This window comes from Scyliorhinus canicula, chromosome 1, assembly GCF_902713615.1.
Source record: "Scyliorhinus canicula chromosome 1, sScyCan1.1, whole genome shotgun sequence".
Lineage (NCBI taxonomy): Eukaryota > Metazoa > Chordata > Chondrichthyes > Carcharhiniformes > Scyliorhinidae > Scyliorhinus > Scyliorhinus canicula.
The window spans coordinates 201944710-202066605 of NC_052146.1; the positions used below are offsets into that span (position 1 = coordinate 201944710).

The 121896-nt window shown below is 44.3% G+C and overlaps 2 protein-coding genes across 6 annotated transcripts; both read left to right on the forward strand.

Moving 5' to 3' along the window:
• The first annotated feature begins 32870 nt into the window (after positions 1 to 32870).
• LOC119971011 (GDNF-inducible zinc finger protein 1-like) lies at positions 32871 to 87792 on the forward strand. Of its 3 annotated transcripts, none has more exons than XM_038806130.1 (7): positions 32873 to 33052; positions 50931 to 52277; positions 73534 to 74505; positions 75419 to 75513; positions 77943 to 78110; positions 80804 to 80961; positions 85869 to 87792. In XM_038806130.1, exons 2-7 carry the CDS (start codon positions 50932 to 50934, stop codon positions 85998 to 86000), a joined length of 2871 nt encoding a protein of 956 aa, XP_038662058.1. In that variant the 5' UTR covers positions 32873 to 33052; position 50931; the 3' UTR covers positions 86001 to 87792. The 3 variants fall into 3 exon arrangements, with proteins under 3 accessions (XP_038662065.1, XP_038662058.1, XP_038662063.1); XM_038806135.1 differs by lacking the exon at positions 32873 to 33052 and adding an exon at positions 45966 to 46059; XM_038806137.1 differs by lacking the exon at positions 80804 to 80961 and having other exon boundaries at positions 32871 to 33052; positions 85869 to 86005.
• Positions 87793 to 95263: 7471 nt separating this feature from the next.
• On the forward strand, positions 95264 to 121545 carry gzf1 (GDNF-inducible zinc finger protein 1). Of its 3 annotated transcripts, none has more exons than XM_038806144.1 (7): positions 95264 to 95423; positions 100923 to 101023; positions 102997 to 104426; positions 105755 to 105849; positions 114454 to 114621; positions 116345 to 116502; positions 119683 to 121545. In XM_038806144.1, the coding sequence occupies exons 3-7, from the start codon at positions 103024 to 103026 to the stop codon at positions 120349 to 120351; spliced, it is 2493 nt and encodes an 830-aa protein (XP_038662072.1). In that variant the 5' UTR covers positions 95264 to 95423; positions 100923 to 101023; positions 102997 to 103023; the 3' UTR covers positions 120352 to 121545. The 3 variants fall into 3 exon arrangements, with proteins under 3 accessions (XP_038662072.1, XP_038662086.1, XP_038662077.1); XM_038806158.1 differs by having other exon boundaries at positions 103295 to 104426; XM_038806149.1 differs by lacking the exon at positions 100923 to 101023 and having other exon boundaries at positions 95265 to 95423.
• Positions 121546 to 121896: the final 351 nt, after the last annotated feature.

A 121896-nucleotide genomic window follows, 5' to 3' on the forward strand; every position in this document is an offset into this window, starting at 1 on the left:
GTGATCAGAGTCAGGCTGCCGGTGACAGAAGCCCTCATTCAACAGGACCCCGATGGGTGATATTCGCTGTTTCTTACTATATGTCTTTGTGTAATAGCAAAGGGCCAACTGGGGGAGCTGGTGTCAATGTGAGTTTGTGATTTCAGATCCATTTCTTCTGCACAGACCAACATTGCAGTTTTCAATTAATACAATCCATGTGATTGGACCATCACTCACTGACATACAGAGAGAGAGCAGGAGATCTGGGGCGGGATTCTCCCCTACCCGGCGTGACGGGGGGTCCCGGCGTAGGGGAGTGGCGGTCAGCGCATGCGCCGGCGGTGACGTCAGCGGCCAGCTGCCGCTGACGTCACCACCGGCGCATGCGCGATGTGGGTTTCTCTTCCGCCATGGCGGAGGCCGTGGCAGCCGCGCAAGAGAAAGAGTGCACCCAGGGCACTGGCCCTGAGTCTGAGCGGGGGGCCCCGATCGCGGGCCTGGCCACCGTGGGGGCACCCCCCCGGGATCCGATCGCCCCGCGCCCCCCCCCAGGACCCCGGGGGCCCGCTCGCGCCACCGATCCCGCCGCCACCAAAGGTGGTTCAAACCTCGGCGGCAGGAGAGGCCTCCCAGCGGCGGGACTTCGGCCCATCGCAGGCCGGAGAGTCGCCGCAGGGGCCTCGCCGATCGGAGTGGCGTGATTCCTGCCGCCGCCACTTCCCAGGTGGCGGAGAATCTCTGCCACGACGGGGGCCGGATTTTCGGCGGCCCCAGGCGATTCTCCGACCCTGCTGGAGGTCGGAGAATTTCTCCCCTGATCCCAGCTTTCTACATATTCCTCTGGAACACCCATTCAGAGGTATTGGGAACAGGTTGGCAAGACTCATCTATAATTTCCTCTTCTCTGTACTGCGCTGTAATGTTCTATGTTCTATGGTGGGAGGTGCCGGACCTCTACGTCTCTCAGGGAACTCTACTGCCACCCACAGTGCACCTTAGTATAGGGAACGCTCTCTCCCTTCCATTGTATCACAGAAAGAATTGGAAATGTGTGAAATGGAAATGAGGGCAGGAATTCTCTGGCTGACGGGACTCTCAGTTCCTGCTGGCTGTGTACCACTGCCATGGTTTCCCGGCGGCGTGGGGTGGCTTCAATTGAAATTCCCATTGACAAGCGGCGAGAGTAGAGAATCCCGCTGCCAGCGAATGGCGCACCGCCGGGAAACATGTGGCTGGGGGAGCGGAGAATCCAGCCCCAGATTTATTTCAATATTTCTTGGGATGTGTGTATCACAGCGAATTCCAAACTCCCACCACCCTCTGGGTAAATACCTCCTGACCCTTACATTAAACCTATGCCAACTGGTCATTGATCTCTCCACCAAGGGGAAAAGTTTCTTCCTGTGTACTCTATCTGTGCCCCTCATAATTTTAGACATTTCAATCATGTCCCCGCTCAGTCTCCTCTGCTCCAAGGAAAACAATCCAAGCCTATCCAATCTCTCTTCATATGTTAAACTCTCCAGCCCAGCCAACATTCTAGTAAGTCTCCTCTGCACCCTTTTCAGAGCTATCACATCCCTCCTGTATTGTGGATTCCAGACTGCATACAGTTCTAGCTTAACCGCCCTGCTCTAAACTCTCTGCCTCAATTAATAAAGGCAAGTACTAAAGTAACCACTGTATCCACCTGCACTGCTACCTTAAGGGATAGGTGTATATACACATCAGAATTCCCCTGAAACCCGGTGCGTCCCAGAGTTCTGCTGTTTACCAAGAACTCTCTCTTGTAAGTCCTTCTACATTTATCAAAGTCCTTCTACTTTTTACCTACTTTTAAGCTTGCCAGACCACTCAGAACGTCCTGTCTGTTTATGTTAATCCCTTTAATATGCCCACAAGAATATCCTTCCTCAGATAAGGACACCAAATCTGCACACAATACTCCAGGTATGGCCTCACCAATTCCCTGTACAATTCCAGTAAAACATCTCCAATCCTCTCACTATGACGACCAACCTACCATTTGCCTTCTTTGCTGCCGGCTTTTTTACTTTCAGCAACTGATGCACAAAGAAACCAAGGTCTCGCTGATTATCCACCTCTCTCAATTTACACCCATTCAAATAATAATTGCCTTCCTATTTTTGCTACTGAAGTGGATAACCTTACATTTAGCCATATTATACTGCATCTGCTATGCATGTGCGCACTCACATTGCCTGTCCAAATCACACTGACGCATCTCTGCATCCTCCTCACAGCTCATCCTCCCACCCAACTTTGTATCATCTGCAAATATAGAGGTAATACATTTAGTACAGCAGAAACTGTTTCCAGTCAAACGAACATCAAGAACTAAAGGGCATACAATCACAATAATGAGCAAAAGGAGAAGAAGTAGCCCAGAGGTTGAATGAACTTCCTGTGAGGGTGGTCGAGGGAGGTGAAATCAAGGTGTTCAAAAGGGAATTGGATTGTTATCTGGAAAGTGAGAATATGCAAGGTTCCAGGGATAAGGCAAGGGTGTGGGTCTCAGTCTAATGTTCTTCCAGAAGGCCAGTGCAGACCTGATGGGCCGAAGGGCCTCTTTCTGCACTGGAAAGATTGTGTGAAAGATTCTGAGTGTAATGTACTTTACCTCCTGCTGAATTAAACTGTTTCAGAAATCGTGCAACGTCATAGAAATATAAACCTCTCCAGGCTATAATTCCTGACACTTTATAATCAGGTTTTAGTAAATGCTCATTTTCACAATAGCTACTTAACCCAATCTTCACTGTTTACATTTTGTTACAGAATTTGAAAGATTCTCCAGCAGATTCTGACCCAACGTACATGGTAAATATCTCTCACTACAACAAATTGGGATATGTCTGGTGATCAACATTCACCACATGATCAAAGTTTCCTCTTTCTGGGATCTGATTGTCCCAAGTATTGTATTGACGGTGTTGTGTTCTTTGTATTGTTCTTAAGGATGGTGAGGGTTGTAGTGTTGACAAAGAACCGCAAGCAGTTTTTAACAAACAAAACTAATTTATTACGCTACACATAATTAGGTTCGAACATTTACCAAATAACAATACAGCACAGGAACAGGCCCTTCGGCCCTCCAAGCCTGTGCCTACAAAGGTACTTGCTAAACTAAAATCTTCTGCACTTACGGAGTCCGTATCCTTCTATTCCCGCCCTATTCATATATTTGTCTAGATGCCCCTTAAATGCCCTATCGTACCTGCTCCCACCACCTCCCCAGGCAACGCGTTCCATATATTTACCACCCTCTGTGTAAAACCTGAACAACGCAGTTTAAACCTATGTCCCCTCTTACTTGACTCTCCTACCCTAGGAAAGAGCATCTGGCTATCCACTCTGTCCATGCCACTCATAATCTTGTAGACCTCTATCAGGTCGTCTCTGTCGTTCCAGTGAGAACAGACAGAGTTTACCTAACCTCTCCTCATAGCTAATGCCCTCCATACCAGGCAACATCTTAGTAAACCGCTTCTGCACCCTCTCCAAAGCATCCGCATCCTTCTGGTAGTGTGGCGACCAGAAATGTACACAATATTCCAAATGGGGCCTAACTAAAGTCCTGTACAGCGGCGACATGACATGCCAATTTTTATATTCAATGCCTCGACCGAGGAAGGCCAGTATGCTGTATGCCTTCTTGACCACCTCATGCACATGCATTGCCACTTTCAGTGATTGGTGGACATTGCACCCAGATCTCTCTACCTGTCAGTACTCGCAAGAGTTCTTCCATTTATTGTGTAATTCCAATGGTTTGGACCTTCCAAAGTGCATTACTTCTCACTTGTCCAGAATAAAATCCATCTGCCATTTCACCGCCCAAGTCTCCAACCAGTTTATATCCTGCTGTATTCTCTGACAATCCTCTTGACTATCAGCAACTCCACCAATTTTTGTGTCGTCTACGAATTTACTATTCAGACCAGCTACATTTTCTTCCAAATCATTGACATACACCACGAACGACAAAGGCCCCAGAAATGATCCCTGTGCAACGCCGCTAGTCACAGCCTTGCATTCAGAAAAGCCACCCTTCTACTGTTACACTCTGTCTTAGGTGCCCAAGCCAGTTTTTCAGTCTGGCTCCTTTCCACTCTCTCTCACTCTCTCCTGTCTCTCTCCCAGAAGTAAAGGAGAAATGTGATATTTATATGGTGTTATGGGCCAGGGTTTAGAGAACTCCAATTTATATCATGGAGATCGCCTGACCCACGACTTTTACTAGATTGTGGTATGGGGAGCACATGGCCCACTCTACAGGTGTGGTGCAGCATAAATCTAAAAGTATTTTTTGAAGCAAAGCAATGTTTATTCTATGAATTCTGTTAACCTTTTTAAAAACATACACTGAACATCTTAACAACCCTCAAAGAATACAACAAACTAAGTAATCCTTAAACTTTTAACATCCATAAGACATTTTTTACCCTTTTAAAAGAAGTATATCAGGTTTAAATACTAAACTGAGAGCAGTTATTGCTCTGAATTCACTAAATGATCTAGAGATAGTCTTTAGATTGCACAGAGATCAAAATTACACCTTCTTTGGCTGGCTGCAGCTCCAACACTAAAAAGGAAACCAAAAAACACAGACTCACCCAAGCTTTTCCTCAAAGCGAAACTAAAAAGCAAAGCCAGAGCTCAGCTCCACCCATACTCTGACATCACTGCAGCCACTTGAGCAGACAAACATTTCTTAAAGTGACATTTCCGTGACATCTCCTCCCAAGAAAAAATAAATAAACCATCAACTTCAAGATGGTTTCATTTTTCATCTTTTCACTATCCTTTAAGAAATGCAGACAGTTAATATACTTTTTTGTGTCAAAAGACAACACACGCAAACAGGTATAATAACATAGTCCATTTTAGTTCTTCTTCCTCCACCAAACCGGCTTCTTGTCATCACATTTGAGACAAAGCATCGGCTATCACGTTTTCTCGTCCTGCCACATGTATTATTTTAAAATGAAATGGCTGCAACAATAAACTCTATCGAACAGTCTGGCATTGTTATTCCGGAATTGCTCCAAAAATGTCAATGGATTATGATCAGTGTAGATAATTGTGTCAGACGGATTGCCGGTCACATAAATTTGAAATTGTTGCAAAGCCAGCACCAAGCTCAAAGTCTCCTTCTCAATCGTAGAATACTTCTTCTGGTGAGAATTCAATTTCTTCGAAAAATAACCAATAGGCCGCTCTAGCCCTTTGTCGTCGTCTTGTAGAAGCACCGCAACCACGCCCACATCATGCGCATCAACCGCCACTTTGAATGGTTTTGTGTAATTTGGGATGGCTAACACAAGAGCAGTAGTTAACACAGCCTTCAGGCCGCCAAATGCATGTTGACACACCGCTGTCTACTGGAATTTGTTACGCTTCTTGAGCAAGTCCGTCAGTGGAGTGACCACATTGCTAAAGTTCGGTACAAATTTCCACTAAAATCCACTCATACCAAGAAATCGCATTATTTCCCATCGTGTCGAGGGTATCGGAAACTCCCCAATAAATTTTGTTTTCACATCCATGGGACCATTTGACCCTTTCCAATTGTATGGCCAAGGAAAGTAACTTGGGCCTTTCTAAATTTACTTTTGGCTAGGTTTATCACCAAACCCGCCTCCTGAAGTCGGTCGAATAACTCCATCAGATGCTTCAAATGATCTGTCTATGTCTGGCTAAAAATTACTGGATCGTCGATGTATACGGCACAATTTGGTCATCCTGAAACAACTTTGTTAGTTAACCGTTGAAATGTGGCTGTGGCATTTTTCATGCCAAATGGCACAACTTTGAATTGGTATATACCATCTGGAGTCACAAAAGCTGAAATCTCCTTTGCCTTTTCGGATAAAGGTACCTGCCAGTAACCTTTAAGTAAATCCAGTTTGGAAATAAAAGCAGATTGTCCCACCTTCTCAATGCAATCATCCAAATGTGGGATAGGATAAGAGTCCGTTCTTGTAACTGCATTAACCTTCCGATAGTCCACACACAACCGTTGGATACCGTCGGTTTTGGTGCCATCACTATGGGTGAGTTCCATTGGCTGCAACCCACTTCAATTATGTCATTTTTAAGCATACTCTCAATCTCTTTGTTAACATGTGCCAATTTTAAAGGGTTACGTCTGTATGGATGTTGTTTGAATGGAACAGCATTTCCCACATCTACATCATGCATAGTCATTTTACTGCTTCCCAATTTATCACCACAAACTCACCCACGTGATTTCAATAACTCTTTCAGGTCAGTCCGTGTTTTCCTCTGGACAGTAACTCAACAATTTATTCCAATTTTTAAGAACATCCTCATTTTCCAATTTAATTTGAGGTATGTCAAATTCACAGACATCTCGATTTGGTTCATCACTTTGAGTTAGAATCATTAAAACCTCCTCCCTTTGCTCTCCTTCCCTTTCAAAGTACCTTTTTCACATGACACACGCAGTGAGTTTTCCTTCTATCTGACGTTCTTACCACGTAATTCACCTCACTTAACTTCCTTTCAATCTGATAAGGTCCACAAAACATTGCTTTTAAAGGTTCACCTACCACTGGTAACAATACTAAAACTATCTCCACAGGCAAAACTACGAACTTCGGATTTTGTGTCTGCTACCCGTTTCATCACATTTTGTGCAACTTTTAAATGTTGTCTAGCCAATTCCCCTGCTCTATTTAATCATTCCCTAAAATTTGACACGTAATCCAATAATGTAAGTTCCGACTGCTCACTCACCAATTTTTCCTTAATCAATTTAAGTGGTCCTCTTACCTCATGGCCAAAAATTAGTTCAAAAGGACTGAATTTGATTGACTTATTAGGTGCATCCCTAATTGCAAACAGCACGAATGAAATTCTTTTATCCCAATCCTCTGGATAATCTTGACAATAAGCCCTCAACATTTTCTTTAACGTCTGGCGCCACCTTTCTAACACTCCCTGCCATTCTGGATGGTGTGCAGTTGATTTAAATTGTTTTATTCCTAAGCTATCCATAACTTCTTTGAATAACCTTGAAGTAAAATTCGATCCTTGATCCGATTGTATTTCTGTGGGTAGTCCATATCTCCTAAAGAATTTAAGTAACTCCTCCACAATCTTTTTAGATGTAATATTGTGTACTGGAATGACCTTGGAAACTAGTAGACACATCCATTATAGTCAAAAGATATTGATTCCCACTTTTCGTTTTAGGAAGCGGTCCTACGCAATCAATTAGGACCATTGTACAAGGTTCCTCAAAAGCTGGAATGGGTATTAATGGCACTGGTTTTATCACTGCTTGAGGTTTCCCTATCACTTGACATGTGTGACATGATCGACAAAATTTAACTACATCTTTATGTAGTCCAGGCCAATAAAAATATTTTTGGATTTTAGCTTGAGTTTTCCTTACTCTCAAATGACCTCCCACTGGTACCTCATGTGCTACTCGCAACAACTCCTTTCTATACCCCACTGGCAATACCACTTGATGAACTTCTGCCCACTTTTTATCCGCCTGCATATGTAAAGATCTCCATTTTCTCATCAAGACATAATTTTTATGGTAATAACACTCCGGTATACACTCAGATCCCTCTTCCGTGTCTTCTTTCTGATACATCCATTTTATTTCTATATCTTTCTGTTGTAACTCCGCTAATTTTCCTGAACTAAAAATATCCACCTCATCCTCCACCAGTTCTTGTTCTTTTTCAGCCATCTGATCAAAAATAGTTTCTGATAATTGCACTTCAACGTCATCTTCACTCTTTGATTTCTCCTCTTGTCTTAACCTGTGACTTTGCGCCCTTGTTAGTACACAATCTGGAAAAATCCCAGCATATTCGTCATTCAACACTTCAGTTGTCTGATTTTCAACTGGCTTATCAACCACAGTAGGTATCACTCCCACCTGTAATCCAGCTATATGATTACCCAAGATAAACTGTATTCCTGGACAAGATAGTTTCTCTATTACTCCTACTACCACTTCACCACTGTTTTCTGGACTTTCCAACCTTACCTTACATAATGGAACACTACTCTTCTCACCCTGAATTCCTCATATTACCACCTTTTCTGGCAACATTCTTCCCAAACTATATAATTCCTCATCTCTTACCATCACAGATTGACTAGCTCCCCTATCTCTTAAAATTGTGACTGTTTTACCTGCTTCTCCTGATACACATGAGTAAACTTTACCCACACAAGTAAATTCTTTAAACAGATCTGGCACCTTCTTATCAATCACCTCTTGATCAGGCTGTACAATCTTTTGCACCGCCTTTGCTTCACTTGGGCGTTCCTTTACCACTTTAACAAACCCCAATGTCTTATCCTGTTTTACCATATCAGCCTTCCCAGTGCTTTCCTTCCACCACCAACACTGTGACTTTACATGGCCTAGTTTATTACAGTAAAAACATTTGAAACTTTTCATGTCTCTTCCACCCTCCTGGATTTCCTTTTTAAACTGAGATACACTCTCCTTATTATCTCCCATCAGATCACCTTTACTTTTACCACTTGAGTATTTCTCATGTCCCCAGTTTCCATCCCTCACAGGCTGAAACTGATGTCATAAACAAAACTTTGACTTATGAACGAATTCATAATCATCTGCCATTTCTGCTGCTAATCTCGCAGTTTTTAACCCTCTGCTCTTCCACATGAGTTCTCACTACATCATGAATTGAATTTTTAAACTCCTCCAAAAGTATAATTTCTCGGAGAGCTTCATACATTTGGTCTATTTTCAAAGCCCTTATCCACCTATCAAAATCATTCTGTTTGATCCTTTCAAACTCCATGTATGTTTGACCAGGTTCTTTCCTTAAATTTCCAAACCTTTGTCTGTCGGCTTCAGGCACGAGATCATGTGCACCGAAGATGGATTTTTTCACCTCCTCATACATCCCAGATACCTCCTCTGATAGTGATGCAAACACTTCACTAGCTCTACCTACCAATTTTGTTTGAATCAGTAATACCCACAGGTCCTGTGGCCGTTTCATTTGTTTAGCTACCTTCTCAAATGAAATAACAAAGGCTTCTACCCCTTTCTCGTCAAACCTTGGACATATTTTAATAGTTCCCCACCAAGCCTTCGACTTTGACGCTCTTTCTCACTATCCTCATCACTATCCTCCAACTGTACATTTCCGTTTACGTCTGCCAATTTTAACTGACTGTCATGTTTCATGGCCATTTTCTGAACTTTAAACTCTCTCTTTATCTTTTTCCCTGATCTGTATCTCCCTTTCTCTTTCTTTTTGTTCTGCTAGGGCTATTCTTTCTGTTTTCCTTTCTTCTTTCTCCTCTCTCTTTCTCTTTCTTTTCCCTCTCTCTCTCTTTCGTATTCAAACTTAATTCTTTCTCATGTTCCATTTGTTTAATTTGTAACTGAATTTTTGCCATTTCCAATGAGTCAAGCTGTATCTCAGGCAACTTTAAATGCTTAGCCACCGCCATAATTACCTAATCTTTTCGCACTTTGTCAGGTAATGTTAACTGCAATGTTTTTGCCAAATCTAAGTCTGCTTTTAGTCTCTGTCCGTAAGGTACTGCGTGTGATCATCTCCACCCCCAAAAACTTCAGAGCCTCTGAAAGAGCCATTGTTCACAACACACTCCCTACTTAAACTAAAATACCACACCTGAAAAGCACCCATAATATGCTCACCCCTCACTGTCTTTAAGTTCATTAAGCCAATCCAATAGATAGACTTTTATCCCCCTCGAGACCCCAATTTGTTATGGGCCATTGTTTAGAGAACCTCAAAGTATCATGGAGTTCACCTGACCCACAACTTTTAATAGATTGTGGTATGGGGAGCACACGGCCCACTGAACAGGTGTGGTACAGCAGAAATGGAAAAGTATTTTTTAAAGCAAAACAATGTTTATTCTATGAACTCAAGTTAAAACATACAGTGAACATCTTAGCAACCATTAATTCAAATACAACCCCAAAGAATACAACACTAAGTAATCCTTTAAGCTTTCCTTTTAACATCCATAAGACTTAAAACACCTTTTACAAGGAGCACATTAGGTTTACATTCACTACTGAGAACATTTATAATTCTGAATTCACCAAATGATCAAGAGATAGTATTTTAATGGCGGAGAGATCAACAGTACACCTGCTCTGTCTGGCTTCAGCTCCAACACTGAAAACAAAACTAAAACACACCCTGCAGCAAACAGCCTAAAACAAAAGTAAAAAGCTGACAGACAGCCCAGCTCTACCCACACTCTGACATCACTGCAGTAATAAACACCCATTTCTTAAAGGTTCTCTCACTACAGATACTTATATACATACCCATTTATAAACACCCATTTCTTAAAGGTACTCTCACTTGACACCTTCCAAAATGCATTACCTCACATTTGTCCATCATATATAACCAATCGGTACACACATATTCACAAGTACAAAGATAGACCTAAATGTCTACAGACACACATTCCCAAATGTACATAGACACACAGATGTACACGTGTACACGTTCACATATACTTACATACAGATATTCAATAACAAGTACACCCACATTTCTAGCCATGATTCCCAGTGTGTGGACTGGGAATACTGAACAATTTTCCTTTCATATCCACTTGTCCACTCGATGTTCAGACCCACTGTAGCCCCAACTGTCATTCCATCTGGGATCAACTCACTCAGTGCAGGCTGGAGATCGAGTCTGGGAGTTTCCTGTCATTAAGAACAGACGGCGGGGTTCTGTGAGCCTGAGGCTAAGTGGTGACGCCGTCGGAAATGCCGTTGTGTTTCTCTACGGCGTCAACATGGTCTCAGGATCAGCAATTCTGGCCCCTACAGGTGGCAACGCACACATGCGCAGTGGCGTCCTTCAACGCGCCGGCCCCAACGCAACATGGCGCATGGATACAGGGGCCGGCGTGGAAGGAAGGAAGCCCCCAACCAGAGAGGCCGGCCCGCCGATTGGTGGGCCCCGATCGCAGGCCAGGTCACATTGGAGGGGCCCCCCCCAGGGTCGGACCTCCACAGGCTGCCCCCCCCCCCCCCATTCGCGCCAGTCGTGGGGATTCTCCGGCCCGGCCCTGGGCTGAGAGAATCCCGCCCAGAGTTACAATCTGGACATACTCCTCAGAGGAGCTGAAATTATCCTTTATTCTCACATTGGCTGCAGTATTTGAAACTAGTCTATTTTAAATTTTGTTTGAACAGGCAATAGACAAGCTCCCGACTCCTGTACTACAGAAAATATCCTTCGATATGATACCATTCCGAGACCAGGATCATAAGGACGATTAGGAACATGATCAAAACAATGTCCTTATTTCATAGATCAGCTCCTTATGCTCTCATACTTCACACATCCCCAATTCTACCCACCATCTTTTTCCATTTCCCCAGGCTGAACTGTCAGCTCCTCACTGATCTATCTCACTTTGTCCCCATCCCCATTCTCCATTATTATCTTTCCTGTAATCTCTCCACCTTTTCTTCTAAACACAATCCTAACTCACCACCTTGCAGACAAATCCCCAGCCCAACCCTATTGAGCCACCTCCTCCCCGCACACCCCTAAAACACCCGCCTCCTCATTAAAGTGCTCAATTCCTCGTCTCTCCATAAACGCTCCTCTCTTATCCATTAATTCTGCCTGATTCAATGGCCTCAGATTCATAGAATCGTAGAATAGTGACAGTGTTGGTGCTGAACCTCTGCAGAAGCAATTCACCAAATGTCATTCCCGTGTCTCCTCCCCGCAGCTCTGCACACTTTTCCATTTCAGATAATAATCAAATTCCCTTTTGAAAGCCTCATTCAATCCTTCCTCGACCGCACTCTCACACAGAACATTCCGGATCCTAACCAATCGCTCGGTGAATCTGCCTCTACCACACTCTCAGACAGTATATTCCAGATCCAAACCAATCACTGTGTGAATCTGCCTCCACCACACTCTCAGACAGTGTATTCCAGATCCTAACCAATCACTGTGTGAATCTGTCTCCACCCCATTCCCAGGCAGTGTATTCCAGATCCTAACCAATCACTGTGTGAATCTGCCTCCACCACATTCCCAGACAGTGTATTCCAGATCCTAACCAATCACTGTGTGAATCTGCCTCTACCACACTCTCAGACAGTGTATTCCAGATCCTAACCAATCACTGTGTGAATCTGTCTCCACCCCATTCCCAGACAGTGTATTCCAGATCCTAACCAATCACTGTGTGAATCTGTCTCCAACCGATTCCCAGACAGTGTATTCCATATCCTAACCACTCGCTGTGTGAATCTGTCTCCACCCCATTCACAGACAGAACATTCCAGATCTTAACCACTCGCTGTGTGAATCTGTCTCCACCCCATTCCCAGACAGAACATTCCAGATCCCAACCACTCGCTGTGTGAATCTGTCTCCACCCCATTCCCAGACAGAACATTCCAAATCCTAACCACTCGCTGTGTGAATCTGCCTCCACCACACTCTCAGACAGAACATTCCGGATCCTAACCACTTGCTGTATGAATCGGTCTCCAGATCCTAACCACTCGCTGTGTGAATCTGTCTCCACCCCATTCCCAGACAGAATATTCCAGATCCTAACCAATCGCTCTGTGAATCTGCCTCCAACACACTCTCAGACAGTGTATTCCAGATCCTAACCACTCGCTGTATGAATCTGTCTCCACCCCATTCCCAGACAGAACATTCCAAATCCTAACCACTCGCTGTGTGAATCTGCCTCCACCACACTCTTAGACAGAACATTCCGGATCCTAACCACTTGCTGTATGAATCGGTCTCCAGATGCTAACCACTTGCTTTGTGAATCTGACTCCACCACAAACAGTGCATTCCAGATCCTAACCTCTCGCTGTGTGAATGTGTCCAAACCATACTCTCAACGTCATGGGAGTGTCCCTTTAAGAAAGGTTTTTGTCTTATCACATGGCTTCAGTGATGTCATTTTGTGGGTGGAGCTGAGCTGTAGCTGGGAGGTTTTTCAGTTTCATTTTCAGTTTTGACTGCTGTGGACTCAAAGGGAGAAAGAAGTAATTCTTTCCTGTCTTTCTATGGTTTCATTTTAAAGAGTTGTTCCAGTAGAAAACCCATTGGTTATAGCTACCTGCTTTGGTAACTTAAAAGATTTGGTTTGCTTTCCGGAAGGATTTAAACCTGCTGGTGAGACGGGGTCAGAATCTCAGGGAAAGCCAGTCTTATTCAAGGGCAACTCCCTTGAAAAGGGGTTTTTGGTTTATTGGATTTTGTTTTTGGATTGGAACAGTTAAGGGGGAATTCATTAAGTGCTGTACATAGATTAATGTAGCTGTGTAGTGTCTTTATATTTGTAATTGATAACAATTCTTGCTGTGTTTATATTTATATGTTAACTAAGTTCTTAGAATAAAGCTTGTTTTGATGAAAGTGTCTCAGAAGGCTGAATCACACCTGAAGGGGAGGCTCTTGTGCTTATCCTAGCCAAATTCAACATAAAGGTTGTAGGTCAGGTGGACTTCATAATATGCTTTGGAGTTTCTAAACCCTGGCCCATAACATCAGACAGAACATTCCGGATCCTAACCACTCGTGTGAAAAGGTTTCTCGTATGCTTCTACTGTTTTCTCCACCTGTCCTGCCACTTTCAATGGTTTTTGCACATCAACCCCCAGCTTGTGCCTGCCCCCCACACACTCTACACTTTATTCCACATTCTATTCAGGTTTAGCTTAAAAATAATCTGTTAGACAATCCTTTCTTGCTCCTAATTTTGACTCCTTGAGCACTGCCAGTTGAGGCTCAGAGTAACTGAGTGACCTGGCATGACTACATCCAAATGATTCATTGAGTGGGAAGAGATCAGACATGGAAACGGGCATGACACAGTGGTTAGCACTGCTGCCTATGGCACTGAGGACCCGGGTTCGAAACCCGGATCTGGGTCACTGTCCATGTGGAGTTTGCACATTCTCCTCGTGTCTGCATGGGTTTCATCCCCACAACCCAAAAATATGCTGGTTAGGTGGATTGGCCACGCTAAATTGCCCCTTAATTGGAAAAAAAAATAATTGGATACTGTAAATTTTTTTTTTTTAAATATGTTAACAATTTGGACTTGAACACTGGGTTGGGGAGTGGGGGGGGGGGGGGGGGGGGGGGGGGGGCACGGGTGGGAAATTTGCAGACGACACAAAAATTGTCCATGCAGTGGATAGCGTATTTCATCAGCTCCAATATGATATCGGTGGGTTGATGGAGTTGGCAGAAATCAATACATGTTTCATTCTTTTGTTTAAAGTTCATCGGAAGTCCTATCACTCTGTTCAGTAGCTGCCAATTAAGTATCTAAACAGAAATGGCGGGATTCTCCATCGGCCGACACTGAAATCTGGAAAGGTGATTGGGCGGAGAAACGGATGTGAGGCCAAATGTGTGGCCGGTGCTGGCTGCCCGACAGAATGCCATGCTCTGGCGCCTCAACGGTGGTGTCAATGCGTTCTACTCCACACTTACAGTACACACCATTCACATATCATTAGCGGGCCTGACCCGGTATTCTCCGGGACTTCCACAATGCTCCGCCTCCACCGGGAGGAATTAACGACGGCGTGTTTCATTTGCGGTTTCAACAATTCGGAAACAGGTGCCGTGGCTGCTCAGGGAGAGGGAGGGGATACAAAAAGTGTCCAACACTATAGTGTGCTGGCAGTTGTGCCGCTTGGGGGAGTAGCGGGGGCAGCTAAGAGGTGGGCTGTGGGATCAGCTGAACGGGCATGGAACACCATTGGTGCAGCCCGCAAGACAGCCATGTGGCTGCGCACGCTGCCGACCGCTCACTGTGAACTTAGTGCCACAGGTCATATGGGTGTCTCCCCAGGCCACCCCCCTCCCCCCACCCCCCACCCCCTCCTTCCGCAGGTATCCATAAGACCATAAGACATAGGAGCAGAATTAGGCCATCGGCCCATCGAGTCTGCTCCGCAATTCAATCATGGCTGATATGTTTCTCATCCCCATTCTCCTGCCTTCTTACCATAACCCCTGATCCCCTTATTAATCAAGAACCTATCTATCTCTGTCTTAAAGGCACTCAGTGATTTATGTATCCTCTGGCACCAGCAGACCCATCAGCTCCAGCACAACCGGCGCCATCTTGTTGGCTGGGATGAGTGTGTGTGGGGAGTGGAGTGCTAATATGCAGCTGTAGCTTGTCAGCCTCGCGACTGTGAATCCTGACTCTGGCATATCCAACACCGTTTATCATTGGAACCACTCGTATTCCACATGGTGCCGGTGCAAGCCGGATACGACCACCAATTCACACGAGACAGAGAGTTGAAGTGAACCGTGGCTTTAATCAACTAGAATAGTGCCTGCCTGCGACTGCTCTGCACTGAGAGCCGCCTACAGGGCAGCTGCTTTATATACCTCCCCTCAAGGGGGCGGAACCAGGGGTGGAGCCCACAAGGGCACCAACGTGATACAATCGGTGTAATACCGTACAATGGTCCATAGATGGAGCCCACATGGGCAACAGCATAATACAATGTAGTACAGTGGTGAATGGTTACCATAATACGTTCACCACATTCACCCGCTGTTAAAAATGAAAGTCCGGCGGGGGTGAAGGGCTCACAGGTTGAGTCTGTCCGGCGCCCTGATCGTGCACTGCAATCGCCTGAGCTCTGGTTTCGCAGCGGGCACGGGTGTCGAACTCGTCGTTGCGGGCATGGGTGTTGAACTCGTCGATGCAGGTGCGGGTGGGGACTCCGGGAGCGTGTCTTCTGGAACTTCGTCCCTGTAGGTCAGCGATGGGGGGAGGGGGTATAGGAGGGGGTGTGGAGGCCAAGTAGGGGCAGGGCGCTGTTCGGTGTGGGTTGGGGGGGATAGATGATGGTAGGGGATCCGGTGGGTGCCAGGTCCCGGAGGGAGACCGTATCTTGTCGGCCGTCGGGGTGTGCTACGTATGCATACTGGGGGTTGGCGTGAAGGAGCTGGACCCTCTCGACCAGGGGGTCGGACTTATGGCTCCTCACATATTTCCGGAGTTGTACGGGACCCGGTGTCTTCAGCCAGGACGGAAGCGAGACCCCGGAGGTGGATTTCCTAGGGAAAACAAATAGGCGGTCATGAGGGCTCTCATTCGTGGCTGTGCAAAGAAGTGACCTAATGGAGTGGACCGCCCTGCCAGTGGGAAACTGGGAGATTCCTAGACCGTAGGGCCAGGAAGACGGCCTTCCATACCGTCGTGTTCTCCCTCTCCACGTGCCCGTTTCCCCGGGGAATGTAACTGGTAGTCCTGCTCGAGGCGATGCCCTTACCGAGCAGGTACTGACGCAGTTCGTTGCTCATAAACGAGGAGCCCCGATCACTATGGACGTAAGTCGGAAAACCGAACAAGGTGAAGATACTATGTCGGGCCTTAATGACGATGGCCGCGGTCATGTCGGGGCAAGGGATTGCAAAGGGGAAGCAGGAGAACTCATCAACGACGTTGAGGAAATACATGTTACGGGTGGCAGAGGGGAGGTGCCCTTTGAAGTCGATACTGAGGCGCTCGAAGGGCCAGAATGCCTTCACCAGGTGGGCCTTATCTGGTTGATAGAAGTGCGGCTTACACTCCGTGCAGATTTGGCAGTCCCTGGTCATGGCCCTGATCTCCTCGGTGGAGTAGGGCAGGTTGCGGGCCTTGATGTAGTGGATATGCCACGTGACCCCCGGGTGGCAGACGTCATCGTGGATGGCCCGGAGTCGGTCATCTTGCGCGCTGGCGCATGTGCCGCAGGACAGGGCATCTGGGGGCTCGTTGAGCTTCCCAGGACGGTACACTATATCGTAATTATAGGTGGAGAGTTCGATCCTCCACCTCAAGATTTTATCGTTCTTGATCTTGCCCCGCTGTGTATTGTTGAACATGAAGGCTACCGACCGTTGGTCGGTGATGAGAGTAAACCTCCTACCAGCGAGGTAGTGCCAACAGTGCCGTACAACTTCTGCGATGGCTTGGGCTTCTTTTTCGACTGAGGAGTGTCGAATTTCGGAGGCGTTGAGGGTACGGGAGAAAAATGGTACTGGCCTGCCTGCCTGGTTAAGGGTGGCGGCGAGGGCAACCTCTGACACGTCGCTCTCCACCTGGAAGGGGACGGACCCATCCACCGCGTGCATCGCGGCTTTGGCAATATCTGCCTTGACGCGGCTGAAGGCCAGGCGGGCCTCAGCCGCCAGTGGGAAGATGGTGGCTTTGATCAGTGGGCGGGCTTTGTCCACATAGTTGGGGACCCACTGGGCATAATAGGAAAAGAAGACCTTTTCAGGGCCTTGGGGCAGTGGGGAAGGGGGAGTTGCAGGAGGGGGCGCATGCGGTCGGGCCCTAGAACACCGTTTCCCACGACATAGCCGAGGATGGCTAGTCTGGTTGTGCGGAAAACGCATTTCTCCTTATTATAAAAGCGGGGTTGAGGGCTTGGGTGGTTTGGAGAAACTTCTGGAGGTTGGCGTCATGGTCCTGCTGGTCATGGACGCAGATGGTGACGGAAACAGTGGCTTTTATCAATTAGAACAGTGCCTGCCTGCGACTGCTCTACACTGAGAGCCGACTACAGGGCAGCTGCTCTATATACCTCCCCTCAAGGTGGCAGAGCCAGGGGCGGAGCCCACAAGGGCACCAACATGATACAATCGGTGTAATACCGTACAATGGTCTACAGGTGGAGCCCACATGGGCTACAGCATAATACAATGTACAGTGGTGAATAGTTACCATAATACGTTCACCACAGAGCCCATTAACAGTTGATGAATTGCTCCAGGAGCGGCACCAGTTTTGCCGCCGTAGAAGTCCACCGATTCTGTCCCGTCGTCAGCACTTAGTCTCTGAAACGGAGAACCGCACCCAATATCTCTCAAGCTGGGTTCCACTCTGGGATCTGACTCGATGCAGTAACATCAGCTGAGATTGTAATATTTGAACCACTCTACGTGGGAGTGAGTTCCACATTCTCATCACTCTCTGGGTAAAGACTGTCCTCTGAATTACCCATTGTATTTATTAGTGACCGTCTGATATCGATGGCCTCTATTTTCACTCTTCTCCACAAATGGAGACACTCTCTGTTTACTCGAGCCATCAGGGAAATTATCAGGCCCTGAAGATTTATCTGCCATTAATTTTATTGTTTACACCTGCCATCATTTTAAAGATGTTGATTCGATCACTCATTTGTCTTCTCTTTTGAAGAGAAAAAGGGCCCCAGCCTAATTATCTTTTCCGAATTGGAATAGTTTCCAGTCCTGGTGTGATCCTTGTAAATACGAGCTGTATCTAATTCCTTCTTGAAATTACACAACGTTTTGGCTTCTACTACTTTCTGTGATAGCGAATTCCACAGATTCTCTGGGTGAAGAAATTTCTCCTCACTTCAGTCCTAAAAGGTTTACTCCTTATCCTCAACCCCTAGTTCTGGGCTCCCCCATCATCGGAAACATTCTTTCTGAATCTACCCTGTCTAGTCCTGTTAGAATTTTGTAAGTTTCTATGAGATCCCCTCTCACTCTTCTAAACTCCAACGAATATAATCCTAACCGATGTCGTCTCTCCACATATTACCATCCCGCCTCCCAAGAATCAGCCTGGTAAATCTTTTCCACACTCTCTTCACAGCAAGAATATCCTTCCTCAGATAAGGACACCAAAACTGCACACAATACTCCAGCTGTGGCCTCACCAATGCCCTATACAATTGTAGTAAAACGTCACTCTTTCCGCACGAGGACACTAAGGTTTCACTGAGTATCCACCTCTCTCAATTTACATCCATTTCAAACAATAATCTGCCTTCCTATTTTTGCTACCGAAGTGTATAACCTCACATTACTCCACATTATGCTGCATCTGCCATGCATGTGCCCACTCACTCAGCCTGTCCAAATCCCGCTGACGCACCTCTGCCTCCTACTCACAGCTCACCCTCCCACCCAATTTTGTATCATCTGCAAATTTGGAGATAATACATTTAGTTCCCTTGTCCAAACCATCAATATATAATGTGAACAGTTGGGGCCTGAGCACAGATCCCTGTGGTACCCCACTGGTCACTGCCTGCCAATCAGAAAAAGGCCCATTTATTCCAACGTTTTGCTTCCTGTCTGCTAACCAGTTTTCTATCCATCTCACGCCACTACCCGTAATAATACTAATAATCTTTATGATTGTCACATGTAGGCTTACATTAGTAAGCATCTCTGCCTCCTCTGCAAAAAAGTTACTGTGAGAAGCACCCATGCGCTTTAACTTTACATATTAATCTGCGATGTGAGAACTTGTTGAAAGACTTCTGAAAGTCAAAATAAACCACATCCACCGGTTCTCCCTGGTCAACTCTACTAGTTACATCTTCAAAGAATTTTAGTGGATTTGTCAAGCATGATTGTCCTTTTGTAAATCCATGCTGACTTTGTCTGATTGCAGCCCCACCGTCCAAATGCTGTACTATGAAATCCTTGATAATTGACTCCAGCAACTTCCCTACTGCCAACATTAGGCTCATTGGTCCATAGTTTCCTGTTTTCTATCTACCTCCTTTTTTGAATAGCGGGGTTACATTTGTTACACTCCAATCTGTAGGAAACATTCCAGAGCCCTAAACATTTTGGGAAATGACCACCAATGGATCTACTATATCTAGGGCCACTTCCTGAAGTACTCTGTGGTGAAGATTATCAGGCCCTGAAGATTTATCTGCCTTCAATCTCATTAATTTCCCTGATGCACAATCAATGGACACGAAATGTAGGTGAAGTCCGAAACAAAAGGCTTTAATGAGCAAGAAGTGAGCCCGGCAGCAGACGTACAGGAAATGGCCTGGCTGCAGGGGAACACGGGTTCTTATACCCCGCCTCATAGGTGGAGCTACCTACCTCTTAGCCAATAGGGATAAGAAGCACACGATACTTGGGCCAATGGGCAGCGAGCCCTCTGCACCAATGGCAGCTCACACTCCAGGTACCGTAATACCCCTAGTCATACTACCACATTCACCCCTTGTTGAGAAAGGAACCCGGGGGGGGGGGTGTACGGGAAATGTGGACATGGAGGGGGGGGGGGGTGACCCGTGCAAGCGGGTAAGAGACTGGTAGTATGACTAGTGATGTCAGATCGTACCTCTTCAACGGTGGCTGCCCACTGGCCCGCAACTATTGCTAAAGGCCTGGCGGGCCTCCATCGACAGGGGGAACGTCGCTGATTGGATGAGGGGACGGGCTTTGTTGGCGTAATTCGGGACCCACTGGGCGTAATATGAAAAGAAACCCAGATAGCGCTTGAGGGCTTTGGGGGAGTGGGGGAGGGGGAGCTCCATCAGGGGGCACATGCATTCCGGGTCGGGGCCTTTCACTCCGTTACGCACTACATAGCCGAGGATGGCTAGACGGTCGGTGCTAAACACGCATTTGTCCTTGTTGTAGGTCAGGTTCAGGAGTTTTGCGGTTCGGAAGAATTTGCGCAGGTTGGTGTCGTGGTCCTGCTGATCGTGGCCGCAGATGGTGACATTATCGAGATACGGGAAGGTGGCCCGTAAACCGTATTGGTCGCACATTCAGTCCATCTCCCTTTGGAAGACCGAGACCCCTTTTGTGACACCGAAGGGAACCCTTAAAAAGTGGTAGAGCCGCCCGTCCGTCTCGAACACAGTGTACGTGCGGTCACTGGCGCGGATGGGGAGCTGATGGTAGGCGGACTTGAGGTCCACCGTGGAGAAGACCTTGTACTGCGTGATCCTGTTGACCAGGTCGGATATACGGGGGAGAGGGTACGCGTCCAGCTGCGTAAACCTGTGGATGGTCTGACTGTAGTCTATGACCACCCTATTCTTCTCCCCGGTCTTTACCACCAGCACCTGTGCTCACCAGGGGCTGTTGCTAGCCTCGATGACCCCTTCCTTCAGAAGCCGCTGGACCTTGGACCTGATGAAGGTCCGGTCCTGGGCATTGTACCGTCGACTCCTGGTGGCGACAGGTTTGCAATCCGGGGTGAGGTTTGCAAACAAGGACGGGGGGTCGACTTTGAGGGTTGCGAGGCTGCAGACAGTGAGGGGGGCATAGGGCCGCCGAATTTGAATGTTAGGCTCTGGAGGTTGCACTTGAGGTCTAACCCCAGGAGTGCTGCCACCAGAGGTGAGGGAGGACGAATAGCTTGTAGCTTTTAAACTCCCTACCCTGGACCGTGAGGTCCGCTATGCAGCACCCCGTGATCTGTACTGAGTGAGAGCCGGAGGCCAGGGCGATTTTTTGCTTAACCGGGTAGACAGGGAGAGTGCAGCTTCTTACCGTGGCAGGGTGGACGAAACTCTCTGTGCTCCCAGAGTCCAGCAGGCAGTTCTTCTCGTGGCCGTTGAGCAGAATCTTTGTGGTCACTGTGGAGAGGGTACGAGGCCGAGGCTGGTCCAGCGGTCCACGGGGATCACACGTGGTGTTGGGGGATGGGGCAGCGAGATCCGCGGGCCGCACGGGGCCCCTGAAGAGAGTGAAGGGGGAGTCCCGCGGTCGCTGCCTGGGACCGCAGCGACCGCCTTTGCTTGGCAAATGGCCACAAAGTGGCCCTTCATCCCGCAGCCCTTGTAGGTTGCGGAACAGGCTGGGCAGCGCTGACGGGGGTGCTTCGCCTGGCCGCAGAAATAGCAGCGGAGCCCCGCGGGTTTTTCGGGGCACCCTGCGGCGCAGGCCTGGGGGGGGTCTCAGTCTGTGGGGGAGAGAAAGACCGAGTTCCACGCTGCCCAGGGGGCCGCCGCGCGGTCGGGGGCGTACGAGCGAGCGTTACGGTTCGAGACATCTAGGGAGGAGGCGAGGGCCCATGGAAACCATGGTTTAGCCACAGTTCCTTTTCTACTCTTGCACCAAATAAGAATAAACAACTTTTAGAGTTCACGTATTTATTCCTTGAATGCCTACCATTATCTGCCACTGTCCTCCCTTTCAGTAATGTTTCCCAGGCTTCGAGTGGGTGCATTACTGGAGGCAGCCATCGCCTCTCCACTGAGGCTGCTGCACAAAGCACAACCGTTGGCCTGTGATTCTCCTTGTCTTTTCCCTTCCACAAGCTACAACTCATCAGCCTGGATTTTCTGGTAAGAATAACACTGAATCTATTATTTTGGAGTAAACTGGACAGCAACTGGGCTTGGTGGCACAGTGGTTAGCACTGCTGCCACACAGAGCCACAGTCCCGGGTTCAATTCCGGCCTTGGGTGATGGCCTGTGTTGAGTTTGTACGTTCTTCCCATGTCTGCATGTGTTTTCTCCAGGTGCTCTGGTCTGCTCCCACAGTCCAAATATGTGCATTAGGTGGATTGGCCATATTAAATTGAAATTACCCCTTAGTATTGAAAGATGTGCAGGTTAGGTGGTGTTACATAGAACATAGAACATACAGTGCAGAAGGAGGCCATTCAGCCCATCGAGTCTGCACCGACCCACTTAAGCCCTCACTTCCACCCTATCCCCGTAACCCAATAACCCCTCCTAACCTTTTGGACACTAAGGGCAATTTAGCATGGCCAATCCACCTAACCTGCACGTCTTTGGACTGTGGGAGGAAACCGGAGAACCTGGAGGAAACCCACGCAGACACGGGGTGAAAGTGCAGACTTCGCACAGACAGTGACCCAGCGGGGAATCGAACCTGGGACCCTGGCGCTGTGAACCCACAGTGCTAGTCACTTGTGCTACCGCGCTGCCCAAGGTTACGGGGATAGGGTGAGGGAGTTGGCCCAGGAAGGGTGCTCTTTCGGAGGGTCGGTGCAGAATTGATGGGCCAAATGGCCTCCTTCTGCACTGTAAGGTTTCTATGGATTCTGTGGAACTTCTGGTGTCATCACAAGCACAGTTCAATGTAAAAATCTGGAAGTTGCTGTCCAAATTACACAGCTTCTCTAGAAGCACCACTATATCAGTATTTCACTGTTAGACTTGTCATCAAATTACTTAGTTTATAATGCTACTGTGAAGCATGTTGGCACTGTTATTATAAAGGTACTGTATAAATCTAAGTCATTGTGGTTGAAGGAAGGGCTGGGGGTTCATTCAGGAGGGAGTGATTGAGAGGGAGGAGGGAGGAGGTGGGTCAATTGATGGGGAACATTGCCCATGGTGGGGGTCAATCAGGAGGATGGTTGTGAATCGGGGGGTGGGGGGGGTGAGGAAGAGACAGGAGGGAGTGATTGAGAGGGAGGAGGGAGGAGGTGGGTCAATTGATGGGGAACATTGCCCATGGTGGGGGTCAATCAGGAGGATGGTTGTGAATCGGGGGGTGGGGGGGGGGTGAGGAAGAGACCTGATCAAACATGAGTCAGGGAAACAAAAGCTTTAGTTAGCCAGTAGTGCTTGATGAGACCATCAATTCACATGACACGTGGTTAGAAGTGAACAGTGGTTTTAATCGTCTTACAACAGAGCCTGCCTGTGACAAGATGAACTCCAGATGAACTGGCAGGCAGGCTCTCAGCGTCAACCTTTATACTTCCGGTTAGGGGGAGGAGCCGTGGGTGGAGCCAAGGGTGGAGCCCAGTACAAACTCCCGTACACGCCCAGAGCATCTCCCCCTAGTGGCAGAGCAGCGCAACTGCTCGTGTGCCGAGCTTACAGAGACATAGTACAACATGTGTAATACAGTGTGAATTACGCTACTGTGATTCACCACAGTGCTGTTATCATTGTCCATGTGAAACATAACCCCTCATTTAGAACAATGCTACACCAATATTTTGTATTCATTCAATAGCAACAGTACACCTAGAATGGCAATGTTACTTGCAAATGATCCTCAACAAAATGACAACTAGCACCATTAGTCCTGTCAGCTAAAGACCTCTTCATTCACCTGAGGAAGGAGCAGTGCTCCAAAAGCTAGTGTTTGAAACAAACATGTTGGACTTTAACCTGGTGTTGTAAGACTTCTTACTGTGCTCACCCCAGTCCAACGCCAGCATCTCCACATCGAGGAAATCAGAAGCATAAAGGGACTTAGGAGCCCAGTTCAATATTCTCTTCAGGTTAATGTGCAGGTTCAGTCGGTAGTTAGGAAGGCAAAAGTAATGTTAGCATTCATGTCAAGAGGCCTAGAATACAAGAGCAGGGGTGTACTTCTGAGGCTTTTGGCAGACCCAATTTGAGTATTGTAAACAATTTTTGGCCCTGTATCTAAGGAAGGATGTGCTGGCCTTGGTAAGGGTCCAGAGGTTCACAAGAATGATCCTTGGAATGAAGAGTATGTCATATGAGGAACGGTTGAGGACTCTGGATCTGTACTCATTGGAGTTTAGAAGGATGAGGGGGGATCGTATTGTAACTTACAGGATACTGAGAGGCCTGGATAGTGTGTATGTGGAGTGGATGTTTCCACTAGTAGGAAAAACTTGAACCCAAGGGCACAGCCTCAGATTGAAGGGACGATCCTTTAAAACTGAGATGAGGAGAAACCTAACCAAGGGACACAAGAAGAGTTTCGGGAAAGTTCGTAAGCCGGTGGCAATCGTGTCCTGTCTGGCACAATTGCGAAGCACAGAGGAGGTCGTAAGGACGCTGTAGCAGGCTCACCCTTGCACAAGAGGAGGTCTTATTTACACTACGCAGGCCTCACTCCATGCTCCCCAATTGATCTCACCTCCTGACTCCCCTTCCCATTTCTCCTTGATCTTCACCACCCGTCCGCCTCCCTGCTCCCCCAGCCACTTGTATATATCCCCAATTCCTCCCTCCCCTTCCACAACCGAAAGCAGCAGTTGCTCCAGGAGGTTGCAACTTAGCAAAACCCTTTCAGATCTTTTGTGCAAAGTCTCTAACTTGCAGATACCTGAACTCACTCCCCCTTGGCAGCTCTACCATCTCCGTTGCCAATGGCGCCGAGTAGGTATTCAGGGAGCCCGGTGATGCAATCCACGGTGAAGATTTGGAATCAATTGAGGAGGCATTTTAGGGTGGAGGAGATGTCAGCGTTAGCGCCGCTGAGCGAGAATAATGAGTTTGAGGCGGGCGGGGGGGATGGATAATGTATACAGGAGGTGGAGGGAAGTGGGGTTGGTCAAGGTGAGGGATCTGTATTTGGAGGAAGGGTTCGCAGGTTGGAGGAGTCAAGTACTTTTTACACGCAAAGAGAATTTCTGCCTCTACTACCCTTTCAGGTGGTGAGTTCCAGCCCCACCCACAGGTATCAGATAGGGGGCCTCACGGTAGCATGGTGGTTAGCATCAATGCTTCACAGCTCCAGGGTCCCAGGTTCGATTCCCGGCTGGGTCACCGTCTGTGTGGAGTCTGCACGTCCTCCCCGTGTGTGCGTGGGTTTCCTCCGGGTGCTCCGGTTTCCTCCCACAGTCCAAAGATGTGCGGGTTAGGTGGATTGGCCATGCTAAATTGCCCGTAGTGTAAGGTTAATGGGGGGATTGTTGGGTTACGGGTATATGGGTTTAAGTAGGGTGATCATTGCTCGGCACAACATCGAGGGCCGAAGGGCCTGTTCTGTGCTGTACTGTTCTATTCTATTCGGATACCACCACAAGGTTCAACCGGATATTGATAAAAGACCCAACAACCCGTCAGTTAGTTCAATTTCAATTATAGTTTATTTACACACAAGATTAATTCACACATGCAACATAAAAACACTACAAGCTAAATTATACCTAACACTACAACAACCTGTACTTAAATTCAGGCACCCGGCTTTGGCAGAGGAATCAAGGCGTTTGTTCGGATCTGGAGTGGCTGGGTCTGGAGAAGTAACTTCGGTTCTGCTGGGCTCATCCGTCGGTAGCGATTGTTGATCTTGAATTTGCTTCTGGTTGTGGTGCTGCAGTTGGCTTCAGGTGTAGGCCGGGCCAAAGAGTGCTGGTGTGCCAGGGCCAAAAGAGATCGAACACAAGGCAGTGTCTCTCGTTATCCTTTGGGGTTTCGCGCTCTTTTGGGCTGTCCTTAGCTTTGGACCCAATAATTCTGCAGGCTTCAATTACTGCCTTCGATTTGAGCCAATAAAGGGGCGGGTGCCTTGATGGCTGGGCATGTCCTGAGCGGTCATTGACCTTGGCTGTTTGGGCTTCCTGGGGTGAAGGGAGTTGCGCCGATGTGTCTGGAATTGTATCTGATACCCGAGTACCAGTCCTTCATCCTGGGGAAATGGGCTATTAGAATGCAAATCGGCTAGGGGTTTCGATACTGTCTGGTTCTCTGTTTGCAAATTTACATTTAGGTTCTGAGTTTGCCTGAATCCTGTATTGGCCATATTTCCCTTGAGTCTTTGCAAGTATCCATGTTTCCTTTGAAAGTGACCATTACAGATGGCTACACAGGCAATTCCCACATAGGTTTGCGAAACAAAATTTCCGCAAGGTCCCAACACGCATCTTCAATCATATGTTCGGTCTCTGACAGTGCAAAGATCAGAAGGTTTGGCCAAAAGCTCCTTGGTTCAACCACTTACTCCATCCCTTTTCATGACTTCTGAAGCTTTCCTAATTTATCCTGACTGAGCTTTCAACATGATGTCTTCTCCATCACCAAGGCTGCACTTCCACTTTGTCAAATTGTGCTAAAATTTGTGTACATGAAACTTTGTGCTGGAGTCTCCAGGAGATGGAGATTAATCTCCACAATGCCAGCAGTAAATTAATTTTTGCTTCAATTTCTTGGATCAGTTGAAAAAATATTGGAGATAGGGTTAAAATTGGCTGAGAATCAACAATTTGGGCAATAGATATTTTATGACCTTGGAACGGGAGCCCAGGGACGATGGATGCGTTGGATGATCAATGGTGGGAGATTGTGAGGGGAGAGCATGAGGGGAGGGCAGGTGATAGATGTGTTGGGCAACCAATGGTGGGAGAGTGTGAGAGGAGGAAGAGTAATAGACATTGAATGACCAATGGCGGGAGAAACAAAAACAGAAAAATTCCAGAAAAGCTCAGATCTGGCAGTATCTGTGGAGAGAGAAAATAGAATCAATGTTTTGATGGTGTATGACTTCTTCAGAGGCAGAGAGGGAGAAATGTGATGGATTATATGTTGCATGATAGGGGTGGATCAGATGGAGCAGATTAAAAGGTCAGTGATTGGTCGGAGCTCGGAGAGATTGTAACATTGTATACGTTGCGAGACAGAGGAAACATTAATGGGAGGATAAGGTGCTCGTAGTTGTATCAAAGAACAAAGAAATGTACAGCACAGGAACAGGCCCTTCGGCCCTCCAAGCCTGTGCCAACCATGCTGCCCGTCTAAACTAAAATCTTCGACACTTCCTGGGTCTGTATCACTCTATTCCCATCCTATTCATGTATTTGTCAAGATGCTTCCTAAATTTCACTATCGTCCCTGCGTCCACCACTTCCTCCGGGAGCGAGTTCCAGGCACCTACTACCCTCTGTGTAAAAAACTTGCCTCGTACATCTCCTCTATATCTTGCCCCTCGCATCTTAAACCTATTCCCCCTAGTAATTGACCCCTCTACCCTGGGAATTTGCTTCTGACTATCCACTCTGTCTATGCCCCTCATAATTTTGTAGACCTCTATCAGGTCCCCCCTCAACCTCCGTCGTTCCAGTGAGAACAAACCGAGTTTATTCAACCGCTCCTCATAGTTAATGCCCTACATACCAGGCAACATCCTGGTAAATCTCTTCTGCACCCTCTCTAAAGCCTCCACATCCTTCTGGTAGTGCGGCAACCAGAATTGAACACTATACTCCAAGTGTGGCCTAACTAAGGTTCTATACAGCTGCAACATGACTTGCCAATTCTTATACTCAATGCCCCGGCCAATGAAGGCAAGCATGCCGTATGCCTTCTTGACTACCTTCTCCACCTGTGTTGCCCCTTTCAGTGACCTGTGGACCTGTACACCTAGATCTCTCTGACTGTCAATACTCTTGAGGGTGCTACCATTCACTGTATATTCCCTACCTGCATTAGACCTTCCAAAATGCATTACCTCACATTTGTGATTAAACTTCATCTACCATCTCTCCGCCCAAGTCTCCAAACGATCGGGCAGCACGGTGGCGCAGTGGATAGCACTACTGCCTCACAGCGCCAGGATCCCAGGTTCGGTCCCGGCTCTGGGTCACTGTCCAGTGTGGAGTTTGCACGTTCTCCCTGTGTTTGCGTGGGTTTCGCCCCACAACCTAAAGATGTGCAGGGTAGGTGGATTGGCCACACTAAATTGCCCCTTAACTGGAAAAAATGAATTGGGTACTCTAAATTGATTTTTAAAAAGTAAAAAAAGTCTCCAAACGATCAACATCGTGCTGTATCCTCTGAAAGTCCGCATCGCTATCCTCAATTCCACCAACCTTTGCGTCATTTGCAAACTTACCAATCAGACCAGTTACATTTTCCTCCAAATCATTTATATATACTACGAACAGCAAAGGTCCCAGCACTGATCCCATGCGGAACACCACTAGTCACAGCCCTCCAATCAGAAAAGCACCCTTCCATTGCTACTCTCTGCCTTCTATGACCTAGCCAGTTCTGTATCCATCTTGCCAGCTCACCCCTGATCCCATGTAACTTCATCTTTTGTACCAGTCTGCATGAGGGACCTTGTCAAAGGCCTTACTGAAGTCCATATAGAAAAAATACACTGCCCTACCTGCATCAATCATCTTTGTGACCTCTTCAAAAAACTCTATCAAGTTAGTGAGACACTACCTCCCCTTCACAAAACCAAGCTGCTTCTCGCTAATATGTCCATTTGCTTCTAAATGGGAGTAGATCCTGTCTCGAAGAATTATCTCCAGTAATTTCCCTACCACTGACGTAAGGCTCACCGACCTGTAGTTCCCTGGATTATCCTGGCTACCCTTCCTAAACAAAGGAACAACATTGGCTATTCTCCAGTCCTCCGGGACATCACCTGAAGACAGTGAGGATCCAAAGATTTCTGTCAAGGCCTCAGCAATTTCCTCTCTAGCCTCCTTCAGTATTCTGGGGTAGATCCCACCAGGCCCTGGGGGCTTATCTACCTTAATATTTTTCAAGACGCCCAACACCTCGTCTTTTTGGATCTCAATGTGACCCAGGCTATCTACACACCCTTCTCCAGACTCAACATCTACCAATTCCTTCTCTTTGGTGAATACTGATGCAAAGTATTCAGTTAGTACCTCACCCATTTCCTGTGGCTCCACACATAGATTCCCTTGCTTATCCTTCAGTGGGCCAACCCTTTCCCTGGCTACCCTCTTGCTTTTTATGTACGTGTAAAAAGCCTTGGGATTTTCCTCAACCCTATTTGCCAATGGCTTTTCATGACCCCTTTTAGCCCTCCTGACTCCTTGCTTAAGTTCCTTCCTACTTTCCTTATATTCCACACAGGCTTTGTCTGTTCCCAGCCTTCTAGCCCTGACAAATGTCTCCTTTTTCTTTGGACGAGGCCTACAATATCTCTCGTTATCCAAGCTTCCCGAAATTTGCCGTATTTATCCTTCTTCCGCACAGGAACATGCCGGTCCTGAATTCCTTTCAACTGACATTTGAAAGCCTCCCACATGTCAGATGTTGATTTACCCTCAAACATCCGCCCCCAATCTAGGTTCTTCAGTTCCCGTCTAATATTGTTATAATTAGCCTTCCCCCAATTTAGCATATTCACCTTAGGACCACTCTTATCCTTGTCCACCAGAACTTTACAACTGAATTGTGGTCACTGTTCCTGAAATGCTCCCCTACTGAAACTTCTACCACCTGGTCGGGCTCATTCCACAATACCAGGTCCAGTACAGGCCCTTCCCTAGTTGGACTATCTACCTATTGTTTTAAGAAGCCCTCCTGGATGATCCTTACAAACTCTGCCCCGTCCAAGTCCCCTAGCACTAAGTGAGTCCCAGTCAATATTGGGGAAGTTGAAGTCTCCCATCACAACAACCCTGTTGTTTTTACTCGTTTCCAAAATCTGTCTGCCTATCTGCTCCTCTATCTCCCGCTGGCTGTTGGGAGGTCAGTAGTAAACCCCCAACATTGTGACTGCACCTTTCTTATTCCTGATCTCTACTCATATAGCCTCGCTTCCCTCTGAGGTGTCCTCCCGTAGTACAGCTGTGATATTCTCCTGAACCAGTAGCGCAACTCCGCCACCCCTTTTACCTCCCACTCTATCCCGCCCGAAACATCTAAATCCTGGAACGTTTAGCTGCCAATCCTGTCCTTCCCTCAACCAGGTCTCTGTAATGGCAACAACATCATAGTTCCAAGTACTAATCCAAGCTCTAAGTTCATCTGCCTTACCCGTAATACTTTTTGCATTAAAACATATGCACTTCAGGCCACCAGACCCGCTGTTTTCAGCAACATCTCCCTGTCTGCTCTTCCTCAGAGCCATACTGGCCCTATTCCCTAGTTCTCCATCAATGCTTTCACCTTGTGACCTATTGCTCCGGTACCCACCCCCCCTGCCATGCTAGGTTAAACCCTTCCGTGTGACACTAGCAAACCTCGCAGCCAAGATATTTATGCCTCTCCATCCAGTTTAGAAGCAACCCGTCCTTCTTATACAGGTCACACCTGCCACGGACGAGCTCCCAGTGGTCCAGATAACGGAAACCCTCCCTCCTACATCAGCTGTTTAGCCACGTGTTTAGCTGCTCTATCTTCCTATTTCTAGCCTCACTGCCACGTGGCACAGGGAGTAATCCCGAGATTACAACCCTCGAGGCCCTGTGAGAATGTCATGTGAGAGTACCTTTAAGAAATGGGTGTTTATAAAAGGTGTGTATATAAATATCTGCAGTGAGAGTACCTTTAAGAAATGGGTGTTTATTACTGCAGTGATGTCAGAGAGTGGGTGGTGCTGGGCTATCTGTCAGCTTTTAACTTTCGTTTTTGAGTAGGCTGCAGGGTGTGTTTTAGTTTTGTTTTCAGTGTTGGAGCTGAAGCCAGACCAAGCTGGTTCTGGGGCTACCAGGGGCTGATTTAGCACAGGGTTAAATCGCTGGCTTTGAAAGCAGACCAAGGCAGGCCAGCAGCACGGTTCAATTCCCGTACCAGCCTCCCTGAACAGGCGCCGGAATGTGGCGACTGGGGGCTTTTCATAGGAACTTCATTTGAAGCCTAATTGTGACGCTAAGCGATTTTCATTTTCATTTCATTTCAAGCAGGTGTACTGCTGTTCTCTCTGCCATCAAAAGAATATCTCTTGATCATTTGGTGAATTCAGAATATTGAGATATTCATCTCAATAGTGAATGTGTTCTGGTAAAAGGTGTTTTAAGTCTTATGGATGTTAAAACGAAAGCTTAAAGGATTACTTAGTGTTGTATTCTTTGGGCTGGTATTTGAATTAATGGTTGCTAAAATGTTCACTGTTTATTTTAAAAAGGTTAACTTGAGTTCATAGAATAAACATTGTTTTGTTTTTTTAAACTTTTCCATTTCTGCTGTATCACACCTGTAGAGTGGGTCGTGTGCTCCCCATACCACAATCTATTAAAAGCTTTTTTTTAATAAACAATTTTATTGAGGTCGTTTTTGGCTTTGTAAACAGTTACAGACATCAACAGAAAGAAAGCAAAAAAGGCAAAAATGTGCAAACATCCACGTACATTCAATACTTCAATCGTAACATACTGCACAAGCCCGCTCCTCTCCCACCGGTACCACAATCTATTAAAAGTTGTGGGTCAGGTGAACTCCATGATACACTTTGGGGTTCTCTAAACCCTGGCCCATAAGAGTTGCATAAAGGTAAGATATCAGAATGTATTAATGGGAGAATAAAGGTCAGTGCTCAGTGAAAGGGAAACTTACGAACAAATGACATATAGCCTGCTTTCAAAAGAGAAAATGCTGGAAATTTTCCAGCATTTTCTCTAATGGTTTCAGATTCCAGCATCTGAAGTAATTTGCTTTTGTGATAGCCAGCATTCATGCACTGGGGCAAAAAATTATTTGGTACATAAAAACTTGTCAAGATGGAGTGGAAAGTTCATAATCTAAAGTTCTTGAACTCAATTTGAGTCCAGAAGGCTGTAACGTACCTAATTGGAAGATGAGGCGTTGTTCCTCCGGTTTGTGTTGGACATCGCTGGAGCATTGCAGCACGTCACGGATGGACATGTGGGCATGAGAGTCAGATGCTGAGTTGAAATTGCAAGCAACAGCAAGGTTGGGATCATGTTTGTGGGCTGATCGAAGGTGCTCCTCAAAGCGGTCAACCAGTCTGCGTTTATTTCCCCAATGTACAGGAGACCGCATTGGAATCAGCGAATACAGTGGACCAAATTGGAGGAGGTGCAAGTGAAGCGCTGCTTAATCTGAAAGGACCTGCTGAGTTTTTCTGGCATTTTTCGTTTTTTGTTTCAGATTCCAGCAGCCACAGTATTTTGCTTTTATAAGGGGGGGGGGGGGGGTGAGGGATGGGGGGGGGGGGGGTGAGGGATGGGGGGGGGGTGAGGGATGGGCGGGTAATTGCTTGTTGGGTGACCAATTTCAGGACGTATTTTCTTTCAGAGGGACAGTACAGACTCAATGGGCTCAATGGCCTTCTTCAGCAGTGTAGGGATTCTATTCTATTACATTGGCCAAGCGGTGTCGTGGGAAATTGAAGGGAGGGGGTCTGGGAACGTTGGGCGACCAGTGAGAATGAGGGAGCGGGGCCGGGAATGATGGACGTCTTGGACGACCAATAGTTGGGAGAGCGTGCGAGAGGAGGGCGAAGTGCGGAAATAAACCACGTGACGAATACGCCCCGAAATACGTTCCTGCACGTTGGCGACGTCGGTCCCGCCCATACCGGGGAGGGGGGAGCACGCGCAAAGCCTCCCTCTGGAAAGGCCTACGCCTGCGCCCTTCACCCCAGGCAATAAACCATCACCAGTGGCGCGCGCAGGTGTCGGGAGCGCGAGGCGTGACTGTTTGGTCCGTTTAGTGAGGGCCCCGAGCGCGCATGCGCCGAGTCAGGGCCTCGGAGCCACCCGATGGCGACTTAGAGCCCCCTTTCTCATCACACCAACACCTTCCTTCTATACACCCTGTACAGGCTGAGTCCCGGACAGCAGGTCAGTTGGTGGGGAAGAAAGTCGTTTGTTTTAGAGTGGCGGCCGGGGGAGGGGAACCGCGTTAGAGCCGGAGCTCATCCCCCACTCTCTACCCCACCCCGGATCCGGCTGGGCTGGGGTGAGCAGGGGAGGGGCTGTGCTGAGCTGTTGGCTTATTCTGAGCTGCAGGCCTGGGGGAGGGCCACTGACAGCTGTTGGAGGAGTGGGAGGTGAGAGGAGCCGCTCAGGTCCAGCATTGGACCAGCTTTGAAATGAAAATCGCTTATTGTCACGAGTAGGCTTCAATGAAGTTATTGTGAAATGCCCCTAGTCGCCACATTCCGGCGCCTGTCCGGGGAGGCTGGTACGGGAATCGAACCGTGCTGCTGGCCTGCTTGGTGTGCTTTAAAAGCCAGTGATTTAGCCCAGTGAGCTAAACCTGCCCTTTGGTTTAAGTTGAAAGGCTCCAAGGAGCAGGCACAAATATCAGCAACACCCACAGCAGTGAATTTATATGTTTATATGTCAATCTTCAGCTAGCATTGGTTCAGTAAGGATGCCCCTCGCCCTTCTCATCCCTCCGACATTACTGAACTACACTTGCCACATCTACCTGTTTCATGGTGACCTTACCCGTGCGAATTCAAATAAGGGACACTTCGACCAGGGTGGCTGGTTGGAGAGGTGCTGTTATTGAGAGTGGAGGTTTATGTGAGAATTGGGGGGAGGGGGCTAATGTCTTGGATTTTCTGTGCTTTTCTCCAGGGATTTCTGCTTTACCGTAAACCTCCCTGAATGTACTTTTCTCAGCTCTGTACTTCCTCTTTGTCTGCGTGAGCCTCGGGCCAGGCAAATGGTTCTGATCATTATGTAGACACGCCAGACCTGGCATGCATGCAGTTTGAGTTTGGGACATAGGGTACAACCCCCTTCCACCGTCCCCTCTGACATGGACCGGCCTCCCCCAAACTCTTGCATCTTTGCTGTTCACTCTTACAGGCTCGCTACAGTGTCTAAGTGTCCCTTAAACTTTGTGCTGGGATTTGGTCGCCCTGCTTGAGAACAAAGTCGACTAAAATTTCTAACTTGTTGAGTCATGACATTGTCATCTCTTTGCTCGCCGGGTCACTCGCTTGCAGTTCTGCAATCACTCAAACCTGCACTGGAGACTCCCATTAAGGAGAAAGACATCCCTTAAGGAACATAGGCAAGCAGTCAAAATAAAAGATAATCCCTTAAAATACAGGTCAGTTGGTCACGTTGGACGTCAAGTACAAAAGTAGAACTAAATCAAAACTATTTATTCAACATCATATTCCTATCATACAATAAAGATCAAATATTCAGATGGGGAGCATGATAAAAAATGATATTGGAATATCAGCACCTAGATTGGGAAAGGATGGGTTAGCAATGCCAGGGTGATTATTTTCTATAATAATGCTGTCTAAAGTGATTCTTGATTTTTATAAAGAGTCATTCTTCTGGGTGTTGCTGGTAAGGCTTATACTTACTGTCTATTCCTTGTTCCCTTGCAAATTTTCCCCTTAAAATCCCTGCAGACCTTGCATCACATGTTTTGTAATGGGTTGATAAAGCTGGAGTGGTTAATGCATGACCAGGAAATGCAAAGCCTGGCAATATCTTGTGGAGAGAAAACAGTAGTGTTAACTTTTTGGGCCTGACCTTTTGTTCGGAAAGGACCGAAAATGTTAACTCTGATTCTCCCTACACAGATGCTGCCTGACCTGTGTATTTTCAGCATTTTCGGTTTGTTTTTACTTTTGTAGTTGTAGTTAACAACAATACTGTTAAGCACAACCATGTTTGAGTGGGTTAAATGTAGGCCACATCAAGTAAAGAGGGAAGATTTTCTTTTCTAATGGACATTTCGTGAGCCATCTTTTTATGACAGTCTTTTACTATCTGGCAATCATTTCTTTACTGATACAATCATTTATTTCCAGATTATTTTTGTTAACTGAATTCAAATTCTCAACCTGTCATCATGGGCTTGATGAGGCCTCTTTTATCTGGTTCAATAACAAGTACTGCACTACTTGTCATAGAAGCTGACTGACATACACATCAATTAGGAGCAGTAGTAGGCCATTTGGCTTCTTGAGCCTGTCCCGCTATTCAAGAAGCTCCTTTTCAGAAAGCAAAGTTATTTTAAATGTTGAAGTGTTAGCCCTAAAACCCGAGCCTCATTTTTGCTGTATCACAGTAGCATCTGTGAGTTCAATAAGCAAAAAGATGGATACTGAATCCAAATAACTATGGTATTTAATTTACCTAGAAATCCAAAACTCTTCACTAAAGGATAGTGTAAAATTAACACCATTTTTTCAGCATGAAATGTTATTTAAAGTGCTTAATTCAAATTATTGGATAAATCAGCATTGAGCACAGAAGATTACTGTATCTAAAAAATGTGTTAATTATTTGGACGTTTTTTTTCTACCTGTTAAACCAAATTCCGTCCACAGTACAAGATTAAAAACATATTGTTAATTTTTTTTTTTACTTATTTTAAATCTGATGAATGGGTCAATCAGGTTTTTGTTTTGTCAACATATTCATACTAAAAGGAACTTAGTGCAGAACAGAGTAAAAGAGATGAGATAAATTAGAAATAATATTTAAGTTTTACCAAACACAAATTTTAGAAGTATAAATACAAACTGCAAATCTGAAACTAAATTAAAAATATTGGAGAAACAATTCAGTTGGTGCGTCAAAGAGAAAAGGCAGATAATATGAAGGTGTATATCAGCACCGGCTCGAAACATCTCGACATTTCTCTTTACAGATGCTGATTGACCTTTTACATGCACTTTCTCCATTTTTGAGAGTTCTGCATACCTCTAAATCACAGAAGGAAAGAATGACCAAGGGAGACAGTTTTGAGACTAAGGAATGAATGCATTGCGGTCAAAGAGTGAGATGAGCTTTAGTTTCAACACAGTTGGGAAAGACGAGCATATAGAAAAACACATTTACAACTTAGAAGGAAGCTTCCGAGGAATCAGATCATAGTGGTTTCAATACAATTAAAGTAAAGCTTCTGGAGAGGAAAAAATAGTTGAAAGCTATGGATAAAGAGGGCAGAAGCCTTTTCTCGTATTTGTCTTGTTATGAATGAATGTCGGGTTATGAATTTAGGAATTGTTCAGTCTGAATTAAGTTATTGATGTGAAACCAAGGAAATTTGATTTCCATTTGAAGTCTGAGGCAATGATAAGGGAAGAAAAAGTAAGGTGAAGCTATGAAATGTTCCAGCAATTAGAAGCAACATCCAGTTGAAAAACCTGAAAAGGTACTTTTGTCAAAGGGTGCTGACTAATCTTTGAAGGGTAGAACAAATGAACATTTGAAGTTGATGAAGCCATAGAACAATGGGGAGAAATCAGGAAGTGGGATTAGTTTCGGATTGCTTTAACATAAATAGTTATGAAATATGCAATATCCAGCAGACATCTCACAGTGGTTAGCACTGTGGCTTCACAACCAGGGTTGCAGGTTTGATTCCAGGCTTGGGTCACTGTCTGTGCAGAGTCTGCATGTGTTTCCTCCGGGTGCTCCGGTTTCATCCCGCAAGTCCTGAAAGACGTGCTGTTAGGTCATTTGGACATTCGGAATTCTCGCTCTGTGTACCCGAACAGGCTCCAGAATGTGGCGACTAGGGGATTTTCACAGTAACATCATTGCAGTGTTAATGTAAGCCTACTTGTGACAAAGACATGGTGGGCGAAATAACGACCTCTTCGACTGTAGACCTGTAGTTCTATGTAGTGATTTCGCTCCTACACTGCGAAAGGAGATTAGGTTGTGTGCAGTTAGGACTTTTAATTTGAAGTAAATTGATTATCAGTAAAATAATTTATACAGTCAGATGCTAAATTTAGGAGGTAATTTGTACGGAGAAAGAACAAATGGAAGAGGAGAGAGCTCTGGAAAATTCCTGAGTTCATGGAAAATAGTCTTGGAACATACTACCAATTACAGCACGGATGGAGGGTAGTAATCAGCAAAGTTATGATCATGACACACTGCCAGTTTTTGATACTACAATTTTAAACATTGTAAAAGGCAAAGGCAAATCCCACGGCTGGATCATGCCAACATTTTGAAGCGATAAAAGGCAGTGATTCATCAAAAGTGTTGAACACAATTCTAGGGAAGAAAATAAAAAATCAAGCTGCTTCACTCACTTTTTATTTAACTTCTATATGTTTTCATTGACAGTGATGCTGGGAACTAATGTATTCATGATTTTAGAAATCATTAAAGCGCACAATAGAACTGTTCAGAGATGGTATTGGTGTTCCTGACTGTTTTCATCCTTTGTGGATAGAATTTAGTCCTTATTGGCTTAATCTGTCTCCTTTCACCACATACACATTTCTGTGTTCATGTACCTTTATTTTTTGAGTTTCAGCCTGGAATTTCAGCGAGTCACCACTGGCTCTTTGACTGAGGCAAATTGGTATACTCACTTTGACTAGGTGCCAAAAATGTCAACTTGGCACTGAAAATTGTATGTGTTGGCACCAGATAGTTGGAAGACAATTTTACAAAAAAAAATTAAGGGAAGAAATCTTGGTTCAAATTAGTGATATGTTTTAGAGGTTCCTTTTGTTTTAGTCGGACGTGGTTTAGTCTCTACGTACTAAAAGGGCTTTGTGGGTCTTCACCTGTTGAGACCTATTGCTAAAAATCAAAACTTGGAATTCTTTGCTTTGTGGCTTGTTTTCAGTCATGTTTATGCTTTACTGAAATATGGTGAGTATTGACGAGATAAAGTATGTTTCATCTGGGAGAACCTTTTAGTTTGCTCTCTGATTGCTTCTGATCTAATCTGCTTCTTTGAAAAAAAAATGGGGGGGGGTACGCTTCTTCGAATGGAACTTACCTCCCTTTGGCATCAGCTTGGGACATAGATTGATGTGGTACAACTATAATATTTTCCTTCCATTATAATTTATAGTTGGCAATAATGGTGTATAATTAAATTGTGCTTAATTAGAAAAAAAATCACTTGTTAACACGTTGCTCTAATTTGCATATAAAGTAATCAAAATCATTTGCAAAAAGTTCCTTTTTATAGTAAAATCCTAACTTCTAAAATGAAGATTAAAAGTAGCATATAATATGTTGCGTGGTGCCAGATTTGTACTGGATTGGTGTTCCTATGATCACTAACTACTGATTTCTTATCTCAGCGCTGCTGAAATATGCAATATCCAGCAGACACCACACAGTACTCTCTGTTTTCAGTCTAGATAAGTAACAAAAGCAAACTTCTGAGATTAACTGTTTGCATGAAATGGGATTGGAGGGAAATCTGTTTCCCTACATGGATACATCCACTTGCATAAACCAAGGGAACAAGTTGGTCTTGGATTACGTTCTTCTGTTGCCCCATTTCAAAGAGGATGCTAAAAGATTGTCCAAAACTGCAGTGTTCAACCAAGGCCCATTCTGTCTGCTCGAGTGAATGTATGATTCTGTGGCACTTTTTGAAGAGGAGCGCCCTGAAAGTAGGTCACAGGAGTTGCACAGCTCAGGTGCAATGTTTGTGCTCTCACTGGAGGACAGTGTATTCCCAGTTAAAAAGAAAGAAAAAATAATTTAGTTTCTTGTTACTGCTTGCCCCTTCATGACAAAGCTTCAGCAAAATACACCATTGTTCGCCAAAACATCTGACTTAAAGACAGGAATTTTAAAATAGAATTGTTTAATTTTGTGAATTTTAACCTGTGAAAGGTAGCTGAATCAAAGTAAATTGAAGGTGGCACACAGTGATACAAGACTCCACTGCTATGCCCTTAGGAAAATCTTACCAGCTGCTGTATGGAGGATAATCTTCAGCTTTATTACACAGGAGAAGATTCAAATAACTCATTTATATCTGGTAAGTTGATTTACGTACTTCTATGCTCTATCATTTTGTAGAATATTAATCTGAAGTTTTAATGTTCATTGTCAATTTACCTAAGCAATTTTTTATTCATAGGTTGTTATTCAGATCAGAAAGGTTCAACGATCTTGCGATCAACGTAAATTCAGTATTTCAGCTTTCATATCTTCACAGATTGATTTTGCATTACATCTGATGAGAAAACCTGCCCATGTGAAGAAGAAAAGGGACCAACAGCTAATCTAAAGTGCAGCAAAGCAACATGTTCTGGAGGAATTAACATCCAATACATTGGGAGGAAGACCTCTCCAAGGCAATGATCTCTACACTCAGCTCCAAATGACAATGATGAACTTTCCATAGGGATCAATGTTAAAGCCGATTGAACAATGATGTTCCATAGCCTGACCCTGGAGCACGTTGAGACTTGGGACATTGTAACTTGAGGTAGCATCTTGAATGCTTCTTCATGCAGCTACTAGACTTCAAATTCCAGTGCATCACAAAGGTGATCCAGTACCCAAACCACACAGGGTTTACCTTGCAGTTAGTCTGTTGACTACGCATGTTTATGATCTCCAATTACCTTCAGTGCCATGCAAGGTGATGACCAGACCTGTCAAACAAGTAGCCTAGATATATATCTAGCCTATACCTGATATTTTAGTTTAATTTTAATTGTGATGCAGACCCTGTGGCGATTCGTGCATAGAGAGATAAAATTAAGAATTGTAAAGAGAAAAGTCATACATGATTTACTGTTGTCAACTTGGCTCAGTTGTTAGCAGTCTTGAATCAAAAGGTTGTGGATTGAAACCCAATTACGGACTTGAGCAGGTAATCTAGGCTGACGTTTCAGTGCTCTGCCGACGGAGTACTGCAAACCTAATCTTGTGTGCCTGCTCAACTGTTCCGTAAATGTTCCGTGCCATTTTGCCTTGGCCAACTCTCCTCTTCCTCCCTTGCACCCCCGTAACCAACAGATCAAAAATAGATGCGTTTCATTCATTTACCATCCATAGGGAATCATAGTCATAGAGCCATAGATGTTTACAGCATGGAATCAGGCCCTTTGGCGCAGCTTGTCCGTGCAGCCTAGTTTCTATCACTAAGCTAGTCCCATGCCTGCATTTGGCCCATATCCTTACTTTATACAAATTGGCTGCAGCATTTGCCTCAAAAAAAAGTCAATTGATTAGAAAGCATTTTGGGATGGCCTGAGGACATAAGATACCATATAAATTCAGTTTCCTTCCTCCTTTTAAGTAATCATGTGAGTTATTTTGAATTTAACATTCACTATGTTACAAGTAATTAATTAACTTTTGATGATTTTGCAGAATAAACAACTGAATTTCATTATTCTAATGTTTCTGCAGTTCATTTTCCAAATGATGGTTTATTAAAATGTGTGAGGACAGAGATATATTTAGTTATTTATTTTTTTGTAAATCTTCAATGTATTTGTAATTTTGTTGTATTGTTTTTAAAAATGTAAAATCCTAATAAATATACTTTAAAAAAGAAAGCACACCTACCAACCACCTCGGCACAAAATGTACTGCATCATAGTCTCTTGTCTTCTGGATCCATGTTTTAAACTTCTGGTAACGTAGGTATGAAAATAGAAATATAAAGCAAAATAAATGATTAAATTTATAATCTATGTCAGTAGACAAGAAATACAAAAACATTTATGGTGAATGTTTTATGTTTTTGTCTTGTATTTAAATTGGATTTTGGGAGGGCTGTGTTTGGTGGTTTAAAATTATAGAAATCACAATGCAGAAGGAGGCCATTCGGCCCATCGAGTCTGCGCTGGCCCTTGGAAACAGCACCCCACCCACACCTCCCACTCCATCCCGCAACCAGGTAACCCCACCCAACCTTTTTGGACATGAAGGGCAATTTAGCATGATCAATCTACCTAACCTGCACATCTTTGGTCCTTGGGAGGAAACCCATCCGGATACGGGGAGAAAGTGCAAACTCCACACAGTCACCCGAGGCTGCAATTAAACCCGATCCCTGGAGCTGTAAGGCAGCAGTACTAACCACTGTGCCACCATACCACCCAAAAATGAATGGTGGAGCAGGCTCGAATGGCCTGCATCCTGCTATTTTCTATGTTCCTGTGAACCATCCCACCTACTGGACGGCAAATAAATGAACAAATGGCCAATAGGAGACAACATTAAAAGGCTCATCCGGGATTTGAACCCAGGATCTCCCACTGAAATACCCAAATTGAGAATCATACTCCTAGACCAACTAGCAGGCACCTAAAATATCCCTTACCTCTTATGTGATATGAGTGAAAAGATCTAGAAATACCTGTGCATTTGCAGGTTTTCTAGGAGATCTTTAAGATGGCTCTAATTTTATCTTTCAGGTGTCAGGGAAAGGGTCAGGCTGGAGAATTCAAGTCCTTGTGGAAATGGGATGAGAATATTTAGAGGGAACGCTGTAGGGAGAACCACAGGGAAGATTGCTGAAGTCAGGGAGGGGAACTCAATAATTGCAATATTTATATTCTCTCAACAAACTACTGGTGATAGTTTTGGGGCACTTTTGTGTTCAAAATTCAACTTGTTAAAACTAAAGACCTGGGGCGGGATTCTCTGCCGGCGAGATGCTCCGTTTTGCCGACAGCCCGGGGTTTCTTGATGGCGTGGGGCAGCCCCACAATGGGAAACCCCATTGACCGGCTGGCGTATTGGAGCATCCCACCGGCGGGGTGAGGCCGAAATGTGGCGAGTGGGACAGAGCATCCCTCCCCTACATTCTGACACATTTTGGAAACTAGAATATTTAAATAATTTATCAAAAAACAAAAACTCAGTCAATTTATTTTAACAATCTTAAAGACTGAGGAAGGATACTGTCTTTTTGGCCAAAAATCAACAACATTAAATATTAATTCTGTTTCTCTGCAGATGTTGACAGATAATATAAACAATACAATAACTGACCTTCCCATCCCAACTCTAGTAATCCTTCCCTCAGTTCTCTTCATCCCCTGATCCCCTTCTTGCTTCCAGTGTTCCCTCTGTAACCATTCTCAAGAGATTGAATTCCCCAGCCCCTGAAAAATAAAATTGGAGCCACCTGAAAATTCTAGACGAAACTGTAACCACACTCGTTTTTCTAGATCTTACCCACATCGCCTGATGCTGCCCTCCCACATTCTAACTCATTTGTTTGTTTCCGAAAACATCAGCTAAGTGTTTTCACTATTTCTGTTTTATTAGTGTGTGTCTTGGTTCATGAGCTTTCTGGAATTGATACATCAGCAACTTTAATCAATACAGCTGTCAGTTTTGCTTGCACTCACACACAAACCTATGCACAATATATACAAACACTGGTTTAAAAAAAAGTCTACCTAAATTTTATCTAGAAACAATGCTTTGAAATTTGACTCCAAGCTTTCCTTAAATTAATTATCAGAAATAACCAAATTATTTCTGTTAAAAGCTGCAAAAACATTAAATTACTTACTTGGCTAAATATAATGAGTGCATCTTAGGACATGGTGCACACAATACGTGCTCAGTTTGCACAATCCGCTTTCAGCTGAGGCACTCAAAAATATGAAACCTGAGATTGGCCTTCAATTTCTCGCATTTAATTAGAGTGGACTATTTATCCATAAATACACTAATGGTGAGTTGGCTGTTTTAAAGTCTTTAATGAACATAAATTTACGTGAACAAAATTGTCCTGATAAAACACTAGTTCATAAATTGTAGTTTCTAACTTTCCATATGACGACAAACCTAAACTTCAAATTGTTTTAACTGCATTTCTGCATAAGTAAGTAAGTTACTAAAGATAAACTATATTCTCTCTCCTAATCATGAACAAATAAATCATAATTACAGGCAATGTCTACTTGTGGAATTCATAAGAAAAATATTATTTTTAATAAATAAAATATCTATGTTTATTTGCCTGAAATTGTTTAAGCATTCAACTTGTTTGGAAAGCTTTTGGGAACATTAAGAAACTCAATTCCACACACAAAGGGCATCAGCTTGTGCTGATACATAGATTAAATGCAAAAAAATCCTGCAAACAGCATGTACTCAGCAGGCACAGATGTGTTTGAAATTTTATTCAACTGTCCTGAGCTGAAAAAATACCCAGCGATGCCCAGGTGTTACAAACAGATCTTGAAATAAATGAAGATATTAAAAGGCACATAATTTGTAGGTAAATGTAATCTTGTTATTATGAAATATATTTTTATTTTGTTCAAAGCTTTATTCTGGACATTATACATTTTTGTTACTGAAATAAGATAGTGAATGAATTTGTTTTGAAAAATTTGATTTCTATTGGTTCCTCAAAATATGGCAAAATGTTTATATAGGGGCTGGTTACATATGTCAACCATGGCTCAGTGGGTAGTGCTTTCAGCTCTGAGTCACAAGGTTGTGGTTTCAAGTCTGGCTTCAGAGAGCATCAGCTGATGCTCCAGTGGAGTATTGAGGGCATACTGCACCATCAGAGGTGGATTCTTTTGGATGAGGGATTAAATAGAGGTCCCATCTGTCGCACAGAGATGTAGAAGATCACATGGTCCTTTTTTAAAGAATAGCAGGGATGTTCTTGATGGCCTGGCCAATATTTATCCCTCAAAACAATATCACAAAAATCTTGTCGTCATCATATTTTTGTTGGTTGCAATGCTGCATTTCCTACATTATCACGATGATTACAGTTCTAAAGGACTTCATTGGCTCTAAAGTGCTTTGGGATGTCCAGTGAAATGTGTAATTTAAATGCAGGTCTTTTATGAGTATTTTCCCCATCATGTATGTGTAGGTAACCATTTTCAATATTGAATGTTGCTATAAAATAGGACGTCTCAAAAATATGACCCAAGAATTTGCATTTGTAGAACAGGATTGTGTTTTGAATGCTAGAAAGTACATGAAATATACCAAATATTCAGAAAAGGAAAATTACATAAAGAGACTATATGAAGTGCCATAAAGACAACTTGAGAGGCGTGCTGAAATGAAAAGGGTGTAAAAAGATACCAGTGCATGTCTTTCAACTTATTATGCGCAGAGGTGTAGAAAATATGCCATTTTGAGTCAAACAATTCTTTTGATTTGAAAAGGTTCATGATTGAAATTGTAACACTAGAACAGTTGCACTGTGGTCTTGGTGCCAGAAAAATGTATCTTCATTAGGTCTTTAATCTGCTCAAAATTATTAAGACTTCTGAATTTCATTATTGAAGATCTATTGTAATAATTTGGACGGATCTCTTTGTTAGGAGATATCAAAGTAAATGTTGGTCACGGGTTTTTAACTTAAACATGACATATTTGTGTAATCTTAATGAAAATTATAATGATAGCACATTGCTCTTTTTATGTTCTTTCCGACAATTGGACATTGATTTTTTTGAATGTGAACTTTCTGCTGGTTAAACTGATTTTTAATATTAACGCTCTAGTCTCATATCCTGAACAAAATCATTAGACAGTAAATTCCGTAATCCCTGTGGGACACATTCAATATTGTGCACTCATTTTTGAGCATTAATTTCAACGTTGGGATCACTTTTGGGCATAAACGCCTGTGTTTGGTTGCCCCAGAATGCAGTGACTGTCAAATTAAGTGTGCAGGGTGCCTGCCTAAAACAGCAAATGTACCTTGCAATGTCAATCGAGGCCTTAACACCTTATGTAGGATTCATTTGAATTTGATCAAGTCAGAGAAGCTTCCAGCCAAATGTTTTCATTTAGTAAAAGCAAAATATTGCAGATGCTTCAAATCTGAAATAGTTACCGAAAATTCCAGAAGAACTTAGCAGGATCTGTAAAGAGAGAAAAACAACGGGCGTGATCTACCGGCTGTCGGAATTGGGCGGGATTCCGCCGGTAGATCCCGGGAGTGGCCTCCCCCGGGATTCCTGACGACCCGTTATCGCAAGATCTAACCAGAACCCACTTAGCTGTGCTGACGCTGGATCAATCGACAACCCGGCATCTATCGGACTTGTCGAGGAGACTCCACTGGGCACCTTTCATCATTGGCCCCACAAACTGGGAACCGGGCGGAACTGAACCCGGAGGAGGTCCGCCAGGCGATTGAAAGCTGCCGGGTGGTTGCCTCCGGGCTGTCACCCTGGCACAGCCTTTCATCCTGGCGGTGCCACCTCTGCCAGCCTGGTACTGCCAGACTGCTCCTCAGGTGGCACTGCCAGACTGGCTGGGGCACTGCCTGGGTGCCAGGATAGCAGTACCAAGCTGACATTGCACCGAGATCGAGCCCGGGGGTGCCTTGCCCCTATGAAGGGGGGGGGGGGACACCGAGGATGCCCCAACAGATGAGTTGGGGGAGTCTGGGGGTCGCGTCGGTGGGCCGAGAGAAGGGGGGGGGGCACTTAAAATGGCGTCCCAATCCCTTCCTGCATTGAGATGTTCCATTTGTTGGAGCTCCTCACCAAGAAATTACGCTAAGTGCGGCCTAGACAGGGCGGCATGGTAGCACAGTGGGTAGCATTGTTGCTTCACAGGTCCAAGGTCCCAGGTTCGATTCCCGGCTTGGATCTCTGTCTGTGTGGAGTCTGCACGTTCTCCCCGTGTCTGCGTGAGTTTCCTCCAGGTGCTCTGGTTTCCTCCCACAAGTCCCGAAAGACTTGCTGTTAGGTAATTTGGACATTCTGAATTCTCCCTCTGTGTACCCGAACAAGCGGCGGAATATGGCGACTAGGGGATTTTCACAGTCACCTCATTGCAATGTTAATGTATGCCTACTTGTGACAATAAAGATTATTTTTTTAAAAAAGGACGTTCCCCGGTGTGCATAAAAACAAGAACAGCTCCACTAATTCCGCCCAGAACGGACTGTTTTATTTTGGTTACATCGTGCCCAACGTTTTACATCCGTATGACTTGCGGAAAAGTTATACAGACTCAATGTTAACTCTTTTTATTTTCTCCAGAGATGTTATGCAGCATTTTCTGTTATCATTTCAAATGTTCCACTCAATTGTCTTGGGTCCTAAGCAGCCTACTAAGCAGAAGCCGCCCCTTGTTGCTCCACAATAATACTGCAGACCACAGGTGGTCATTCAAAAGAAGTAAGAAACCTTTTCAAAGTTTCCTTTCTGTGGAGACAGGAAGGGCAAAAATTCCTCTAGCCCTGTGGGTGTGAACATCTATATCTAAGCTTGTATGTGTCTGTTCGTATGTAGGAATCTCCTGTGCTTTTCTCCTTAAAATATGTACAATTTGCTACTTTTTCCTAAAACGTTTTCACCTTGCTATCTCTCAAATGCCTCCAAAAACACATCTCAACAATTGTGTCTCATCTCTGATCCGTGGTGATGCTTGCATCCTCTGAAACAGAAGGCTGAGGGTTCAGGTCGCACCTGAAACTTGAGAACAAATTCTAGGATGATACTTTAGTATCGTACTGAGGAACCCCGCACTGAAATCTAGCATCTTTCAGCCGAGCCCATTTTTCCCCACTCGCATGGACATAAATGATCCATGGCACTATTTTGAGATAGAGCAGGAGAGTTCGCATAATGTTATTAACCTAACCAACATCTCACATTGATGTGGGACCTTATTGTGTGCAAATTAGCTTTTACATTTCCTGCATGTCATTGGCTGTAAAGCACTTGGAATGTCATTGAGTGGTTGATAGATATGCAAATCTTTCTTTAAATTTATCAAAAAAATAAAGTGCCCAATTCTTTCTCAATTAAGGGGCAATTTAGCATGGCCAATCCACCTACCCTGCACATCTTTGGGCTGTGGGGGTGAAAGCCATGCAGACACTGGGAGAATGTGCAAACTCCACATGGACAGTGACCCAGGGCTGGGATTGAACCCGGATCCTCAGAGCAGCAAGGCAGCAGTGCTAACAACCGTGCCGTCTGCAAACCTGTCTTTATGCCTTCAGTTTTTAATCTCAATCTCATTATGCCAAAGTTCCTCCTTTTCAGCAGATCATTGTTAACCTCTCTCCTTGTAAAGCACCCTAAAACTTTCCTTTTCATAGAAATCAGAACCTCCACAGTGCAGAAGGAGACAATTCGGCCCATCAAGTCTGCACTGACCCTTCGAAAGAGCACTTGACCCAGTCCACTGCCCCACCCACCCCATCCCTGTAACCTACATTGCACATCCCTGGACACTAAGGGGAAAACTTAGCATGGTCAATCCACCTAACCAGCACATCTTTTATGTGAAGAATGGCATTTTAATTTGCTGTGTTGGTCTTCCTATATAGAAGAAGTACACACTTATCTGAAGTGCTTGTTGGTAACGATGATCTTGTGCCACTTGTCGAATGCTGCAAGGGTGAGAAAGAAACTTGGCCATTGGATCTTACATCCACCTGGTTCTCACTGTTGTGTACAATAAATCAAATCATTGGGGCATAAGACCATAAGACATAGGAGTGGAAGTAAGGCCATTCGGCCCATCGAGTCCACTCCGCCATTCAATCATGGCTGATGGGCATTTCAACTCCACCTACCAGCATTCTCCCCGTAGCCCTTAATTCCTCGCGACATCAAGAATTTATCTATCTCTGACTTGAAGCCATTTAGCGTCCCGGCCTCCACTGCACTCCACGGCAATGAATTCCACAGGCCCACCACTCTCTGGCTGAAGAAATGTCTCCGCATTTCTGTTCTGAATTTACCTCCTCTAATTCTAAGGCTGTGCCCACGGGTCCTCGTCTCCTCGCCTAACGGAAACAGTTTCTTTGCGTCCACCCTTTCTAAGCCATGTATTATCTTGTAAGTTTCTATTAGATCTCCCCTTAACCTTCTAAACTCCAAAGAATACAATCCCAGGATCCTCAGCCGTTCATCATATGTTAGACCCGCCATTCCAGGGATCATCCGTGTGAATCTCCGCTGGACACGCTCCAGTGCCAGTATGTCCTTCCTGAGATGCGGGGCCCAAAACTGGACACAGTACTCCAAATGGGGCCTAACCAGAGCCTTATAAAGGCTCAGTAGCACATCGCTGCTTTTATATTCCAACCCTCTTGAGATAAATGACAACATTGCATTCGCTTTCTTAATCACAGATTCAACCTGCATGTTTACCTTTAGGGAATCCTCGACTAGCACTCCCAGATCCCTTTGTACTTTGGCTTTATGCAGCGCCGGCCCTTGGGTTGCTGGCGCCCCGGGCAAGCTGAACTTCTGCGCCCTTGGGGGGGTGGGGCCGAGGGGGAGGCGGGGGGGCGGACCCGAGGGTGGGGGGGGGCGGACCCGAGGGGGGGGCGGATCCAGGGGGGACGGATCCGAGGGGGGGGCGGATCCGAGGGGGGGGCGGACCGAGGGCGGGGCGGGGGGGACCGAGGGGGAGCGGACCGAGCGGGGGAGCGGACCGAGCCGGGGGGGGCCGCCCTGGGGGAGGGCGGCCACCGCGCATGCGCTGGTTGGCACCGGCCCAACTGCGCATGCGCGGGACCCGAGTCTCTGGCGCCCCCTACCACATGGCGCCCCCTACCACATGGCGCCCCGGGCGACTGCCCGAGTTGCCGGTGCCTTGAGCCGGCCCTGGCTTTATGAATTTTCTCACCGTTTAGAAAGTAGTCTATGCTTGGATTCTTTTTTCCAAAGTGCAAGACCTCACATTTTCTCACATTGAATTGCATCAGCCATTTCCTGCACCACTCTCCCAAACTGTCTAGATCCTTCTGCAGCCTCCCCACTTCCTCAGCACTACCTGCCTGACCACCTAACTTCGTATCATCGGCAAACTTCGCTAGAATGCCCCCAGTCCCTTCATCCAGATCATTAATATATATGGTGAACAGCTGCGGCCCCAATACTGAACCCTGTGGGACACCGCTGGTCACAGGCTGCCATTCCGAAAAAGAACCTTTTATCCCAACTCTCTGCCTTCTGTCAGACAGCCAATCCTCAACCCATGCCAGTAGCTCACCTTTAACACCATGGGCCCTCACCTTACTCAGCAGCCTCCTGTGTGGCACCTTATCAAAGGCCTTTTGGAAATCCAGATAGACCACATCCACTGGGTTTCCCTGGTCTAACCTACTTGTCACCTCCTCAAAGAATTCTAACAGGTTCGTCAGGCACGTCCTCCCCTTACTAAATCCATGTTGACTTGTTCTAATCCGACCCTGCTCTTCCAAGAATTTAGAAATCTCATCCTTAACGATCGATTCTAGAATTTTACCAACGACCGAGGTTAGGCTAATTGGCCTATAATTTTCCATCTTTTGTCTTGATCCTTTCTTGAACAAGGGGGTTACAACAGCGATCTTCCAATCGTCCGGGACTTTCCCTGACTCCGGTGATTTATGAAAGATCTCAACCGCGCTTCCGCTATTTCTTCAGCCACCTCCCTCAGAACTCTAGGATGTAGCCCATCGGGGCCAGGAGATTTGTCAATTTTAAGACCTTTTAGCTTTTTTAGCACCATCTCTTTTGTAATGGCAACCATACTCAACTCAGCCCCCTGACCCTCTATAATTTTTGGGATATTACTCATGTCTTCCACTGTGAAGACAGACGCAAAGTACTTATTAAGTTCTCCAGCCATTTCCTCATCACCCATCACTAGCCTTCCGGAATCAGTTTGAATTGGCCCAATGTCTACTTTGGCCTGTCGTTTGTTTCTTATGTATTGAAAGAAACTTTTACTATCATTTCTTATATTACTGGCTAGCCTGCCTTCATATTTGATCCTCTCCTTCCTTATTTGTCTCTTTGTTAACCTCTGTTTGTTTTTGTAGCCTTCCCAATCTTCTGATTTCCCAGTGATTTTGGCCACTTTATAGGATCTCTCTTTTTCTTTGATACATTTCCTGACCTCCTTTGTCAGCCATGGCTGTCTAATCCCTCCCCGGATAATCTTTCATGGATCCCCGCATGTATCATGACACAGTGATATGTTTCTGTGCATGTTTTAATCTGATGATTTCATCATTCGAGGGAAGCACGGCTTCTGTGGGGACAAAAATTCTGCAATGCACATCGGTGATTGATATCAGAATTCAACCAGTATTTACATTTCTGAGTTGCAATTGTTCAATTTTATCATTACCCTTATCCTAGTGAGCATTTTAATGCCCCCCAAAATTTTGTCCCTCTTTTTTTTCTGGAATACAACAAATATCGAAAGCTCCTTGTGTATTGACCAAGTGATTGTTCTTCATGGACAGCAAGTACCAGCTCAACCTATTAAGCGTATACACATAGTTTACAATAGCAATGAGTGGATAGTGACTAGGAGCTGGGAAACAAGCTGTTGCAATTTCCTTTTCTGGCATAGAGAAATTTAGGTAATTGAACATGGTAGCCTTGCCTCCCTTGAATGATGAAAATAACACGTTAAAACATGCACACAAATGCAATGATATTTATAATTGTTAATAACTGCCCCATTTGAGATCAACTAATTCAACATGGCCATTTTTAGATTGGGATCTTTAGATGCAAAGGGATTCACAAAAGGATCTTTGGATTCCGAAAAGAATTCTTGATTTGGACCTGTTGCGTTGTATTGTTTTTAAGAAGTTAGTTCAGCGACTTTAAAGTTAGGAAATCTCTGGACTGTAAAAAGTATCTTTTGGTCCCAAAGGGAATAATGATGGGATTATCATAGGGCCTGTCTCACTGAACTCTGTAGTACAGCTCATATTGACTGTTTATAGAACATTATGAATGGAAACTGGGAACAGGTCTCCAGATAGTTCTCGGCTAAGCAATCCATGAAGATGACAGGAGAAAAAAGTGGACAAAACCAGATTTTGTTTCTCTGATCTAAGTTAATTAAGAACACAAAGTTCTGGGTTTGGAAGTGGAAATATTGCCTTGAATAAAGATTTCATTCAGAATTATTGTTAAATACCCCTTTGTTTAACAGTTGAGTAATTGATAGGATGTGAGAATAATATTTTTAATTGTGCTGTGTTTTATTTCAATTTTATATTTTCCTGTTCCTATTCCAAAAGGATGGATCCATACAGAGTTACCATGGAATCAAAGGCTGCTGCTTCAAATCTTCTGAGTGCGCTGCATTCTTTCTATCAGTTTGGCCACCTCTGTGATGTGACGGTCCATACAGAGCACCTTGGGGTTCAAGAAGAATTTGCTGCTCACAGAGCAGTGCTGGCTGCATCTAGCACTTATTTCAGAGAAATTTTCCTTAGGGAGGAGCTGTCTGAGAAAAAGGAAGCTACAGTCACCTTGCAAGATGTTTACACTGAGGATTTTACCTCTTTTTTAGAGTTTGTATACACAGCAAAAATGGAGATTGAACCTCAGAAAGTATATCGAATTCGGGACATTGCTGAAAGATTAGAATGCAAGGATCTTATGGAAGCCTGCGAGCATCTTAAGGTTGAACTATCGAGGCAAAGCTCAGATGTGAAGGGGCAGGTTTGCCAAGAGTACCAGCTTGCTGGTAGATCTGAAAGTGTTTGGAATAAAACTGACTCAGAGCATCTGGATTGCCAGGAGGTGGAGAGTTCATCCAGAATTGTAGCTGCACCAATGAAGAACAGACTTTGGGACAAAGTACCAAAAAATAAATCCTTTGAAACCAGTCTGCCACAGATAGAAATGTGCACACAGCGGGAAAATGTAAAAGAAGTCACTGAGTCAATCACTGTCATTGATCCTAGCACAGGAATGATGAAATTGCCTATCTATACCACAGAAGAGGTAAACAAGGAAGATGCTGATACTGCTGATGATCTTGGTCACAAAAGTGATTGTAAAACCGATCCAATAATCCATGCAGATTCCCCAGAAACACGAATTGTGATAAAGAAATTGCACTGTCTGGAAGATGAGGACGGGATGCATGATGAGCCTGAAAGATCGGAGAGTAATGAGCTGAAAAAAATGACCAGGAGCATGTCAAAGAGAATGCCTCAGAGTTACACATGTGACAAATGTCACCAGATTTTTCAATTCTTGAAACCATATCAAACTCACATGAGTGCTGAGCATGGTATTACCATTGTGGTAAAGTACAGCTGCAGTATGTGTTCTCAGCTTTTTTCCAATCATCAGAACCTAAGACAGCACAGACTGACTGTTCACAACAATGAGCGCCCCTTTGCATGTTCATTGTGCGACAAGCGATTTAAACGCCAAAAGGACATCAATGATCATATTAGGAGAGTGCATGAGAAGAGAAGGACTCCACAGACATGTCCTTATTGTGACAAAATCATTAGTTCAAAATGCGGACTGACAGTTCACATCAGAACACATACAGGGGAAAAGCCATATAAATGCCAATTTTGTCCAGCAAGCTTTGCTCAGAGGTCTGCTTACAACACTCATGTAAGGTATTACCAATTTCTGTATATATTCTTCTTTGACTTTTGAAACTGATTTGTTCATTTATATTATACAAATGAACTCATACTGGAGTTTTTTTAAGGATGTTGAAATCGAGACCAATATTAAATAGTGTTCCTAATAATGCCAGAAAAAACATGCCCTGTATAGCATAAATTAAATAGAAAATGCTAAAAATACTTAGCGGCTCAGGTAGCATCTATGAAGAGAGAAAAAGAGTTTATGTTTCAGGTTGATGACCTTTCATGAAATACCTGATGAGTACTTCCTGAGTTTTCTGTTTTTATTACAGATTTCCAACACCCACTATAGTTTACACTTGTAGAAGCATATAGCAGCTAATAATAAACCAATATCTCTCTGTCCGCAGTTTAAAATTCAAAATTCTTCTGAAATCTGTACAATTGGTGACCTGTGTTAGTGGGATCCATCAGTTAATGTTTGATTGATAGTAGGATTTAAAATAGCACTGATATATAATTTTAAGCCGAGCACACTTGCCAACATATTGTAGATGGTGAGATCATGCTCAGCTCAGAAATGTTCTTTATCCTTAAGGAAATGTAGCCATATGATTCTCTATCTCCGGAAACAAATTATCTAATCATTGTTGAGTCTGCTTTTGCGCACCATTTGTTTATTATGATGGCAGAGAGAAAATCTCATGACAATAATTTATAAGAAAGCAGCTAGAATATCTGTACCGTTGCCAAGAAAATAGCTCTTTAGCGTCAGATATGCTCAGGTTTCAATTGAGTTTCCAGAGTTGTCTGTTAAATCCCCATTCTAGTGCCAATGAACAAAGCAATGTTGTTTGATCCTTTGAACACTGATTGGGGAATAGAAATGAGTACACTGACTAAATACAAAATGCAAAGCATTTCACGTTTTTAGTGTCACAGCACACTTGACCAGATCTTGCTGGAGCGGGGCATCTTGCAACATACAGCATTGGTTAGACTTTCTCCTGCACCCTCCGATTTCAAGGCTTTGCACCATAGCTTGCTAGAAGCACAAGCTGGTCATGGCGCAGGTCATGGTGCAGTGAGGCCAATGGAGCATCTTGGATCTTGATTACATGTGGGACCAGCCGTCTATCTCCTTAACCAAGAGATCTAAGGATTAAGAATGAATCGGGAAAATCAAATCAGGTAGTGAAAATGAAATGAAGGAAAGAAAGATAGTATTCAGCGATGGCTAGAAAAAAGGAACAGAATAGAAAAGTCTGGTTTTTTTTCAAAAACTGACCTTTTCAAAATCTCAAAGTAGTTAACAACATAGAGAAATGAAATTGATCATTTTAAAGTGTTTCTTTCTGGGCCAGAGAGGTTCACCTGATTGGCATTAACAATTGTCAGGCCATTAACGAGAGAGTTCTGTTTTTAATAACGTAATTTAGCTTACTGGGCTGAGTTCAATGGCCAGGTAACATTTAAATCCAGGAAGTTCTTAAAAATAACAGGGAGAGTGAGATGCTATTTGTGCGAGTCAAATGATAGGACAGTGTGCAGCAGAAAGTTCTAGAGAAATGCAACTCAGTGTGTCTCTTAATACCATGGATTTGCTGTCTGATTTGCACATTAATAACACTGGGTCGTTAAAGCTGCATTTTTTAAAAACAACATTCAGTCCATTGTGTGAAGGTGTATTATGCTCACTTTGGGTTTTGGAAGAGCAACACTAACTTCCGCTGTTCAACACTCACCTACATTTGTATACATTATGTGCCTCCACTCTCCTTTCGCATAATTTAGTGTGGACTTCTAAAATAACCTGACAATTCCCTAAATCTGTCCCCTCCAATTGTCCCATGGGAGGGTAGAAGAATATTTTACTTCTACTGTAAACAAAAAACATCAGACTGGAAAGAGGCACTGAGCTACTAAGATAGCTTAGTTGCATAGGTACATAGTTATAGTAATTTTACATAACCTAAGCATGTTTAGAGGTAAAGATGGAGTCTGTAATGGCTAATTCTGGTCCTCCACAGTTTTCAGTCAAATAAGGGGAGGTAGATTTATTTGGGTGGTGTTGTTGACTGCACTGAACCTGTGCTATGAACGGATGGTATTATAAAAGTGTAAAAATAGCATAAAACCTGTCTGTCGGAATTGGAAATGCCCTGCTCTTTGTTTATCAGATCTGATGCTGCCACTTTAGGAATGTTGCCTTACCAATGGCTAATATTATCATATTACTGGTATGGACAGGATGGGACTATGTCCATTTAGTCTATTCTTCTAAATCTGCCATTAGGTTCCATACTGTAATTTTCAAATCAATGACACTAAATTCAGTTAGCTAACAGGAATGCTTAACTATACACTGAAACATTTTATTTGCTTACTTGACTACCTGTGAACATTGTATCAAGTTTTAATAATCATCCATTAAAATTTCCAGCACTCTTTGTTGCTCTGTTACTCAAAATACTTATCCATTCAATACATATTCCCACAAGTTATCCGTTTTACGTAATCATGAGTGCACAATTATCTATCTTGAACTCCATCTGCCATCTCTTTACCTATTGATTGAAACAGTACAAAAACATTTTTAAGTTTTGTCCGTTGATTAGTACCCAACTTGATCTCATCCACAGACAGTCATTTTGGTCTATAATCTGTGCTTGGTACTGTAACAGTATCTGAGAACTTGAGATTTTTTTTGGACTGATAAGTTGCCATCTGATCCAATTAACAAAGTTACTAAGCATAGATTGCTTCATTGATTGCAGAATGCCTTAGACAGAGGTCACACTCAACACACTGGGGGTTGGAAAAACAGTCATTTTTGGTTGTTTCCAAGTTAAGCAATAGGGCTTAATTTAAGTATGCAGAGTAGTATATTATATAGAGTTAAGCCAGATAAATTGCTACTGGAAGAAGCAAACATTTGTGTCTGCCAGTGGTATGTCATAAAAAGGAGGTAACATGTGCAAATCATAATAGGATATTTTGTAATCAACTTGATGAAGGTGTAAATCACAAATGTATTGCATTGTACTTTCGTTCTGGAAAATCTAGCTCACTATCAGTTCTCCAATTGAATTACTTATGATTGATCTGGGATCTGCAGCACAGTTGTACTTCTTATCTGACATAGGAACTGGCTAGCCTGAAGCTACTGATATGCTGATTCCTTTGAAGAAATGGTCAGAAGGGTCCTGAGATCACATACTGTTATTGGAATTTTTATCCATTGATTATTTGATTAAAGCCTTTAATCCGCCTTGCTTTCTGAACATTCGCTTCAGAGTATCTCACGCAGAAAATGATCCGGGAAAAAAAAACAAAAGTCCTGGAAAAACTCTGCAGGCTGCCAGCTACTGTGGAGAAACTAACAGAGTTAACGGCTTCCAGTGGTGGCCATGGAGTGAATGGTTGCACATAGGGTGGCTCCTGCTTGAAGGCTTTGGTTTTGGCCCCTTTTACCTGAACTTTGGGGAATTCCGGTGGAAAGTTTGTGTGGAGAAAGATAAGTTCTCCCCTGATTGAGCATTTCTGGGAGTTACCAAACTCAATGGATGACATTGAGAGCCTGGTTAAAGGGTTGGAGGAGACTCGTAGCGCAGCATCAATTACAAAAACGGCAGAGAGGGAAGGATTGTCATTGACTAGAAAACTGCAAATCGAGCAGTTGATGAGATTGATTAAGGACAAATTTCAGCAGCAACGCAAGGAGATGCAGAACAACTGGTCTAAGGTGATCGAGAGGCAGTGGCACCTCTTTGTGGGACCTTGGAATGGGTGGAGAGAGCCTCGAGGTGCACAGGGTGGGAGAAGGTGGTGTCTAATCAGAGTGATCGAATTGTGTCGTTGGAGGCGGAGATAATAATTATGGGGACATGTGTAAGGTGCTGCGAGCAAAGGTGGAGGAGGACCAGGAAAATAGGTCCAGGTGGCAGAATCTGGGGAGTGGAGGGAACGAGTTCAATAGGCTACGTCACTAGGATGCTGGCCAGTTTGGTGAAAGAGAAGGTGCTGGACAAGGCCAAGGAGGTGGATCGGGCCCTGAGGCAGAAGCCATGAACGGGGGAGCCGCCACCGGTGGTGATTGTGCTGATGCACAAGTTCCAGGACAAAGAAAAAGGAAAAGATTCTGAAATGGGCCCGGACTTGGGAAGGAAACCGAAACCGGATCTATCAGGACATTGGAACGGAGCTGGTCAGGAGATGGGTGGGATTCAACAAGGCCACGGCAGTATTGGCGCCACATTAGGTTTGGGATGCTGTACCCGGCCAGACTTTGGGTAAATTTCGAGAGCCGGGAATATTACTTTGGGACGCCGGAGGAGGCAAATTACTTTATTAAGGAACATAAGCTGGGAGAGGGCTGGGAGGAGAGCTTGAGTAGAAGTGTTATCTCTGTGAAAGTTTGTTATCTGTTTCTGGTTGCTGACTGGGAAAAGTTTATAGCGGGGTGGTTGCTCACTCCCCTTCCCCCGCCGCCCCATTTTTGTGTTTTTTGTATCTTTTGCATTTTTTATGTTGTTGGTACATTTTGTATTTCTTGTACTTTGGTAAGTTTAATTGCTGCTTGTTTTAGAGGAGACCCTTCAGTGTGGCAGATATAGTGTTTAGTTTTAATGCACTCCGTTGGTTATGCTCTGTGCAGGGCATGAGGGGTTGACGTGGGTTGGGGTGGTGTGGCTCGAGAATGCTCTGTACTGGGGCCATTTTGGAATGATGCTTCTCATGGTGGATTGGGTGTGGGGTATGAGGGGAAGGGCCGGGGATGGAGAGAAGAAGTGGGAGGATGCAGATCGTATTGTTGGAGGGTGGTGGACGGTGCATTTTTGGGACGACTTTCGGGTGGGAGGTGCCATTCTAGCAAGGAATGCTAGTGAACGGAAGTGAAGTAGAGGGGGGGGGTCCGGTGATGAGCCAGTGTGAGGGAGGACGGTTTGGAGCGTGGGATGAGGGGGGGGGGGGGGGTGGAGGTGATGTGGCAGTAATGAAGGATGAGTTTGGTCATGGATGGGGCGGAGTGCCATTTTGGATGAGCCCAATTCAGAGTGCGGATGGGGCCTTGTGGAACTGAAGGGTGATGATGACGGACCCTAGAGCGAGGGGAGGCAGAAGCCTCCAGTGAGAATCTTGACATGGAATGTCTGTGGTGTAAATGGGCCGGTTAAACGGTCCGGGTGTTCGCACATTTGAAGAGTTTGAGAGCAGAGATGATTTTCTTGCATGAAACGCATCTCTGGGTGGAAGATCAGTTGAGGGTGAGGAGGAGGGGTGCTGAGGCATCCCTGAGGGATTTGACTCGAAGTCGAGGGGTGTTGGCATATTGTTGAGCAAGGAAACGGGGTTAACGGGGGCTAGGGCAGTGCGGGACCCGGGTAGGAGGTTTTTAATAGTGAGTAGGGTGCTAGTGGAGACTCCTGTGGTGTTGGTGAATGCGTATATGCAAGGGGTTCTGTGGGAAGATGTCAGTGGCGATTAAGAATTATGTTGAGCTCAATCAGAATGGGGAGCTATCGCCAGTCACGTTTTGGAAGGACCTGAAGGCGGTGTTTCGGTGAGAAATTATTTTGTTCAAGGCCCAAAAGGATAAGATGAGGAACGAGGAGCATCGGCAACTGTTGGTTGAGATAGTGGAGTTGTACAGGAGGTGTTCTGTAGTCCCCAGGAAGGAGTTGTTGGAAAGAAGGAAGTTGTCGAGGCAGTTTGACTGGTTGACGACGGATAGCGCAGTGGGTCAGCTACACCGGGCGAGTGGGATGCAGTATGTGTATGGGGAGAAGGAGAGTCATATGCTGGCCCACCAGCCTTGGCAGCAGGCAACGTAGAGGTAAATTCTCCAGGTGAGAGGGGGGCCGGGGGGGGGGGGGGGGGGGGGGGAGAGAATGTGGTGTTGCATCGGGAGAGGATAAATTAGGTGTTTAAGGTCTTTTATGAGGAGCTGTCCAGGGCCGGGCCGGAGGATGAGGAGGCTGAAATGGGTCGGCTTTTGGATGGGCTGGACTACCCAGAGTTGGAGGGGGGGGGGGGGGGGGGGGGAGGAAAGAGGTAGGCACTGGAAAAGCCGTTGGGGCTAAAGGAGGTGATGGAGAGTATTGATATGATGCAGTCGGGGACAGATGTGGACCCTTACCTTTTGGGTATGTTTAGTGAAGTGATGGAAAAGGGGGAGTTGCCGGCTATGTTAGAGCAGGCGTCGATTTTGCTGATCTCGAAAAAGGTGAACGATCCATTGGAGCGCAGGTCCTATGCGTCTATCTCACTGCAAATTATGGACTTGAAAGTCCTGGCCACGGTGTTGGAGAGGTGTGTACCGTGCCGGAGGTGATAGTGTCCATGGACACAGAGAAGACCTTTGATTGGGTATAGTGGAGGTATCTGTTTGAGATTTTGGTGAGGTTTGCGTTTGGCCTGAGGTTTGTGGCGTGGGTCCGGTTGTTGTATGCGCCCCCCCCATGGCAAGTGTTCGAACGAATAAGGTGGATTTGGGGGTATTTTGTGTTGTATAGGGGAACAAAGCAGGGGTGTCTGTTGTTTGCGTTGCGATTGAACTTTGAGCCTCGGTTGAGGAGGGCAGGGAGCACCGGATGTCGTTATACGCAAATTACTTTTTATTGTTTGTGACGGACCGTTGGAAAGTATGTGCAGAATCATGGACTTGCTGGAGAGGACTGGGACCTTTTTGGATTATAAATTGACTGTGGGGGAAAATGAGGTGTTTCCTGTGAATGCTGCGGAGGGCTGAGGGCTCTGCCATTTAAGGTGGTAAGGGAGTGGTTTCGGCACCTGTGGATCCAGGTAATACATGAGTTGCCCACAATGCATATGTGAACCTGAGGAGGTTGGTGGAAGAGATCAAGGGGGACCTTAAAAGGTGGGATATGCTGCACCTTACATTAGCGAGGAGGGTGAAGATAAGGGCACTGACAAGATTTCTGTTTGCGTTTCAGTCCCTCCTGATTTTTCTCCCAAGGCCTTTTGTTGCAGGGTGGATGCGCTAATTTGGAAATTGTATGGGCAGAGAAGGTGCCACGGGTGAAGAGGGCTCTGTTGCAAAGGCAGAGACGGGAACGGGGGCTGGCGCTCCCAAATTTGTTGCATTACTATTGGGCAAAGAATGTGGAGAAGGTGAGACGATGGTGGGATGGAATCATAGGTTCGCGACATTGTGGGGGTCGGGGGGTGGGGGCTGGTAGGGGTAGGAGTGATGGATGGGATGTATAGGCGGTGGAGGGAGGAGGTGTTGGGGCGGGTCAGGGACATGTTTTCGGAGGGGAGGTTTGCTGGGCGAGAGGAGCTGTGGAAAAGGTTTGACTTACCAAGGGGGAGTGAGTTTAGGTATTGGCAGACGCGGCACTTTGCCCACAAGGAGCTGTCTTTGTTCCCTCGGGTACCAGAGTATACGCTTCTTGAGAAAGTGCTGCTCCCGGATGAGGTGGCAGGATGGGGACATATGTATGGGTGGTTGGGAGAGCAGGGCAAGGCAGTAGTGAAAAGGATCAAGCGGAAGTGAGGGGAAGAGTTGGGGAGGGAGATGGGATGGGGACTTTGTGTGAGGTAATACGGTGAGTGAACTCAACCTCCTCCTGCGCAAGAATGAGTTTGATACAATTTAAGGTGGTGCACAGGGTCATGTGACTCGGGCTCGGATGACTGAGTTTTTTCAGAGGTAGCAGACGGATGCGAGAAGTGTGAAAAGGACCGACAAATCATACCCACATGTTCTGTGGGTGTGAAGAGTTGGAGACTTTTGGAAGGTGATGTTCGGGACTCTATCAAGGATTGTAGGGATCGAGGTGAAGTTGGACCCAATGTGGCGACCTTTGGGGTGTCGGAGGTGCCGGAGTGATGTCATGGCCTTCGCCTCTCTGATTGCCCGGCATCGGATACTTCTGAATTTGAGGTCCGCTGCACCACCGGGGTCGCAGCGTGACTGGGGAACTGTACAAATTTCTCAGGTTGGAGAAAAGCAAATTTTCCTTCAGGGGGTCAGAGGAGGGCTTTGAGATACAGTGGAGGCCGTTCATGATGATATTTGAGGAGTTGTTTATCGCGGTTGGAAAGGGGGTATTAAAAGGGAAAAATATACAAACTGAATACTTTGGTTGGATGTTAAGCTTGTGTTATTTTATTGAATGTGTTTGGAAAAAATATATATATTTTTTTTTAATTTTAATTAAAAAAAAAAGTTAACATTTCAAGTCCAATATGACACTTTGGAGAAAAGAAAATAGAATAACTGTTTCTACACAAAACTGTCCTTCACACCTCTTAAGCTTGTATCATGTTGTATACCTGTATCTAGGATACATAACTGCCATCCACCATTTAATGTTAAGCAGTCATATGGATTATGCTGTCAGGTTTCAATATTTGACTTGACATATGCATATTTGTCAGGTTTTATTTATCTAAAAAAATAAAAATTGCGGACTTGTTTCTGAAGTAAAATAATGACAGTCAAGTTTTATATTGCCAGTGATCAGTAAGAATGTTAAATTTTGTCTAACTTTTATAAAATCGAGAAGCTGGCAATATACATAAACAGGTTAGTCACCAGGCATATTATCTTATCAATAGCAGAGTCTGTTTGCAACACTTCACATAAAAGCTGCTAATCATTTTAAAATCCAGAAAAATGTGAGTAAAGGTACATCAACAAATTTGCCAAAATTAAGAATTAAGCTATTAATTGATATTATGCTGACCATATCAGGAAATTGAAGCTTCATTTTTTTTTCTATAAAAAATCTTTGGCTTATTATATAATTGGACTTTGACTGTATTCTTCTGGGACTTTAATATTGGGGCGCAGTGAAAATATACGAGGATGCTGGTCTGTTTGTCAAAGTATATATTCATTATGCTACAAAGAGAAATATGTTTTAATTTGAGATGAATATCATAGTTGCATTGGACACCTAAATCAATGACAATGGATAACAGAAAAGACTGAGTGCTTTTAGAGTGTGCTGCAGAATAGTTGCTGAGGAAGCAGTTTCCAACAGAGTTTACTTCATTAAAACCCCCGTACCATCTGCCTAATCATGAGCCCTTTGAGGCCAAGGCAAAGCAAGGTTACTTGATTTCAAAATCGACATCTCCAAGATTGCAACTTTTTTTTTTCCAGATCTTTCTGTAACAGGTGAGGGGGGTGAGAAAGAGATAAGGAAGAAGTATAGCTTTACATTGGATTAAAGAGGAAAGCCGATTTGGTAAGGATATCACAGCAGGAAAAATTTGAAGGTGTAAATCAATAATGCGACATAATGCTGTGATTAAAAATGAAAAAGTGCTTTCGTAAAATAAGACATTCATAAATCTTTAAAATCTAACAGCTGGCAGAAACAGTGAGCTCTAAAAGCCTTCAGTTATAACATTATTTTTGGAAAGTCTGATAATACAGATGAAAGTAACACTTAATATTGATTAAAATGTTAGATTTATTTAACACGAGTTATTCAGGACATCTAACTTTACACATAAATTACAATATAGTGACTTCATAAACTAATATAGCTAACTAACTTATGCTCCATTTATAGGAACAAGCAAAGATTTGACACCTTAGAAATCTGACCTTCATTTGCCACTTTAACCTAGGTTATGAATTCTAAATCATAAATAGCATAAAATTACTTTTAATTTTTTTCACACTATGGCATTGTTTTCATTGGCCCTACCTTTCAAATAACATGACCTATTCTTTTTCTGGCTGATTTTTTTTTAAAGTATTTTATTTTCCTTATCTATTTTCTTATCCCATAGTTTCCAAATTTCACAACATAGAAATTGCCCATCAAGCCTCATCCACCATTCATTGTGATTATGGCTGATCATCCATCTCAATGCCATACTCCTGCTCTTTTCCAGTACTTCTTGACCACCATTAGTGGCTAGAAATTGAACTATTTCTCTCTGTCTTTTCTTTTATAAGTTTAGAGTACCCAATTCTGGGTACCCAATTCAAGAGTACCCAACTGGGGCTGTTTAGCACAGGGCTAAATCGCTGGCTTTGAAAGCAGGCCAGCAGCACGGTTCGATTCCCGTAACAGCCTCCCCGAACAGGCGCCGGAATGTGGCGACTAGGGGCTTTTCACAGTAACTTCATTTGAAGCCTACTCGTGACAATAAGCGATTTTCATTTCATTCATTCATTCAATTCATTTTTTCCAATTTAGCATGGCCAATCCACCTACCCTGCACATTTTTTTGGTTGTGGGGGCGAAACCCACGCAAACACAGGGAGAACGTGCAAACTCCACACGGACAGTGACCCAGAACTGGGATCGAACCTGGGACCGTGGCATTGTGAGGCAGCAGTGTTGACCACATAAAGCAAGTATGGGATATTCAGCTCAGATGCCTGCAAAAAGTCTAAAGATGTTTGATTTTCATCATTTCAATCCGTTTTCCATTGAAAAGCAGCTGATTGTGCTACCGTGCTGCCCCTCCCCACAATACTAGGAAATGCCTCTGTGAGGATATTGGCCCCGGTCCTGCTTGGGTGCTTGTACTGGTTTTATAATCCTCAGAATCAGTCCCAATGCCTTAGGAATCAAAATTCCTCCTTCCTGCACCATCTCACCAGCTGCAAGTTCATCCAATCTTTTCTCCTATTCCTGATCTTGCTAGCATGTGCCACTGGGAATAATCCTGAAATTACTACCTTGAGGTCCCATTTTAAACATTTATTTCCTAGCTCCATATATTCTACTTGCAGGACCTCATCCTTTTTACCTGTTTTTTAAAAAATACTTTTTATTCAAGTTTTTCAATAACAAATTTGCTCCCCACAATTTAAAACAAACAAGGCGTGTTTCTACACCAACACAAGAAAAGAACTCACCCCCCCAAATAAATAATAACAAAAAACCAACAGCAATACAAGAAAGAAGAAAATAACAACATAGCAAACCCACCGCCGCAAAAACAAACCCCCTAACCATCCCCAAACCCAAGTTGCTGCTGAGACCGACCACTCTCTACCCCTTCGCCAGGAAGTCGAATAAGGGCTGCCACTGCCGAAAGAACCCCTGTACCGACCCCCTCAGGGCAAACTTCATCCTCTCCAACTTGATGAACCCAACCATGTTGTTGATCCAGGCCTCCGAACTCGGGGGCCGCGTATCCCTCCACTGTAACAGAATCCTGCGCCGGGCTACTAGAGATGCAAAGGCCAGAATGCCGGCCTCTCTCGCCTCCTGCACTCGCGGCTCCGAAGCTACCCCAAAGATCGCGAGCCCCCAGCCCGGTTTGACCCTAGATCCGACCACTTCCGACCAAGTCCCCGCCACCCCCTTCCAAAACCTCTCCAAGGCTGGACAAGTCCAGAACATATGGGTGTGGTTCGCTGGGCCTCCCGAACACCTCCCGCACCTGTCTTCCCCTCCGAAGAACCGGCTCATCCTTGCCCCTGTCATGTGCGCCCTATGCAGCACCTTCAGCTGAATTAGACTGAGCCGTCGCAAGAGGAGGAGGAATTCACCCTCTCCAGGGCGTCCGACCACATTTCATCTTCAATCTCTTCCCCTAGCTCTTCCTCCCACTTCGCTTTGAGCTCTTCTACTGAGGCCTCCTCCTCCTCCTGCATCAGCTGGTAAATAGCCGAGATCTTTCCTTCACCGACCCACGTCCCCGAAAGCACCCTATCTTGCACCCCCCTTGGCGGCAGCTGTGGAAACTCCGCCACCTGCCTCTTAACAAATGCCCTGACCTGCATATACCTAAAAGCGTTCCCAGGGGGGAGGTTCCACTTCCCCACCAGCTCCTCCAGAGTTGCGAACTTCCTATTCAGGAAGAGGTCCCCAAACTGTCTGATGCCTGCCCTGTGCCAACTCCCAAATCCTCCACCCGTTCTCCCCGGCGCAAAACGGTGATTGCCCCGTATCGGGGCCCAAACTGAGGCCTTCACTTCCCCCCCCCCTATGCCGCCTCCACTGTCCCCAGATTTTAAGGGACGCAACCACCACCGGACTCGTGGAGTACTTTGCTGGGATAGTGGAAGTGGGGCCGTCACCAAAGCCTCAAGACTCGTACCCGCACAGGACGCCACCTCCAATCTCTTCCATGCGTCACCCTCCCCTTCCGTCACCCACCTGCGAATCATCGCCACGTTCGCCGCCCAATAATATCCACACAGGTTGGGCAGCGCCAGGCCCCCTACCTCCCTTCTTCGCTCCAAAAATACCCTCCTTACTCTCGGGGCCTTCCGCGCCCACACGAACCCCAGAATCGACTTATTCACCCTTCTGAAAAAAGCCTTTGGGATCAATATGGGGAGGCACTGGAATAGAAACAAAAACCTCGGGAGCACCGTCATCTTGATCGACTGGACCCTGCCCGCCAACAAAAGCGGTAGCGCGTCCCACCTCCTAAACTCCTCCTTGTTCTGCCCCACCAGCCTCGAAAAGTTAAGCCTATGCATGGTCCCCCAGGTCCTAGCCACCTGGACCCCAAGATACCTAAAGCTCCTCTCAGCCCTCTTCAACGGGTGTTCACCTATCTCCCTCTCCTGATCCCCCGGGTGCAGGACAAACAGCTCACTTTTCCCCACATTGAGCTTATAGCACGAAAAGGCCCCAAACTCCTCAAGTATCTTCAGCACCTCTGGCATCCCCTCAGCCGGATCCGCGACATACAACAGCAGATCATCAGCGTACAGCGACAACCGGTGCTCCCCCCTCCCCCCCCCATCTGATCCATGAACCCCCTCAGCACCGAGGCCGCTGCCGGCCTCCTGCCCGTCCTAGACTTCGAGCGATCCAGAGCCGGATCCAGCACCGTGTTAAAGTCCCCACCCAAGATCAATCCCCCTGTCTCCAGGTCCGGGATCAGGCCCAGCATTCGCCGCATGAAGCTCCCCCTGAAGTCTCCCACTCACCATCACATATCTACCTGCACTACCCGCCACCACTTTGGACGCAACAAACGACAGGCTCTTACCGACCAAAATTGCCACCCCACGGTTCTTCGCATCAAGCCACGAGTGAAACACCTGTCCCACCCAACTTTTTCTTAGCCTCACCTGATCCGTAACCCTGAGGTGCGTCTCCTGGAGCATAGCCACATCCGCTCCCAACCCCCTCAAGTGAGCCAAGACCCGGGATCGCTTCACCGGACCATTCAGCCCCCTCACGTTACCAGCCGAACCCGGGGGGCCATCCCCATCCCCCTACACCGATCAGCCATAGCTCTTCCTCAACCCGCCACGCGCCCAGGGAACCCCCCAAACCCGCTCCCCACGGTGGCAGACCCCCCATCCCAAACCCCCCCCCCTTCACCATCCATTCCCTCACAGTCCCTGCAGCAACAACCCGGTACCCCCCCCCTTCTTCCTCACGCAGCTCCTGCTGCTCCCGCGCCCACTGCTGCCACGCTGCTGCTGCTTCCCCGCCCGCCGCCATCTTGCTTTTTCTGCCTCTCGCCTTCCTCTGCTGTAAAGCCGACTTTTGGACCGCTTCACTGCGAGTCCAGTTCATCCACCAGCTGCTGGGCACACTGGCAGTGTTTCCCCCGGGGAAAAGTTAAAACAGCGCCGTTGCGGGCTCTTAAAAGAGCCCGAAAGTCCAAAAAAAGCGGGAACTGCCGAACGTGCGGCTTAGCTCCGCGTCGCCGCCACCGGAAGTCCCTTTTTGCCTCTGTTGATGGTACTGTCATGGTCCACGACCTCTGGCTGTTCACCCTCCCCCTTCAGAATGTCATGCAGCCGCTCAGTGACATCCTTGACCAGGGAGGCAACATACCATCTTGATGCAGCTTCAGAAACGTGTCTATATTCCCTTACAACAGAATCCCATATCACCTCTCTTTTTTTTCCCACCCCTGTTCAACTGAGCCGCTCATGGTGCCATAGACTTGGATCACACTGCATTCATTCCTCTGAGAAATATCTCTCCCAGCAGTATCCAAAATGGAAAATCTGTTGAAGAGGGCAATGGACCCAGTGGACTCCTGCACTATCTACCTAGTGCTTTTACTCTGTCTGGCAGTGACCCATTTCCTTTCTACTTGTGCACTCTACTTGCAGTGTGACTGCGTCGCTGTACATGCTATCCACAATAGTCTCAGTCTTGTCGATGATCCACAGTGATTCCAGCCACTGCTCCAGTCCGAAACATGGATTTTGAAACATCCCAGGATTAATTGGACAGTTTAGCAACCAACTTTGAAACCTCATCAATGCAATTCTGTAGCTAGCTTGTTGATAGTATATGAGAATTACAATGGGATGACTAGTTTTCATCATTTCCAACTCCTTTGCAAGCAAGTGTTAGCTTGGCACAGTTGGTAACAATAATGCCCCATGTTAGAATGTTGTGGATTCAGGACTTGAACACAGAACCTAGGCATTAATATGTCAATGCAATAATACTTTGTTGGAGATGACATGTTAAACTGAGCCTCTAGCTGCCTGCTCAAGTGATAACTATACAATCAGAGTACTTGCTGAAAAATAAAAGAAGGAAGGAACAGCATCCTTTGATGAACCTCACAGTAAAGAATCGTTATCTGGTGAAGATAAAAATGTTCTTCAGTTATCCAAGTCAATATTCCCCTCTCAATCAACGCCACCAAGAAACTGTTAGCTGATCATCCATCATTTGCTTTCCGTGGGCAAAATTGTTTGTCGTGTCTCCCACATAACTGCAACATTACTACAAAAGAAGTATATTAGTCTGAAAGCACTTTGGGTAGTCTTGGATGATATGGTAAAGCATTGAACTATCGCAGATTCTTGCTGTTTTCTTCCTACTCTTCGTGAAAATGCTTACCTTCATTTGTGTTTTGAGCTCAAGATGACTGCATGGGGAGCAATTCCACATTCTACCATTCTCTGATGTAGTGGTTTGGAGTGCCAACACATGATTTGTCTTACCTGCTCCCTGTAACACCTAGCAACTGCTTATCAACAGAAACAATTTAATATTTTGTGCCCCGACGAGCATGCACACTTTTTAAAAAATAACCAAGACTTTCCTTTTGCAACCATTTAGGACAATGCACGAGAAATAAAAACAAAAGTTGTTTCCTAAGTAATTCTGATATGCATTCTGCAACATTATTTTTCCAAAATTGTCTCTTTATCCATTTTCCTGATTCACAAAACTCTGCAAAAAGATCAATTATTCTGCCAGAACTCATTTTATCGAATGCTTTGAAACTGAAAACAAACTTTAAAATGCAGTGATTTGAATTTTAGTTACACAGCATATTTATGGTCTTTCAACAAACATGCCTTGTAAAGCGTCACTGCCAAGGAAAGAGTTTCACACTGAACATATTCCTAATATTCCAACTCCGTGCATTATCATCCTTTGAAACAATGGCCTGGAGTTTGCAGTCAGCGGAAAAGGAACAGCGCTTGCTGTTCACTTCATTGATAACTTTCCACAAAGTTTTTGTGGGTTTTACAGTGCAGACATGCCCAGATTTGGCATCTAAGCCATCCTGGCACCCTCTGCAGGGGATCTATGGAGCGTTTGAGCAGAAAAAGACACAAGGTGGCTCTTCAACTAATCAGATTGAAGAATCCTCACTGAGGCGCACAGAGTCAAAATCAAGAAATAAAAAGCAGGAAATATTAATTAGATGTTAATTTTACACAGGAAGAGAAATACAGACGGAATTAAGGGAGACTGATAAAAAGAGAGAGAAATATGTTTCTTTAATTCTAAGTGTTCAACATTGATCATCTTCTGAAGGAAGAAACTCCACGCACATAAAATAAAATTTTCAGGGCAAAAGAGGTTGTTCATAAGTAATCATTACTTAACACACCATTCACATTTTCAGTCACCTTTGTGAGGAACCAGAGGGCAGGTGCCCTAAATTCTCACAGTTGAATTCATTTTAGCGTCAAGTCTCGACTCTTATCAGTTAGGACCCGGTGGAGGAGCAGGGTATCTATGATCCAGATTTGCATATTTAACTGCGCATACATGGACACCAGAATTTACTGTCCATTTTTCCCCATTATAACAGTGAGCATTGTTAACCTCAACATTATTCTTATCATCAAATCTGGCTCATTGAATATAGGAGTTTAAATAATTGAAATAGATTTTGAAAGAAATCACTTGTACAGAAACGTATTGCTTGGTTTTACTGACCTCAGTTTTTCCACAATAGGATTCTGTTTGTTTATTTTATTATTTTTCAGTAAGTGCTGTGCTTGGTTTCAGCACAAAAAGAGCCCATTCAGCCAATCAAATCTGTGCACTGCAAAAACAGTTTAACTCAGGGGTGGGCAAACTACGGCCCACGGGCCGCAAGCGGCCCGCCAAAGGTCTTTATGCGGCCCACCAAGATCAAGTCATTAAAAAAAAAATTTTTTTTAAATGAGGTTAATGGGGGGGGGGGGGGGGGGGGGGCTGTTGGGTTACTGGTATAGGGTGGATACGTTGACTTGAGTAGGGTGATCATTGATCGGCACAACATGTTTTTTATGTGAAGCTTCTACTTTAAAATATTAATAAAAATTAATTGCTTTTTTTTCTTTAAACTGAGTTACTTTGTTTTTCAAATAAATGTGCTTCATGTAAAGTTTCTACTTTAAAATATTAATTAATAAAAATTAATTGTTTTTTTTTCTTTAAAAACCTTTTATTTTGGCTATTTTAAATATTAATTATTTTACTTAATATACTATGTGGCCCTTTAAAATTGTGAATTTCTGAATGTGGCCCTTGCACGGAAAAGTTTGCCCACCCTGGTTTAACTAGTCCCATTCCCTGCTTCCTTTTTCCCTTTCAGGTGCTTATCCAATTCCCTTTTGAAAACCATAATTTAATATGCCTCCACTCTCCTTTGAGACAGTGCGTTCCACATCGTAACCATACTCTGCATAAAATTGCTTTTCCTCATGTCACCTTTGGTTCTTTTGCCAATCACTTTAAATCTCCTTCTTGACTTTTACCTTAATGGGAACAGTTTCCCCTCAATCTAGCCTGACTTGACCTCGCATAATTTTGAACACCTCTCAGACTTCTCTTTGAGGAGAACAACCCCTACTTCCCCAACGTCTGCACCATCTCTGAAGCCTTCACATTGTTTATGTTATTATTTGTCATAATACATAGGGAAATTATAAATTCTTAGTGAACCAAGAACAGTAGTAAGATCAGTACAAATACTAAACATTATCAAATGTTACAGTAAGCTTAAATTATTTAAGTACAGAAAACACCCTACAACTTTAGCAGGCAGTGGAAAATATATCTCTCGTTTCTTGACTCTTTTCCCACTCCTCTGCCACTTTCATCTCTGCCTTGATATTTTCTCCAAACTCATTTAATCCATGACATCCACCTCTTGCTACCTCAATCCTATTCCCGCGAAACTGCTAACCACCCAACTTATTTTCGTGACCTAATAATAATAGTTCCTTTTCATGAAGCCCTTCCAAACCGCTATCAGGAGCCTACATTTCAACCAATCGACTCTTGGGCCTTTTATCCTCCCTAACTGCACTATTCCAATCTCCATTTCCTCACCCAAATATTTGATAATTTCGCCTCCCAGACCTGTGTCCATTTCTCTCTGAATTTTCTATTCACATCTTTACAAACCGGTTTAAACCCCACGCAACACCATGAAGCACCCTAAGCAAAGTTACAATCAACCTTCTCTCTGCATTATCCTTTCTTGAACTGTTCACAATCTTTAATATGGTCACTCATATCATCTGGCACCTTTCCTCTTTAGACCAGTTTGTTTAGACTACCCTCAATTGTTTCCAGTATCTCTTACAAAGATTGAAGACCTCAGGAATTCCTGAGAATCCATCCGTGGTCCTCCTCTTCCACTGCTACACATTATCCTTTGGTGACATCATCCACAGACATGAGATTAATTTCCACATGTATGCCGATGACACTTGGCTCGCTTTCTTCACATAGTCTTTTGAGTCTTTCACTATTTCTACATCCACCACTTATCTGACATTTCGCCCTTAGTCACAGAATTGGTACATGAAGAAGGAGGCTATTAGGCCCATCATGTCTGCACCAGCTCTCTGAATGAGCAACTTACCTAGTTCCATTCTCCTGCCTTCTCCCATAGCCCTGCACATTCTTCCTTTTCAGATAATAGTCAATTGAACCTGCCTCCACCACACACTCGGGCAGAGCATTCCAGAGCCCATCACTCGTTTTGTGAAAAGGTTTTTCCTCATATCACTACTGCTTTACTAATTATCATGATTAATGCAACGCAGGATACTTTATGCTTTATCAATCGTGCTCTCAACCTGTCCTGTCACCTTCAATTATTTATTCACATATACACCTCTGTTCTGTCTGAATCTCCTTTAGAGTTGTACCCCCTTTTTATACCTTCTCCATGTTCTTCCTGCAAAAATAAGTCACTTCACATTTCTCTGCATTAAAATGTATCTGCCACCTGTCAATCCATTCCACCTACTTGCCCAAGTCCTTTGAAGTTCTACATGATTCCCCTCAGTTCACTATGCTTCCAAATTTTGTATCACCCGTAAACTTTGAAATTGGGCCCTGTGCACCAAGTTCTAGGTCATTAATTTATATCGAGAAACATATAGGTCCCAACACTGACCTCTGTGGAACTCCATTACAAACCTTCCTCCAAAGCAAAAAACATCCATTAACTGTTATGTGCCAGGGTTTAAAAACTCCAAAGTATATTATGGAATTCACCTGACCTATAACTTTTTGTTTAATTTGGCTAGGATGAGCACAAGAGCCCTCACTTGAGGTGGGATTCAACAGTCTTCCTCGACACTTTAATCAAAATAAGCTTTATTCCAAGTACTTAGTTAATCTTTATATAAACAAACAGCAAGAATTATTATCAATTACAAACAAAGATACCACACATCTACAGTAATCTATGTATAATACTTAATGAATTCCCCCTTAACTGTTCCAATTCAAAAACAAAATCCCATAAAACAAATTATCTTTTCAAGGGTGTGGCCCAGAATTCTGCATTTTCACTGGAATAAGACTGCATTTCTTGAGATTCTGACCACGTCTCACCAGCAGATTTAAACCCTGCCGGAAAGCAAACTATATCAAAAGTCACCACCAAAGTGATTTTTACTGGAACAGATATTTAAAATGAAAATAGAGAGACAGGAACAAGACACTTCTTTCTCCCTGATTCTACAGCAGTCAAATGTGAAAGCAAAACCAAAAACCGTTCACAGAGCCACAGCCCAGCTCCACCCACACAATGACATCACTGAAGCCATGTGATAAGACAACTTTTCTTAAAGGGACACTCCCATGACATAACAACTACTCTCTCTGTTTCCTGCCACTCAACCGATTCCGTAAACATGCTGTTACTGTCTTTTTTTATTCCATGAGCTGTAACTTTTCTCACATGTTGCGCCACCGTATCAAATGCCTTATGGAAGACTATGTACATCCCATCAACAGCATTACCCTCATCAACTCTGACATAATACCTCTTCAAGGAGTTCTAGCAAGTTAATGAAACATGGGGCAGCACGGTGGCCTAGTGGTTAGCACAACCGCCTCACGGCGCTGAGGTCCCAGGTTCGATCCCGGCTCTGGGTCACTGTCCGTGTGGAGTTTACACATTCTCCCCGTGTCTGCGTGGGTTTCGCCCCCACAACCCAAAAAAAATGTGCAGAGTAGGTGGATTGGCCACGCTAAATTGCCCCTTAATTGGAAAAAATAATTGGGTAATCTAAATTTATAAAAAAAAAAAGTTAATGAAACATGATTTTTCCTTAAGAAATTAGTGCGGGTTTTCCTTAATTAACCTACATTTGTCCATGTGACTATTAACCTTGTCCCAAATTGTTGTTTCAAGAAGTTTCCCCACCATTTAAATTAGACTGGCTGGCCTGTTGATGCTTGGCTTATCCTTGCACCTTTTTCTTTGAACAAGGCTGTAACATTTGCAAATCTCCAGTCCTTTTTGCCCCCCCCCCTCCCCTCCCCCCCCCCCCCCCCCCCCCCCCCCCCCCCCCAATGAGTATAAGGAGGAATGAAAATTTATGGCCAGTGCCTCTACAATTTCCACTTTCCCTTCTCAGGTGCTTTGGGTGTACATCAAGATGGTCCCTGTGCCTTACCAACCTTAAGTACAGAAACCCTATCCAATACCACCTCTTTTTCAATTCTAAACCGTTCAACTGTCTGAATTACATTTTCTATTACCATGGCCTGAGTAACATCTTTCTCCTTGATGAAAGACCATAGCCACCATTTCCGCCAAATAAACACTGATAAAAGCAAACCTGTCATCTTTCACATCTGCCACAAATATGTACCCTTGCCACCAACTTCTTCCTGCCTACTATTTCAGAATAAACAAGACTCTAGGTAACCTGACCCAAGTATTCACACTTAATGAGTATCCAACTTCATATCTTCTACATCACAAAGCACGCCTCTATAATATTTTCTGCCTTTGCCTGTACCAGAGCCTTTTTGCCCATTGGAACACTGATCAATGCCAATGCCAAACCCAACTGTTGCAATACTCCCCTGGCCAGTCTCTGATTATCCACCTTCTATAAGTAGAAGTAAAGTCACCATAGGCCCAGATGACCTTAGGCTGCTTTCCCTTTTGAGGGGGAGAGCTGATTAGTGATGGTTCAACCTGAGGATCACCACACCTCACGCGAGGGGGAAGGTTGTGAAGGTGGGCCCTTCATGAATAACCTCTGCCAGTACAAGAATTGAACCCGCGTTGTTGGCCTTGCTGTGCATCACAAACCAGCTGTCCAGCCACAAAGCTAAACCGGACCACCTTCTATCGACAATTATCAGCATTGGTTCTTGATACCTACATTTATATATTGAATTTAAAATTATACTTAATGTTTAAATCCATGCAACACCTTGTTGCTTCTGAACCCTCCAAACTTCTCCAGTGTGACAACTGCCTTCTCCCCATAACTTTGTCCTGATTGCAGCCTCTTGCACATTTCCCACTTTGCCCAACAATTATTGATTGTCTTCATCTTGGTTTTACTTCATCAATGTCATCAGACATGATTGTTTCCAAAAGTATAATAAATTATGAATTTTAAAGGATGATTTCAATGTTGCTTATCTAAAAGTATCAGTGATGAGAAATCAAATTACCAAATCAATTTCTGATCGTTTGAGTTTCACTTGCGTGTTGTTTGTGTTCCAAGGAATTAGGTTGATATGAACAGGAGAAAATACTCATAAGATAATTCATGTTGTGAAGCCATTGTATTTTTTAAATCTTGAAAACTGCATTTAAAATTAAATTAGGTGTTTTTCTTTTACAGAAAGATACATGAATCTGGTCAAGAGAAGAAACCACCATTTATTTACTGGAAAGTAGTGCCACAAATAGATAAGTCCGATAACACAGCTGGTTATGTCATGGACATCAGAAATAACAGGGACAGATGGAATAGATCAGAAGATAATGACTTGGTCATGGATGTTAATGATAACAAGGAAGCATGTCATGCAAAAGAGCAACCGAGCACATTCGATACAGAAATTGGATGTAATAACGACAATGAAATGGAAGAAGAGAAAGGTGAAGGTACCAGGAATGCACAAAATAGTTCACTAAATCACAAAGAAGCTCATGCTGAGAATGAGGAAGATACTGGAGAGGATGAAACGGAAGACTTGGAAAATTATGATGACGACAATGGTGGTGACACAGAGTGTGAGTTAGATGCTGATGAAGAAAATAGCACAGATGATGAGCATAATAGTAAAGACGAAGACTATCCAGATGAGCATGATCCTGAACCAAACGATTCTGACGAGGACGTTGATGTAAAGAAAGGCAGCAAGAGGGGTAGATCACGAAAATCAAATCACATCATTAAATGTGACAAATGTGATGATGAATTTTATTCCAGAAAAGATTATGTTGTTCACTGCAAAGATGTTCACCAATCGTTACCAGGGAAAGTCTATCACTGTGAGATCTGTGGGAAGGCTTTTGCAACCCACAATAGTTGGAAAGAGCATTGTGCTTGTGTTCACAGCGATGAAAGGCACTTTGCTTGCACTCTATGCAATGCAACCTTTAAGAGGAAAAGAGATGTACGGACTCACTATGCTCGAAAGCATGAAGGGCGTATTAAACGTCCACTGTGCTCTGTTTGTGGTAAAATTCTGAGCTCACGAACAGCACTGGTATTCCACATGCGGACACACACTGGAGAGAAGCCTTATGAATGTTCCATTTGCCATTCTCGATTTGCCCAACCATCACAACTGAAAATTCACACAAGGTCATGTCCTTATATTTAGTTTCCATTTATCCACCATATTTTTTCTACCTTGCAGACATCCATCTGTACAGTACATCCCTTTCTGAGAAAAAGCGCAAGGAGGCTTTCACTTTTTAAGATTTTCTCCTTCTAGCAGTGCTAACAAGCAAGTTTTATTTCATTAATTCTTCTGTGGTGGTTAGATGGATAGGTGAGCAGACAGGCGGCTGTCTTCTCCGTATTTGCACCATCATGAGTTAGATAACGCCTTGCTACAGCAGTATTGCTTATTTGCATGTTTTTGCTATTCAGTAACCAGTGCAAGTACTAATATCTCAAACAATTCTGGGACTTGTGGAACAAATGGCTTATCTCTATAGTATTAAGCTTATTCCGAAAGATTTTTTAGGATGTTGTAATAAAACTTTTAAAGTGACAGATTAACGGTTGCATAATTATAGTTTTTAATTCAGAAACATGTATGTTATCTAAGTATATTTAAAATGTCAGATCATGTTGAGGTGAATCGGTTTGTCTACGTAGTGTCTGTAACTTAATTTATTTTTTGAATTTACATGAGATTACTTACTTTGAATCGAAAGGTAGTTTGGGCAGCACAGTAGCACAGTGGTTAGCACTGTTGCTTCCCAGCGCCAGGGACCCGGATTCCCGGCCTAGGGTCACTGTCTGTGCGGAGTCTGTAGGCTCTCCCAGTGTCTGGGTGCTCCAATTTCCTCCCACAAGTCCCAAAAGACGTGCTTGTTAGGTGAATTGGGCATTCTGAATTCTCCCTCAGTGTACCCGAACAGGTGCAGTAGTGTGGCGACGAGGGGATTTTCATAGTGACTTCATTGCAGTGTTAATGTAAGCCACTTGTGACACTAATAAAGATTATTATTATTTAAATTTTGACATTGTTTTATACAAATTTCAGGTCACACACTGGAGAGAGACCCTATATTTGTGAGGATTGCGGAGCCTGTTTCACTGATAAGGCTAAATTAAATGGTCATAAGAGGACCCACACAGGTACAACAACGTTCTGGGTATACGCTAATATTATTGGTAGAATAATCATGACTGGTGAGGTAGTTAATTTCCTGATATGACACCAGGAGTGCTGAAATTTTTTTAAAACTTCTTTGACAATTGTCCATTACAGAAGCATTGAAAATAAAGGCCCTCCAGTCTCTCCAGATAGACACTGCTGGCACAAAAGCAATTGAGTGTTACTGTAGGACTGATCTGACAATCCATACATTATGTACCAGGTGCCCATTCTATAATAACTATCAATTTCTAAAATAGTTAACATCTCCAGCACATATGCTCTGGAAGGTGTATTCTGTATCTGAATTTAATTGCAGCATTTGTAAATAGTTATAAACTAAAACTGAATTACTCATGGGCTCTAGGATTTTGTATTGTCCAATTCTTAGAGCTGTTAATTTTCTAGAAATTGCACTGAATATGTGTTCCATGTTAAAAACCGAAAATGTTAAATGAACTCGTGGCAGCATCTGTGGAGAAAGAAACAGAGTTAACATTTCAAGTTTACGTGACTTCTTCAGAGCTGGCATGTGTTCCAAGATGCTATTATTTGAAACTTTGAAAATAATGTTAGGATTTATGAAGTGACCACAATTGCTCCCTTGATGAGGTCTGTATCACATTTTTCCTAACTGTTGCAATTTTTGAAGGTACAGCCCTAGCTCATCCTACACAATACTGGGTATAAAATGATTGCTGTGGCAGCATCAATATACAACAGTAGCCTTTTCTCATGAGCTAGATTCATAGAGCCAAGAAGGAACACTACTCAACAGGAGGCAACATCTGTCCCATACTTATTTTGAAACAATGATCATTTTGCTTTAAGGAAAAACACATTTATAATCATTATTTATAAAATTGTCACTTATATTGCAGAACATGTAGATAGGAAGTTATCTCTTCCTGCTTTGCACTATAGTTCAAAAGTTCATAAGTGCACTTCAAAAGTATTGTATACAAGTAAATGAATTTTGCTTCTTCGAACTTGTCAAAGTTATTCTGTTCATGCTGCTTAAATGGCTCAGCTAATTAAGCTATGAGTCACACAGACCAGAAGGAAGCTGACCTAAGCTTGTTGATTTCAGCACTTCTGGCAAAAGACAGAAAAGGAGGGGTGGCATGGTGGCACAGTGGTTAGCACGGCTGTCTCACAGCGCCAGATATCCGGGTTCAATTCTGGCCTTGGGTGACTTTGTGGAATTTGCACGTTCTCCCTGTATCTGCGTGGGTTTCCTCCGGGTGCTCTGGTTTCCTCCAAAAATCCAGGGATGTGCAGGTTAGGTGGATTAGCCATGCTAAATTGCCCCTTAGTATCGAAAGATATGCATGTTATGTGGGGTTAAAGGAATAGAGTAGAGGAGTGGGCCTAGGTAGAGTGCTCTTTCAGAGGGTTGGTGAAGACTCGATGGGCTGATTGGCGTCTTTCTGTACTGTAGGAATTCCATGGTTCTATTCTTCTAAGGAGTTGGATTTCCACTTGTAATTACTATCCAGCAATCCGTGGTGGAAGTACAATTGTATGAGTATTGGGTAAGGGGACAGGATGGACTCCCAAACATCAGTCTTTAGGTACATGTATTAAGAATTGTTACTTACTTAAGGTGGTGCTTTGGGGTTGGGGCGGGCTATCGGACAGCCAGTGTTTTGTTAATTTACCCAGCAAAGAGTCAACTTCAAGAGAAAGGTAAGAGATACATTTTGCACAAAAACATAAAAGAAACATGAGGGGTGGAATTCTCTCAGTTGACGCCGAAATTGGGAAAGGCGATTGGGCGGAAAATCGGTCGTGAAGCCAAAATCATGACCGGTGCCAGGCACCTGCCAGAATGTCATTCTCCTGTGCCTCAAAAGCACCGACAATGGGTTCTACTCCGCACGTACAGAAACGCTGTTAGCATATCGTTAGCAGGCCTGACCTGGTATTCTCCTGGGCCTCCGCGATGCTCCACCTCTGCCTCCGCGATGCTCCACCTCTGCCAGGAGGAATTACCGACGGCAAGGTTCACTTATGGTTTCAAAAATCAGGAAATGGGCGCTGTGGCTGCCGAGGGAATGAGAGGGGGGGGGGGGCACAGCAAGTGTCCCACATCGCCGTAGTGTGTTTCCAGGGGTTCTGTCACAGTTGGGGGGAGTAGCGGAGGTAAGCCAAGAGATGGACTGTGAAGTCGGGGTGGACGGGCACGGAACACCATCACCTCAGCCTGCAAGGCAGCCATGCGGCTGCGCATGTCATTGACTGCCCATTGTGAACTTAGGGCCGTATGGGTGTCTTTGGTTTTATGAATGTATTTCTGGTCAATGAAAGGTTGATTAACCTAACCATATACTTTAGTGGGTCCTTTATATCTTGATTTAAAGAGGTCAGTTTGACCAGTGATTGATCAAATTAATGATTTATATTGCAGGGGAGCGCCTTTTCGGGTGTGATGTATGTGGGAAACATTTTGCCACGAATGAGTATTTGAAGTGTCACAAGCGATGTCACATGGGTGCCAAACCTTATAAGTGTGATGTATGTGGGAAAACCTTTGGGTTGAGAGCCTCCTTGGCCCAGCACAGTAATATACATGCAGGTGCGTAGCAATTTTATTACGGGGGATTAATCTCTATTTGAAATCTTTACATGGGTTATAATAGAGTTTTCATTCTGGCATAGAAAGCAGTAACGATTAAAGGTATCAAACCGACGTTGCTTACTTTTACTTCTCTCGAAAGAGATAAAACATTGTTAGAGAGCTCACCAAAAAGATCATGTTAGAAAAGAGCATGTTTGAACTATTGACAGATGTTCACGGTACTTCTTTCACAAAATACAGATGTTGTAATTGTCAGTATTTGTCAATGCTTTTGATACTGAGCAGTGATGTTTAAGGTTGAAAAGCCGATGACATTATTTATAATGTTCATGTTAAATTAAACACTGCACGATGGTGCAGTGGTTAGCACTGCTGCCTCATGACGCCGAGGACCTGGGTTCGATCCCGGCCCTGGGTCATTGCCGTGTGGGGTTTGCACATTCGCCCTTTGTCTGTGTGGGTCTCATCTCACAACCCAAAATAATGTGCAAGGTATGTTAATTGGCCACGCTAAATTGCCCCCCAAAAAGTTAAAGCACTGTGATCATACTGCCCAAGGTAAGCATTGTTGTGGCCTAAAACAGCATTTATTTTTTAAGAACCAAACTTGTATATCTTGAGTAGAGTTTAACCTGCTAAACCTCACTTGGCTGAACCTTGGGACCAGGAAAGTTCCATAATTAATACCTAGTCTTTACTGAACTAACTAATCTCAGCAGGGACAGAACCATAAAATGATACATCACAAGAGTGGTCTATATCTGTGCCAACCATTTTAATTACTCCTACGCTCATGCCCTTTCCCCTTAACCCTCCAAATATTTCACCCTCAAGCATTTATCAAATTCCTCAGTTTTCCTCTGAAGTTATTATTTAATCTGCTTCCACCACCCTTTCAGGCAGTGCATTCCAAATAACACACATTGCAAAAACAATACTCTTCATCTGGACTCTAATTCTTTTGCCAATTACCTTAATTCTGTCTTCTGGTTATTGATCACTAAGAAATTTCTCCTTACTCGTTTAAAACCCTTCATGATTTGGAACACCTCCATTAAATATTCCTTTAACCTTTACTTTTCATTTTTGAGCTCTGACCCTAATAGGAATTGGCTGCAATTCCTACTAACATTGATTTTTTTTCTCACACAATTTTAAGCTTTATAGTTATTTTTAACCATGTTAACTATATGACTGAGAACAACCAATTGACACTGTCAAATATCAAAATACCATGGGATGGATTCTCCACACCCTGATGTCGAAATCGCAGCCGGCACCGGGCAGGAGAATCCATTTCCCCGCATGGAATCGGGACAGGTGCTGGTTCCTCGATTCTCCGGGCCCCGAACAGCAGTGTACTCTGAGAGTACGGATATGGCCACATATCACCTACCTGCTGCCATTGCTGGTAGCCCGCCCCGCCATTCTCCGCCCCCGACAGGCTGAAATCCCGACGGCGTGGATCTAACATGGTCCTGCTGGTCAGGATACTAGCATGGCGGCTGCGGATTCAGTCTGCAACCACCCTGGTCGGAGACGGGCCGATCAGAGGGCATGGGGGGCCTTATACACGGCCAGACAATTTTTGGGCGGGTGGTCCAGGGCGGGCATGCGGCCAATCGGGGGCACAATGTTTAGGGTCCAATTCTGAGTCCGCCATGGAGCACGGCGCGGCGGCCTCTGACCTGCAGCAAAAGCTGCTAGTTTCACGCTGGTTCACTGCTAGCCCCTGCAGGGCTAGGAATATGTGGCCCTTTCGCGCCAGTTTTCTTTCTGCCTTGAAAGTCCACAGTTTTTACGACGGTGTGGGGTCATAGTCCCAAAAACAGAATCGAGCCCCATGTATATTGCTTCTGAGGTATGTTTTCAAAGTGATTCCATCATATTATTTGAAACTATTCCACATGTCTGTCTAATTAGATACTGAAATGTAGAAGTTTTTATTAAGCTTTGCAACTGATCAGAATCTATATACACTTTCATTATGTTAGCATCAGTCACAGAATCGTTACGGTGCAGGAGGAGGCCATTTGGACAATTGTGTCTGCACTGGCTCTCTGAATGAGCAACTCGCCTAGTTCCATTCTCCTAGTTCCATTCTCCTGTCTTCTCCCTGCAAAGTCTTCCATTTCAGGTGACAGTCTAACTCCCTTCGGAATGCTTCAATTGAACTTGTCTCCACCATGCTCTCAGGCAGAGCATTCCAAACCCTAATCACTCGCTGCGTGTAAACGTTTTTCCTCATATCACTATTCCTGAATCCTGTTTAGGTTTTTTTGTCTTGGGGAATGAGACACTTCCTAAACATCAACCTTCCTTCAACTCCACTAAGTGCTTGATTAACAGAAACCAGACACTGAAACCCTTGACAGGAGAACTTTATGCAAAAACGGTAAAATGTAAAAACAAAATGACAACCGGTCAATAATCTGTAATAAATTATAATACAGTGGTGTGAATAAATTTAAGTAATACATTTGAAAATATGGAACAGACAATTTAAAGATACTCATTAACAAATTTTGCAGGTGTACCAAGTGACTATATTGATCAAGTTCAAAATTTGTGTCCAAAGTATACATAGTTAAAACAAAACGTTTAGACATAGTTATTATGAATGAAAATGGCAATATTTTATTGCCTATGTATCTTGTGATAGTTTCCTTGAATCTTGTAATTTTCCACAGAAACACGTCCATATTTTTGTGAACAATGTGGAAAGGCTTTTACACAACAGGGAGCACTTCGACGTCACCAACGAATTCACACAGGGGAGAAGCCTTATAAATGCAAGGCCTGTGAACGGACTTTCACAGATATGTCCACTTTGAGAAGACACGTATCTGTAAGTGCTCCCTGGCTATGCATTTTGAGACAATACACACTTTTTTTCTTATTGAAAATACATCTTGGAAATCACACATTGTCAATGATTATCACTTTTTTGAGCCTCTAATCCCCACAAACAAGAATGTATTCTTCAATTGTGGGGGGATGGGGGTGGAAATCGTCGTCATAGTCCCCAAGGCTGTTCTCCCCTTGAGAGCTGACTGGTGGTGATTTAACCTGTGGGTCACCACACCTCAGGCAAGGAACAAGATTGAGAGGGCGGGGCCTTCATGAATAACCTGGGGGTTGGTTAGGTCAGTTGGTAGATGGCTGGTTCATGATGCATAGCAAGGCCATCAGCGTGGGTTCAATTCCTGTGGCGCACTGCGTATTTTTGAACTGTATAATTATATCAGATAGCATATGTCTGTACCATGTGGTGGATTAATACTTCTCTCCGACATCTTATTTTGTTCTTTCACGGGGTGTCGGCATCGCTGGTTAGGCCAACTTTTATTGCCTATTCTTAATTTCCCATGAGAATGTGGCGGTGAGTTAGCCGCCTTCTTGAACCGATGCAGATCTTGTGATGTAGGTACACCCACAGTGGTGTTAGGAAAGGAGTACGAGAATCTTGACCCATGGACAGTAAAGGAATAACAATATAGTTTCAAGTTAGGTCCTAGGTCAATACTGGGCAGTCCATCAATTTCATTCATCAACTTTTCTGTAGCAATTTGATACAACTGGGTGGCTTTGCTGGGCCATTTCAGAGGGTGGCATTTAAGAGTCAACTACATTGCTGTTGGTCTGGAGTTGCATGTAGGCTACACCAGGTTAAGGGTGGTGGATTTCCATTCCTTAAAGGCATTAGTGAACCAAATCAGAATTTAAATTCCACTAGCTGCCATGATGAGATTTGAACCTGTGTATTTAAGAGCATTAGCCTGGCCCTCTAGATTACTAGTCCAGTGACATTTACCACTATGCCAATGTCTCTTCCTAATTATTATAAGTTGGACCTTTGTGCAGTTAATTAATTGATCAAGTGTTTTTTTATTTTTAGGATTGATAGCATACTCCTATATGAGCATCCAGCTTTACCGCATAGTGGGAGATAGTTCTTTGAGGATGCGGCAACATTTCCCCGGTTGCTGATTTGCTCATCTGCTCCCTAACTCCCACCTGCTGATGTCCTAGCCCTCAACAAAACCATTGCTCTCTTCCACCCTGGCTGTTTCCACTTGTAATGCCCTCATCACAAGTCTCTTTAACACAAGGATACTGTCTTGGAAGGATATGGCGAACAACTGGTTTAGTCATTTCGATGGGCCGAATGGCCACCTTCTGCACTGTAAATTCTATTAAAAAATTATGATCTGGCTGGACCACAAAGCATTAGCAAGTCCTGCTCTCATCTGCTAAAACTGTTTGCTATTCCAGGATCTTCCTAGAATGCCAAAAATAACCCTGCTTCGTTTCTCTACTGCAAACAATCTTAAACTCGTCGTCCTGTCTCCTCCATCCTCACTTCCACGAAGTGCAAGGAGCTCATGGACTTCTTAAGATTGACACCACCTGATCGACTACCTCTGCTATTTCCTTGCCTTCACTAGCCCACAGGTAAACCTTCCTCTAAAATTTCCTGTTGCACGAGCCTTGCACAGGGGCTGGTTTAGCACACTGGGCTAAATCACTGGCTTTTAAAGCAGACCAAGGCAGGCCAGCAGCACGGTTCAATTCCCGTACCAGCCTCCCCGAACAGGCGCCGGAATGTGGCGACTAGGGGCTTTTCACAGTAACTTCATTGAAGCCTACTCGTGACAATAAGCGATTTTCATTTCATTTTTTCATTTCATTTTCATTTTATTTCTCTCCTTTCTCTTCCATCCTTCTTCATGTTCCCTCCAAACTCATTTTGTCCATGAGATCCACCTCCTGTCTCTTTTGATTATACTCCCACTATACTGCTAGCCACCAAGCTTCCCCTTCAAGTCCCCATGTTACCTAATATTGAAAACGGTTCTCTCTTCAGGGATTGACCTTCGCTCCCTTAAATCTGCTGTCCTTAAAACCTAATCCTTGGCTCCAGCCTGCTTGAAGATTCCCTTTCATCTCCAAAGCCTTTTTATCTATTTCATGCTGGGAACTCCATATTTGAACCCTCCAGCCAGGTTTCCGCCTCTCCCATAGTACCGAAACAACCCTTATCAATAACGATAATCTTTATTAGTGTCACAAGTAGGCTTACATTTACACTGCAATAAGTTACTGTGAAAATCCCCTAGTCACTACACTATGGCGCCTGTCCGGGTACACAGAGAGAGTTCAGAATGTCCAATTCGCCTAACAAGCACGTCTTTCAGGACTCCAGGTAGCATGGTGGTTAGCACAATTGCTTCACAGCTCCAGGGTCCCAGGTTCGATTCCCGGCTTGGTTCACTGTCTGTGCGGAGTCTGCACGTTCTCCCTGTGTGTGTGGGTTTCCTCCGGGCGCTCCGGGTTCCTCCCACAATCCAAAGATGTGCAGGTTAGGTGGATTGGTCATGCTAAATTGCCCTTAGAGTCCAAAATTGCCCTTCGTGTTGGGTCAGGTTACTGGGTTATGGGGATAGGGTGGAGGTGTGGGCTTTGGTAGAGTGCTCTTACAAAACGCCGGTGCAGACTCGATGGGCCGAATGGCCTCCTTCTGCACTGTAAATTCTATGTCTATGACTTGTGGGAGGAAACCGGAGCACCCGGAGGAAATCTATCCACAGAGAGAACGTGTGGACTTCACACCAACAGTGACCCACCTGGGAATCGAACCCTGGTCCCTGGCACCTTGAAGCAACAGCGCTAACCACTGTACTATCGTGCTGCCCATAAAGTACAAATGACATCCTTTGTTACTGTGACAAAGGTAAACGATCCTTCCTCACCCTTTATCTGCTTGCAGTCTTTGGCACGGTTGACCACACTATCCTCCTCAACCCCCGCACCACCAGCTGGATGGGCCTGCTCGCATCTGATTACATTCTTCTCCACCCATTGTGTTCCCACCCCTGCACTGTTGCCTCTCGTGTCTATCCTTGGCCTTTTCCTATTTCGCTGCTCCTCGTTGGCAGATCAGGAAGCATAGAATTGTTTCCATATGCACACCAACATCCAGCTCCCCACCACCTCTATCGACTTCTCCACTGTTGCTAAATTATCACACTGCTTATCAAACATCCAGTAGTAGATGAGCAGAAATTGTCCTCAATTAAATATTAGAAAGTCTGAAGCCATTGTTTTCAGACCCCAGTCTAAACTCCTTCCCTAGTTACTGACTCCATCTCTCTCCTTTGTGACAGTCTAAGACTAAACCTGTCTGTTCTCAATCTTGGTGTCATATTTGAACCCAGAGTAGAGTTTCCAAACTCATAACAGTGTCATCACTAAGACCATTACTTTCCACCTGCGTAGCATCACCCAACTTTGTCCCCTGCCAGCTCATTTGCTGCTGAAACACTCATTCATGCCTTTGCTACGTCTAAACTTGACTATTCCAGCGCAATCCTGGCTGGCCTCCCACATTCTCCCCTCTGTGTACTTGAGGTTATCTAAAAAAATTGCTGCCAAAGTCCCATTCAACAGTCACCCCTGTGTTTGCTGTTGTACATTGGCCAAACAAACATCTTGATTTGCAAATTCTAATCTTTGTTTTCAAATCTCTCCATGGCCTCGCCTCTCCCTATGTCTGTAATCTCCTCTAATTGCACTACCCTTCCAAGATGCCTGCGCTCATGTGATTCTGCCGTCTTGAACATTTTGTTTTAATTACTCCACCATTGGTGACTGTGCCGAGGCCCTCATCTCTGGAATACCCTCCTGACACCTCTCCACCTCTATTCCTCAATTTCCTCCTTTCAACACTCCGTGGACATATCTCTTTGACAAATATTTTGGTCATCTGATCTAATATTTCCTTATGTGGTTCGGTGTCATATTTTGTACTACACTGTTCCTGTGCCTTTGGAAGCTTTATTATACTAAACCAGCCATATAATCATAGTTGTTGTCGTCATTGTTTTAGGAGTTGATATTTAAGTTCGGTGACATGTCTCTCCATAATCTCAAGACATTTTGTGTGTCAGTAGCATCAGGCCCAAGCTGAACCATGATCACACTTGGAGAGCTCTGCAGTTGATAGAAATCAGGAGCAGGAATCCTGCAGACATTTCTTTCTCACTCAGGTAGAATGATTGTGCAGTCAAACTGTGCAATACTTGTTGATCAGGTAACTCAATGCAGACTAGGAGTTAAACGTGGATTTTTTTTGTCTGGCATTTTCCTGTCATCAGACAATACGTTACTCAGTTGGCTATCAAGAGAGCTAATACTATGTGTTTGATGTATATGGAAGCCCTTTCCTATAATATGCACAGGTAAATCCCATTTTTACGAAATTAGTCGGGGCGGAGTTCACTCCGTAAAAATAGTTTTCCTTAAAACCAGTGTTGTGTATCCGCGAGGGAAGGCTTCAGCCTAATTGACCGAAAAAAATCTCAGATGAACTAGATAGGCACAAGTATTGCAGTGCTGAATGAGTTTGAAGATGATCAATTACCTATATAAATCAACCCACTATGGAAAGGAGACGAACAACCACAATCCAGTTATAAAGTGAATATAAATGACTGTACTCTGAGTGATGCTTAATATTCCTCGTGCCGGCATTTCAGGTCTGCAAGCTTGCCTGTAAAACCTGCATTTCCAGTAAATTAGTATTATATACATTCGGGATTTACCTGCCCAGGTAAATTGTATGTTATCTGGTTCCTGCTCAAGTACCTCTTTTCTAAAAAGTTGCACTTTAATGAATTAGTGCTAAACTATTTGTTGATAATTCATTTAGCAAGTACAAGTTCAATTTTCTGGTGGCATTATGTTTGCTTTTAGGTCCATGACCGAAATGCTCATTGGAGATCCTACTTGATTGATCTTACCTCAAAGAAAGATCACAATTGGTCCAAAATTGAAACTTTAGCAGATGTATGCCTCTCTGATGACCCTGTACCAGTTACTGGATGAATATTTGGTATCAACGACCTGTGGAAGGAATACAACCAAGTCACTGACCAATGTTACTAAAATAGGTGGACACAGCACAGTATGTATTGTTTTCAAATTTACAGTGAAATATAGGGTGTATTTTTATTTCAACTGAACAGTTTCTGTAAAAGTTAGTAATAGTTTAATCATATACATCGCATACACACATTCAGTTAGTCCAATATATAGTTACATTGTCATTTTTAGTTCTGCATCAGGCAGTTTCTGTCGTCAGTCCATTAGTATAAACCTGAAATATCAAAGTCTGTCATCGATTTGGTATTAGTGAAGCATAATAGGTAATTACTGTCAGACATCTGTTTATTTCTGACAGTGAAAGTATTTTTTTTGTAGTTTGCTGTTGGAGATCAGCATATCACCAAGACATTGTCTAGATTACAGAAATTTAATATTTTCCTCAACCATTGTTTTCTTCTATATATTAAAACAATTACCAGTAAGCAGTGGCGGATAAAGGAAGTTTGCTTCACTGGTTCAAAGAACAAAAGTGCACCTGCAGGTTAATGCTACTCGGCTAAATTGTAATGAATCACTTCAGTAATATTCTAAAATGTAATTTGTTTGACATCTTAGAAATAACCTAATCTTAAAGTGTATTTCTATTTCTTGTAATACTAGAGAAGTATAATTCAAAACGTTTTCTGTGAAGGTGGCTGTATGCATCTCTGCTTATATCTTTAGATTAATTTTAAATCCATTTTACGATATTTAAATGTGATAGTGTGACTCCTGAACTCGGGTCGTTTATAAGAATTTGGTTAATGACATAAATTGCCATGGGATTTTTTTTCAGTGCTGCCATATTATGTTTAGAATCTGTAATATTGTGGAAAATGAATGTTTGTAAGTAGAGAAACAAAACACCATCAAGAAGCATGTTATTTGATCAGAATAGACCTTCACAAGGTGTCCACATTTGGTACTTGCTGCAGACCTACTCTTTGTTTTGTATAAATTTAGAGTACCCAATTCATTTTTTCAATTAAGGGGCAATTTAGCATGGCCAATCCACCTAACCTGCACATCTTTGGGTTGTGGGAGCGAAACCCACGCAAACACGGGGAGAATGTGCAAACTCCACACGGACAGTGACCCAGAGCCGGGATCGAACCTGGTACCTCGGTGCAGTGAGGCAGCAGTGCTAACCACCGTGCCACCGTTCTGCCCCGTGCAGATCTACTCTTGATCATTTTTCAGCATTGTGATAGATATCTAAAAATTGAATGTTATTTTCCTCCACTGATCAAACCTTGGTAGCATTGTATATATTGGAACTTCCGACACCCTGATGCAACTCTGACTAGTTATAATTTTCTAGGGTGTAATAAAAACTCAGTGTTAGACATGTATCTGCTCAGCAACTAAAGGGATTACGATGTCTTGTTTGCAATAATATCATGTCACTGCATTGTAATATTTTGTATGAAGGATTGCAACTATATGATGTCATTCTACTGACTTTTTCTGTATTGTGCTCCATTTATTTTCTTGTCATAGAGTGACCATCTGCTGTGGTACAAAGCTTGTTACTTTTATGAGACATACATTGTAAATTAAGGATGCATTCATGAATCCTAAGTCAGTCAAATATACCATAATGGTATATTTTAATGTAGTCAACTTTGAATTGTTAATAGAGATGTCACATTGGAAATTTTAGTGCAATAATCAAAGCAAAACACATGATTGTTAATCTATTGCAGCAACAGTATGAAATCAAGAAGCATTAAAGTGTTTTATTTCAAATGAACCTTTGAAAATCAGTTTTTCATTTTTATATTTTCTAAAATTAAATGGAAATTAGATTTTTTAATACTCATCTTTACATCTTTACAGTTTTTTCCAGTATTACAATCGCTGAAAAATTCTGTATTTTTACAAATTAAGAAAAGACTATGGTGTGGATTTCGCAGTAAGAATTACGGTGAGGTTGTCAGCTTCAGACTGAACCAAGGCCTAACTAAAGCAAGGGAGAGAAAGGTCCCCAATATCAGACCATCTGCCTTGAAAATGTATGTCATCAAGTCTTACACCTCAACCATCACGCACACTGCCACCCATCTCCTGGTGGCCTCAGACAAAGATGTCATGGGCAGAAGGTCAGGTATTGGGAAGCTAGCCTAGCCCCGATTCCCCATTATCACCAAGATCCAATAGGCAAGGAAGGGATGACCAGCAACCATTGTGATTGTGGTGGGAAAGGAGCTTAACAGTCAGGGTAGTATGATAATCTTTATTAGTGTCACAAGTAGGCTTACATTAACTGCAATGAAGTTACTGTGAAAATTCCCTAGTCGCCACACTCCGAGCTGTTCGGGTACACGGAGAATTCCGAATGTCATTCACCTCACAAGCACGTCTTTCACAACTTGTGGGAGAAAACCGGAGCACCTGGAGAAAACTCTCACAGACATGGCGACACCGTGCAGACTCCGCACAGACAGTGACCCAAGCTTGGAATCGAACCCTGGTTCCTGGCGCTGTGAAGCAAAGTGCTAACCACTGTGCACCCGTGTTATAGCAGAAGGTCTCACTCAGATTTTCCCATGTTTTTCTCCAATTTTTACTGGCTGACCAATTCCCAGACAGAAGGAAAGCTAGAGATCATGTCCTTCACTTGCCCAACAAGAGGACGCTGGTATGTGATCAGTTCAACGTTTGAGGCGATCTTTTGGGAGAGATATCAATACTATTAAGACAGCCAGTTAAACTCCGTAAGAGCTAACATAACAGGCAGAATTGCAGTTTATTGTTTCCTTTCTCGCATGTAATGATGCAGTATTATGCAAAAGTGCATTTTGTTTGCTGTGATTTATTTTCTTAGTTCACTCAATGATTGTGCAATAAACCAGTTGTCTGATTTGAATTCTTTTAGAAGATAGAAGGTACAGATGTAAGAACATAAGATTAGAATATGCTCTTCAATTAAAATGAGGACACATTATAACATGATTAAATATTGGCAGTAAAGCTGGACTACTGATCATAAATTCTTTGAAAAAATTAATAATGCTGTGTATTGTGCATATTCACAATTGGGCCTACAGCTGTCACTTTCCAGCTTGAAGTCTACTTCAAATTACCCTGGAAGCATAAAGTATCTAAAATTTGAGTAACAATTGAAGCTCTCTCTTTCATGCTGCTAGTATGCAGTAGCAACACTAGTACTATTTTCCACTTCCGGGATGCTGCCATCAAGCAAAAACGATGTTCTGCTTACCACGCAAATGAGTAATTTCAGTGCCAGTGTGATGCCAGGTAGGTAGGCCTTGTGTCCTAATGACTGCCAGATCATGTCAGACAGCACATTCCTTCAGCTGTCTGCAATGGGCAGAGTACTAACCCTACTCAACTACCATGTGGATGCAAAACTCAGAACATAATGTCTAATGTTAGATATGATTCCGCAATTGGACAGCCCCTGTGGAACAATACCAAGTGTGCCAGGAATTTCACTAACAACCAATTGAAGATTATCAGCCTGGCTCGCAATGTGACTCACTAATGCACACTAGAAGCTACATCTATTCATATGTAGAGACCTGTCCTCTGCAAGCAAAAGAAACATGTCAATGCAGTGCATCTATTTTAAATGAAACCAAAGTGTAGGGACAGTAGTTCCCTTGTGCATTCTCCATGGCAATGTCTCAACGAGTCAGACTTTCCAACCAATCAGCATCATTTCACATGCTGTACAAATTGTTGCTCCCTTTGAAATTTGTCATTCCAGCATCTATTTGATGGGTGTAAGACACAAAGCTTCAAAAGTATTAATTTTTTCCAGCAATATTTCAAACAACAGTGAGCTTAAAAAAAATGAAGATTCACTAGATTTGAATGCAAATGTTTTAGAAATGCTGTTAGAAGATAAAAGCGTATACCATAGTGTTTCTACACAGTCTAACTCAAATGGGCATGCCACTGCACAAACTTAAGACTCGAGCAAGGATCACACTGTTGCTACGAAATTTGAATCCTAAATATGCCATGGAACAAATGGATATTTAGGAAGCTGTTGTCTTCATTGATAGAAGCCATGATTCGCAAGCTCAAGCCAGATGGTGGGGGGAGGGGGGGAAGAAATCCAAGGTCCCGGTTGAGGCCGTACTCATGTGTATGAGATGCTGAAATTATTTCAGCAGATTTCAAGGAAATAAGTGTATTCGTCGAACAATATTGAGTCCATCAGATGCATGTGATGTGACCATCAATTCACTCGGAACACAATAGGAAGTAAACTGTGGTTTTAATAGTCTTACAACTGAGCCTGCCTGCGACCAGAAGAACTGAGGGCACACGGCTGCAGCACTTTATACTTCCGGTAGTGGGAGGGGCCCTGTACAAGCTCCTCATCTCCCCCTATGGGCAGAGCCGTGCAACGGCTCACAGACAGAGCCCACAAGGACACAATACCATACAATACAATAGTGTGAATTACATTCACCCCCTGAAAAAAAATCAGGTCCGGCGGGGCTGACGGGTGTACAGGTTGAGCCGGTCCGTGGTCGAGTCGTCCTTTGGGATCGGCGGAGCACCGGGGTTGCAGCCTCTTCGGGTGGCTGGGTGGTGACGGTCGGTGTGGGTATGGGAGTGGACTCCGGGGGTGTTTCGGTCCGAGCTCCGTTCCTGACCGGGGCGAAGGGAGGTGCAGGGAGCCTATAGGCGTGGGGGCGCAGGGCATGGGCAGGAAACCTATGGGCGTGGGGGGTTGGGTGGGGTGTAGTGTGAGGGGTACCTCGGTGGTAGTGGTGGATCCTGCAGGCGCCAGGTCCCAGAGGGAAACGGTGTCCTGACGGCCGTCGGGGTATTCAATAAAGGCGTAGTGTGGGTTCGAATGTAGCAGTAGTATCCTCTCTACTAGTGGGTCCGTTTTGTTTGTCCGGACGTGCTTCCGGAGGAGAACCGGGCCCTGTGTCCTCAACCAAGATGGGAGCGAAGCCCCCGTGGTAGTGCCCCAGGGAAAACAAATAATCGTTTGTATGGGGTCTGGTTGGTGGCGGTGCACAGGAGGGACCTAATTGCATGGAGCGTGTCAGGGAGGACCTCCTGCCAGTGGGAGGTCGGGAGAGTCCTGGACCGTACGGTCAGTAGGACGGTCTTCTAGACCGTCGCGTTCTCCCTCTCCACCTGCCCGTTCCCCCTGGGGTTGTAGCTGGTTGTATCGATGCCCTTGTTGAGCAGGTACTGACGCAGCTCATCACTCATGAAGGACGAACCCCTGTCACTGTGTACGTAGCTGGGGACATCGAACAGGGTGAAGACACTGTGCAGGGCTCTGATGACTGTATGGGAGGTCATATCGGGGCATGGGATGGCAAAGGGGAAGCGGGAGAATTCGTCTATGACGTTGAGGAAGTACACATTTCGATTGGTTGAGGGGGGTGGCCCTTTGAAATCGATGCTCAGGCGTTCAAAGGGCCGGGATACCTTTACCAGGTGGGCCTTGTCTGGTCTATAGAAGTGCGGTTTGCACTCCGCGCAGATCGGGCAATCCCTGGTGATGGATTTTACCTCCTCGGTGGAGAAAGGCAGATTTCGGGCTTTGACGTAGTGGCCGAGCCGGGTGGCAGAGGTCGTTGTGGATAGCCTTCAGGCAGTCGTCTTGCGCGCTGGCGCATGTGCCGCGGGACAGGGCATCTGGGGGCTGGTTGAGCTTCCCCGGTCGATATATGATGTCATAATTATAGGTGGAGAGTTCGATCCTCCACCTCATGATTTTATCGTTTTTTTATTTTGCCCCTTTGCGAGTTGTCGAACATGAAGGCAACCGATCGTTGGTCGGTGATGAGGGTAAACCTCCTACCTGCGAGGTAGTGTCTCCAGTGCCGTACGGCTTCCACAATGGCTTGAGCTTCTTTTTCGACTGAGGAGTGTCGAAGTTCCGAAGCGGAGAGGGTCCGGGAGAAGAAAGCTACTGGTCTCCCTGCCTGGTTCAGAGTGGCAGCGAGAGCGACCTCTGAGGCGTCGCTCTCCACCTGAAAGGGGACGGATTCACCCACCGCCCGCATGGCGGCTTTGGCGATGTCCTCCTTGATGCAGTTGAAGGCCTGGCGGGCCTCAGCTGACAGTGGGAAGAGTGTTGTCTTTGGCAGGCTTTGTCCGCATACTGGGGGACCCACTGGTCGTAATAAGAGAAGAATCCCAGGCACCTCTTGAGGGACTAGGGACGATGGGGGAGAGGGAGTTGTAAGAGGGGGCATACGGTCCGGGTCGGGGCCCAGGACTCCATTTTCCACGACATAGCCGAGGATGGCTAGTCTGGTAGTGCGGAAAACACATTTCTCCTTATTGTAGGTGAGATTGAGTTTATGGGCGATTTGGAGAAATCGGTGGAGGTTGGCGTCGTGGTCCTGCTGGTCATGGCCGCAGATGGTGACATTGTCCAAGTACGAAAACGTGGCCCGCAGCACGTACTGGTCCACCATTTGGTCCATTGCTCGTTGGAACACCGAGACCCCATTCGTGACGCCAAAGGGGACCCGGAGGAAATGGAAGAGGCGGTCATCTGCCTCGAATGCAGTGTAGTGGCGGTCCCCCGGGCGGATTGGGAGCTGGTGGTATGCAGACTTCAGATCCACCGTGGAGAATATGCGGTACTGGGCGATCTGGTTGACCATGTCCACAATTCTGGGGAGGGGGTACGCATCGAGGTGCGTGAACCGGTTAATGGTTTGGCTATAATCAACCACCATCCATAACTTTTCCCCGGTCTTGACGACCACCACCTGAGCTCTCCAGGGGCTGTTACTGGCCTCTATGACTCCCTCACGTAGGAGCCGCTGGACTTTGGCTCTGATGAACACTCTATCCTGCAGGCTGTACCGCCTGCTGCGAGTGGCTACTGGTTTACAGTTAGCCGTTAGGTTAGCGAAGAATGGAGGGGGGTCAATTTTTAGAGTTGCTAAGCTGCATATAGTGAGTGGAGGTAGGGGTCCGCCAAAGCGGAGTGTGAGGATCTTGAGGTTACATTGGAAATCGAGCCCGAGTAAGAGTGGGGCGCAGAGGTCGGGGAGTACGTACAGCTGGAAATTAGAGTAGCTGGTGCCCTGAATCGTTAGGGTCGCGACGGTGTGCCCTTGTATTTGGACGGTGTGCGAGCCCGAGATGAGGCAGATAGTTTGCTGTGTAGGCAAGATAGGGAGCGAACAGTGTCTTACCAGGTCAGGATGTACGAAGCTCTCGGTGCTCCCGGAGTCGAAGACTGGTCCAACGTGACTGCGTTGAGTTGCGGGTAGTCGGCGGCTCGATCAGCAGTGCTGGAGTGGCCCCGTGATGGCTGTCCACGGGGGTCGTAGTTGTCGAGGTGAACATCGGGTGATGGCCAAGATGGCGGCCCTCGTTGATCGCAAGTGGCGGGTGATGAAGAAGATGGCCGCCCCCGTGGATCGCACGTGGCGGGTGGCAAGGAAGATGGCATCCAAGATGGCGGCCCCCATGATTCGCACATGGCCGGCTGCGTGGGGGAGGATTGCCAAGACGGCGCCCCCCACGAGTCGCACATGTCGGGTGGAGGCGGAGTCGGCAGACACGCTGCAACGTTGCGGCGCCTGCGAGTTGGGGGAACGATTGTTCTGGACTGCGGAAGAGTTAGAGTGTTTCAATTTCGCCAGGCATACTCTGGCATAATGTCCTTTTCGACCGCAGCTGCTGCAGGTCGCGTTGCAGGCCGGGCAGTGCTGTCGTGGGTGTTGAGGCTGGCCACAAAAATGGCACGCTGGTGCTCCATAGTGGGTGGGTGGCCGCGCGGCACAGGCCTGGGGCAGTCGCTGGTCAGGGGTCCACAATGGGGTCGCTTGGTCCGTGGGGAACGAGTTTAGACTTCAGAACGCAACCTCCATAGTAGTTGCTAGCTCTACCGTGTCCTCCAAGTTCTGGGCCCCTTTCTCGAGTAGTCGCTGGCGCACATAGTTAGACCGGAGCCCCGCAACGTACACCTCCCGGACAGCGAGTTCCATATGCTGGGAGGCCATTACAGCCTGAAAGTTGCAGTCCCAAGCAAGGGCTTTTAAGTCGCGCAGGAAGTTGTCTAGCGACTCTGCAGGGCGCTGGCGGCGGGTAATGAAAATGTGCAACGCATAGACCTCGTTTACAGGCCGCACATACAATCGGTCGAGCATAGCAAGGGCCTCAGTATAGGAGTTGGTACAATTGAGTTGCGTAGAGATGCGATGGCTCACCTGTGCGTGCAGTAGGCTGAGTTTCTGCTGCTCTGTAGTCTCGGAGGTGCTCGATTCAGCCAGGTAGGCCTTGAATCACCGAAGCCAGTGTAGGAAGATTTCCTTCGCCTCTGCAGCCTGCGGGTCGAGTTCTAGTCGATCAGGTTTGAGGGCTGATTCCATAGTAGTTGTCTTCAAGTTTTCTAAGACTAATAAATTGATGTGACCATCAATTCACTCGGAACACGATAGGTTCTGTGGTTTTAATAGTCTTACAACTGAGCCTGCCTGCGACCAGAAGAACTGAGGGCAGGCTCACACGGCTGCAGCACTTTATACTTCCGGTAGTGGGAGGGGCCATGGGCGGAGCCATGGGTGGACCCCTGTACAAGCTCCTCATCTCCCCCTATGGGCAGAGCCACGCAACGGCTCACAGACAGAACCCACAAGGACACAATACCATACAATACAGTGTGAATTACATTCACCACAGCATGCCTGCATTTTCAACTGAATAGGTAAAAATTCCCAATTGGACTTTCATATTCCATGATTAGCAAGGCCCAAGGATCTTTATATTTTGTACTTCTATTCTGAGGCATGTTTCTGTTGTTTCCCCTTTCATCGGTTGAAGCATTCGAATTAGACTTTTATCTGATAACGACGTGTGTGCAGGACTATGGGGGAGAAAGCAGGAGAATTCGGCACCGAGCGAATGTTCATTAGGAGAGCTGGAGGCATCGGCAGTGTAACAATTCCGAGAGATGTCTTGATACTGTCAAAAGTATCTCCTGAAATTAGAACCAAAAATCCTGCAGTGCATTTGCAATAAAGATGCTAATCTGGAGGCAAACGTTTTGCGGGGCTCCGAGTATCTATTTTTTTTTAAACGTGGAGGTGGACAGAACAACGTTGCTGAAACCTCGCCGAGCGAACAGGGAGAGGTGACCATTGCGCATGCGTGTCGCGGCGGTGACGGGTGGGGGTATTCTGGGCGCCTGCGCGTTGTGACTCGCCTGCCCTGCCCCCGACGGCGCGCGCAGGTGCCGGGAGCGCGAGGCGCGGCCTTGGCGTCGGAGTGCGCGTGCGCCGAGTCAGGCCTTCGGAGCCGCCCGATGGCGACGTAGAGTTCGCTACCCGGGGACTTTGGAAACCAACCCCTTCTCTCATCACACCAACAGCCCTCCCTCGATACACCCTGTACAAGCCGGGTCCCGGACAGCAGGTCAGTTGGTGCGGAAGAAAGTCGATTGTTTTGGAGTGGCGGCCGGGGGACGGGAACCGCGTTAGAGCCGGGGCTCAGCACCCACCCGGATCCGGCTGAGCTGCAGGCCTGGGGGAGTGACACGGACACCGACTGGGGGAGTGGGAGGTGGACGGAGGACATTGTCTGCGGGACAGGTGGCGAGGGAGGGGAGTAACACTGGGATGGGGTTGGGTGCAGAGAGGGTCAGAATCTGCTATCTGGAGAATGGGGTTCTTCAATTTGGACAAACTGTTAATGTCGAACGTAATCAATTTATTTCATCGTCCTTTAAACCTCAATCAAATTCTATCACCCCCACCCCCATTTCAGTAGGTAGGTAAGATAACGATGGTTAAACTGTTCTTTAAAGCAAAAAGCCCCAGTAGCAGTGGAGTTGCTAATATCTAAGCACCATTAGGGCAACATAGCGTTTATTGGACCCCTTTAGCAGCAGAAGGCAGTCTGGAGTAAGCATGCTGATGGCACATTTGAACATTCAGTAGTGTTTATGTACATTCTAGGTAGTGTTCAAACTATCCGGTTGACCTTTAAGCTGATCCAAATTAGGAGTAAGCATTGGAAAATAACGTTCTACAATATAAAATATATTACCAATTTTAAAATAAAGTTTAGGTTCAATTAGCATTTTGGCAAACAGATACATGTATTTTGCTGAAACCAATTTCCTATTACCTTGTAATGGAATTGTCAATCTTGCAATTTCTGTTTTTAGACCTGATGCACAATCAATTGGACAAAGACGAGAGTTGAATACAACTGAAGCTTTATTACTCTAAGATGTGTGGCCTCCCTCAGCAGCTGGCAAAATGGCTGCTGCGTGGAGGACACACATATTTATACTCCGCCTACTGGGCGGAGCCAGCAGGCAGGGACTACCGCTGTACTTGTAGTACAGGGTCTTACCGTACATCACCTAGCATAGGCGCTGCGCTCCGAAAGCTTGTGTTTGAAACAAACCTGTTGGACTTTAACCTGGTGTTGTAAGACTTCTTACTGTAACATAGGTACAACAGTAGTTTACCACAATACCTACCTAATAGGATGCTATAACAATGTAAGAATTGGTGTAAGATTATGCCATATGGTCTCAAGAACATTCTCAAGCTCCACCAAATTTCTTCTTTTGTTTTATTATTTCACATTTTCATTAGATCTTCTTATAAGATGATTCTTTTAATTTATCCATGGTTTTATGTTTACCATATGTTTACCATCAAAGGGTAGCATGGTGGTTAGCATAAATGCTTCACAGCTCCAGGGTCCCAGGTTCGATTCCCGGCTGGGTCACTGTCTGCGGAGTCTGCACGTCCTCCCCGTGTGTGCGTGGGTTTCCTCCGGGTGCTCCGGTTTCCTCCTACAGTCCAAAAGATGTGCGGGTTAGGTTGATTGGCAATGCTAAATTGTCCTTAGTGTCCTAAAAAATAAGGTTAATGGCGGGGGGGGTTGTTGGGTTATGTGGATAGGTTGACTTGAGTAGGGTGATCATTGCTCGGCACAACATCGAGGGCCGAAGGACCTGTTCTGTGCTGTACTGTTCTATCTATCTATCTATCTTGGGAACCTCAGCTATTTCAAAATATTGAGATACCTGGATTGACAAAGCCTTCCAGAATACAATCATTTTGATAAGTTTACTTTTTCTGAAAACAAGCGATTATATTTGTGCAATTAATTATGCTCTTTCCCCAGTCAATATTTTTCAATATAGGAGCGCCCGAACCTGACCAACTGAACAATTTTCCACTGCTTCTGTAACAGAACATTGCTGAATGCTGCTGTTAAAGTATCATGCAAATGGAAACTAGTTTAACTTCCTAGCTATGACTAAGGACAACGTTATTTCTACCTGTTCCAGGTTACTGAGGCAATAAATTATGGAACAGGAAAACCACTCAACCCTTCAAGTTTGCTCCTTCCACAGACACCTCGTGATTTAGCCTACAATGAATCTATTCCACTTACAATGGAAACATAATTTTTGGCACTGTAATTATTTATCTTCCTGATTAATCTCTTGGAGTTTTAAGGAGACAAAGGCTTGTGTGAGACATCACAAGCTTGTTACACCAGTTCCCTCTTGTCCAATGTAAATCATCTCCCGATGAAAACATTAATTCTGTTTGAACTTGTTTTCATCTCAGTGCCTGGGAAATTGTTGTTCCATGCATGCAAGACCAAAATTTGGAACTCTTCACCAATTTCCAATATCATATTTGGGTTCCCTCCATTTGGTGATTAATAGATATTCCACCGAATTCTCAAGTGGCATGTTCTGTATAAATACTTGCAGTTCTCCAAAGGTAACTAGGCAAACCTCCAAAAGAGTTAATTTATTCCAACATCTGTACAATTAAACAAAGCTCTGCTGCCCTCAACAGATAACACTCACTCACACAACCATCATCATGGGTTTTGGAATATTCATTTCATTCTACAGGTATCTCAGAAGGCATCCGATTTGATATTTCACTTCATAATGTACAACAAAAAATGTTATTGAGCAGCTACAAATGCAGTTTTTTAAGGGAAAAAATGCATCTTATGTTATTTGTTTTATATAGCGTGGTCAATTCACCGACCAGGCACATCTTTGGGTTATGGGGGTGAGACCCACGCAGACACGGGAGAATGTGCAACTCCACACGGACAGTGACCCGGGGCCGGGATCGAACCTAGGTCCTCGGTGTTGTGAGGCTGGAGTGCTAACCACAGCGCCACCATGCCTCCCATAATCTTGTAATGTTATATTGGCCGGGATTCTCCCCTACCCGGTGGGGCGGGGGTCCCGGCGTGATGGAGTGGCGTGAATCACTCCGGCGTCGGTCCGCCCCAAAGGTGCGGAAGTCTCCGCACCTTTAGGGACCAAGCCCTAACATTGAGGGACTAGGCCCGCGCCGGAGTGGTTGGCGCTCCGCCGGCTGATGTGGAAGGCCTTTGTCGCCACACCAGCTGGGGCCGAAGGGACTTCGGCGGCCGGCGGAAGTCCGCGCATGCGCCGCAGCGTCAGCGGCTGCTGACGTCATCCCAGCGCAGGGGAGGGGGTCACTTCCACCTCCGCCATGATGAAGACTATGGCGAAGGCGGAAGGAAAAGAATGCCCCCACGGCACAGGCCCGCCCGCCGATCGGTGGGCCCCAATCGTGGGCCAGGCCACCGTGGGGGCACCCCCCGGGGCCAGATCGCCCCCCCCCCCCCCCCCCCCCCCCCCCCCCCAGGATTCCGGAGCCCGCCCGCCGGTAAGAGGTGGTTTAATCCACGCCGGCGGGAGAAGCATGACAGCGGCGGGACTTCAGCCCATCGCGGGCCGGAGAATCGCCGGGGGGGGGGGCATGCACGGACGATTCCCGCCCCCGGCGAAACTCCAGTGCCGGAGAATTCGGGACACGGTGGGGGCGGGATTGACGCCGGTCACCGGCGATTTTCCGACCCAACAGGGAGTCAGAGAATCCCGCCTACTGTTACTGACGACCATCATTGTTACATTGCAGGTGTAATATATTTCTTGATTGGGTGAATATTTTTGTCTTGCAGCTTGTTCTTGATGGAGGTGTTTTAAAATTTCTAAACGTTTTAGAATAAAAGCAAAATACTGTGGATGCTGGAAATTTCAAATTGAAACAAAATTTTGGAAAAACTGGGGTCTGGCAGCATCAGCGGAGAGAGAAACAGACTTCATATTCCAAGTCAATGTGACTTCTTCCGAGCTTGAAGTCATGCAGACTCAAAACGTTAACTCTGTCTTTCTCGGGCAGCATGGTGGTGCAGTGGTTAGCACTGCTGCCGAGCTCCCGGGTTTGATTGAGAAAGACAAACACCTGTATCAATTGCTGGATATGAAAATGGTGCATCTAGTAGCTGTGTTCCAGCTGCCACCAGGGTGATATTCATAACACACTCAAACAAGTTGCTCAGTCCAAGGGATGTACACCAATATTTATACTCTGTGTGACCTCTTTCCAGCCTTATGGTTTAGAATCATTACAGTGCAGGAGGGCTATTTTGACCATTGGGTCTATACTGACCCTCCGAAAGAGCACCCTGCCCAGGATCACTCCCCCACCCTATCCCCATAACCCCACCTAACCTGCACGAGGGAGCAATTTTAGTATGTCCAATCCACCTTACCACATGTTAGGAAACCGGAGCACCCGGAAGAAACCCACACAGACACAGGGGTAAAGTGCAAGCTCCACACAGTACGTCACCCAAGGCCGGAATTGAACCCGGGTCGCTGGTGCTGAGAGGCAGCAGTGACTGCGACACAATATATCTGGCATGAAAATTCAGACGTTAGGTTGAAATTATTCAGTGAGCACACTTTCTAGGTTCCTTGTTTGGAATAATGTATCTTTTTGTAATACACAATGGGTGCGATTCTCCCAAAGGAAGACAAAGTGCCGACGCCGGAGTGAAAACCGGATAGTTTCACTCCAACGTCGGAGGCCGTTCCTCGCCCCCTATTCTCCCACCCCCGGGGGCTAGGAACGGCGGCGTGTCAATTTCACGCGCCGGGCCTTGGCGCCCGCGTCAAAGCGGCGCCGCCTGAATGACGTGGCCGGCGGCGCCTAAATGACGTCACCTGCGCATGCGCGGTTGCTGTCCTACCCTCCGCCGGCCCGCAAGACATGGAGGATTGATCTTGCGGGGCGGCGGAGGGAAAAGAGTGCATCTTTCAGAGACGCCGGCCCGACGATCGGTGGGCACCGATCGCGGGCCAGACCCCTCCTGAGCACCCCCCTGGTGCTCGATCCTCCCCTCCCCATAGGCCCCACACGCAGCGGTCGCACGCTGTTCACGCCGACAGCGACCAGGTGCGGTTGGCGCCAGCGTGAACCGGTCGGATTAGGCAGGCCACTCGGCCCATCCGGGCAGGATAATCGCCGCTCGACCGTTAGAAACGGCGAGCGGCCTGTCGTAAAACGCGACATACCGTTTTGGGGGAGGTGTGCCAGGGCGGTGTGGTGTGAATCGCCCGGCACTCCCGCGATTCTCCCACCCGGCGTGGGGGTCGGAGAATCGCGCCCAATGTATTTCTCAACTAGTGGTATTAAAACGCCAACTTTTGCAAGTTTCACCATTCCTTATCCTAAAATTCTTATGAAAGATTGACACTATTAAATATGTCGAATAAACAGTGATTTATGTTGAATTTATTTCACATATGGAAAAGGGAGTAAATTGGGTGGGAAGTTGTTCATTGAATCATATTTCTAGCAGCTGTCTGGGATCTTGATTAAACCTGCTTCCCAGCCACTTGCCTGCAGAAGCAGACTAACTTAGTGGAGAGAAAACAAAAGGTAATCTTCATATAAATGGGGTGCATGGCCTCCCTGCAAAAACTGTATAGGTTCCTTAATGTAATCACTTAAATGGCACCAATGTTGTTGAGATCAAATTTGGATGAGTGTGGCTTTTACTCAGTGTTCTTATGTTAACAGTCATATTGTTTTTATTAAGGTTGAATTTGATCAACAGTTGATTTGTATTTGTACTTCAAATGTACGATGGGGATCATAATATTCGTGGCTAAGTTGACTCTGGCATACTAAACCTCACAAGTAAGTGCGAATAATAATCTTTATTATTGTCACAAGTAGGCTTACATTGACACTGCAATTAAGTTACTGTGAAAATTCCCTAGTCGCGACACTCTGGCGCCTGTTCGGGGACACTGAGGGAGAATTCAGAATATCCAATTCACCTAACAGCACATCTTTCGGGTCTAGTGAGAGGAAACCCACGCTGACACTGGGATAACGTGCAGACTCCACACAGGCAGTGACCCAAGCCAGGAATCGAGCCCAGGTCCCTGGTGCTGTGATACCGTGTTTCTGCTGTTTAAACAACTGAATTGCATTATTGGGCTTTAATGCCTACGATCTCTAATGTAATGCAAGTTGTATTGGCAGCAACAATTTGTGTTTACGTAATGCCTTTAACTTAAAAAAAATTATCCCACTGTCCTGCATGGAAGTTTAATCTGAATGGATGGCAACCTAAGAAGGAAACATTAGGAGGGCTAACAAAATCTTGGTAAAAGCCATGAATTTTAAGTTGGTCTCAAAGGGGGAAACTGCAAATGCAAAATTTTAGGGAGGAAACTCCAGAGCATAGGGCCAAGATGGTTGAAGGCATGCCAGTAATGATGGGGAGATTGGAGGGAAAGGTGCATAAGAGACCAAAGTCAGAGCCTAGATCAGCAAGGACAAGTGTAATGGGTAAGTGCTATTTATTGTCAGATAAGAATTCAAGTAAAAGAGAACTAAATGAGTTGAAACTTGTGTGGGGTGGATGACCAGAACAGCGTTGGAATAGTCAAGTCTGATATGTGTAAATATTTAATAATGTGGACTGAGAAAAAAGTAGGCACTCTTTGTGGCAGAGTAGATATGAGGTCACAAGCTAAACTTGGTGTTGAGTCAGAGATGAATATTGCAAACAGTCTGGTTCAACCTGAGGCAGTGGGTGGGGACGATAGTGGAATGAGTGGCTCAGAGTATCGTGTTTGAGGGAAGGATTGATACGATTGCTTCAGTATTCCCAATGTTTAAATAGAGGAAATTGTAGCTCATCGGAGGCTGAATGTTAGACAAGCAATCTGATCATGCAGAGCAACAGTGTGGCCAAATCAGGTGGTGGAGAAATGCATGTAGAAAGTGATGCGACATTCAAAATTCAATAGTCAGCGTTTGCTGATTTTTATCGGGCCAACATTGTCCTTCCTTCACCCTATTGGTGTCTAATAGCTTTTGAACGCCTTGATTGAATTTCTATCTTGTAACTATTATCTTATAGTTCTATGGGATGGAATAATTTAAGTCATGGGAGCTATATGATATGCAACCATGATATTCATGCAGTCTATTGTTAATTGATCTAGCTTTTAAATTAATCTCTTGTTGAATAGAGAGATTATCATGTCCGTCAGTAATGGATAAACAAAAATGCTCTTTTTTGCTTGTAGGGTCCAAAATGTTTCGGTTGGCAAGAAAAAATATATAGATTTATTTTGTGTTTGTATATACTTATTCAGAGCCCAAAGTAAGGCAATCCAGACCCATTGCAGTTAGAAAAGGTATCTTGATATGTCAAAAATGAATTTAGCTCCTGCATGGATTTTGTGTGTGTTGCTGTTCTACTAGCAATGAGCTAATTTTATATAAGAGGGCTGGTTTAAGAGATGTTTTCAGTATGTCATAACCAATGAATACATTGATCTAATGTAAAGGTGGCTTGTAAAATCAGATTTTTCTCTTAAAAACATGACCACTGAGTTAAATTTGAAAAATCTGAGACATTGTATGGTGCACTTTAATGTGAGCATGTACTAAACTTTGTGCACTCTTTGATAACTTGTATATAACTGAAGTTATTGCATTATGCATGGATTAATTTTTGCTCCACAACTAAAGAAAAGGTTATATTTATTAGATCCATTTTCCATAGTACAGTACTAATTATTTGCCATCCAAATTTAGAATGCAAATCCATGAACGTAATTGTTGATCTTGACTGTGTAATTTTTTTTAAGTTGCAGGCATTGACAAAATAAAGGAAAATGGTCAGCAATCAAGTAGTGCTGGAGTCCAGGGCAGCCCCAAAAAACTTGTTGGATGAGATGCACAAACTCCGGATCTTATGCTATTTCTGTGATGTGACTGTGCTGATAGAGCACCAGGGCAACAAAGAGGAATTTGTTGCTCACAAAGCTGTGTTGGCAGCTGCCAGCAGTTACTTTAAGGAGCTATTCCTTAATGAAATGGTGAACACTAAGATTACTATTGTTACTTTGCAAGACATTTACACAGCTGACTTTGCCTCTTTTCTAGATTTTGTATATACTGCAAAAGTGGAGGTTGAGGCCGAGAGGGTACAAAGATTACAGGAAATTGCGGAGAAATTGAAGTGCAGAGAACTGGCAGAGGTCTGCAGCCAAGTAAAAACACAGATACTTGAGTCAGCTGTGATGAACTTGGGTAATTTGGCTGATTCCCAGGGAGTAGAGCGAATTAAAGGCAATAAACAGGACAGCGATTCTGTTTCAGTTTCTTCTCTGAACACAGCAGCAATTCCTTCACACAATCCCCAAGTATCCACTGCCCAAAATATTTCAGATGAAGAGATATCTCATGAGCAAGATTGCAAACCATTGCTAGAAACTACTCGAACCAAAGGATGGGAAAAGTCGGAAAAGGAGAAGAAAGTGGGAAAGCCGTACAGTGTAAAGGCGAAAAGAGCCAGTGGAAGGCTGGCAGGACGAAAAATCTTTTTGGAAATCCCCAAGAAGAAATACACACGTAAACTTCGTGAGCAAGAGAAAGTTGATCAAAATTTGGAAGAGGAATCTGGAAAACTGACCTATGTAGATGATAATCAAGACATTGAAGCCCAAGTTAAAAAGGAAACAACGACAGAAATTGCTGACAAGCCTGATGGTGAAGATGAGATGATAGAAGAGGAAGCAGAGAGTGATGGTAATTTTGAATTGGATGAGGATGCAAAAAAGACACCTGATGAAATTGAGAAGAAGAGAAGAGGTGGAAACTTCAAGTGTGACAAATGCGAGAAAGATTTTCAGTATGAGAAGAGCTACTGGAAACACATAGAGCAGAATCATGGTGTTACACCTGAAATTATTTACCGCTGTGAGACTTGCAACCAGACATTTGCCAATCGGTGCAATTTAAAAAGCCACCAAAGGCATGTCCATGTTGAAGAACGCCGCTTCCCATGCTTACTTTGTGGTAAAAAGTTTAAAAGGAAAAAAGATGTGAAACGGCATAGCCTACACGTTCATGAGGGTGGTGGAGAGCGCCATTTATGTTTGCAATGTGGTAAAAGACTGAGTTCCAAAACTGCTTTGAGACTCCACGAAAGGACACACACTGGAGATAAACCTTATGAATGCCCGGAATGCCATGCTAAGTTTTCTCAGCCATCTGCTCTGAAGGTGCACTTAAGGTACAATGTGCAGCATAACTTCATAGTATGCACTTTTCATCAACTCAGTTATATTTGTCATTTTATTATCAGGATTTGAGATTGTGTCCTGTCAGTCTTGCTCTTGTTACAGTAGCATAATCTAACTCCTTAATATTTACAAAACTAAAATATTACATTGAAGGAGTAATTAACCAGCATAAAGGTAAACCAAATGGAATTCTTGATCATACAATTGTGTAGAAAATTCTGCCTTCTGGTCTTTGAGTGCATATCCTTCATTGAATTATCATCTCATGCTGTATATCGGACCAAAAAATACATGATTAGCTCACCAAAATAAAATGGAAGGGGCACCTGAAGGGACAGCCTCATACCTATGGTTCCACTCAGCCCCACTGAGTCAATTCCCTGAAGAAAAAATTGAGGGTTTTGCAATGTAGGTGCAAGATTTTCTGCAGGGAAGAACCAGAAATTGAAAGGCAAGTTTAGATGCTTACTTTCTGAAACTTCGCACCCAGTTAGAAACCAGCAATGATGGAAACCAAGTGTCCCCTTTCATTTCCAAACAAGCCTGTTTGTTGCACTGCATGGTCCCTTTAGGATTACCGTATGGCCATGCATGTGCACATCTTAAAGTGACTACTATTTGTGCGCAAACTGTTTGCCTGCTACATGGCACATTCCCCATTGCTTTGTGGTTGTCGCAACACAACAGAGAAAGTCAAAGTTGAGTTTTATATAATGTTTCTCCCCAAAGATAATGTCAGAAACAAAGGCGTGGATACTAAGCAGGAAAAGATGGAAAACTAAAAGGGCGGGGAATCCCAAATCACATCATAGAGCTAAAGTGTAAGGAAATTTTTGAAGGCAGAAAGCAAGGTACCAGAACAAAGTTGTTTCAGGAGTGAAGTTCAGCAGATAGTGGTGGCGGCACATACTGCTTTCTTATCAGCACCTTTCTGCTTCAGTATTGAGATTGGGGAAGAAGCAAGGAAAATACTTAATTCATGTGAGTTTCATATGTCATTTGAGTTTATTTTAGACTGATGTTATAAAACTGCCAGCATAATTAAAATGTGATTAATTATTTTTCAATAAAAGGAGAAAGCAGCTGTAGATGCCCATTGGATCATTGAGTGAATCAGAGTTACTAACGCACTAAATTTCAGTACATAATAGAAAAGTAAACAGCTAACTGATATTTTGACGTAACTATAGTGCATATAACAATTTAGAATTCAACCTAGTTCTTTTATAATCTAATGTAGAATCTTTGTAGTTTGATCTTTAAATAATTGTACTTGTATATCAAGACTCTCTTTCTCTCATTTATATGCACTCTCAAGGGTCCATACTGGTGAAAAGCCATTTGCCTGTGATGAATGTGGTGCCAGGTTTACACAGAATCATATGTTAATATATCACAAGAGGTCTCACACAGGTAACTTTTTTCATGTATTTTTCTGAACTCTATTTGTATAACTGCTTCGAGCAGTTCAGAGCAAAATGTACAGTGTACGTCAAAATTGTGATTCAGCCATGTCTTGTAGCTTATTAGCAAAGATTTGGATGGAAACAGCTGGTACCCTTGGAGTTGTGTCAGAGCAAACAACACATGCTTGAAAGAAGGAAGATTGAAGCAAAGAAAAAATAGTAAAAGTAAAGAATAAGAGCATCACACGCATCATAGATATGTGTAGAAAAATATACTGACATGAGATCTGTCTCTAGAGTCGCCTCAGCCTGACCAACGATGGCTGGTAGGTTGTTGAGTCAGCACCAGTAGCCCCTGAGCACATTGGCCTCTGAAAGGGAAGTCCCCAAACATTAGAGATATTGCATAAGTTTCTCAATCAAGAGTACAACAGTATTGGTGGAGGTTGAGTGAAAATATAGCCTGTCTTACACACTTTTTACAATATTAAATCAGACAGTGAAAACGTTATGTTCATTGGTTTGATAGTCTTGTACAGATGCTGAAACCCTTTAGTTAATACTAAATGTTGCAAAGAACAAGCTTTAATCTTTCAACAAAAGTATAGTTTAGCTGTTTCTTAAAATTGCACAGCTGGAACCATTTATTTTCTCATTAATTTTCTTCCCGGCTCTCCTTCCTTGCTGAGGTGTTACTCCATAGTTATCATTGAGCCCTCAAGACAGCTATTCATGTAGCTGTCTTAATAGTGAGTGTCTGGAGGCTGTTTTACCACAGGAGTGTGTTGGAACTATGCCTAACCTTGCTTAACGTAAATGTATTCACAATTCCAGTAGAAGTCACTGGATGGCAGTCAGGAGCACAACTGTGGCCAGTTTTCCTCGCCTTGCCTCAACCTGCTGCTGCGCTGACTGGTCGGATCAAGTAAGCCATTGCTGACTGGAGATTGAAGTTGGGACTTTTCTCCTCTTGTATATCTTAGTTAGTCACATGTTAAGCCCCAGAGGCAACCCTGAAGAGACTTTTTCAATGTTTTTAAGAGTTTGCAAAAGTTTCAAAAGGATCAAGGGTGCTTGTGCGTAAATAGAAAACTGTTGAAAGTAATTGTAACTGCCTTTTTCTGGGTAGTTCCAGATATGTGAAGACATTTGGGAACTGCTAGTATTCCGTTCAAGTTTGAATGTTTGTGCAAGCTTAAATATCTGGAGTAACTTGCAGCTAGTTGATCAATGTTAGCACGGAGTTCAAAGTTCTAGCGGCTGTGCATTATGCTTTATTTCTCCCAACATGCCTATGCCCGGTGTTTAGTGGTGTGATATGCATAGCTTGATGGCTTGGAAATAGTTGCAGAAGAACCGAGACTGAACTGGTTATTAAAGGATACAAGTAGTAATATACCCCAACCCAGGGCATACATCAACACAACTGTAAAATATTGAAGATGACCAAACTCATGTGAGCCTATTACTGCTTGGAGTGCAGAATGAGTTCTCTTTTGATGTTGCTCTGTGAAAAGAGAATGTACGTTTTATGGAAATGTCTTCTTCGTTAACTTGCATGATTTAAATTTTCTTGTGTTCTTATGGTTGAAATCCTAAAAGTTGAAATGTTTTGTTTCTAACTGAAATGCCATTACTAGTTCCAGTTGTTCCTGCCCTTTCAAAGATTTATTTTGGGCTGGGATACAGTGGCCCCCTCTTTACATTTTCCTCCTTTTGAGCGCGTGGCACATTTTTACTATAGAGGGCATTAGAATCCAGTCTAATTTTATCGTCAGCTGACATTTGTACACGTGTCCTTTGCAGCAGGGATTCTAGAATAGCCAGAAACATTAACTAATGTTTCATGAACAGGGATCCTGGGGTTAATTCTGACGCTCCAACTACTGCCCAGGCTAATATCAGCAAGTCAAAACTCACAGGTTTTCTGATCTATTCTGTTTTATGCAACATAATTGTAAATATTAGATTGACCTTGTTGATGAACTCCGGCCAACAGGTTGACAATTCAAGACTCACTCCAAGGCTAGGGTGCACACTTCATTGCAGTTCTCAAGCTTTGTACTATCTATTGAAGTGAACATTGAAACTCCATTTGAAACAGAATTTTTCCACATTTACCTGCATAGGAAGAATCATTGCATTGTAATTCATTGAATGTGCCGTGCTTTGGAATATTCCTCAGAGATGTAATAAGGGACTATATGAAAGCAGGTTAGTTCATTAAATTTAAGAAAGCAAACTGATGCAAGTTCCAGCCAACAATTTATAGAAGAAATATTGATGGATGTAGCTACTACATATCTAAAAGAAAGCAGCTGGTTATTGGATTCAGACATTTGGAAACAGAAAATGATGGAAGAGCACAGCTGGTTTAATGGGCATCCAAAAAAAGGGATAGATTAATATTTTGGATGCAGTTCTTGCCTCCAAATAGCATCTTCCAGAAATTGATGAGCCTGCTGTGCATTTCCAGAGTTCTCTAGTTTTTATTTCGTTTTTCAGTCATAAATGGTTTTCTTTTTAAAGCCAGTGGCATATGTAGGATTCGGAAAAGGATCGCAATGTGACCACTGTTGATTACCTACCATGTTGCTCAAATGGTTAGTCAAAATATCAGTCAAATTCAGGATCTACTTGTACGCATCTAACAAAGAGGGTATAATGTATAATTGCTTCTACAATATGGTGCGTGGTGATTTGAATAAAATTCTGCCGAAATGTCACTGAAAATGTCTTAATGGACTTAATTTGGCATTCTGATTATTTGTTTGATTTTTTTTCAATCTCCAATGGTTTCATTATATAACAGGCTTACTTTTTGTACTTTACGATTATTGCTGTTGAAAATATAAATGTACTGAACATTGGGTTGTGGTTAAAGAACTATTTAATCAATAGCAGTATTTTAATGTAAAACCAATATGATGTCCAGTCCTAATTTGTAACTGGTAACTCATGCTTTGGCATGAAATGGTAGGAGATTGGTTCCTGTCTGTAATTCCCAAAGCAAGCTTCTCTGCTTGAGATTGTCTTGTTGGGAAGAAGTGTTTAGCAAAGGCCTGTTAATTCCCCGGAACAAAAAGCTCTGTCTTCTTTGGTGCCCTCTAGTTAGTCAGATATGTATTGTTATTAGAACCCGGGTGCATGGTAGAAAATTTAGTGCCTTCATGAACTTAAGGAAAGGGCCAGAAATATTGTAAAGTATGGTAGATTATGTGAAAATGATTTTCTTTACAAGGTTTTATAGTTCTGATTTAAAAGATCTATAGGATAAACCTTAAATTTCAGCCTTGACCAGGGTAATTCCTATTGGACTTTGTTATTTACTTAAAGCCTCTTGAAGCAGTTAATAAAGCTTATAATTACAACAGCTTATTCAACTAATTGGCCTGTTGCCTGGCATTTTCAATCCTGGAATTTAGTTTGTTTAGTATTTGATCCACTTTAATGACATTATTGACAATCGTTCTAGCTGATCCACAAACTGGGTTCCAGTTATCATGCTGTTGGCAAGATGAATGTTTTGTAAATTAACTATTGATTGTTTCTTTTAAAGCCTTGTTAACTATCCTCTGATTTCCTGAATGTTTGCTCAGTATGGGTAAAGGCTTGAATTGCCATTTTCACCAATCTTGTTAGCCTCTGACTGCTTCTATTTTCAACTTCGAAATGGGAAGGGGAAAAACGATCAGTTTTGGATTTTGAGAAATACAGTCGGAGCATTATTGAAAACTGACCAACTTGGATTCCCTTCTTCCCTCTGTTTCATTGGTCATGCTTTCACTACAATATCTGTCCCTGGTCAATACTTTATTTTTGTAAATTCTTCAATAAAATGAAGGTCACCTCCATTTAAAAAATAAAATCTAAATCATAACTTCAGTTGAATTGCAGCAGAAGTTCGAGTTTGGCTTTACCACAGTTCAAGAGTCATGATGTTGAAAAAGTAATGAGTAAAGCAAGCTTGAATTTTAAAAGTTTAAAGATTGCAAGACTGAGGAGAAGTGAAGAGTTTCGTAGATTTATGGCCATGAGAAGAAATAGATCTCTATTTCATTGTAGAGAGTAGGATGAGATTATTTTCAGCTTATAACTGTTCAGAGAAGCACTAATCAAAAGTCTTGATAAAACGGTGATCGCAATGCAGTGAGAGGTGAATCGTCTATCATAAGCTTTTTCTGAACAGAAAAAGGAGCCTCCTTACATCCAAGAGTTTGAGAGAAAAATAAATACTTGCTTAAAAGAGAGAACTTAAACTTCTTGAAGGTTGATTTAACAATGGAAGAATTGTGGCAGCACCACTTGAAATGAGAAGAGAATGTGGGCAAGATGTCAGCAGTTGAAAACTAGCTTAAGATGGAACCATTGTTGGTATCTGTTGGCTGACTTTGCAAGAAGCAGGAAGAAACTAGGGGCGCGATTATCCGCCCCTCACGCCGGGTGGGAGAATAGCGGGAAGGCCTCCCGACATTTTTCACGCCCTTCCGCTATTCTCCCCACGCCCGAACCACGCCACAAATCGCCGCTCGCCGTTTTTTACGGCGAGCGGCGATTCTCCGGGGCCGTGTGGCCGGGCCTTCACGCCCGTTTCAACACGGGAGCAAACACACCTGCTCGCTGCCGTCGTGAAACGGGCGCCAGATGCCCGTTTGGGGCATCTAGAGGCCCGATTGGCACGGGAGCACCACGACTGTGCTCAGGAGGGGACAGGCCAGCATCCAAAACGGACGCACTCTTTCCCCTCCGCCGCCCGGCAAGATCAAGCCGCCACGTCTTGCCGGGCGGCTGAGGAGAAAGACGCCAACTGCGCATGCGCGGGTTGGCGTTGTCCAACCTGCGATGTCAGCCGCCGTGACTCTTGACGCGGTCGTCAAGGCCGTGACGCACGTGGCCGCGCTCCTAGCCCCGCCCGCAGGGGAGAATCGGCACCGGAAGTGGCCGAGAAGGGAGCTGTGGGTCACTGCCTGTCCCACGGCAGCCTTTACGATTCTCCGCATTTGCGGAGAATCTCGCCCTAGGTTTCTGATCCTCAGCTTTCAGCCAAGAACAGGGAGATGTATTTTTCTCTCTAATAAAAGACGTTTAGAAAATTGCACAGAAAGAAGAAAATATGGGCGCGATTCTCCGCTCCCCACGCCGGGTGGGAGAATCGCGGGAGGGCCAGGCGAATCACGACACGCTGCCCTGGCACCCCCCGCGATTCTCCCACCCCCCCAAAAATGGCGTGTCGCGTTTTTCGACACGCCGCTCGGAGAATCGCCGCTCGCCGTTTCTCACGGCGACCACCGATTCTCCCGCCCGGATGGGCCGAGCGGCCTGACGAACCCGACCGGTTCACGCCGTCGCCAACCACACCTGGTCGCTGCCGGCGTGAACAGAGCGCAACAGGTGAGTGGGGCCTGTGGGGGGGGCGGAGGGAGGATCGAGCACCACGGGCGTGCTCATCAGATGTCTGGCCCGCGATCAGTGCCCACCGATCGTCGGGTCGTGGCATCTGTAAACGACACACTCTTTTCCCTCCACCGCCCCGCAAGATCAAGCCGCCATGTCTTGCGGGGGCAGCGGAGGTGAAGACGGAAACTGCGCATGCGTGGGTTTGAGCCGGCCAGCCTGCGCATGCGCGGCTTACGTCAATTCAGCGCCGCGGGCCGCGTCATTCCCGTCGCGCTGCTTTGATGCAAGCGTCAAGGCCGGGCATTCGGGATTCACAAACCGCCACTCCTAGCCCCCTGGGGGGGGGAGAGAATAGGGTGCGAGGAGCGGCCTCCGACGCTGGAGTGAAACACTCCGGATTTCACTCCAGCGTCGGCACTCAGTCTCCCGTTGGGAGAATCGCGCCCATATGACTTTTCTACAGCACTGGCTCACGTAGTCTGAATGTCCTAAGCCAAACAATTTTGATGTGAGATTGTTGCTTCAATGAAGACAAATGCAGCAGGAGTTTGTACATAGCAAGGTCAGTGCAATAAATGACCAGTTAATCTGTGTTTGTAGTGTTAGTTGTTGAAAAACTGTTGGTCTAGAAAGCCAGAGAACTTTCTTATTCTTCAGTGAATAGTGGTTTGAACTCTTTACGTTGCCACTTTAAAAACCTCTTGAAACCCAATCATTTCAACCATGATTCCAGTCGCTACTTAATTTCCCCTTATTCCTGCTAGTAATTTTTATTGTTAAGTTTTCTGAGATGTTGCATTACACAAAGGGTGCTTTAGGAATACAGAATGTTAAAGTAGCTGCTCTTTTGGACTTTTACAGGAAAATCACACTAGGCATGAACTGGTAAAAAAACAGTTTGTTGACATATCACATGGCATGCAACATAATACTTATGTCACCATAACAATTCATTTGATTTCCTTATGCATGATTTTGTGGCCCCTCTCGTGGAGTGGCTGAATTCAAACTCTGAAAGTTGAGCTTTGCTTTTTGCACTTTCAGCTTCCAAACTGCATCATGTGCAAACCATCTATACCACTGGAACAGTGGATGGTTGAAAACATGTGGGCAGAAGCATAATCTCAAATTGAGATCACTTGTTCCTCAAACTCTATGTTTAAAATAACCAAACGTATGCCATACATCAGAGACGGTGTATTCCCTCAGAGCATGTCGATTCTGTTATTCATCTTCATCTAGAGCTTCTCCATGCTCATATTTTAACCTTGTGTAGATGTTTGGAATCTATTAGAATGAAAGCTTTCTACAAATTTGTAGAATGTAAGCAATATTTGCAGCGTACAGTCCAAAAGCAGCTTTGATAGAATTGGAAAAATGAATAAACAGAACTCTTTCTCAACAATATGCTAACATTTCAAACATCCGCTCTCAATAGACATATTCTCTGTATACTCAGCTGTCAATAATTCATAAACTGCTCTTTAGACTGGGAACCCATTATCACGTTTTGTTCTCCCATGCTTGGTTCTATTGATCCACGTATGTAGGAGCAGTTACAACAGTTTGTACTATTACTGATTCAGTTAACCTGTCTTTCTCTTTCAGATGCTGACTGATCTATCCATATTAACGGCAATTTGTGTTTTTTTACAATCTTTTTCTATCATAATGAAAGAACATGTGGAAGAGGGGAACTATTGCCACAGTTATAAAAGCCCAGATTTGGACTACAAGTGGAATAGTGTGCACAGTTCAGGACCGTGTACCTGAGAATGTATAGGCTTTAGAAGTAGTCTTCAGTGTACACTCACCAGAATGTTATCAAGGCTCAGGGTTAGATGAGGATAGTTTACATAAGTGGATTCTGGAATACAGAATTTTTTTTCCCAATTAAGTGGCAATTTAACGTGGCCAATCCACTTATCCTGTACATCTTTGGGTTGTGGGTGTGAGACCCACGCAGATAAGTGGAGAATTTGCAAACTCCCCATGGACAGTGACCCGGTCCCGGGATTGAACCCATGTCCTTCGCTCCATGCTAACCACTGCGCCACCGTGTCGCCCTTTCTGGAATATAGACAGTTAAGGAGTGAATTGATTAAATTAATTAGGGTTTTGAAAAGAATCGATTGGGAAGAAAGAAAAATGTTTTTCACTGGCGGGGTTGTCTAGGACAAAGGGACATAACCTTAAAGTCAGAGCCAGGCCATTCGGAGAGAACAAGGATAGACTTGTTCATTTAAAGCATAACAGGCATGTGGAACACTCTTTCAAAAACCAGTAGATGCTCATTCAATTAGTCATTTTTAATTTGAGGTTGATATGGAGCCAAGGCATATGAACATACGAATTAGAAGCAGGGATAGACCACTCGGGCCCTCGAGCCTACTCCGCCATTGAGTACGATCATGGCTGATCTGATTGTAACTTCAACCCCACATTCCTGCCTCCACCCCCATAACCTTTCACCCGCTTGTTAATCAAAAATCTATCTAGCTCAGCCATAAAAATATTCAAAGATTCTGATTCCACAACCTTTTGTGGAAGAGAGTTCCAGAAACTCTGAGAGAAAAGATTTCTCCCCAATACTGTCTTAAATGGGTGACCCCTTATTTTTAAACCGCAACCCTGAGTTTTAGATTCCCCGACAAAAGGAAACATCCTCTCCACACCTACCCTGTCAAAACCCCTCAGGATCTTAAAGATTTTCATCAAATCTCTTACTCTGTGATCTACAACCTTTCCTCATAAGGCACCCTTCCCATTCCTAATATTAGTCTAGTAAACGTTTTCTGAAATGCGGCTAACACATTTGCATCTTTCCTTAAATAAGGAGATCAATACTACACAATACTCCAGATGTGATCTCACCAATGCCTTGTACCACTGAAGCATATCTCCCTAATTTTGTAATCAATTCCCCTCACAATAATTCATGACATTCTATTAACTTTTCTAATTACTTGCTGCACCTGTAGGCTCTTAACGTTTGTGATTCGTGCACTAGGACATCCAGATCCCTCCGCACCTCAGCTCTGTAGATGTGTGGGGTTATGATACAGATCCATCATCTCATTAAATGGTGAAGCAGGCTTGTGGGGCTGAATGACGTTCACCTGTTACTATGTAATATTCACCACAGTTTCTGATCACTAACATTCAAAGTTTCAAGATTATGCAGTTTGATTAATTTGACTGTTTTACCTTGCAGGTGAAAGACCCTTTATGTGTGAAACATGTGGCAAAAGTTTTGCTTCAAAGGAGTATCTGAAACATCATAATAGAATCCACACTGGATCAAAGCCATTTGTGTGTGAGATCTGCTACCGAGCTTTCGCACAAAGAAATTCTCTTCACCAACACCTTAGAGTTCACACAGGTGTGATATCGTTTGCTCTATCTTTTAACCCTTATGAAATCTGAGTGGACCAAAAAACATGCCTCATTTTATTATTTACTTAAGTCGAGCATTAAACTTGAGCTTGCTTTAATGTTATCTAACTTTTGCAATCATCTGGAGCAGCTGTATTAAAACAAATTGCATTACAAATCTAAGACACAAACCTTTACTAAATTTGGAAGAAAGAAATGGCTAGCTTTGTTATGAGGGATGAATAGTTCTTGGGTCTTCACATGTGTTGCTCCTTCTGGGTGAGTGTGCTTAACACTCAATTTGGCTCTGTTTCGTTTGTTAGCTTTGGAGTCGCCTGGTATTGTTAAGATGCCACCACAAGTTTCAAGGTCAAGTTCAAAGCAATAAAACCATACACCAATTAGTAAGTTCAAACAAATGAGTTTAGTATAATACAATTATAAACTACTCATGCACACGCTAAGATGACTAAACTATTCCTACCACTAAATAGACCAATACTTATCTGAATAAGGAACTGCCGGATCAGGGGGACAATGGCCTCTTGCTCTGCACTGGGTCTGCAGACTTCAGGTTGGTACGGGTTAAAAGGCGTCAGGAGTGTCTATCTGTGGTAGCGATCGTTGTGAGACACTTAGTTGCTGGCGGCTGCTGTCCGAACCTCTCCTCTCTCTCGGTCAAGGTCTTCTTCGGTAAAGGCTGGTCGAGAGGGCTGGTCAAGAGAGGAGGGCTGGTCAAGAAGAGCGAACTGAGTTTGGGACCTGTCTTTTATAGGTCCTAGGGCTTCGCGCCCTTTTGGGCGGATCCTCTATCTGCTGGGGATCGATTTGGTCTCTTCCCAATCGATTTGTTTGAATCCCCCCCCAATACTGAGGCTGTCCCTCGGCTACTGGGCGGGCCTTCAGGTGCTTTGTCTTCGAACCCCGCTGGTGCCGGGGTGTCTGGCTTCCCATACAATGTTGCAATCACTTCCCTATTTGTGTCCTTTGTCCCTGGGATCGTTCCATTACTATGCTAACTGTCCCGGAGATTGCCTCATTAGTATGAGGAATGTTCGTTTCGGTGCTGTCTGCTCTCTTAGCAGACAGAATACACAGTGGCTTGTTGCAGCCTGCTTGTGCTGCAAACTTTGTCCATTTTACCCTGCAAGCTTTGCGTTCCTCCATTTTGTATTGAGGGAATGGCCAACTTCGGTGGCTACACATGTGATTCTGCTGCAGGTATTAAACATCTTTGTTATAATTAACTAAGTTGAATTTTGAAATAATTTCTCAGGCTGTAAAGTATATATCAAGAACCTTTGCCATTATAATTACTGTTAGAACTTGTGTATGTCAGCTTACAACAGATCTGTCTCGGTACATGGAATGGGTTAACAATGGGCTCTTGGTGTGACTGGTCAGCAACCTCAGAAAGGAGAAGGAAAAAAAGTAATGAAGTTATAGGTGACCTTCACCCAAGTGTGTTGGCCGTGGGAGGAGTGTTTATGTTTCAGCTTGGCCTGCTGAATCGGCCTTCGATCACTTCCACTCCTTCACCCGACTTTCTAATGGAAGTGTATAAAGATATTAAACAGCGCCACCTTGGGTGCATAATTTGAAATTTGTATTTGCATATTATAATGACACTAGCATATTGCTAAAGGTCCCTGAGTGCAATGTTTGAAGCTTTGAAATGCTACGGCAGGCAATGTTGTGTTTTAGCCTCCAGTCATTTGTGTCTTTTTCAGGTGAGAGGCCCTATTGCTGTAAACAGTGTGCCAAACAGTTCACACAGCTGAATGCCCTGCAACGCCACTATCGCATACATTCAGGGGAGAAACCTTTTATGTGCAGTGCATGTGGGAGGACCTTTACTGATAAATCTACGCTCCGAAGACATGCTTCAGTAAGTATCTGAATGATTCCATGTAATAAATCTGTTTTCTTCGTGAGGACCTGAGGTGTACAAATTCTGGGCCAAGAAAATCAAGAAGAGTCTGGACCGAGAAAATAAAGAGAAATCACTCCCATTAGTAAAAGGGTTATGCAAAAAAAACAGAGGACGCCGATTTAAGAAAAAGGAGCACATGAGGAAAATTATTTTACGCGGCGAGTGGTTAGGATCTGAAAAGTTGGTGCCCCGGGGTGTGATAGAGGCAGATTTAATTATAGCTTTCAAAAGGGAATTGCATAATTATCCAAAGAAGAAAAAAAATGCTGGCATAGACATGACGGACCATATGCTCTTCTTCCCCCACTCCTGTGTTGTAACCTTTCTGTCCTTCTCAACTATAATTTTCAGACAAGCCCTTCTTTCCTTTTTCCAGAGTAACATGGTTTGCATGTGACTTTGGCTTTTTTGTGTAACAAAGTGGACTCTAGCTTATCTGCAGATGGATTCTCTCATGGGATTACAATCATATCTACCTTCTCATCGCCTTTTTTTTGTTTCTCCAAAATGTGTCTTACAGATTACAAACATCGACAAATACATAAACTTAACAGATTGTAACTTTAGCACAAAATGGCTCGTTTAAAAATATAGATCTCAAAATTTCTTGCACGGTAATCTTCTTAGATATCCAACACCTTGTTTCTGTGTGCAGTCCCCATGGACTTTTCCACTCTGAATTTGTGCGTCAGCATTTATAATGGAAATTGTCTGTAAATTTCCCTGCTGCATTTCGCAGGATACTGCATTTCTCTTTGGCCTTTACATCAGGTTGTATCTGTACCTTTCAGTGCCACTATTTTAATATCCACGTGTATGGATTTTGCCCTTCCCATATTTTGGGTTTCTCCACCCTCCAATCTTCATATATGTAACCATAACTGATTACTTGAGGGGGCAGCATGATGGTGCAGTGGTTAGCACTGCTGCCTCAGGGCGCTGAGGTCCCAGGTTCGATCCTGGGTCACTGTCCGCATTGTTTGTATATGCTCCCCATGTTTGCGTCAGTTTTGCCCCCACAACCCAAAGATGTGTAAGGTAGGTGGATTGGCCATGCTAAATTGCCCCTTAATTGGAAAAACTTAATTGGGTACTTAAATTTATTTTTGAAATAAATAAATAACTGATTATTTGTGCTGCTATTGTAGGACAGCTCCAACTGTATTTACCTTTTTAACCACCCCCTCCATTCATGCATAGTTAGAAGCAAAAATTGTATTCCTTTACTTTTGTGAATGGTGATGTTATTTGTCTCAAATCTAAAATTTAAATCTCATTGTCCTTATTAGAATGGAACCATAGAATTCCTACAGTGCAGACGGAGGCCATTCGGCCCATCGAGTCTGCACTGACCCTCTGAAAGAGCACCCTACCGAGACCCTTTCCCCCCATTCCATACCTGTAACCCCACCCAACTGGCACATGCTTTGGACTGTGGGAGGAAGCCAGAACACCGGAGGGAACCCACACAGACACTGGGAGAAAGTGCAAACTCCACAGACAGTCACCCAAGTCTGGAATTGAACCTGGGTCCCTGGCGCTGTGGGGTCACTTAAAATGCTTTAAATATTGTTCAAAACCTTTAGTCTAACCTTTACTGTATGCGAAAGCTATCTTTCCTAACAATAGAATGCTACAATTTCTGTTCCATCGGCTGTTTCATTTATAATTGAAATTTATTTATAAAATCAACTTTGACGCAGTTTCTTGTCCAGTGTTCAACCATAGTTTCTAAATTGCAATTCTTTCTGCTTTAATTTGGACAAGTGTTTTGTACTGAATCCTGCATTCCATATCTGGTTCAGTTTCTCCTCACCGGCATTTAAATTTGAATGGACTTGTCTTAAATTGTACGATTCTGGCTCTCTTTTACATCGACAAAAGACTCAAACAACTTAACGTGAAAATTGGTCTTTTCGCTACCAAAAACCATGTGCACTGACATTTAAATTTAGAGGCTCAATCAAAGTACTGACAGTAACTATACTGTCAGGTTACTATAACGACTGTTCTTTCTCAAGATAGACTATACATGTTCCATTTTGATACCATCCAATAACTGGAGCATGGATATGGTCAAATTTGCTCCTCAAATTTTGGTTATGATGATTTTTGCTAATTTTGTTGAGTGAAATCTTTGCTCTAGCTGCCTTCATGTAATTTTGCCGAATTATGTGAAATGCCTTTGAAAATCCCTGCGAAATTAGAGAATGCCAAAGTTTCAAATTACTTTCCCTGACGTGGTCATTCAAAGAAAGATTTCATGGTGATTTCCAAAGTATTTGATGCTCTTGCGAACACTGATATAAAGTTTAAGGGTCACTTAATGACATTCTTCATGTGAGATTGAAACTTGTAGATCCATTCCACTTGCTTTTCATACTCTGAAATGTTTCTGCTGCATAATATAGAATTTCCAGCAGAGAAACAGACTAATTGGTCCAACTGGTCTGCACTTGTTTTTTTGCTCCTTGCACCTCCCACCCTACTTTCTCTAACCCAACAACATAGCCTCCCATTCTTCTCTCCCGCAATAATTTATCTAACGTCCCTATAGTTGCAATGTACGATTTGTCTCTAACTCTTCATGTGATGGTGTGATCCAAATTCTAATCAGTTTTATGGGTAAAGAAGTTTCTTCTGAATTCCTTATTCATGAATATTTTAATGGAAACGTATTTTCTATGTCATCCTTATTCAATCCCTTCAGAATTTTAAAAACCTCTGTTAGGCCACCCTTCAGCCTTCTCCCTTCTAGAGAAAAAAATCCCAGTTTCTTCAGTCCCTCCTAATAGCTATAGGCTCTCAGTGCTGGCATGAATTAGGAGCAGGCATAGGCCATTAGGCCCCTGGAGCCTGCTTCGCCATTCACTAAGATCATGACTGATCTGATTGGGGCCTCAACTCCTTTTTCTGCGATTTATGCTATTGGTGGTCTATTTTTGCTTATCGTCTATAATAGTCATGAAAATGACATGTAGCATGACAGAATGAACACATTCAGCATTCAGCACATTCCGGTGCTTTGTGCATGCTCATGAAATATTTTAAACTTGTGTATTTGAGCGGTGCTGGTCTAAACTATTTAAACCATCTTTTAACGACTGTCACAATTGTTTTTTAAATTGTTAACAGGTTCATAGCAAGAGTACACCATGGCAATCCTTCCTCGTAATTTTGGGTGAGGGCTCTAAAAAGCGCAATATTCGAAGAAAAGATCTCCACCAATTTGTTGATTGTGAGCAAGTTACCCCCTCAGAAGCACAAGAGGAATCAGTATCTTGTCCAGAAATAATCAGTGACCAAAATACAATAACGCTCCATGGAAACATCTCTTCACATGAACAACACACATCTGATACTTCAGATTGGCGGTCAGCTGGTTTGCCTTCCATCACTATGGTAACTCAAGCAGCCTCCATGATGGCCACTTTTAATGAGCTTGCTGTACTCCACGCACTAGATTCTGTGCAACCTCATTTTCATACCTTGGCTAATGTTGAGCAGCTGGGTACTGCAAGTGCACAAGCTCTCGTGCTTGACAGCAATGCATTGGAAAAACATGGGACCCCTAGCACAAGCATTGTGACTACAATTTCTGTACCTGCATGCCTAGCCATGACTAGTCACATCGGTAACATGTTAACACATGCAGCTGGGGTTGGGCAAATACAGAGTGCAACACCTGTCACCATCTCAACTGGTTCTTCACAGCTAACTGTTATGCAGACTGATAATCTGCCGACATTGCAGAGTACAGTAAATGGGAGTGACCAATATGCAGAATATTCAAATGTAAACTAGTATTGTTTCCATTCTCCCCTAGAATTATGGATTAACTTCAAATGATCAGAATCTAGATTTTGGAAAGGAAAAAGGAATAAATTATAAGTCACAGTTTGTCATCCTTTGGCTATCTGTGAAATACTTGCAATTTGTACTCACTGGGCTGCAGCCGTATAATCTAGGGCATCAAGTGCACTGGTTTATTTCCTTAACTCCTTTTGGACCACACAAAGTTGCATAGTAGTTTCTTTTTGCGCTTCCAATTTTCCTGATACCTTTTGTGCTGGGTTTCCATGAAATATGTTTTCGTAACACAAGTACGTTTTAGTAACCAGTTAAGCTTTGACTATTGGAATTTGAAGTGTCAGAAGATCTTTATATCTAATATGATTTGATGGGTCCTCCAGAGCAAATCCCGTGATGCTTACTGTTTAATTGTCCTTTTGTTACACGGAATAATTATTAATTTTTTAAATCTGATATTAATTGTGGCATATTATATGGCACATTATTATTGAAAACCAAAATTGCATGTTTAAGTTTTTGTCATAAAAAATCTGGTTGACAAATATGCTTTCTTCATTTTGGATACCCGTAGCATTTCAGGCCTATAGTCTTACGATGTGGGTAACAGTATTTACATCCCAGTATCCCCCATGGAAATGCACGTGTCTTTTAATACTCTGTAGGTAGATAACTAGTTTGAGAGGAAAATTGTTGTTTGAGTTCATGTTTTTTTAATAATGTCATAAAACCAAACACAAATTGCCACCAAAGTCTTGAACAATTCCGAAGCTTAAGCCAGAATGATAATTAAACCTGTAAAACGTATGACGTGGTAATTTAGAATGTATTAGGCATATAGAGAATATTGTAGTAGGAGGAATTTACTTTACTATATCACTGAGTATAATATTGGGGTTTTGTGGACATCTTGTAAACCTGTACTTAACTTTAATATAATTTTTGATTTTTTGCGGATCTCACAAATGCAATTGTAGAGAATGTCAAGTCAAAATGACATGCGGATCTCCTTGTATGTGTGCGCGCTAACTTATCTCAACAGCTTTTTGGAAGTTTATCAATTTTTCTGATCTATTTTGATTTGTCAGATTGTGAGCACTCTATTGAAAATGAATGTGATGGGGCCTGTGACAGAGTTTTTTTAAAAACAGTATGTCCTATTAATAATGAACAAACTCCTCATCAATTTGTTCAGACTTCCTTCAACCTTATTTCATCTTCACTTACCAACTCTTTTAAAGAAAAACTTGTTAGAAATGTAGAAATATAATTCAATATCTGGATAAAACATTCTTTGCCCTTCAATCTACCTATTTCATTTAAAAGGTTTGAAAGAACTTCAAAAGTAGACATGTAATCATTGCTTCTGTTTTTCCCCTTTTGATCCAGTGTAGGAACATTGCAGACATTTTTCAATTTGCTCACTTCCCTCACCAAACGGCCGATAAAGCCTGATTGACCTTAGGCAGTGCTTACTTTCAGCAATTGGACTTTGTGATCTTAAAGAGCCAGGGCTCATTAAACCACATTAGCAGCCTC

Excerpts from the sequence above, each read along its gene's own strand:
- LOC119971011 (XM_038806130.1), top strand. The coding sequence starts at position 50,932 with ATGGATCCATACAGAGTTACCATGGAATCAAAGGCTGCTGCTTCAAAT. Across the intron at positions 74,506-75,418 it reads CAACTGAAAATTCACACAAG|GTCACACACTGGAGAGAGAC; the intron begins GTCATGTCCTTA and ends TACAAATTTCAG. Across the intron at positions 80,962-85,868 it reads CTTTGAGAAGACACGTATCT|GTCCATGACCGAAATGCTCA; the intron begins GTAAGTGCTCCC and ends GTTTGCTTTTAG.
- gzf1 (XM_038806144.1), top strand. The coding sequence starts at position 103,024 with ATGGTCAGCAATCAAGTAGTGCTGGAGTCCAGGGCAGCCCCAAAAAAC. Across the intron at positions 105,850-114,453 it reads TCACAAGAGGTCTCACACAG|GTGAAAGACCCTTTATGTGT; the intron begins GTAACTTTTTTC and ends TTTACCTTGCAG. Across the intron at positions 114,622-116,344 it reads ACACCTTAGAGTTCACACAG|GTGAGAGGCCCTATTGCTGT; the intron begins GTGTGATATCGT and ends TGTCTTTTTCAG.